This window comes from Neofelis nebulosa, chromosome 3 (assembly GCF_028018385.1).
Source record: "Neofelis nebulosa isolate mNeoNeb1 chromosome 3, mNeoNeb1.pri, whole genome shotgun sequence".
In the NCBI taxonomy this organism is placed as follows: domain Eukaryota; kingdom Metazoa; phylum Chordata; class Mammalia; order Carnivora; family Felidae; genus Neofelis; species Neofelis nebulosa.
In genome coordinates, this window is record NC_080784.1 from 78756565 (window position 1) to 78900743 (window position 144179).

Below are 144179 nucleotides of genomic sequence, written 5' to 3' on the forward strand. Positions count from 1 at the left end.
TCCCTTGACCTTGGTTCCCAGGAAGCTCGGAGCTGAATGTTTGCCTACTATTGTACATGCAGGTTAAAATGGTAACGATCCCAACTGTCCCATTTGGTTTCAGCAACAGTATGGCCCCTGGCTTGCGATGGTTCGATGTAACAATTTTTCAACTTCATAATGGTGCGATTGATATGAATTCAGTAGAAACTGTACTTCAAATTTTGACTTCTGAGTTCTGCTCTTTCCCCAGGCTAGCGATGTGTGGTGTGACACTCTCGTGTGATGCTGGGCAGCAGCCTCTGTGGCTCCCAGGATGCCATGTGGTCAGAAATGTACACACGTGATACTCTTATAACCATTCTGTACCCATACAACAATTCTGTTTTTCACTTTCAGTACAGTATTCAATAAATTACATGACATATTCAATACTTCATTATAAAGGAGGTTTTGTGTTAGATGACTTTGCCCAACTGTAGACTAATATAAGGGTTCTGAGCACCAGCTTCTCTGTCTCATCAAAACGGTGAGTCTTGAGACAGTGAAAGAAACGTGGGTTCTGGTCAGCCTCTGTGGGTTCTGGTTTGTTTCTGTTCTCCCTCACTTCCTATCCATCTTCTCTACCTCATTTCCTGCCCTGCTTACCTCAGGATCCAGCACCAGATGCAAAGCCAACAGCTTCACATAAACTGTTTAACCAGATCCCATAATTGTTTGTGGTCCAATCCCTATAATAAATCCCTTAATGCTTATTTAACTCCTAGTTGTTTGTTCCTCTGATCAAACCCTGATACACGAAACTTCTCTCCATACCCTATAACTGAGAAATGGCTAAACAGTTAAGAAAAATTTTGCCCCAATGCTGGGGAATAATAAAAGGAGACTAAAACTACAGCAATATGAATCTGATTAACTTGGGTAAACTATGATCCTTTATCTCTAGTTCTGATTTTCCCCGCACAACCTCCTTCCTAAATCGCATTTCAAAGACTCTATTCCCTTCTACTGGGAGGACTGTATTAGCTACATTTATTCATCAAAATATAGGACAAGAAAAGCAAGCTTGAATCCCCCTTCCAATCTGCTTACAGCCTGCTCCTCTGTCCCTAAGTCCTCCTGAGGATCTGCCTTCTTTCCTGCTTGACATCAGGAGTTCCAGTATCTTTCAAGAGGGAAATGGTCTACCACTCAGTTGTGACCTAGGTTTAGAGAATACAATAGGATAACTGAAGCCATGCAAACCTACCGCAGTCAAATAGCAAAACCTATACCTCCAGCAGCAAATTTTCTTTGCCACAAATATGCTATAAGAACGCAATCCATTATCAAGGTAAATTATATGAGTCAGCCCTTCTTCCTCAGGACAAATGATATCCTTACTCTTTTGTGATCTCTTTCTGCCCTTGATCGTTTTAACTTAGATTTACTGGTGTAAGATTATTGGGGGTTGGGAAGAACATGCTGTGATTTCTCAGGTTCTTTGTGCCCTCCATTGATGGATGCTTTGGTAGGGGAGATAATTTTGAGTCGAGACAGCTTATAGTTCTGCCATACACATGCTATGGAGAAAATGGCTTACTCCTCCCAAATCTTTGGGAGGCCCTCGGCTGCCATCAATGTTTTATCTTCCCTCTCTAGCTCAGTTTTATTTGGTGCTTGCACAAGGTAGAAACTTAACAAATAATACCCAGAATTCAGACAGATATAATCACAGAACTAGGTGAGATTATAGAGTACCTATAGACCAACACAGCCATTTTATAGATGAGAAAAATGACTCAAGGAAGTTAAGTCATGGCATGTAGCTATTTGTGGAATAGTAGCAGCGAACAGGGTTGACAGTGGGTATTGGCTAGCCAACCCCTAGTGTCCACCTCAAACACTGTGTTCACTTTTACACATCACTGATTAGCAATGACTAGCATAGTGCCTGGCACATTGTAGGTGCTCAAAAACATTTGCTGACTGTCTGAATGAGTAAACGAATATGTGAAATGTGCTGAGAGGTAACTTACCTAACGCCACAGGTCTAGTAGATTACAGAGCCAGGATACACATTAAGGCCTAATGTCTTAACCTCCATTCTTGGCAAAAAAAATGATTGGTTGGTTTGACTCTGCAGACCTTCTGGAGTTCCCTGTAGAGGAAGAATAGTATAGGATCTGCCAGTGGGAAGCCATGGCAGGAAATGTGAGGAGCTGACCTTTACTGTGGCAGTTCTATTTTTCCCTTGTGGTGACAAGGGTTCCAGGTGTTTGTGGCCATATAATAGCAGAATCTTGCCTCAAAATCTATAAGTCTGGATCTGTGGTTCTAAATGGTTTTGACAGAAGGACCCCACATCTTTAAAAAATATTTGGCCCCCTCACTCATTATAAATGGACAGCTGTATCATTAAAGAAAATATTTTCTCAGTGTCATAGATTTTGAATAAATATTGTTATGGATTCAAATTTATTTCACTTGAACTTGGAAACATCAGTTGTTGATTTTTGTTTACCATACACTTTACTTTTTTTTTTTTTTTAAGTAGGCTTCATGCCCAGCACAGAGCCCAACATGGGGTTGAACTCACGACCCTGAGATCAAGACCTGAGCTGAGATCAAGAGTCAGCCGTTTAACTGACTGAGTCACCCAGGTGCCCCAATTTGCCACATACTTTCAAAACAAACTTTAAAGTCCTGAATCACTTCCAAATAACAATTATAGTGTTTTCAGAATCACAGAGCAAAGGAAACCATTATCTTGGGAACTCTTCTAGTTTAAGGATTTTTTTCTCTCTATAGATGTTCTTAATCTAAGGCCAAGAATTTTTTTATTTCTTCTTTAACTGACTCTGATTCTCATGTTCTCTCTTACTCTCTCTCCCTCTTGGTCTTGCTCCTTCACTCTTTCTCTTTTCAGTATGCATTATTCTATTGCAATTTTAAAAATATACACAAAAAAAGGAAAAAGCAATTTCTGAAAAATTATTCTGTGACTTTGGATGAATTTAAATAAAAGAAAATTATTTCAAAATCTTTGTTAACATTTGTGCTAGCTTCTGTAATGGATAAAAAAGAAGACTTTGTCCTAGTCCTTTAAAAAATAATTTGAGTCAAGCTGTAGGCATACGCTTAGTGGACAGCTGCCTAGTCGGGTGATTTTGGAAACCCCAGAAGGGAAAATAAGAAGCCAGAATCTACTTAATGGTGTTTCAGAAAAAGCATAAATATCAGGACGGACCTTCTTAAAACTAATGATAATTAAAGTCATGATAGCTAATAATAATTATTACTAAGCTCTTTCTTACGTGTTGGCTCTGTGCTAATAAGATACTTTTAGTATGTCCACTTTATTTTATTTTATTTTTTTTTTAATTTTTTTTTCAACATTTTAAAATTTATTTTTGGGACAGAGACAGAGCATGAACGGGGGAGGGGCAGAGAGAGAGGGAGACACAGAATCGGAAACAGGCTCCAGGCTCCGAGCCATCAGCCCAGAGCCTGACGCGGGGCTCGAACTCACGGACCGCGAGATCGTGACCTGGCTGAAGTCGGACGCTTAACCGACTGCGCCACCCAGGCGCCCCTAGTATGTCCACTTTATAGGTGAAGAAACAGAGGTTTGCTACTGAGTAAAGGGCTACCTAACTGCTTTCTGTCCCAGAAAAGAATTCATCTTGGATGCAGATAGGGAGGCAGATTTTTTTTTTTTTAAGTAGGCTTCACTTCCAATGCGGAGTCCAATGTGGGACCTGAACTCATACCCTAAGATCAAGACCTGAGCTGACATCAAGAGTTGGATGCTTAACGAACTGAGCCACCCAGGTGCCCCCAGGCAGATGAATTTGTAAACCCAATCATAACAGATAATGGGTCCTGGAACTGAAGAAAGGGTGGGGGAAGGGACCAGGAGTGAAAAGAAACAAGAGTCTCAATACACCTGAGCCTTTGTAGTGTCAGCTAATATTAGGATATAATGATGCTGAAATTAATGCACTTAAAACTAACAGAGTAGCATCTGGCATAAGCCTTGACAGTACTTACTTGTGAATGTTATTTTTCACTTCAGAATCTCATTTGGATTTAAGTTTCTGCCTACAGAAAGGGCAGAACAAATCATTCTAATTGTGATGCAAATAAATGTTAAGTTCACTTGCTTCTAAAATTAGGTCATCCTGAACACTGGGTTTAAGCAAAAGAAATGGCAAAACCTACATTAAAAAATACTTTTAAAATGTAGGCGTTTTCTCCCTCCCCAACACTGTATATTTGGATATTTTAACAGTGTGGCATTACCCTAGGAAATTGGATAGTATTAACTGGTAAGAACTTTCAGGAAATGAATGACAACAACAACAACAACAACAACAACAACAACGACAACAATAATACGAGATACATATCATTAGCACTTAAAGTATGTTAAGCACTGTGCTAAAAGCTTTACATTGGTTAGCTCAGTAACTCAGACTTGGGCAGGATATAAATGGCTTTGAGGAAACAGTATTTTCCATCTTCAAGAAAATTTCAAATGCCACAATCTGACTTTTTAAAAATATTTTGTATTTTATTTTTATTTTATATATTTTCCCCAGCTCCCTGAAGCCAACATTAATTAGGTGAGAGAAAAACCTGCCTTCTTCCTGTGGGATTCTTCTGTGGAACTCTCAGTGTGACAGAATTTCTACCATGTGTGCGCAGTTTACCATCTCCTTCTCTGCCCTCCCAGTTACGGCAGAGCTTTCCAAACCAAAATTTCTCAAAATATGCTCATCTATTCTATTCTATTTCATTTTACATGATGCTGGTCAACATCTACTTGAGTGATTGACGAAACTGATTTTATGCCTCACCTATGGGTCAAGCCCATTTCGAAAACACTGGTTTAGAATCTAACACTTGATTAGAGAGGGTCAACTGGAGATGGATGTGGGGTCATTTGAAAATGTTGTCCTTATACTTTATTGTACACTGGGACTAGATCTTTTTCAATCCCATAATTGATTTTGCATGAAGATGTCTGATATGATTTTCCTATTGTCCTCAAATTGTGACTCAGATCAAAAGCTGAGGACAAAAGGTATCCAGTATCCCATATTCTATATTCAATAATTAGGAACAGCCTTTTCACCACAAGTTTTCCCAGCATGCTCCAGGACTGGGCCTTCTACCATTTGAGTTCCCACATTCTGAATCAATAGAAGAGAGGAAGTAATTTTTATGAGGGGGAGCACAATGTGCACTAAATGCCACTCCCATCCCCATGGAGGATAGGACAAGATGTTTCTTCCCCTTATCTGAGACAAAGGAAAAGTTCCAGAGAACCACTTATAAAGATTTAGGGTGTGTGCAAAAAAGGGGGGACTAGTATCCTCTTCCATTATTGATCGATTTCTTAGAAGCAGACTTGATGACCTGTTCCTGCGGTACTGGAACTGGGGAAAAGAGAAACTGGGAGGGAGGGCATTTAGGATGGCTCACCAGAGGATTGCCATCTGTCCTCCCGTCCCCAGTTCTTAGCTGCTGAGAGGTATGGAGGATGGAACCCATAGGTCTGAAATTGGCCATGGAGGTTAGATGAGATTGGGGCCTATGTTTAGGGATTGTGGCAACAGTAGCATGGGAAAAGAGGCATGATAATCAGAGGAATTTGCCTTGATGTTCCCAACTGGCAGGTGTCAGCTGGAAGATGTGGTCAATTTTGCAAGAGGTGATCAATGCTTAGGGGAGATGTGTGTTTCTCTGGATCTCAAGGACCCCTTTTTTTGGTCTTCTAGTCAGACACTTGGCTTCTCTTGGGGTTTTTGCCACCTGCACTCACTAAATAGTTCCCTGATTTAGCCTGTTCTCTGGTCAAAGTCAGGCGATAATAAGGGAAAATGAGAGGGGGGAAAATCATGAAATTCACTGCTATTCACTTTGTTTTTTAAGTTTTGACTTTCCTCCTGAATCTTCCTGCTATTGTTTACTTTTCAAGGTCTTTAGGCAGGGTTTTTGTTTTGTTTTGTTTTGTTTTTGTTTTTGTTTGTTTGCTTTTGTATCTTGTCCAGAGTTTTTTTTTTTATTTTATTTTTTTATTTTTTATTTTTTTATTTTTTTATTTATTTTTGGGACAGAGAGAGACAGAGCATGAACGGGGGAGGGGCAGAGAGAGAGGGAGACACAGAATCGGAAACAAGCTCCAGGCTCCGAGCCATCAGCCCAGAGCCTGACGCGGGGCTCGAACTCACGGACCGCGAGATCGTGACCTGGCTGAAGTCGGACGCTTAACCGACTGCGCCACCCAGGCGCCCCTCTTGTCCAGAGTTTTAAGTTTAGTTGTGGGAGACATAAGCTCTCTACAGAGACACACTGTATATTGGACAAAATGAGAAATCTTCATGCCTCCAAACCCTCCGTTTTAATACTGTTGTTCTCACTGAAGGATCCAAAAAATCATGGGACAGTTTCTCAGGGTCATTTGATTTAAAATCTGCATTGGAGAGGTCTGTCTCTTTTCTTTTTGGGTGCTGAGAGCTATCATCCTGGTGCAGGAAGAGTCCCACCCTAACATCCTGCTATTATGTTTGGGAACATCTGACAAACACCGGTGGCATAGGCGTTGATATTGTCACGAAAGGCTGGGCACTGCTGTGGGATCTCCACATGGCTTTGCACGTAGTAAACTTGGACAAATAGGTTGGGCATTGGAGTTGGGTGGAAGAATGGGGCTAAAGGAAGGGGTATGAGAAGGGATTTCATGTCGTGGAATCAAATGTTTAGGTTCACATATTCTCACATAATCTGTGATGTGTTTCTTCTTGAAGGATCCATTTCTCGGTCTCTAAAGTGAGAACAACTCATTTCATAGGTAATTGTTAAGATTAAATGCTTACATGTGAACTGGTTATCAAAATGATCAGCACAGAGTAAACACTCAACAGCATTTAATGAATGTTAGCTCTTTTTATTCTTGTTTTGCTAAGTGCTATTTGTAGCAGACAAATTGCTTTGTGGGTGTCTGTGAAGCACTCCCTTTGGATGTGTCCAGAATCATTGGGAAGAGGTGGGATTCTGACTTGTGGCTGAGCTCCTGCTTTTCTGTAGTTACAAAGCCAACAGGGAGTTGTTTTAACTTCAGACAAATGGTATAGACTTTGCCCTTGGAGAGTTTATAGTCTAATGTAGGAAACAGTCTAATATGATCATGAGGATCATAAAGTATCCTCATGATAGCTCAGGATCATGGTTACCTCTTGAGAAGTAATAAGGGGAGTGAAACTATAAGGAGGGCTTCACTATAAGGGTAAAAATAGAAAGAGCTCTGAAGCAAATGGAGCAAAATGTTAAGATTTGCAAAACCTAGGTACTGATGTAAGGTTGTTCTTTATATTATACTTTACATCTTTTTATGCTTGAAATAATTAATTAAACTTAAAAGTTCCTTTCGGGGCACCTGGTGGCTCAGTCAGTTGAGTGTCTGACTTTGGCTCGTGTCATGATCTCACAGTTTGTGAGTTCAAGCCCCGCACTGGGCTCTGTGCTAACAGCTCAGAGCCTGGAGCCTGCTTCAGATTCTGTGTCTCCCTCTCTCTCTGCCCTTCCCCTGCTCTCACTGTCTTTCTCTGTCTCTCAAAAAAAAAGAATAAATATTAAAAAAAAATTTTTTAATAAAAAAAGTAAAAGTTCCTTTCAAAATGCCCATACTTCCCAAAGCAATCTAGAGATTTAATGCAATTCCTACCAAAATACCAGCAGCATTGTTCACAGAACTAGAACAAATAATCCTAAGATTTGTATGGAGCTACAAAAGACCCTGAATAGCCAAAGCAAGTTGAAAGCATCACAATTCTGGGCTGCAAATTATATTACCAACCTGTAGTAATTAAAACAGTGTGGTACTTACACAAAAATAGGCACATAGATCAATAGAATAGAGAACCCAGAAATAAACCCACAATTATATGTGTATTAATCTTCAACAAAGGAGGCAAGAATATGCAATGGGAAAAAGTCTCTTCAACAAACAGTGTTGGGAAAACTAGACAGCTACATGCAAAAGAATGAAGCTTGACCATTTTTGTACACCATACAAAAATAAACTCAAAATGCATTAGGACCTAAATCTAAAACCTGAAACCATAAAAACCCTAGAAGAGAGCATAGGCAGTAATTTCTCCGATATTGACAGTAAAAACATCTTTCTAAATATGTCTCCTGAGGTAAGGGAAACAAAAACAAAAATAATACTGGGACTTTATTAAAATAAAATCTGCACAGCACAGGAAATAACAAAATTAAAAGACAAGCTACTGAATGGGAGAAGATATTTGCAAATGACATATCTGATAAAGGGTTAGTATCCATAACGTACAAAGAACATATACAACACCTTCAAAACAAATAATATAATTAAAAAATGAGCAGAAGACATGAACAGACATTTATCCAAAGAAGCATGCAGATGACCAACAGACACGTGAAATGATGCTCCACATCACTCGTCCCCCATGCAAATGAAAACCACAATTAGATATCACCTCACGCCTGTCAGAATGACTAAAATAAAAAACACAAGGAACAACAAGTGTTAGTGAGGATGTGGAGAAAAAGGAATCCTTATGCACTGTTGGTGGGAATGCAAACCAGTGTAGCCACTGTGGAAACAGTATGGAAGTTTCTCAAAAATTTGAAATAGAACTACCATATGATCTAGTAATTCCACTACTTGGGTATTTATTCAAAGAATACAAAAACGCTAATTTGAAAAGGTATGTGCACTCCCAGGTTTATAGCAACATTTTTTTGTAATAGCCAAATTATGTAAGAACCCAAGTGTCTATTAATAGATGAGTGGATAAAGAAGATGGGGTATATACATACAATGGAATATTACTCAGCCATAAAAAAGAAAGAAATCTTGCCATTTGTAGCAATATGGATGGATCTAGAGAGTATAATGCTAAAGAAATAAGTCAGTCAGAGAAAGACAAATACTATATAATTTCACTCATATGTGGGATTTAAGAAACAAAACAAATGAACAAAGAAAGAAAGAAAGAGCCAATAAAGAAACCAGACTGTTAACTAGAGAAAATAAACTGGCGGTTAGCAGAGGGGAGATTGGTGGGAGGACGGGTGAAATAAGTGAAGGGGATTAAGAGTACACTTATGATGAGCATTAATGTATAGAATTGTTGAGCCACTATATTGCACACCTGAAACTAATATAACACTGAATGTTAACTATACTGAAATTAAATTTTTTTTAAGTTTCTTTCTTCCATTTGCCTCCTGCCACCTTCCATGGACTCACAGAGCCAATGCTGTATTGGCAAATGAGTTCTGTACAAAATAATATATATGTTGGGGAGGTAGAAGATCTTCCAGTCTCTTTAGGAAATGGGGCTTGGCTGATTCATCAATAATAGCTCTAGAAGGACAGATAAGTAAGATTTGGAAAAAGATGATATCCTCTTTTTCCCCTCCCCAAGAAAAGATAAAGAATTATAAACACTTCTTTTCATTTTTAAGGACACTGAAAAGGCACATTTTCCTGTTCAGAAGGTGCATTTATTTTTTTAAAGCCAGAAAGGGTCAAGGCTGGCTTCCGGGGAATGCAAGGGGAGACAAGAGCTGGAAGGACCCTGGCTTTAAGGGCTGGAGATGGAGGTGACCTTTTACTGCCGAGCCTGCCTGGCTGCCTCACAAGCTGGCAGAGACCCAGGGCAGAAGCCCCTCACTCAGCAACAAGGTGGGAGATGCTCCTCAACCTATAGCGGCAGGAAAGAACCCCAACAACTTGTCTGTGATGGGGCCAAATTTTAGCTGTAGGTGAGTGTTCTTTTGTCCTCTACCTATATAGGTTCTTGTCTTTATTTGGAATCCAAAAACAATTCTAATTTTTCTTGGTTTGTTTTGTTTTCAATTGGGTCTGTAATGTTTTGTGATATAGAATCTGGATAAATGAGGGGCGCCTGGGTGGCGCAGTCGGTTAAGCGTCCGACTTCAGCCAGGTCACGATCTCGCGGTCCGTGAGTTCGAGCCCCGCGTCAGGCTCTGGGCTGATGGCTCGGAGCCTGGAGCCTGTTTCCGATTCTGTGTCTCCCTCTCTCTCTGCCCCTCCCCCGTTCATGCTCTGTCTCTCTCTGTCCCAAAAATAAAAATAAAAAACGTTGAAAAAAAAAATTAAAAAAAATAGAATCTGGATAAATGAGTTGGTGGGGGGAAACTTGCTGAGCTCAGAAGTTGATTCAACCAACATAATAAAGAGACTTACAATAGGTAACAGAAGAAAGAAAAGAAAAAGAAGGGAAACCTGAAATTTGGTAGTCTGGAAGAACTTCTTTGGAGAGCATTGTCGAACGAGAAGTTTAGGAACAACTGTCGCATGTGAGAAAATTGGGGAGAAGAGAGGATGTGGAAAATGTGGAAAATGAGTTTCAACCTCTCTAAATGTTCCTCAAGAGCACAAATGAAGAGTAGAATCTTTTTTTTTTTTAATGAGAGAAAGCGAGAGAGAGAGAGAGAGAGAGAGAGAGAAAGTGAGCACCAGGGAGGGGCAGAGAGAAAGGGATAGAATCCCAAGCAGACTCTGAGCTGTCAGTGCAGCGCCTGATGCAGGGCTCTATCCCACGAACTGTGAGATCATGACCTGAGCTGAAATCAAGAGTTCGATGCCTAACTGACTGAGTCACTCAGGTGCCCCTAATTCTCTTTCATTTTACTCTGCATTAGACTGTGTATCTTTATATATGCAACTTCCAGCAAGCTGAGTCACGTGGGGCTCCAGGAATTATTTGGGGTATAGCTGTGCGCTTACAGTGTACATCAACTCTAAATACCCTAATCTCTCATGTGAAAATGAGTCTACGGTGGACAAAATTACCCTTGTTGCAAATACTATGCTATCCATGTGGGAAAATGTAATTATAACTGTATTAGCTCCTATGAACTAAAAAGATAAGTCTAGCAAAAATGTTGAAACACTGGAGTTAGAAGACTGTAAAAAGTGCAGGAGTATAAGGACCATTTTGGAAAGGCCCTTGGAATAGAGTTGAAGGAACTATTGACATTACGAATTAGGAAGAACAGATGCCATGTGGTGAAGCAAGTTGGCAATGAAGTAAGTGCAAGTACCCTGGAGAGGTAAGCAGGGAGCATGTCCCTGAGAATTACGGAGGTTTATAGAATGCTCGGTCTGGCCTTCTGCCCCAACAACTGTTTGCCTTCACACCTGGGGGTGTGTAGTTCCTCCCGAGGCTTGGCATGGACCAGTAAATTGCCATCAGAAAACCGAAAGAATTCTGAACTGGTACTTCATCATTTATAATAATGATTATAACTAACACATATTGAGCAAATATATCTATACTGTATCTAGAAATGTAGGTACACTTATTTATTTATATATCACTGTGCTACACACTTTCGATACAACGTCTAGTTCCCATAATATATCACTTAGTCAGATATTACTGCCCTAATTTTATATGAGAAGAGGCTGAAGTTTGGGAAGTTAAGTAAGAAATCACATAAGCTGGTGTTCAGAATAGGAAATAGAAATGACTCGGATGGTTTCAAATGGAAAGGATCCAGTTTTCTATACTTTCATTATAAAGACTCCTTTTTTTCAGGTATTTATTCTGCTTCATGTTTTCTGAGGTTCCTAGACCTGTGGCTGGTATTAATTTTAGAAAATTTTCAGCCTTATAAAATGAAAAAATGAGAATCCTCAGCCATTATTTCGTCAAGTATTTCTTCCATTCACCTTTCTTTCTTTTCTTTCTGGTATTCCATTATGTATATCTTTTGTGATTGTCTCTCAGTTCCTGGATATTCTGTTTTATCTTTTTTATTGTTTTCTCTTTTTGGATTCAGTTTTAGAAGTTTCTACTGACATTTCTTAAAAGCTTACTGATTCTTTCCTCAGCTCATCAATTGTATTGATGAGCCCATTACGGTATTCTTTATTTCAGTTATGGTGGGATATTTATTTATTTATTTATTTTTAGAGAGAGAGAGAGAAGCAGAAAGAGAGGGAGAGAGAGAGAGAAAGAATCCCAAGCAGGCGCCTTGCTGTCATCATGAAGGATGACAAGGGGCTCCATTTCACGAACTGGGAGATCATGACCTGAGCCGAAATAAGTGTCAGACACTTAACTGCCTGAGCCACCCCAGGAACCCCCCCACCTGCCCCCTGCCCCAGTTTGGGGTTTTTGATTCCTAGCATTTCTTTTAGATTCTTAGAATTTCCACCTTTTTGCTTATATTACCCATCTGTTCTTGTATGTTGTTTACTTCTTCCATTAGAATCTTTAGGATATTAATCATAGTTATTTTAGTTTCCTGGTCTGATAATTCCAAAATCCCCACTATATTTGAGTCTGGTTCTAATGCATGTTTTGACTCCTTTGACTGTGTTTCTTTGCCTTTTAACATACGTTTTGAAAAAGTTTTTTGAAAGACAGACATGATGTATCAAGTCAAAAGAACTGAAGTAAACAGTTTTTTAAAAAATTCAGCTTTATTGAGGTATAATTGACAAATAAAGTTGCAGGATATTTAAAGTGTACATAGTGATGATTTGATATATGTATGCATAAATAGGCTTTGGGTGTGAGTTTTATGTTAATTTGGCTAGGAGTTAAATGAGATTTACCATTTGCTGTAGCTGTAGCATCAGAGGCTGAAATTTCCTCTAGTCTTTGTTTTTTGTCCTATTTGTCTTCGTGTTTTCCCAGAGACCTCTTAAATAGGGTCTGAGGCTTGCAATTGTGTCAGCTGTAATCCCGTTTTTATACAGAAGCTCTATTGATGTTGGTGACGTTTGGGGGGAAAGAATCATTCTATAGTCCTGTGATTAGGTTTGTCTTTTAATGAGCCTTTATCCCTGGGCTGTGACCTTCACACATGCTTCTCAGTTCCCCCTCCTCGGCCTTAAGTGAGACAACAAAGGGAAAGGGGCTGGAGATGGGTATTTGCCTTCCCTCAGATCAGTTTTGTTAGGTTTTGTGAAAGAGTTTCCTTTGAGGGCAAGCCTTATCAAGGGTAACAGAGGTCTCCATGCATATTTCAAAATGGTTACTTTTCTTTTCCTCCTGTGGGAAGCATGATAGGATTTTTCTCTAATCATCACAGTGAGAAACCTTGTAGAGCTCCTGGAGATAAAACTTGTGAATGTGTGGGAGCGCCCCCACAAGCCTGGGGCCCCTTAGAATTCTTAACTCTCAAGTTAGTCTACACTGAGCCTCCAGCAATTCCTCCATTACAGTTTGAAGTGTTCCTACCAATACTGGCTCCAGGGTGGGCTTCTGTTCCTACCTAGCAAACTGTGGCTTTCTGTATCCACCTGTTCTCCAGTTTTTGGATCTAAGAAGAGATGTTGATTTTCAGTTTGTTTAGCATTTCTCCTTTTGTGAAGACACGGTGACAACTTCCAAGTTCTTTCCATGCCTAGCTGGAAATCACAGGTCTCCTGTAAAAAGACTTAATACAAGCAATTAGATGTTTATGGAATCTAGGGAAGGATGAAAGAGTGTAAGTTGGGGGCTGGCATTGACCTTTTAGTTTCAAGTTCTCACCACCATAATTGAAGTCTAATGGTCAGGAAGATGCTGCTGACCCCACCATAACTCTGCCTCCAGCCAGCCCCAAGCTAAGCGACACTGCAGTGTGGGGTCTGTTTGTCAGTCTGACCTGCCTGACCAGTCTGACACCTCAGGACAATTTGTCACTAGTCTCAAGTCTAGTTACTGTACTCTTTTTCATTTATTGTGTTTGCTCTTTGTTCCAATTTACCAAGTCTCTACCTTGCTCCCATCTTGTTTCGTGATGTCTGATTCCCTCTCCGTCTTGCAATCCTGGCCCATATTTCTGCTCATCTTGCACAGAGTCCTGCCTTCCCCTGACCATTCCTCTCAGTCCTTTGAGAAGATCCCCCCAACCCATAGTCTGTTTTCCAGGATCTCCACCTATTTCTTCCTTGAAGATTTGTCTGTAGATTCATGATATCTTAAGTGAAAACAGTATATTATCAAATAGAATTTGATATGTGTACGCATATTTATTTGTATGTGTGTGTGTGTACATGGGGTGCATGAAGACTAGAATTATACGCATCAAAATATTAACAGTGAATATTTCCGTGTCGTTGCATTAATTTTATTTTATTTTTGATATGGAAAATATTTTTCTAAATATCCATACTGGATATGCATTACTTATGTGCAAAGGACTGTCTCTGAAGCATATTGAAGATTTTAATGTTGGGGAGCCTGGTGGCTCAGTTGGTTAAGCATCCGACTTTAGCTCATCTGACTTCAGCTCATGATCTTACGGTTCATGGTTTTAGGCCCCATATTAAGCTCTGTGCTGACAATTCAGAGCCTGGGGCCTGCTTGGGATTCTGTGTCTCTGTCTTTCTCTCTGCTCCTCCCCTGCTCGTGCTCTGTCTCTCTCTATCTCTCTCTCTCAAAACTAAATAAACATTGAACACAAAAGTTAAAAAAAAAAAGATTTTTATGTTGATCAGCTTATTTTCTGTGGCTGAAAGCCTTTCACTTTTTCTGTAAGTAAACCAACTAAAAGACTAAGGACAGAAATATGCTGTGCCCTTGGCAACCTCTGTGTGCAAATTTCAAAGCATAATAAGATCCATCTCTACTCCCACTTCACCTAAAATATGTAAAATAGAACTGTGGGAAAAGTCTTGCAAGATAATTGGAGGCGTAGCTCTTAGAGCACCACCAGTCATTCTTCAAAGATTTCAATTTCATAAATTAAATAACCAAACTGGTGAAGATATCTGTTTTACTTCATAAAACTGCATTATCTTGTGCATTCCAGTTTTGAGAAATTCTTTTTTTTAACTTTTTAATGTTTATTTTTGAGAGAGAGAGAGAGAGAGAGAGAGAATGAGAGGGGGAGGGGCAGAGACACACACACACACACACACACACACACACACACACACACACAGAATCGGAAGCAGTTTCCAGACTCCAAGCTGTCCACACAGAGCCCAATGCGGGGCTCAAACTCACAAACTCAGGAGATCATGACTTGTACTAAAGCGCGACGCTTAACCGACTGAGCCACCTAGGCGCCCCACAGTTTTGAGAGTTTCTTAAATGACATGAAGTTGTCAGCAGATTTCTCAAGAATGAGAAACTTAGAAACAGTTTCTCAGAAGAACTAGAGAGACCCAGGAAGATTGCTTTTCGTAAACTATTCCCTCACTTCACTTGAAAGTCAGAAAAAAATACAACAGTCACCATTTGCTGAGCATTTGCTGTGTACCAGGAACTGTTCTAAGCATTTTGCAGGGATGGTAGAGCTATTATTATTATCCCCAGTTTTATAGATGAAGAAACTGAAGTGTAGGAAAGTTCAGTATTGTATACAGTGTAAAATCCTCAACGTACAGGCCCGTGTTTCCCATACAGTTTCACAAGACCAGGGCCCTATAATCGGTTATGCTAGTACCAAAGTCACATAAGCAAAGACTGCGTTTGAATAAGCCCCTAAGTAGCACCCATACTTGCGGTTGCTCTCAATAGATTCTTTTCCTCCCTGAGGTGGAGGCCTTTGCAAAACGTAACCTTCATAGTTATCAACAGTGGCTCCTCAACAATGCCACCAAAGCTAACAAATTGTTCAACAAGGAGCCACTGGAGTCAGATACCAGAAACCTCTGTTGTATCTGGAATATTATATTGTTTTTTTTTTTTAAAAATCCGATTGTAGATTCTAGAATCCCAAGAATTATTTCTACTTTTGTCTGCAGTATCGAACATGGATAGGTATCAGCAGAAGATGAACTCTTGGGAAGTTTTAATTTCAATAAAGTGATGAAAGGAAATATGCTTCTTGGCGACTGTGGAAATGACTTCAGTGCCCTACTCAAGAAAAACCATGTAAAACCTAGCATGCTCTATCTCAAAAAAGGAAAGCTTCCAAATTTTTAGGAAAAATTGGTTTCTAACACTTTTTTTCTCTTCCCTTCTAAAAGGTGCTATCTTATCATACACTCTACAAAGCCTCTCTATGGTGTTGGACTTCCGTGAGAAGGACATCATCCATAATTTCAAGTTATTAGTGTGTGTGTTAAATTTTTTTAATGTTTATTTTATTTTTGAGAGAGACAGAGAGAAAGTGCGGGGAGGGGCAGAGAGAGAGGGAGACACAGGATCTGAAGCAGGCTCCAGGTTCTGAGCTGTCAGCACAGAGCCTGATGTGGGGCTAGAACTCAGGAACCACGAGATCATGACCTGAGCTGAAGTCAGACGCTTAACTGACTGAGCCACCCAGGCACCCCGTTATTAGTGGTTTTTGAATCAAAGATAGTACACTAGTATGTTATTTGATGAGCATAACCCTGTTTCGTATTACTGCTGCTCTCCCAACAGAGTTAGAACAGTGCTAAAGCGTGACATGTGCAAGGGCATTAAATTCTCAGTTGCTTACTAATCAAAACCTGTTTCATCCATAGAACATAAAGTCAACAAAGAAATTCTTGCTGTTATCAGCAGGGTCAAGAAGTTGTACAACCACAGCTATAGTCATGCCTTTTAGTTTGTATTGATCAAATGCCTCTATGGTGACCCTTCCATAGTCTTAATTAGGTCACCATGTAAGGAGCTCTGGAGTTTTTTGTTGAGTTCATACGTCCTTGGGTTTGTCTGTGGGCTGGGAAGATTTACTTCAAATATTAACTCCTTGGTCCTTTCACCATAGGGGAAGTTGCATTGGGCTTTTCTATCCTGGCTAGAATTTTGATGTTTTATAACTACTCTGACTCATCTTTTCTAGATGACTAGATAGATGATTGTGAGTTTTTCACACTATCTCTTGTCTTACATTGGGCATAAGTGGCATGCCAAAGGAGTTTAAGGAATTTAAACAACCATACGCAATGAGTTCTCTGTTCTTGGAACATGCCTTGTGTGGGAAAATTACATTGTTTTTCAGCATGTATGAAGATGCAATAATAGTTGACTAAATGGATTCTAGAAGGGGACCTTCATATTACTTTAGCCATATGATAAGATGCATGTCAAAGAAATTATTTCTATGAAAGCAGTGGTTCGAACCAATGTCTAGTAGCCTAGCATAGTATCAGACTGTGAAATGAATGGTAAGCTAATGCAATTCACTTATTCAATGTTTATCAAACTACCATTATGTGTCAGGCTGCTTGACATAGGTCATCAATGCCTTTCGTTTAGGCGGTAGAAGACCAGCCTTTTGATTACTGTAGGGGAAAGACTTTATTGGGCTTTGGTTATATCTGATAAAAAAGACATAAAGTACTGCTAGTTACACTTCAGATCTATCGAACAAAACCACGTCCCAAGCCACGTATGTCAGATACTTCTGTTTCTCATAATTCTGTATATTTTATCCTAGTTCAATCGTTTTCAAGCAAATAGTCCACAGATTCTTTATTTTCAAGTTTATTTATTTTGAAAGCGTGAAACAGAGCATACAAGTCGGGGAGGAGCATACGAGAGAGGGAAGGGGGACAGAATCCCAAGAGGCTCTGCACTGTCAGCACAGAGCCCAGTGTGGGGCTCGAATTCATGAACTGTGAGATCATGACCTGAACCAAAGTCAAGAGCCAGACACTTAACTGACTGAGCCACCCAGGCACCCCTTTTCCACAGATTCTTAAGGTTTGTTTGAATTAAACTCATTAGGTATTTTTTGTTCAGCATGCCCTCATGAGTTTTTTTCCACAGGATTCAGCAGAATTGTCTTGGATTTGAATTCTGGCTCTGTCACCTAATCTGGGCTGACCACTTAACCCCCCTGAGCCTCAGTTTCCTCATTCACAAAATGATTAAATTAATACTGCCACGGGTAATGCCCATAAGTCGGTAAGAATTAGTTAAATAAGAGGCAAAATTTAAACTGGGTTTTAAAGGAAGATTAGCCTCTCTAGACAAAGAAGAAAGAACACTGAAGTAGAGGAAATGTCATGTTGTTATGTACATAGACTGTGTAATATTTGTTACAATTATAAGGTGTTATCAGTTTATCTAATTTGGTGCACATCCAAGGGCTGTGTATACTGGCATTTAACCACTCTAGAGGAGGCTATGGCAAGAGCTTCAGCTAGTTTTATCTCTGATCACCACTAAAGGGGTTTAAATAATCATAATAAGTGTTAGCAATGTGACTTTCATTGGTGAAATTAGTGGCTGGTTTATTAGCATAAATGATATTAGAAATGGGCTTTTAGTTGTCAGATTAGTGGTATTCAAGATATGGGATGGGGCACCTGTGTGGCTCAATCAGTTGAACACCCGACTCTTGATTTCGGCTCAGGTCATGATCCCAGGGGCATGGCATTGAGCCTCGTGTCAGGCTCCATGCTGAGCATAGAGCCTGCTTAGGATTCTCTCTCTCTCTCTCTCTCTCTCTCTCTCTGTCTCTCTCCCCTCCCCGACCCCCGCCCTTCTCCCCCACTCTCTCTATCTCTCAAAAATAAAATTAAAAAAAAATTAAAAAAGAAAAAAAGAATTGTGGATTGGTGAAAATATTTGGGAGACATTCTCATCTTGCATGAATGGGGTATAGAAATTTAGCAAGGTCTCTTTTACTTTTAAGAATGGCACCCCCTCACCTGGCTGGCTCTGTTGATGGAGTATGCGACTTTTATCTGAGTGTGTAGTTAGCTGAATCCTGCGACGAGAATACTGCCTCATTTGCCTCAGGGGACTACTGAAGTGAGGCAATGCAGACAAATTGCTCAAACTTCACCGAAGTTTGAGTTAAATACGTTGTTTCACTGTTTTGTGCCAGTTTGCTAATAAATGTGAGAAAGAATTTGGTCTGAGAATTACTTTCATTATAACTAAGTAGGAAATGAGAGTGGCTGGCTCACTTCCTTCACATGTTGTCTGGGACTTTACATATCTACCAAAAAGCACCTGAGAGTTGAGCCTGACCAAACTGGCTTAGATCAGTTTGGACCTGATATAAGGGCATAGAGGCATTAGAGAAAGAAAGGAGTTTAGAAAGTACGTTTTGGGGCCACCTGGTGGAAGAGCCTTGTACGTCAGTCTTATCAGTGTGTTTGTAAAGGAGACATCAGAGATTTTTAAGAAGGCACGTTCCATACGTACAGACTTGTGTTTAGAGAGTCATCTCTGGCTGCCATGTAGAGAGAGAGACCATTTAGACTAGAGGTTCCAAACTATACCCATGGACCAAACTCTGCTGGCCACCTGTTTTGGCACAGCTGAGAGCTAAGAATGGCTTTTACATTTTTAATTGGGGGCGGGGGGGGGGAGTATTTCATGATATTATACGAAATTCAAATTCTAGTATCTATAAATAAAGTTTTGTTGGATCACAGTAATGTTCACTCATCTACATATCGTCCATTGCTGCTTTTGCACTATAACAGTGAAGTTGAACATTTCTCATAGGAACTATTATAGCTCATGAAGACTAAAGTATTTGCTCTCTGGCCCTTTACAGAAAATGTTTGCTGTTATATAATGATTGCCATAGTCCATGTGAGATATAATAGGTATGGTGGTGAAGGAGTAGGGAGAGGTGCTTTCTGCGATGAATTATAAGGACTTAGAGATTAAATTTTGGTGATGAGAAAAAGGTTTCCCTTCTCCCTCATCTTGTGGTGCTATTAAATGAGGAAGAGTATTCAGGCAAAGAAATAATGTGGTGAGACAGAAGAGTAGATAATAAGTTGGGTTAGGTTAATTGAGTCTGAGCTACCTGTGGAAAATCTAGGTAGAGGAATCTCATATGTATGTCCTGAGGGAAGTTGGAGCTAGGGATATAGATTTGGGATTTATAAACTTAAGACCCCGTTTGCAAAGGCAGAACTGAAGAGTGAGTTGGTGAAGACAGAAAGAATGTAAATAAGAAGAGATAAGGACTGTGGCAATTCCTCTGAAAATCTCGAACATTTTAAGGTTCTGACTGCTGCAGAGAGCTCAAGCTAGCTGAATACCGAAATGGGCTTATTACATTCAGCGGTTGGGTTATTATTGGCATTATTAAACAGTTTTACTAATGTTAAAGATTGCCTACTTAGTGTTTCCACTTGGAAGTCTTATGTGCACCTCAAAGTCAATGTGTTCTAATTGGAACTAATCATTTTCCTGATTCTGACATCCCACCACTGAATCAGTATTTCCTTTTTCAGTGATGACAACATCATCTATCCAGCTGTCTAGCCAAAAACCTGGGATCAGTCTGGACATGCCCTATTTCTCACCCCAGATAGCCAATTAATCACCAAGTCATGTTGATTCTATCTACTTAATATTTCCCCGGCATGTCCAGGATTCTTATTTCCTCTGTCATGACTATAATGCAGTGATAGAGTCTCTCCGCTAGACTCCTATAACAGCACTTTACTTGTTCTTTCCCATCTGTCCTTTCTTCTCCAATGTATTCTCCACCTACAGCCAAAGTGATCCTTTTAAAATCAAGTTTGATCAGGGGTGCCTGGGTTGCTCAGTCAGTTAAGCATCCAACTCTTGATTTTGGCTCAGATCATGATCTCACAGTATGGTTTGTGGGATTGAGCTAAGAGTCTGGCTCCATGCTGACGGCATGGAGCCTGATCAAGTCACATCCCTGTTTAAAGCTCTTTTCCCATTTCCCTTAAAGTCAAGTTCAAATCCTCAATATGTTCCATAAGACCCTCATGACTTGTCCATTGAGGGTCCCACAAACACCGAATTCTCTATTACAAATACCACATCAGTCCTCTTCCAGTTTCTTAAAAACACCACATTTCTTTCTACCCCAGGGTCTTCCCACCCATTAATCCCCTCACCTGGAATCCCACCCTGCCTTATGTAGCTAATTCCTCTGATTTCTTGCTTGATTAGGTTATGCTACTTCTTCAGGAAAACCCCCAATTCCACATTCTAGGCTGGTCTCTTTACCATGCACTCTCTGGTCTCCTTATCATGCAAGCTCTGGAGTTTCTCTATGGAGACATGTAGGTATTGTTTGGTGTTTGTTTTCTCTTCTTGAAATCAGGAGCAACATCTGTCTGGCTTTACTGCTGTGACTCCCATGCCAGGGACAGACAGTGCCTCTTCACTCAGTGATTCCTTGTAGAATGAACACATGTGGTAGGAATGCAGAGACGGTGGGTTCCATAAGTTTTGGGTTCATTAAGTTTTCCATAAACCTGGATCTCCAAGGGAAGGAGAATAACTTAGTAATGGCAAAAATAGGTTCAAAATAGAAAGAAAGGTTCAAAATAAAGTATTTTTTAAATAGATTGGGAAGGTTTGAACAGGCAGCTGATGTTCGAACAGCACAGGTTTGAACTGCATGGGTCCACTTATAAGTAGATTTTTTTAAAATTTTATAAATACAGTACATTACTGTAAATGTCTTTTATTTTCTGTATCATTTTCTGGATGACATTCTCTTTTCTCTAGCTTACTTTATTGTAGTAATACAGTATATAATACATAAACATGCAAAATACATGTTGACTGACTGTTAATATTATCAATAAGGTTTCCAGTCAACAGAGGCTATTAGGTTTTTGGGGAGTCAAAAGCAATATGGATTTTTAACTTGGAGGGGGTTGGTGCCCACGCCCTCTTCATTGTTTAAGGGTCAACTGTATTTGCGGAATACAGCAATGAAATTCAGTAGGAGAAGTGAAGTTCTGAGATGAATGCTGAGAGAGGGGCAATTGGTGAAGTGGGAAGGAGATGGAGCCTACAGCTGAGGTGGAAGGTCCAGCAACACAAAGGAGAGAACCGTCTTCTGGTACTGCAGGGAAGTCCTAAGTGTTGAAGTCACAATAGATAATTGTGGATATTTAATTTTTTTGAAGTTTATTTATTTGTATTGAAAGAGAGAGAGAGAGAGCAAGTTAGGGAGGGCAAGAGAGGGAGGGGAGAGAGAGAGAGAGAGAGAGAGAGAGAGAATCCCAAGCAGGCTCCACACTGCAGTCAGAGCCTTACATGGGGCTCAAACCCACGAACCATGAGATCATGACCTGAGCTGAAATCAAGAGTCTGAGGCTTAACCAGCTGAGCCACCCAGGCACCCCAATGACTGTAGATATTTTAGAAGAAAAATACCAGTTTTGTCTGAGAAATAGAAAGTTACTATGGTTTGAGATGTGTTTCCACCAAAAGGTTTATTGAAGTCTGAACTCTTGATACCTGTTAATGTGACCTAATTTGGAAATAGGATCTTTGTAGATGTAATCAGGTTAAGATGGGGTCATTGAGGTGGGTCCTAATCTAAAATGACTAGTGTCCTTACAAGAAGAGGAAAAATAGCATGTGACTACAGAGGCAGAGACTGGAGTAAGGCAGCCATAAGCCATGGGATGCCAAGAATTGGTGGCTACCACAAGGAGCTAGGAAAAAACAAGGAAAAATTCTATCCAGAGTCCCAGAGGAAGAAGGAGGGCCCTGTTGGCACCTTGGTCTTGGATGTTTGGCCTCCAGAACTGTGAGAAAATAAATTTCTGTCCTTTTAGGCCACCCAGTTTTTGGTACTTTGTTACAGCTCTAGGAATATGGTACAGATTTATGATCATTGTTTTTGAGTGGTGGAGGATAGTGTTGGCTTCAGGACAGAGATGAAGGTGTAGAAAAGTCACTGTGGGGAATGACAAAGGGAGCTGATTAAAATAAAGCAAAAAGCTAGCTGAATGTTTCCTGAACCCTCAAAGCCAAGATAGGGTGATTAAATAATAGAAAATAAAAAAGACCATGTGGAAAAATGAAAAATACTTAGGTATATAGAATGTTTTAAGCCTTAAATTTAGCTACACTTTTCTTATCAGCCAAGTCTAAAAAGGTACAAGTTGGATACATTTTTTTTATCTTTTATTTTTATTTATTTATTTATTTATTTATTTAGAGGAAAAGGGTGCAAGTGAGCAAGGGGCAGAGAGAGAAAGAGAGAGAGAGAGAGAGGAGAGAGAGAGAGAGAGAGAGAGAGAGAGAGAGAGAGAAGCAGGGCTCCCCCAAAGCGGGGCTCTTGTTCACCCGATGAGGGACTCAAACTCATGAACCATGAGATCATGACCTGAGCTGATGTCAGATGCTGAACTGGCTGAACCATCCAGGTGACCATCTTTTTTATCTTTTAAAAAGAAGTATAATGATTCTCAATAAGAATGATTACTTTCTTGGTCAGGGTTTCTTATTTGAGAGACTGTGAGCAACATAATAGCAACAAATTTCATACAAGATGTAGATTCAGTTCGTATTTAGCATCTGCTCTGTGTCAGATCTCTATGTTATCTCATTTACTTTAAGTATTACTAAATCTAGGTATTTTTTTCTCTTATTAATATGAGAAAATTGAACTTTAGTGATATGACCCAGTTGGTATGGGAGCACCATTGAGCATTAAATGAAGGTCCCTAAGCCCTAATTTCTAACACTTTTTAATTCTTCTTTCCACCATATCAGATTACTAGAAATGTTTTTAGGTAGGCACTCCTTAAACTGACCTTTAATAACTGCCAAGTGCATAACAAAATGTAAATTCAGTGGAGATAGTTTTTCAAAGGTCTAAATCTATGCAATCCAAGTAAATAGCTTTCTGGAGATCTATTTTGATACAGAAGACAGTTTAGAATACCTAAAGAGATGAATGTATAAACTGTCTTGCTCAAACATCACTTCTCTCTGCTGCCTTTTGACAGAAGCTGCGGAGCAGTCTGTTCAAGTTAAATTCTGGCAAAAATCCAAAGTAAAAATATCAGACATTATTACTTGAAAGAAGACACACATGATTTAGATATCAGAATGCACAAGGCAAGCTTAACATTCTACTGAAAGTTGAAAAGGCTGACTTGTGTTCTTGCCTGGATAGAGGGTCATCCCACCTCTATGTCCTAATTAAAAATTCATTGAGTGAATAAGTTAATTTAAAAATTCTATATTAGCAAAATTAGCTCAGAAATCATATAATGGATGCTCCATTGTGGCTATTTAGAGAAGCATAAACTTTCCTAGCCTTGCTGCTGTTGAACATTCTAATTTCATTGCCTGATCTGAAGGTCAAGGGCATGAACTTGATGAAGAAAACCCTCCTTTGGGGAATCATTAGAGGAAGTGTGCCCCAGTTCATCACCAGTGATCACAGAGGAGGGTGGTATAAATGGTGCACAAAGCATACTTGCCCTTCAGTGACCCTCAATGCACCCTGTGGCTCCATGTGTCTTTGACCAAGTTTACAGCCTTCCATTGCCCTTTGTGGTTATCGTGAAGCACCCAGGGGAGAAAGATGATCTCAGGTAGCCAGGACCCAAACTGTGCAAAATTCTTGAGATCACAATCACCAGTACTGATTATTTACATGCAGTACCAAGCGTGTGATCTTTATTGGTGGGATCAGGAACCACACTGACATAGATCATCTGGTGCTGCTTTGGTACTACATCTCCTGGGCATTAAGATGGGAAGTGATAGGACCTCCACAGAGGACATGGATTGTATAACCACGTATTTTCTTCCCCACATCTGAAAAGCAGTATAAGCTCAACATTTGATTAAATCAGAATATGTAATGAATTATTAAAATAAAAAAAACACCACATGCAGCTTTCTTGAAGGTTCTAAAATCTCAGCTGGAATATAAATATCTCCTCAGTACTCACAATGCTTTAACAGTCAGAATCATGCTATCAACTACTTGTTCACTGTAACTCTTTTCCAATAGCAGTAAGTTATACTTGAGATTTAAAAGAGAGAGCTTTGACATTTACTTTACAAGTTCATATAACTTGTTGTTGTTGTTGTTGTTGTTGTTGTTGTTGTTGTTCTAGATATTTTCTCTCTTTGTTGGTGCTAGGGATAGGGCAGAACATAAATTAATGGTGAAGAGAATAAAGAGTGTGGGATTTTTTGCTGGTATGTTATCCTAAAATGCCAAATATATGTATTTACTCTTGCATGAAATTCTTGAGATGGAATAAAGAGTAGGCATGTAACAAAAAAAAAGTGAGAGAGACAAATGAGCATGACAAGTTTCTATGTGAATCAAAGACAAGGATATATTCACTTGGGGATGGAAATTATACAAATGAAACAACAGAATGAGAATACCAACGCTGTTTACTTGATATAGATCACAGAAAATAACCATCAAGAGATGGAATTATTCAAGCAAGAGTTGTTATCGGAATTACTAGAAACTTTCATAAAGGAAATTGAATCACAATTTAGTGAAAACTAATTAGGTTTTCTGTTAACAATATGAAAAATCAGTGAAAGAGAAGCAGTTCCATGGCAATTTAAGGTAAATCTGTTACATTTTTCACGAGAAGTAGGGTAATCACTAAAGAAAAATATCAAAGGTAGATAGATTTTTCAGCATAATCCACTGTGAAAAAAATTTAATTCAGAGTACATAGCCTTTTGACCTCAATTCCCCTGACTGGGTTAAAAAAAACATAAGCAGGCTAGACTGTCCAGCTGATGACTTGGGGAAGGAATGCTGTTATTTTTAACTAGGCAAATACTTACAGAGTCATCTGTTTTGAACAAAGAAGACTGATAGTCCTGTTCTGCATTTTCCCTGTGTCTGGAGTCTGAACTTGGCTGACTCCAAATTAGGAAGAAACACCCTTGACTTCAACACAACTTTAGAATCAGTTAAGAGTCTCTATCAGCTATAACATTTAAGTGTTCACTTATAATATTAAGGCATTGACAAATTTTCTAAGAACAAATGAAGGAATAAGAACCCAAAGAGTTGTCTGATGAAAGGGGTTCATACACGGAGTAAGAATCTTCAGTAAATCATTAAGTGATGTCACAAATAACAGCCCCAGAAGCCTCAAATTGAGCAAACAACTAGTTCTGCAGAAAGAACCACCCTGCAGTAAGGGTTGACATTTAAAAGATGTTGACATTGTGGCTTATTTCTTATTGTTTATGTTTTACTGTCAGAGATCTACAGCTTGAGGTAGTGGGCTCAGACAGAGAAAAAAATATTCAACTAATTTTTTTTTGCAGGTAGTTCACACTTAAAGTCTAAATTCATTCAAAAACAGGCTATAACTCTCAGTTAACATTGTTAAGAAATACTTTTTATTTTACTTTACCACATTTCAGTATGTTGAGGCCAGGCTACATTTTGATAAGTGCTATAGACGGAATTGTGTCACCCAAAATTCATATGTTGAAGTCTTAACCCCCGATGTGACTATCTTTGGAAGATAGGGTCTTCAGGGTGTAATTATGGTTAAATAAGAGCCTAAAAGTAGGGCCCTAATTCTATAGGACTGTGACTTTATAAGAGGTTGTAGTGAGAAGGCTGCCATCTGTAGGCCAGGAAAGGAGCTCTCACCAGAAACCAATTCAGCCTGCAGCTTTGATCTTGGACCTCCCAGCATCTTGAACTTTGAGGATAAAGTAATATCTGTTACTTAGGCTGCCCAGTCTCTGGTATTTTGTTATGGTAGCCCAAGCTGATTAAGACAGTAAGGTTCAGTCTACTTCTGATTGTCCCTTTTTCTAGAGCATGGCCCTTCCAGGGCTTTAATTCAGAGCTTGCCAAGTTTTTGTTTCCTCAGCCCCAAGAGAGATCATGGAAAAGTCAGCTCTGCTTATCAGAGACTTTAGATTTAGATTTTTAAGTTCTTTCCTCATTTTGGAGGAAATTTTGGAATTAATGAAGTCTTAGATGGTAAACTGTGTGTTTGAGGCTCCTGAAGTCTCCAATTTTTGTCATTCAAACCCTGGAGCAACTGCCAATAGTTTGCTGTTTTCTCTGCCCACATATAGATTCTGCTGGGCCAAACCCCAAATGTCAGTGTCTAGCCCCATCCAGAATTGGGTAAATTCCTCCAAGAGAAAAAAAAAAAAGATGCTTGGATCCTCAGCTCACTTCTAAGAGGCTTTCCTCTCTCCAGAATTTCAGTCCTTGAATTCCTCTTACTTCTAAAGATCTTGGACACTTAAAAAAAAATAAATGAGTTTTGTATTTTATGTCAATTTTCTGGTTATTCTTGGTAGAAGCATTGGCCTAGCTCAAACTATTCATTCTATTCCATCCATGCAGTTCCTTTTCAATCTCATCTCATTAAGGGTTCAAAAAAATCGTGGAATACAGCTTCTCCATGGTCATCAGGCATACAGCAGAGATAGGGGAAGGAGAATCTGGTAGAAAAAGTAGGGAATCTCAAGTCAGACAAACTGAAGTCCTCATCTGGGTCTCCTACCCATCACTGGGACTACAGATAACTGTCAGTTAGTGGTCAGAGGTACCTGCTCAGGAAGCAGATGGCCTGGGCTGTATACTGGTTCCACAGCTAGCTATGTGAAAATTGCAACATTTATTTGAACTCTCTCACTCCCTGTTTCCACATAATAGAATAGGAACACTATAGTACATACCTACCATCTAGGATTTGTATGAAGATTAAATGAAATTTAATGTACAGTACTTGTATCAATAAAGACCAGCTCTGGTTATTATTATTAATTTGGAAATGTTACATATTCTCACTAAGTTGATTTCCTCATGACCAACACCAAAAATTAATATAATACCTGTCTCATAGGGTAGGTATAAGGATTAAATGAAAATGAACATTAGTGTATGTGACAATATAGTACTTTTTAGTACTCTGGTCATGGAGGCTACTCAATAGTTTATTTTCCATGTGACAAACTTTCTCTGAGACAAGATGAGATTGTTTGCCTCTCAGATTCAGTTGCTTTATTTTATATGGATTCAGATTTTTGAAGCACAGATCGTATCTTATTCGTCTTTGTATCCCTAGCACGAGGCCCAGAGCCTGTCATGCCAATGCATATTTGTTGAAAGAATAAATCGGTGAGTACTAACCTACAATTCACAGTTCATTATTCACTCTAGCTCCCAGCACTTCTCCTGGTTCAAAGTAAGAGCCAAATAAATGTTTGTTGAGTAAACAAATTATCCAGTCATAAAAAGCTTATTCAGGGATAATATCAATCTTTTTCTCAACCTCAATTTAAGAGACAATTTTCAACTGGACAATGATCTACTTGGTTCTGATAAAGGGGGCCTGAGGGTTATATAGGAAGTGGGGCCAAGAATATTTCCTCATCAAATACAAGATCTTGACTTCTATTTATAAGTTTTGGTCACCAAATACATTTTCATATTATCCCTGATTATAGGGTCATGCAGCAGGAATGTAAATTAAGATGATGGGGTCATGTATAGCTGGATTCAGAGTGAAAGCCAGATGGCTTTAATCCTAAAGGATTAAAACCTAAAACAATAATTAAAAACTTTCTTTTTAAAGTGTACATACTGCACATACTCTTAATCATAATATGAAAGTTTAATATTCAGAGGATAGATACAAGTATATTTTGCCTGACTAGGAAAATAATCTCTAAAGCATTATCAGTTGTCACTTTGTTAAAATAATAAAATACCATTTAGTGAATTTTTATAATGTGCTTGGTATTGCACTACAGGCTCTCTGAACATTATCTCAGTTAATCCTCAAAGAAGCAACAGTACTTTCATGAGATAGGTTTTTGGTGTCCCATTACATAGATTATGACACTGAAATAATAAGTGTTTTAAGAATTTGCACAAGGAGACACAGGCAATAAGTGACAGGCAGGTTTTTAACTCCGGTCTGGTCATCTCCTGGTTTCTTAACTATTACGCTCTGTTGCAGTGGCTCTCCTCACGAGAACCAATGTCTTCTTACCACCCTGGAATGAAATTCATAGATAATGTAATTTCCCTACACACATAATAAAAAGAAAATAAAGTTCTCTGGCTTTCACATACAGGGGAAATTCAAGGAAAGTAATTTTTAAATGAAATGACGTGTATTTTAATGTGCAAATAGTGTGACTTGACTATACTAGAGAAATTATGACATGGTCAGATGCTTACACCCATCTGTAGAATCGTTATGAATGTATCGCCTATAAAAAGCAGAGTGGTACTAGTGTGTCAAATAGGCAACTCAAATACCAGCTGTAGCACTGCCATTAGTGAAAGGTTTTTCCCAAAATGATTAAGAATTTTTGGTAAAGTTTCAAACTAAACATAGTACGGCCTTCCTTCTATTTACAGTCATGTTGCATTCCTGGAAAATTCGGTTTACATGAAAACCATGCAAAAGATTTTGTGTTTACATGTAAGTCATGAGATAATTATAAGCAGGCTGTTTATGTACATAAATGACCAGTGGGATGTTGGAAAGTAATGAGGGATAAAGAGTAAATTTTCCTTGTGCAGGATGGTTTTTACTCCTGGCAGGATGCCTACAATTCCTGGCCCTCATTCATTAATTCCAGAAGCACCCTCCAAATCATTGCGAAATCCACAAAAAAACCTCCACAAGTTTCTAAATGGCCCACTATGGTGGTCCTGGCCCAGGTAAAAACTACTGCTCTATTGAATGCTCAAAAAAACTAGCACTGCAAAACCAAGGGAAATTACATAATGCCAGACAAGCTAATGGAATATGGGACAGAACTTTAATCATGTAATTAATTATTAAGTGGTTTTTAAAAGTAGAAATAGAAACAGGGTCTAGAAAGAATTACATTTTAGGAATGAAGAATAAGCACTTTCGGGAAGGATTCAAGGAAGAGCTCTTGCCCTGCCCCCACAACTGGATCAGGCTCTTTTTTAATATCCTATCATAGCATCCTGTGCGTCAGCTTAATAATACAACAATTGTCATTAAGTATGTAGTTGCCTATGGCTTATTTAATATGCGTGTCTCCCATTAGAAGGTAAGTTTCAATATTTTTATTGTGTTTGGAGCATTACTAATATATATATTTTTATAAATAAATTTTATAAATTTTGTGTCACTAAATACTTGTAAAATGAATATTTTGTGATGCTTGTTTGAAGGTTTTGGAGGAGGATTCTGAGAAGTTAATGGCCTTAATGCTGGTAAATATATTTCAAGTGCACACACTGATTTGTATATATTATGATTCCCATTCTAGTGAGCTGTTCGAAGGCTGCTAATTAAATACTGTCAATATTTAGCAGTGGTTTTGCAAGCATAACTCTAGTGCCACCTTCTGCCAGGAGAGAAATACGCTGAGATCATTTGCATTCTGAGAATCTGGATTTGATGCTCAGCTCCTCATGCTGTAGAACTAGATTTTTTTAAATGTTAAAATAATGGAAGCCTATAAGCTTCCATTTAAAAATGCAAATTTTGGGCAATGTATAAATAGTGCTGACTGGAATGAACAAAACTCCTATTTCAGTGGTTGAGATAGAGAGTTTTCTTAGGGAAAAAGAGATTTATGACTTTGGTCTTACTGATTCAATGTCAGTGGCATAGGTTTAAAAATTATTACAAAATACCCCAATTACTATGAAAGCATATACATAGGCACTTGCTTCAGGAAAACAGCTTTATGAATAGAATTCTCACTGAAGTTCTCTAGATATTATGGAGAAAACAGTTTGAACACTAGTATCTCTGAAAATATTTGATCACAAGGGCTGCAAATTAATGAAGTCTTTTGTTTATCATAAAAATAAAATCCCTGGTTTTTTTATATTCATGGGTAACTAGGCAACTTGAAATGGCCGTTTTCTCTGGTAAGATAGTATTTTCTCTTTGTATGGCACTTTTTGTAATCGGTATGCTATTGCCCATTACATGAATAAACAATAATATCCCCAGACTCTGATGGTGTTAGGTAATAGATGTGACACTGTTATGGAGCAGGTGGCTTTGTGCTGCACAAATAGGAAAATTTTTTTCAATTTTCACTTCAAACCGTAAGGAAGAGCCTATTTCAATGGAAGGAGGATCAAAACCTTCTTAGGGCTCCCAGGTGGCTCAGTCGGTTGAGCTTCTGACTCTTGGTTTCAGCTTAGGTCATGATCTCGCAGTTCATGGGTTCAGGCCGTGTCAGGCTCTGTGCTGAGATAGCACAGAGTCTGACTGGAATTCTCTCTCTCTCCCCCTTTCTCTGTGTCCCTCCTCCGCTTGCACTCTGTTTCTCTCAAAATAAATAAATAAACTTAAAAAACAACAACAACAACAACCCTTCTTATATAGAAGCATAGAGCAAAGGTAAGCAATTTTTTCTTTAAAATATCAGTTGGGGGCCGGGGTGCCTGGGTGGCTCAGTCGGTTAGCATCCAACTTCGGCTCAGGTCACAATCTCCTGGTTTGTGGGTTCGAGCCCCACGTTGGGCTCTGTGCTGACAGCTCAGAGCTTGGAGACTGCTTTGGGTTCTGTGTCTCCCTCTTTCTCTGCCCCTCCCCTGCTCATGGTCTGTCTCTCTCTGTCTCTCAATAATAAATAAACGTTAAAAAAATTTTTTTTGTTTTAAATATCAGTTAGGGGGTGCCTGGATGGTTCAGTTGGCTTAGCGTCAGACTCTTGGTTTCAGCTCAGGTCATGATCTCACATTTTGTGAGTTCAAGCCCTGCATCAGGCTCTGCACTGACATCACAGAGCCTGCTTGGGATTTCTCTCTCCCTCTCTCTCTGCCCCTCCCTGGCTTGCTCTCTCTCTCTCAAAAAATAAATATATAAACATAATAAAAAGTTTTTAATAAAAAAATTAAAAAGTTATCAGTAAATATTTTATTAAAATATCTTTTTTTAAAAAATTCAGCTCTGAAGTTGTAACTTGAAAGCAGCCATAGACATTGTATAAACAAACAAACATGTCTGTGTTCCAATAAAACTTTATTTACAAAAAGAAACAGTGGGCTAGATTTGGCTTGCAGTTAGTAGTTGCCAACTTCTGGCACAGAGCTTTGATGATGCAGCTTCAGAATAGACAGCTCTGTTCTCCTAGGCATCTCCTGGGCAGAACTGTAGAGCTTGCTTAGGAAGAGATGCAGAACTGCAGATTCCGGCATGTCAGAGTGGAGGGAAGCAGGGTTTTTCTGAGTCAGCAGCTACAGATTGCACTGTGATGGAGTAGTTAAGCAAAGACTAAGATACCACTGGATTCAAAACTGCAAGAACACAGAAAAACAAATATGGAATCCAGTAGCCAAAGAGTCCGCAACAAAGTGCTGACAGGACTACTGTTAAACGAAGCCCACAAACCTCTGTAGCAGCAGGGACAAGGAGGCTTCCCTGTTCTTAGTCTCTAGGGTCAGTCTCATGTTCCTGGAGACACGCCACTATCAGGCCTCATTTAAGACTTTCCGCCGTAGGGGCGCCTGGGTGGCGCAGTCGGTTAAGCGGCCGACTTCAGCCAGGTCACGATCTCGCGGTCCGTGAGTTGGAGCCCCGCATCGGGCTCTGTGCTGACAGCTCGGAGCCTGGAGCCTGTTTCCGATTCTGTGTCTCCCTCTCTCTCTGCCCCTCCCCCGTTCATGCTCTGTCTCTCTCTGTCCCAAAAATAAATAAAAAACGTTGAAAAAAAAAAAAAAAAAGACTTTCCGCCGGAATCGGTGTTTGGTTCAGAAAATATGGTCATCACACATTCATTTAGCACATACCGTGGTCAACTACGTTGGCAGTGTCAGGCAGTTCTGGGCACTGATGACATGGCAGGAAGTAAACACTTGTCCTATCTGGAGTGCATGTGTAGGCAATAAGCAAATAAGCAAGCAAATATATAGTATAGCTATTCTAAACCTTTTTTTAACTGTTTTTTTAAAGTCTATTTATTTATTTTGAGAGACAGCATGAGCAGGAGAGGGACAGAGAGAGAGGGAGAGAGAGAATCCCAAGCAGACTCCTCACTGTCAGTGTAGAACCTGTCACTGGGCTCGAACTTACAAACCCGGATCATGACCTGAGCTGAAATCAAGAGTCAGAGGCTTCACCAACTGAGCCAGCCAGGCGCCCCACCATTCTCAATCTTTTTATCTGAATGAACCCTTGAAATAATTTTCAAGTCTCAGAGAACCTCTGCCTAAAAATGATTATATCTGCAGCTCATGGTATGTTAGCAGGTTCGGTAACTTGTAGATATGATAATCCAAGAAGCATTTTCTTTTATTTTTAATTTTTTTTTTATTTTGAGAAAGTTTATTGTTACATTTTTGCAATAACAGAATGAGGCACGACTATCTCCTGCTTCTCCAACAACTCAATAAAAAAGACAATAATCAAGGATAATAGTGTAATTAAAAAAATACAAAAGCCGAAGGTTTTGGAGACAAAAACGACTAGTCTATGTGTAGGAAAGCCGTGAATGGTTTTAATTGAGCCTTGCAAACAGTTTCTTCTCCGATCCCCCTCGAAGCCCTGAACTTGGAACCGGGGACTTTAGAGACCTCCCCACGTGCCCCGAGGTCAGCAAGAGCGGAAGCCCTGGCCCGGAAGACAGGGGAGGCTGGGGCCCTGCGGGTCAGGGACCCAGGCCTGGCGCCCTCCCTGACTTCCAGGCAGCTCTGCACAGCCCCACCCCTTGCGCTTGTGCGGAAGAAGCATTTTCAATGATCTTTTGATAGAGTATGTTGTTTTCCTATAGATCTATTTTGGCTAGTATACTATTATTTTTGTTTGGTTCCCCCTCCCCACCAAGCATATAAACCCCACAAAACAAATCAGTAGTTGTAGGAAGAGGAAACTCAGGTTTTTTTTCTGTTTAAAAAAATTACCTGTTCATTGTGTTATGTGTGTTTAAAACCTTATCCTGTTAGCCTATGTATTGGTTTCCTACTGCAGCTATATGTATAACAAATTACCACAAATTTAGTGGCTTGAAACAATACAAATTTATTAGCTTATTGTTCTGGAGATCAGAAGTCCACAATGGTTTCGTAGAGCTGTTTTCCTTCTGGAGGTTCTAGGAGTGAATCCATTTCCTTGCCTTTTTGAGCTTCTAGAGGCTGGCTGTGTTCCTTCACTGATGGCCCTTTTCTCCTTATTCAAAGCTAGCAGCTTAACATCTTCAACTCTTTCTCTCTCTCTGACTCTCATGCTTTCCTCTTATAAAAACCCTTTTCAATACACTGGGCCTACCTGGATAATCTAGTATAATTTCCCTATTTTAAGACCCTAAACTTAACCGATCTGTTAAATCTCTTTTGCCATGTAAGGTAACACATTAACAGATTTCAGAGGTTAGAATGTGGACATCTTTAGGGGCCAATATTCGGTTTACCACAGCCTAGAAGTGTTATTACAAATTTCTACGATATGAAATATAAATAGAGTATGTGAAAAAGTAGATTTTTCCTATTTAGAACAACAATAAAGAAGGCTTTTAAGCCAAATTTTCTTGAAAAATGTAGGCAGTTAAGCTTACTCTACTTAAAATTTATTTTCTTACCATTCATAAAATTTAAAAACTTATGTGACCAACATAATAAATTTGTTAAAATTTGTCTTAAGCTAAAATGGGATTAATTTCCTAAAGGCAGGCTTTATAGATTTAAATAGAAGTTGTAAATTGATTTTAATTAATGCTATTTTCAACATGAAAATTTATTTACAATGTTGGATGATAACACTACCAATACCATAACCCAAAGCAATATGAATAAAAATATAGACTAAGACACAGTTTTATTCAAGATTTAGAAGAAACAATTTATTTCTTGACAAATTCAGGCTTCAGTATAGTTATTAATTATTAGGCACATATACACTTATAAAATTACACTTGTTAGTTTCCCAGTTTCTTTTGTAGGCATGTACATGTACAAAACATTATTTTTGAAATCCAAAGTAAAGAATGTTATGTACCTTTTAATATTATATTTGTGCCCCCTCCCTTTTTTTTTTTTTTTTTTTCTGCATAAACAATCAGTTTTCGGTCAAGTGAGATAAGCTACAAATTTTATATTCAACTGAAATAAAACAATTTCCGTTTTTGCTTCTGATGCTTATATGTCTGTCTATCTGTGTTTCTTTCTTCCTCTCTCCCTCCTTTCTTCTCTCTCTAGCCCCATCTCTTTCTCTTATTCTATCACTTGTTGCAACAGGACAGTGAAATATCTCAAAAGATTATACTTCTTCATTACTAACCTTATGAAAATTGTTCCTAAGCCTGGGACAAGAATTCTCTTCTCCCATCTCTCATCCACTTTCAAATATCACTATGTTGGAGATCAGTCATTTTTTAAAGCAAATGATAATAAAATAGAAAACAAGAGATCACAACAAACAAACTAGAAAGGAACAAAGACTATGAAAACATCCAACACAATTCTTTTCTAATATGCACAATCTATGCAGTATCTACAACAACAGGAAATTGGCAGAGGAGAAGCTAAGTCATGGTGCATAAAAGTTTCTTCTTCAGAATAAAAATTTCCTTTAGATTTTCTGCTGTACTGGAAGAGTTTTTGTTTGTTTTTTGTTTTTCCATAGGTCAACGTGGTATGTGCAAGGAGTGTTTGGGGATGTAATTTGGAAGAGAAAGGTAGACATCATTAGTCTACTGTCCTCCATTCTGGGCAATTCTGTGCTCAACAATTATCAATAACCTTCTATATTTCATACCAAAAATTGACAAAGAACCTAATTGAATGAAATGGTCCTACTGCATTGTCATAAGGGGCAGAAAGACTTCTTTTTTTTTTTTTAATTTTAAATGTTTATTTATTTTTGAGAGAGAGAGAGCAAGCTGGGGAGGGCAGAGAGAGAGGGAGACACAGCATCTGAAGCAGCATCCAGGCTCTGAGCTGTCAGCACAGAACCTGATACAGGGCTTGAATACATAAGCCATGAGATCATGACCTGAGCTGAAGTTGGATGCTTAACCAACTGAGCCATCCAGGCACCCCATGGGCAGAAAGACTTCTAAAGAAATTATTTTCTTTTAAAGTTTATGTCTTTATTTTGAGAGAGAGAGAGAATGCATGAGCAGGGGAGGGGCAGAGAGAGAGGGAGAGAGAGAGAATCCCAAGCTAACAGCACAGAGCCAGATGAGGGTCTCAAACTCATGAACTGTGAGATCATGACCTGAGCCGAAATCAAGAGTTGGACACTTAATAGCTGAGCCACTCTGGTGCCACTAAAGAAATTTCTATCAGGGCTGCTTGGTCATTATCCATTACTATGAGTGCTAGAATTACATGGCATGCAAAATTCAAAAATTAATGTTTATATTTTTCATCACTTCTCCTATAGAATCCTTAATAACATATCACAGATATTCTAGGATTCTGTGGAACCTCAGTGAAGAATCCCTGATAAGTGCTGAAAAATATAGCAGGATAAAGGGGATAGAGAATGCTGGGGAATAGTGGAAGTTGTGATTGATATCTAGATCAAATATAGATCAGAGAAACAGTGACAAGCAAAGGAGAATGAGTACATCTTGTTTCTATAAAAATGGCCTTCGATTTGCAAGCAAAAGTAGACCTTGGTTTCACAGCTGAGGTTTGTACTGAACTCATAATAAGACATTCGAATATACATGCTTATCTTACCTCTTTCCTGAAACCCACTAAAATGGCAGTTAAGAAATAATAAGGCCAATAAGAATGGGAGAGAATATCATACCAAATGGGAACTGGCACTGAAAATATGAAAGATAGAGCTCTGTAGCTGACTTGGCAGAGCCTAGGAAGCTGAAATCTAATAGCATACAAAGGGAGCAATCAATAAGAATAAAATAACTAAAACCACAGATTCCCAGGAACTGTACACAAGAGATATCTCTGAAGAAGATGAGGGTGGAAATGAAAAAAAAAGGTTGGTTAAAAGTCTACATAAAGAACTGTGTATTATTTGGGTATTGCTGTATAACAAACCTCTAAAACATGGTGTTTTAAAATAACAAGCATTAAGCTCATAGGTATTCTGGTCACCAGGGGGCTGCACATAGGACAGTCTTGCTCATGTACCTGTAGTCATCTGACAGGTTGGGTAAGTAGTTTTGCTAATTGTGGCTGGGTTTTCTCACATCTCTGGGGCTTTGGCTGGTGTAGTTAGGCTGACTCAGCTGTCGTCTGTGGGGTCTCTCATCTTCCAACAGGCTTTTTCATTAGGCAGAGGCATGGCCTCAAGAAAATGAGTAGAAGCATGTGAAACTCCCTGATGCCTAGGCTCTACCTAGTACATCATCATTTCTTCCACATTCCAGTGGCCAAAGCAAGTCAAAAGACCAGCTCAGATTCAAGAGTGGGGTAAATAACTCTACATCTTCATGAAAGTGGTTGCAAAATCATATTTCAAAGGGTATGGATATAGAGAAGAGAGAAGTATTGTGGCTAGTTTTTGTTATCTATTATAAAGAAGTCCTCAGAATATTTCTCTTGCCTTCTATAATGAACTGGACACTACTGACATTTTTAAAGCATTGAAAGAAAAAAAAAGGAACTATTAGAAATGTGACAGAAATTTTAAACTTTTAATTAAAAAGTTGGAAAATAAAGTTGAGAAAATTATCCTAGTGTTATTTGTTTTCGATTGTTGTGTAACAAATTATCACAAATCTAGTGGCCTACACAATAAACACCTTCATATTATAGTTGTGTGTGTGTGTGTGTGTGTGTGTGTGTGTTAAAAGTTCATGCATGGGTTAGTAAGGTTCTCTCCTTTGGAGTCACCCAGGGCTACAATCCAGATTTCAAAGGGGCTGCGGTCTCATCAGAGGCCCACCTGGAGAAATTTCCAACTTGAAGCACAGTTAAGTTCTTGGCAGAGTTCATTTTCTTGCTGCTGTATGAGTCCAGGATTCACCATTTTTTCCTCTTTTCCTGGATATTGACTGCCTTCAAATCCTACAGGCCACCTGGAGATCACTTGCTGTTCCTTGTCACATGATGTTTTCAACATGCTTGCTCACTTCATCAAGCCAGCAAGGATAATCTCTCATTAGTTTGCTAAGACCGTCTTATATAACATAATGGGTCATGGGAGTGACATCCCATCAACTTTGCCAAGTAATGGGGCCTAATCAAAGGAGTAATATACCATCAAATTAGAACAAAAAATACTAGGATAAGAACATGAAAGGATCAAATCTGGTGATCTAATATCTGATTAATAGTCTCAAAAATAAGGAAGTGAAAAATATGAGATGAGGAAATTTTTTAAAAAAGCAAGAAATAAAGCTTCCCAGAATAGAGGGATGTAAAGTTCCAGGATGAAATTATATACTGAATACCCAACATATTATTGGGAAAGAAACTTAAAACAAAGCATATCTTTTTGAAACTGAGGGTAAATAGACAATCTTCAAAATGCCTAGAAAAAACCTTGAGTCATATATAAAGGATCAGTCTTCAAAATGATATTTAATTTCTGAACACTAATCCCTAAATCTAGGGAACAATGCAAAGTGGCTTCAACATTCTGAGTAAAAGTTATTTCCAATATTGAATTCAAGAGTCAGCTACTTATGTTTTTCCAATAAGGGTTATAATAAGGTCATTATTTTACATGGACATTTTAAGAAAATTAAATTCCAATGTGTCCTTCCCACCCCCCCCCCCCAGGAAGCTTCCAGAAATGTGTTTAGCCAAAAGAAAGAAGTAAATTAAGGGAAAAAAAAAATAAAAAAAAGATGTGAGATCTGAGAAAAAGCAACAAAAACATAGAATCCTGGAGATAAAAGTACATCCTAGGATGACAGTGAATAGATGTCCTAATATGACAGCTGTGCAGTAGACTGAGCCTAAAAGTCCAGATTGGAGTGGGAAGACAGTGGGTTCTAGGACAAATATCTCTAAGAAAAAAACCTCACGTATTGCTTAATATTTTTATTATATTGAAAAAAATTTAAAGTTCTTTTGGAGATTTTGAGAGAGGAATAAAAAGAATTACATAGATAAAAGAATTACATAGAAAAATAATCCACCCTTCCCAAACCCAAAACTGTGAAGTGATTATTAACTCTAGGAAATACAAAAGGTTGTACATAAATGGGAGTATAATCATTGTACACTAGAAGGCTTATGTCTGAACAACATTCAGATACTCATGATAAAATACTGATTTAGTAAAAATTTTGCCACCTGTCTGTGGAATGTGGTAGGGGATAAGTGGAGTGTATATACGTATGTGTATGTTTATGTGTGTGTATATGTGCACAGTTGTGTAAATATAACATAAAATCTAGTATTTTGACCATGTTTGAATGTACAATTCAGGGGCATTAAGTACATTCACATTGTGCAAGTATCACTACCATCCATTTCCAGAACTTTTTCATCTTCCTGAACTGAAATTCTGTATGTGTTAAACAATAATTCCCCATTCTTCCCTACCCTCTGCTCTGACAGCCATCATTCTATTACTCTAGATACCTCATATAAGTGGAATCATACTTATATTTGTCCTTTTGTGTCTGGCTTATACTTAGCATAATTTCTTCAAGGTTCATCCATGTTATAGCATGTGTCAGAATTTCCTTCCTTTTCTTTTTAAAGTTTTTATTTATCTTGAGAAAGACAGAGAGAGACAGAGAAAGAGAGAGCACAGGGGAGGAGCAGAGAGAGAATCCTAAGCAGGCTCCGCGCTGTCAGTGCAGAGGCTGATGTAGGTTTGATCTCACAAATGGAAGACCATGACCTTAGCCAAAAATCAAGAGTCAGATGCTTAACTGGCTCAGCCACCCAGGTGCCCCAAGAATTTCCTTCCTTTTTAAAGCAGAGTAATATTCAATACTACCACACTTTGTTTATCCATTTATTCATTGTTTGGCCATTTAAGACATTTGGGTTGATTTCACCTCCTGGTTATTGTGAATAATGCTGCTGTGAACGTAAATGTACAAATATCTCTTTGAGTCCTTGCTTACAGTTCTTTGGGTATATACCCAGAAGTGATATTTCTGGGTCATATGGTAATTCTATTTTTAATTTTTTGAGGAATTGCTATATTGTTTTCCACGGTGGCTACACCATTTTATATTCCCACCAATGGTGTACAAGAGTTTCAGTTGCTTTATATCCTTGCCAACATTTCTTATTTTGTTTATTTTTATTTTTGTTTTTAATTGTTTAGCCATCCTAAGGGATATGAGGTGGTACCTCATTGTGGTTTTGATCTGCATTTTCCTAATGAATAGTAATGTTTAATACTTTTTCATATGCTTGTTGGCAATTTGCATCTCTTCTTTGGAGAAATGTCCATTCAAGTTCTTTGCCCATGTTTAATTATTTTTGTTATTGTTGATATGTAGAAGTTCTTTATATATTCTGGATAGTAACACCTCTGAGCTATCACTGGTAAGTATTTTCTCCCATTCCCAAGGGTTGCCTTTTCGCTTTGATGTGTGCTTTGATGCACAGAAGCTTTTAATTTTGATGTAGTTCATTTTATCTATTTTTCCTTTTGTTGTCTATGCTTTTGGTGTCATATCAAAGAAATCATTGCCAAATCCAATGTCATGAAAATTTCCCCTTATGTTTTCTTCTAAGGGTTTAATAGTTTTAGGTTCTTACATTTATATCTTGGATACTTTTTTGAGTTAATTTTTGTATATGGTATAAGGTAAGGGCCCAACTTCATTATTTTGCATGTGTTATTTCACTTTTTAAAGCATGGATATATATTACTTTAATAGATACAAAAATCATAAATTATATAAAAAAGAGCAATGTCTTGTTTTTAATCAGCATATAGAAATATGTCATGATTTGAAACTCTGGGTTATTTGCAATTACTTTATCTTGTATAGTCCTTAGATTATTGTGGAACTGGTGGTAGTCAAGTTTTAAGCGAGGTATTTCATATTTGATGATTTTATCTTAAATATTTTGTCATTAAAAAAATTAACAATTCAAAACTTTTCTGTTTTAGAAATAAAGGCGCTTAAGAAAAACAAAAACTACACCAAAACTGTTCTCTATATCTCACTCTCAAAAAGTGTTTATAGATTTTCCTTAGGCCCTTGACATAATTTCATCACTGTGAAAATAAATGAATGAAAATGGATTATAAAACTTGTTACAGCAAAAAGAGATCAAATACTATTTTGCTAATGAAAAAAATTGAACAAGTTTTGTTTTGTTTTATAAGTTATTAATATTACTCCCCCCTGTATAATTATAATTCTCTAATAAGTCAGTGGAATGGGGAATTGAGAAAGAGGAGGAGGAAGAAAGTTGGAGGGAATTAAATGCTTTGGATATAGAAATCACTATTCCCTGTACTTCCAGGAAGGATGAAGTTCTTTTCCTTAAATGATTTTCCAGAAATGATATCCTAAATATTATTTAAAATTTGTTTGCAAAAGGAACTCTAGTTTTTCTGAATGTAACTGCCTATCAAAAAGCCAATGAAATGTCTATTTTAGGCCAGAAGAAAATTGGTATTATTTCTACTATGTTGGTGGCAGAACTCAGGAAATTTCAAATAAATCTTTTTTTTTAATGCAAAATTTTATTGCAAAGCTTTATGCTTCAAATCTAGACAATTATACTGCAGGATTCCAACTAATGAATACCACATGTTAGACTCAATAACTTCAGCTGCAGGGTGGAGAAGACTGTGTTAAAGCTGCTCAGATAATAAATAGCTATCTAGGCCCATTTCAGCTAGAGCAAGTCAACTGTATTGAATGTGAGTGAAACATTAATTCTTTATAAGAGCATACCCAATTGGCAGACACTTTGACATGTAATATACATGAGTTTGCCATTCAACCCCCACTGAATCATTTTATCCTTTGCTTGAGTCTGCACTTACATTCATACCTATCTCTGATCTCCTCAGTCCTTCTTAGGGGTATCGCTTGCATATACTTACAAAACATACATTTTTAAACAGACACATAAATGAGAAAGGTTCTAGTTTCTCAAAAGTGTTAGTTTGTCATTATTTCTGTTTGTTCTGCAAATATCACATGGCTCTCTTCCCTCTGGGACTATTTCTGCGTTCTCCCTCCCTGTCCTTGGGACTTTGACAACTTTCTACCCTTTCGTTTCTAAAGTCTTGTAAAAACAGAGGAAAGAGAATATTACATGTTAGTATTGGACACAAAGGGCACCTGGGGCTTGTTTTGGCTCCAGAATTAAAAAAAAAAATTAAGAAATGAAATGGGAGAGACAGATCTTTCTCAGAAAGGGCTGCCTCACTGTAGAGGTTATTCTCATGGGACAAAGTCTTGCTTTTGAAAGCCAGTCTTGGGAAGCAGCAACAGGAAATGCAGAAAGGAATAAATCTGTCAGACTCATTTTCCTTTCTATTTTACAGTGGAGTTGTTTTTGTTTTCTTCCCTCTCCTCTTGGATGGAAGCCAAATCTCCCTGTGGCTGGTATGAATTCCTTAAACAGAAACAGTGAGGGGTAGGTGGGGGCAGTGGTGGAGAATGTAACACTCTCCAAGTTCTGGCTGAGACACTTAATTTTCTCTAACCATAGTGATGAGGGAAACTGCAGACTTTTATAACATAGTTACTTCCTTCTACAGCATTCCTATCATACTTTTTATCATGTTACTATATGCTAACTTCATTTTGTTCAAATTTTGAAATATATATAGTATGTCAAGAATTGAATAAAATGAAATTATATATATATAATTGATATATATAATTGATATGTATATATATATACACACATATATATAATTGATATGTATATACAAATGAAGAACATTCTTTATGGCCATATATACATTACTTTATATGCATCAACACAGGTCTTAAACACAGTTCTAAAAGATAGGTAGACTGTCTTTTTTAAAGCTCAGGAAATTGTGGTTTAAAAAGGGAATGGGACTTACTTAAGCTCATAAAGGATTCTATGGACCCCCTCAAGATCCAAGTCCATTTCTTTTCTCTCCACCAGTGGGGTTTTTCCCCCCTTCTAAAAGATTTCATTTTTAAGTAATCTCTATACCCAACATGGAGATTGAATTTATAACCCTGAGATCAAGAGTCACACGCTCTACCAACTGAGCCAGCCAGGAGCCCCCTGTCCATCAGTGGTTTTTAAATGGTCCCCATGGACCTCTTGGGGCTGCTCTGCTTGGAGGAGGTCAAATAAGGGAGGGGTTTCAGCTCAACCCATCTTGCTCCTTCCCCTCCAGAACCACACTAGGATTTACTTGTTTTATTTGTTTATGATTCTGTATGACATTTGAGGGTCTTAGACTTCAAGTTCTCTTTCTTTCCCTGTTGCAAGACCTTTATGCTATACCATGCTTGGCAATAATTTAGTTGTTTCAATCCGGAATAGATCTTTGCCTTTCACAGAATGAGTCTTGGATGTCTGTCTCATTTGTGAGTGACCATTTGTGGTCATCTGAAGTTTTGCTGAAGCACAGATTTGAATGTTAAGTGCTGAGAAGCTGCTTGGGAGCAGTCAATTAGCTAGTGAGATAGCCTACTTTATTTTATTTTATTTTATTTTTTTAATGTTTATTTAATTTTGAATGAAAGAGAGAGAGAGAGAGAGCAAGTGGGGGAGGGGCAGAGAGAGAGGGAGACACAGAATTTGGAGTAGGCTTCGGGCTCTGAGCTGTCAGCCTAGAGCCCAATGCGGGGGTTGAACTCATGAACCATGAGATCATGACCTGAGCTGAGTCTGATGCTTAGCCGACTGAGCCACCTAGGTGCCCCTTTAGAGAGACTGCTTTAAAATACGGATTTTGGGGGCACCTGGGTAGCTGAGTCGGTTAAGCACCCAACTCTTTTTATTTGTTTGTTTGTTTGTTTGTTTGTTTTTAGTTTATTTATTTATTTAGAGAGAGACAGAGACAGCACGAGCAGGAGAGGGGCAGAGAGAGAGGGAGAGAGGGAGAACCCCAAGCAGGCTGTGCACTGCCAGCACACAGCTAGATATGGGGTCTGAACTCAGGAAACCGTGAGATCATGACCTGAGCTGATATCAAGAGGCAGATGCTTAACTGACTGAGCCACCCAGGCACCATAAGAGTCCAACTCTTGATTTCAGTTCGGGTCATGATCTCATGGTTTGGAAGATCGAGCCCCCCCATTGGGCTCTATGCTAACAGCATGGAGCCTGCTTAGGATTCCCTCTCGTCTCTCTCTCTCTCTCTGCCCCTCCTCCCACTTATGTACTTTTTCTTTCTCTCTAAAATAAATAAACATTAAAAAAAATATGGATTCTGCAGCTCATCTTGCCTTTGTTGTTTATGATAAGCTAGACAGATGGTATCATCTTGGTTTTAGGTCAGAGATTAGTAAATTTTTTCTGTGAAGGGCCAGATAGTAAATATTTCAGGTTTTGCAGCCTACATAGGATCGCTACTGAATTTTCTTCCTCTTCTCTCTTTCCAACCTCTAAAAAAATGTAAAAATTCTTATCTGGAAGGAAGACCTTAAAAACAGTCTAAGGGGCTGGATTTGGCCTGTGGTCATGGCTCATCCATCCCTATTTTAGGTAATCCTATCCTTACATTAAAGATTAGCACATATCTCAGAGACGGGAAGTGATTAATCTAGGTTATGCAGCTCACAATGAGGCAAAACTTGGCATGTTTGGCTCCTAGTGCATTTGTTTTTCACTATACCTTTTGTTATAGTCTATTTCCTAAAAGGTTTCTTTTCACATTCCTCAGAAAAGTAGAGACACCAGTTTGTTTTTTTTAATTCTCATTTTCCTGGAACTTCTGATGACAAGAAACACATCCAAGGGAATGGCCCCATTTCTCAGAATTGTGATGAAAAACTAATATGAAACAGACATAGAACCCAGGTTAGTTACCAGAATTCTGGTTTTGAGTTGTCAAGCAAAGAAGATGACTCTAATAAACATCTCATACCTGGGAATAAAGTAAGTTTCAAGTAAATCACATTCGATTAATGCATACTTTTATTCACTGATTTTTTTTAATGTTTATTTATTTATTTTGAGAGAGACAGAGACAGTGCAAGTTGGGGAGGGGCAGAGAGAGAGGGAGACAGAGAATCCCAAGCAGGCTCTGCACTGTCAGCCAGTGTGGAGCCTGATGTGGGGCTCCAACTCATGAACTGTGAGATCATGACCTGGGCTGAAACCAAGAGTCGGAGGCTTAACCGATTGAGTCACCCAGGCGCCCCATTATTCACTGATTTTTAAAAACAAATACAACAGTAAACCAAAATTCCGGACAAGCAGGCTCAGGAAGGAGCAGGAAAGGACACCTGTGGAGACTGGTCTAAGTCTAAGCTTTGAAGCTTTTGTAGGTCACTTGTTCCTTCCCCTGGAAGCACGGGATGAGATGATAAGGAACTGAAGCACCTTCCCAAAACTGCCTGCTTAGTCTGTTCTCTGAAAGTGGGAGACAGTATTGCTTGGTGGTTTGAAACCTGCCTGGTCTGGGCCTGCTTCCTGGCTCTATATCACTCCCCTGCAGTGTCTTTGGGCAAGTTACTTAACTAGGTCTTCTCCTATGTAAACGGAGACAACAGTAGTATATGCATCATATGCTATGTGGACTATATGAGGTAAAATACATAAAGCATTGAGCGGCAAGTATGAAAAATACCAGTTCTTTATTGTGCTATTGCCTTTTTCCTAACACATACACAAGTGCTGGCCTCATGAGCCGGCACAGTCTGGACAGGCTTTCCAGTTATGCCGTCTGCTTGACCTCCAGATATGGTTTCATCCCTTTATTATCATTGTTTTGTTATTATTTTTAGATTTTCATAACCTCCCCTCCATGTTCTGCTGTCTGAAGACCAGACTGACCCCCTCTGTGCCCAGTCCCAGAGGGGAGGAGAAGATAAACAAGAACACATCAATCAAACAACTTAATAACATGTTAGTCAGTCTATGGTAGGCAGCACAGAATGGTCTGATGGATATAGGAAGTGGGAAGATTGTTCTAGAAATAGTATTGTGATGGACTGGAACTGGGTGAAATTCTAAGACTGACAATGAGAGGCCATCTTAGATTCTAGAGCAGGGTGTCCCAACCTGCCAAATCATAAGAATCACCTGGGGTGCTTCTGAACGTACAGATTCGTAGGCTGCAGTACAGACCCACTGAATTGGAGCCTAGTGGGGGAGAGCTTGGAATTGCTAGTTTTAACAAGTCTGTCTGGTGATTCTTAAGATTGTATGTTTTGGAACTACTGTCCTAAAGTAAATGGTAATGTAATCAGACAGAGACGTGGGGATGAAAACTGTTCTCGTCAACTCTCAGGATTAACAGCTGCCACATCAGTAGTCTTCAAGTGAAGCGTGAGCCTCGGAGGCCTTGGAGTGTCTGGAAGCAACAAGACCTGAAGGGGTATCTTTGCTCTTCTGCTGTCTGGGTGGATATAATCTCTTTCTCTGCATATTAGTAATACTGTGGTTATCAACCCCCACTGCACATCAGAATCACCTGGGGAACTTAAAAAATAATAATTCCTGGATTCTATTCTAGACCAATTAAATCAGAACATATTTAGGTGGGTCCTCCCCTCCTTTTTTTTTTTTTTTTTAAAGTTCTCCAGTGATTCATATGTGTGACCGGGGTAAAGGGTTACTGCACCAAACACCTTGTATGTACCTCTTGTATTCTAGGTATAACTCTTGTTTTCAAAATAAACTTTACCAGGATATTTTACATACAATCTGTTCTAGTTGTTTTTATACCCCTGTTATCTTCTGGGGGTTCAAACAGATGATCCTAGTTCGCACTGGCTTGGGGAAGGAGTAGAACCATGAGAATAGGTGCTTGTGTTTTCTTCTCTGTATTGTGATCATACACTGAGGCTTTAAGGTAGTGGGTTTAGAACTGTTTTCTGTTTAAAATTTTTAAATGTTTATTTTATTTTTGAGACAGCACAAGCGGGGGAGGGGCAGAGAGAGAGGAAGACACAGGATCTGACACAGGCTCCAGGCTCTGAGCTGTCAGCACAGAGCCCTGGGTGGGGCTCCAACTCATGGACCGTGAGATCATGAACTGAGCCAAAGTTGGACACTAAACTGACTGAGCCACCCAAGCACCCCTAGATCTGTTTTTGGTGCTTATTTACTTTTAAGAGAGAGAGAGACAGAGTGCAAGTAGGGGAAGGGCAGAGAGGGAGACACAGAACCCAAAGCAGGCTCCAGGCTCCGAGCCATCAGCACAGAGCCCATCATAGGGCTCAAACTCAAGAAGCAAGAGAGCATGACCTTCGCTGAAGCCAGATGCTTAACTTGTTGAGTCACCCAGGAGCCCCTAGAACTGTTTCTGGAAACAGAAAAGCCCTTTCCTCAGAATAAATGGAAGCCCACTACATAAGCCTAGCTCTTCTGAATCCTCATCGCAGCTGCTGAGGCACTGGAGAACCTCTGGGCCTTGTGGAGCATGCCTTGGAAACCACCTTGAACAGTCAGAGACATAGACCCCACCAGAAATCTCGTTTTGTGAAGAGACGTGACTATGGGGAATAGCACCCCTTATATATTTCGCCTGATTCAAGGGGAGAGTCTCGCAGATGATGAATTACCACCCATTACCATTCTCCTGCATCCTGTTTTATACTTTGTGGCTGCCAGAAGCCTTGAGAGGAGTTTCAGGTGTGTTAAGTGATGACTAACGATGTCACAACAATTAAACCATGAGGGCTTTTATGAAATCCAAACCTTGAAAAAGCAGGCCCTAAAATGGTTATGTCATTTAAAAATGATAAAACCTTTGAAATATTTAAATGGCTGGATACTATGCTTTTTTCCTCCTAATATTAGTGATTTTGTTTTTTACTTCAATCTTATACATTTGGATGGTCTTATTGATTTTCTAGGATACTAGGTGCTTCCTTCCAAAGAATGTAATTATTCTCAAAGGTTAGGTGGCACCTATAAGCATGTCCCTTAGAAGGCTGGAAATATTAACACCAAATGCACATTAACTGAAAAAACAAGAGCCCCTGGGTGAGAAAACCAATGTCAAAGAGGTTAATATAGCTTCGCCCAGCAGATTCACACACAGGCCTGTCTGCTTAATGGACCAGGGCTCACAACTGTCACATTGAGAGAAAACAGAAACAACATGTACGTTTCAACTTGAAAGTTTTGACCATAAAACTTATAAGTGAAGCAACTTTATATTAATTGTCATTAACAGCGTCTGTCCCACCAGAATGGGCTACCTCTAGGAGTCAATTATTTCCTTTCAATAATTTTCTTTTACAACAATTGTAGTTGTAGTTACCTTCTTGTTGTTGTAGTTACTTTCACATCCTTTATATAACCAAATTGGCCCTCATTTTCTGAGGTGATGAGGCAACCGACTACTTTGTTTATTCTGATTTGGGAAAAGTTAGGACATACGTTGGTATGATTAAGTACAACATTCATTCACCATCTAATCAAAATCAAAATAGGAGGTTACTGTTTTCAGATGTTGAATCAGGCAATCAACTTTCTTCACAAACACAGTGCAAATTATATTCTGATTTAACGCTTAACATTTTCCTCACTTCCTCTATCTTTAACATTTTTGAAAAAATGATTACTTATTTATTTTGAGACAGAGACAGGCAGAGAGAAAGGGAGAGAGAGAGGATCCCAAGCAGGCTCCAAGCTGTCAGCACGGAGCCAGATGCGGGGCTGGAACACACAAACTGTGAGATCGTGACCTGAACTGAGATCAAGAGGTGGACACTTCACTGACTGAGCCACCCAGGCATCCCCTATCTTTTAACATTTTTAAAAATTGAAATTCAAAAGGTATTTTGTGTCACAGTTATTAGTTTTTATAATAGTCCCAACATGACAATTTGCTTTCTTATCTCTGGTATCAAGCCTGCTTTCACTTTCCATTCAGTAATAATATTGATAATGGTAATCACTCTGCCTCTGTGCCAAGTCTTACTTAAACACTTTACACATGGAGCTCCTATAATAGTGATAATATTTATAATATTTGAAAATGATTTATTTTCATTTGTTCCTTAAATCTTATTCCCTTTTAACTTCAACCCAAAGGGTGGGCTAAACTGTGAAGTTTCTTGCCCCAGGGAAGGAAAAGGTGATATCAGACAGAACAAAAAGGTAACAGTAAATTTCCTGACTTTTTTAGGTTGGGAGAAAGGGTCTTGAAAATAAGATTTTTGGACAGAGAGGGAGGGGCGCCTCTGGCTCAGCCGGTTAAGCGTCCCACTTTGGCTCAGGTCATGATCTCATGGTTTGTGAGTTTGAGCCCTGTGTTGGGCTCTATGCTGACTACTCAGAGCCTGGAGCCTGCTTCAGATTCTGTGTCTCCCTCTCTCTCTGTCCCTCCCCCCTGCTTGCACACACACTCTCTCTCTCTCTCTCTCAAAATTAACATTAAAAAAATTTTAAAGGTTTTTGGACAGAGATATGAGATTTCTAAATTCCAAGGACTTTTATATATCAAGATTCAAGTTTAGTAGTAGTTCCTAAAATCATAATTAATTTTTTTAATGTTTATTTACTTTTGAGAGAGAGAGAGAGAGAGAGAGAGAGCGAGCAGGAGTGGGGGAGGGGCAGAGAGAAGGAGACACAGAATCTGAAGCAGGCTCCAGGCTCTGAGCTGTCAGCACAGAGCCCTGCGTGGGGCTCGAACTCATGGACCGTGAGATCATGACCAGAGCCAAAGTCAAACGCTTAACTGAATGAGCCACCCAGGGGCCCCCCTAAAGTCATAATTAGACCTAATGACTGAGCATTGAGGCTTACTGGCCCCAGAATTGAATGACACTGGGAAGTCCAAGGTAGGGGAAAAGAGGAAGTGTGAGCCCATCCCTTTACATGTGGTGGCTGGACAATGAGGAGAGACCAGGAGGAAGGGAGGTGATCAGACATCCAGAACGTGTAATGGGCTTCTCTGCCTTGCGCTAAAATCCCAGAATGTGTGCGTGTGTGTGTGTGTGTGTGTGTGTGTGCGCAAATACTACAGAGGTTTAAGCCAAATACTGAGGGATTCTTCCCTTCTTTCCCATTTGGTACCCCAAGAGCAGCCATACCCTGGTAAACTTCAGAGTGTAACTGGGTTAGGCAGAGGAAGAGCCTGACTGGCTTGGGGGAGTCTCCCTTACCTCCAATGTGGGATGCAAGGCATCTAGAAGTTCTCGCTTGTCCTGGGGAGGTTAAGGAAGGCTGGTAATCTTATCAAGAATGTAGGTGCAATGGGGATGAAAGCAAAGGTGGCAGAGTGGATCGTGTGGCCTCAGAATCAAAGCCCCATCTCAGGAGGGATGTTCAGCTGAGAAAAGAGCTGAGGCTGGTATTACTACGTCAGCAGTGAGGGCTGCAAGGCCCAGAAAGAGAATAGGATGTCAGCTGTGAATATCAGGGTGTGGGACCATCTGGTGCATAAAATTCCCCTTACTGCCCAGGCTACTAAGGGCTTGGGGAATACCGCAACGTCTCCAGGAAGAATAAAGTTTTATTTACCCTACCATTAGATGCCAGCTTTGGAGAGGGGAAATGGTGATAGTGGGGGGTTTCTAAAAGCCTGAGCTTTTTACCTGAAAAAAAAAAAAAAAAACAACTATAACAAACTGAAAGCAGACTGCTTAACATGAAGTGACTGGGTATTCTCAGCAAGTTTAAATTTTTCTTTTACCCATAATGGGGGTGGGTGGGTGGGTGGGAGGTTGGTAAGCTAGATTAGCAAGACAATAGGAAAATAAAGAAGCTGTATTTGCTTTGCATATCTCGGTGTAGTGTGAATAAATTGTGTGCCACTCTAGCTCCATGCTATAACAAATGGAGAGAAGCAACCTTATGCATTTGTTCCAAGAACAGATAAAGATCAATATTACTCAAAGTTGATGACTTAGAGAGTCAAGAGAGATTGGAACTTCTTAAGATGCAGTATTTTTGTACCTTTCAATTTATGTATTCATTTTAGAGATTGTAACAGATGTTAAGACATGGAATGTATTATCCAGACCCTTCCTTTTGCTCCTTCTCATATCTCTCCAAGTGTTCTTCATCTTTGTCCTTTACCCAGAGAGTGGTATGTCATTAAGTATGGGAAACAGGCTTTCCACTGCAGTGACTGCATTGTGGGGCCTCAAAGGAAAAATTTCCTTTTGAACACACTTAATAAATGACTCTCTGAGGCAGGACATCAGGAAAGATCCCACATATGTAACAGCAGATGATAAATTCTGGTAATTTACATCCATAGGTCACTCTAAGGACATTTCTGATTTATGACTTTGAACTGAAAAAATCTAACTCAATTCAGAATCTTATGAAGGCAGAAAGATGAAGTTGAGCTCATGTCTGCCATCTGGTGTAAATAAAAGGTAAATACAGCCATACATTAGGGCTGAATGCAATTACTTTGTCACCTTGTCAATACTGTCTTTCTGATAACTTTTGTTAAAATTCTTAAATCCATGCAAAAACATTTCTTTGAATTATAAGTTTTATAATATAAGAATTTCCCTAATAGGGCTTTTCTTTGCAGTTGGGATTAAAAAAATCATATTTGCTACTTGAAAATAGGAGGGGCTGGAGTTTATAAAATGAGGGTGGGAATGATCCCTTATGCTGTTATTTTCTTCTTTATGATTAAATTCTCTTCTGATTGGAATACATATGTGTAAGGGAAGCAGAAAAATTGAAGAAACAGAAATTTCCTTGAAAGTTTATTTTATTTTGTTTTATTTTGAGAGAGAGCGCCAGTGTGAGTGCGAGAAGGGCAGAGAGAGAGGTAGAGAGAGAATCCCAAGCAGGCTTCACAAAGCAGGCTCCATGCTTTGGAATCAGGCATGGGACCTGACTTGGGGCTTGACTCCATGAACTTTGAGATCATGACCTGAGCCGAAATCAAGAGTTGGATGCTTAACTGACTGAGCCACCCAGGCACTCCTCCTAGAGAGTTTAGAATAAGGTTTTGGTTTAGAGGACAATGAAATTCAGGGTTAGACAGGGTGACCATCATTCTGGTTTTCCTGGGGTTTCAGTGCCACAATGGGGAAAGTCCTGGGTGAACTGGGATGGATGGCTGTTCACCCAAGGTCAGAATCTCAAATAAGGTACCGTTTACTAAAGCACACACCAAAGAAGCTGTATGGAAGTGTTGGTTTCAAACTGGATAAGTTAAAGTGGGCAGATGTTATTTGCAAATATTTTCTATTTTTTCTGTTCCCTTAATCTATGTTTACTTTCAGCAGATCTGTGCTTTTGTAAGAGTTTGAGAGAGCCACTTTCTGAAACATTGGGAAGCTGGAGGCAGACTCTGTTTAGGGACATCTGGTGCTGACTCTGCATTCCTCTATTTTCTGGAAGAGTTTACATAGGATTGATATGATTTCTTCCTTAACTGTTTGATAGACTTAATTGGTGAAGCAATCTGTGCTACTGAGCTTTGCTACATCAATGGACTTTGGTAGTTTGTATCTTTCAAGGGATTTGTCCTTCTCACCTAAGTTATTGAATTTATTGGTGTAAGATGTTACAAATATTCCCTTGTAAACAAATATTATTTGTTTAATGTCTGTAGAACATTTAATTTCTGATATTGGTAATTTGTGCTTTCTCTCTTTCTTTTTCTTGAACAATTTAAATAGAAGTTTATTAACTTTTATTGATTTTTTTTCCTGAAGAACTAAAATTTAGTTTTATTGACTTTTCCCCATTGTTTTTCTTTTTTCTAGATCTGATTTCTACTTTTATTTCCTTCCCTCTACCTAATTTGGAATTAATATGTTCTTCTTTTTCTAGTGTCCTCAGATGGACTCTTAATTAATTTTATGCTTTGCTACTTTTCTTCTGTTTCTAATATAAATATTTAAACCTATAACTTTTCCTTTAAGCAGTACTTTAGCTGCCTACCACAAATTTTGATATATTATGTTTTCATTTTTATTCAGTTAAAAATATTTTCTAATTCCCCTTGTGATTTCTTCTTTGTCTTTTTGGTGATTTACAAGTGTGTTGTTTAAGTCCCAAGTATTTGGGGATTGTTCTGATTTTGATTTTGAATTTAATACAGTTTTGTTCAGAGAATGTACTCTTTATGATTTCCATTGACATTAATTGAGGCTTGTTTTGTGGCCCATCTTTGGTGTATTTTGGTGAATGATACATGTGCACTTGAAAAGAGTGTCTATTATGTTGGTTTGGGGTTTATAAATATCAGTTAGGTCAAGTTGGTTCAGGTGTTCTATATCTTTGCTAATCTTTGTACTGTTCCAGCAATTACTGGGAAAGGCGTGTTTACATCCCTAATTATAAATTATGAATTTGTCAATTTTTCCTTTAATTTTTGAAATGTTTATTTATTTTTCCCTATGACCCAGCAATAGCACTGCTAGGAATTTACCCAAGGGATACAGGAGTGCTGATGCATAGGGGCACATGTACCCCAATGTTTACAGCAGCACTTTCAACAATAGCCAAATTATGGAAAAAGCAAAAATGTCCATCAACTGACGAATGGGTAAAGAAGATGTGGTTTATATACACAATGGAATACTACTTGGCAATGAGAAAGAATGAAATATGGCCTTTTGTAGCAACGTGGATGGAACTGGAAAGTGTTATGCTAAGTGAAATAAGTCATACAGAGAAAGACAGATACCTTATGTTTTCACTCTTATGTGGATCCTGAGAAACTTAACAGAAGACCATGGGGGAGGGGAAGGAAAAAAAAAGTTAGGTTGTTTGGTTGAGACTGTTCTTTTTTTCCCTTAATGTGGGCACTTATCACTACAAACTCCCTTTTTAGAACTGCTTTTGTATCCTATTGGTTTTATTTTGTTTTTGTCTTCAATTTTCATTTGTTTCAAGATATTTTTTGATTTCCCTTTTGATTTTTTTCTTTGAAATATTGATTGTTCAGGACTGTGTTAATTTCCAAATTATTTGTGAGTTTTCCAGTTACCTCTTATTGATTTCTAGTTTCATGCCATTGTGGTTGTAAAAGATAGTTAATATAGTTTCAGTCTTTTAAATTTGCTAATCCTTATTTTGAGACTTATCTATCATATGATCTATCCTGGAGAATGTTCTGTGTGTAATTAAGAGGAATGTGTATTCTGTTGCTCATGGATTGAACGTTCTGTATATGTTTGTTAGGTCCATTTGGTCTAAAGTATGATTTAAGTCCAATGTTTGCTTATTTATTTTCTGTCTAGATGGTCTATCCATATTTGAAAGTGGGGTATTCCAGTCCCCTAGTATGATTTTTTTGTCTTTTTTTTTCAGACCTGTTAGTATTTGCTTAATATATTTAAGTGTGTTGATGTTAGGTGCATATGTATTTGTGCATATCTATTAGGTGCATATCTATTTTGTCTGAGATTTTGTCAATATTTTATTTGCATATATTTGTCTTTTGGTTTTCACTTTTATGGAATATCTTTCTATCCCTTCACTTTGAGCCTATTTGTGTCCTTAAAGCCGAAATGAGTCTCTTGTAGGCAGCATAAAGGTTTTTTTGTTTTTTTTTTTTTTTTTTTTTTTTAAATTCATTCAGCCATTCTTATGTCTTTTGATTGGATAATTCAATCCTTTTACATTTAGAGAAATTATTGATAGGTAAGAGCTAACTAATGCCATTGTATTATTTTCTGGCTGTTTTATAGTTCCCTTGTTCCTTTCTTCCTTTCTTGCTGCCTTCCTTTGTGACTTGATAATTTTCCATAGTGGAATGTTTTGATTCCTTTAACTCCTTCCCTTTATATTTTATGAATCTGCCACAGATTTTGCTTTGTGATTACCATATAGATTATATACACATCTTATAGATATAAATGTCTATTTTATGTTGATAACAATTTAACTTAAATTGGTTACAAAACTACATTTTCACTCATCCCTTTCTGTTTATATCACAATTTACATATATTTTTATATTGTGTATGCATTAACAAATTACTATACTTATAGCTATTTTTAATATTTTGGTACTTTAACCTTTACACAAGAGTTAAGTAGTTACCACATCATAATGTTACAGTATTAAGAGTATTCTGAATCTGGCTATATACCTTTATCACTGTGTTACATATTTTCCTGTTTTTGTGTGTGTTACTAATTAATATCCTTTCATTTCGGCTTGAAGAACTCTTTTAAGCATTTAGTTCATTTACATTCAAGGTAATTATCAGTAGATATGTATTGATTGACATTTTGTTACTTGTTCTGTGGTTGTTTTGTAGTTTTTCTTGGATCCTTTCTTCTCTTTCTCTGTTTCATGGTTTGCTGGTTTTCTTTGGTAATATATTTGGATTCCTTACTCTTTAGTTTTTGCATAACTATTACTGTTTTTTTGATTTGTGATTACCATTCAGTTTATATATAACATCTTCTGTGTATAACAATCCTTGTTAAGCTGATGGTTGCTTAATTTTGAACTCATTCTTTACTCCACTTCCCTCCATGTTTCAGATATTTGGTATCCTATTTTATATCCTTTTATTTTGTGCTTCTCTTGACTGATTTTACAGAAATCTTAATTTTTTTTCTTTTATACTCCCTAGTTTTATTACTCTTACTTATGGTTTTTGTTTTCCACTCAGAGTCCCCCTTAACATTTCTTGTAGGGCTGATTTATTAATTAATTCTTTTAACTTTTGTTTGGGAAACTCTTTATCTCTCCTTCTATCTCAATGATAGTCTTGATGGACAGAGTATTCTTGGCTGCAGATTTTTCCCTTTTAGCACTTTGAATACATCATGTCACTCCCTTGTAGCCTGCAAAGTTTCTGCTGAAAAATCAGCTAATAGCCTTATGGGGTTTCCTTTGTATATAACTGTCTTCTCTTGCAACCTTTAAAATTCTTTTTTTAATCTTTTTTTTTTTTTTTTGCCATTTTAATTACCATGTGTCTTGGTGTGGCCCTCCTTGGGTTGAATTTTTGGGGCATCTCTGTGCCTCCTGAATCTGGATTTTTCTTTCCCTCCCCAGGTTGAGGAAATTTTCAGCTATTATTTTTTCAAATACATTTTCTGCTCCCCTTGTCTCTACCTTCTCCTTCTGTGATCCCTATAATGTGAATAGTACTACACTTGATGGAGTCACTGAGTTCTCTAAGTCTGTTCTCATTATTCAGTATTTGTCTCTCACATGTTCAGCTTGATTGTTTGCCATTACTCTATCCTCCAGGGTACTGATAACATTTCTTTGCTTCTTGTAGTATACTATTTTATTCCATCTAGTGTATTTTTTAATTTCATTTAATGAACTCTTCATTTCTGGTATGTTCTTTTTATCTCTTTGTCAAGGGTCTCACTGATGTCCTCCACCCTTTTCTAAAGTTCAGTGAGTATCTTTATGATTATTATTTTAAATTCTCTATCAGGTGGATTATTTGTTTTGCTTAGATCTCCTGCTGTAATTTTGTCCTGTTCTTTCATTCGAAACTTATTCCTCTTTCTTCGCATTTTGTCTAACTCTCTGTGTCTGTTTCTCTGTGTTAGGGAAGTCAGCTGTGTCTTCTGCTGTTGAGAGTCGTGGCTTTATGAAGAAGAGGTCCTGTAGGGCCCTGCAGTGTGGTGTCCCCTGTTCACCAGAACCTGGCACTTCAGGGAAGCCTCCTATGTGTGTTGCTTGTATCCTGATATTTTGTCTGAGAACCTTTTCCTTTCAGTCCAGACATCTGCCCTGACTCCTTGTTGTAATCTGTGCTTGCTGTTTGTGATGTTAGTAAGACCCAGACAGGCAGGTTGTGAGAGGGCATGACCCTGGGAGGGCTCAGGGGAGAGGTAGTGGTTTAAGCAAAATTTGCACTAAGCCACTAGTCCTAGCCTGGATCCCCCACAGTGTGGTAACTCCTGGGGGCATGGCATGCAGAGGCAGCAGCTGGATGGGGTGTTGACAAAATTAGGGCTGAGCCCAGGGCCAAGGCCAGTTAGTTTGCAGTTGCCTTGCGAGTCCTCAGGAGAACCTATGGGCAGGTTCTGCTAGTGGGTTAGACAGTGTCTGTGCAGCACCCCCTCCTGCAGGTGGCTCTGTGTTTATGCTGGGGTGGGAGATGGGGGTGGAAAATGGCACCTTCCAGCTCCTTTGTTCCTGAAGAAGTATCTCAACTTCTCTGTATCTCAACAGTCTCTGAAATCTGTATAAACAAATCTCTCCCCACTTTACCCCATGTATTGTGTACACTGTACTTTTTTTTTCTAATATGAAATTTATTGTCAAATTGGTTTCCATACAACACCCAGTGCTCATCCCAAAAGGTGCCCTCCTCAATACCCATCACCCACCCTCCCCTTTCTCCCACCACCCATCAGCCCTCAGTTTGTTCTCAGTTTCTAAGAGTCTCTTATGCTTTGGCTCTCTCCCTCTCTAACCTCTTTTTTTTTCTTCCCCTCCCCCATAGACTTCTGTTAAGTTTCTCAGGATCCACATAAGAGTGAAAACATATGGTATCTGTCTTTCTCTGTATGACTTATTTCACTTAGCGTTATGCTATAGTGAACTGGAGTTATACTTTCCAGTTCCATCCACGTTGCTACAAAAGGTCATAATTCATTCTTTCTCATTGCCATGTAGTGTTCCATTGTGTATATAAACCACAATTTCTTTATCCATTCATCAGTTGATGGACCTTTAGGCTCTTTCCATAATTAGGCTATTGTTGAGAGTGCTGCTATAAACATTGGGGTACAAGTGCCCCTATGCATCAGCACTCCTGTATCCCTTCTTCTATGTTGACTCTCTGTGGGCTGTTATCTCTTTAGGGGTAGAGGTCCAACTATCACATGTCCTTCCAGCTTGCCCAGTGCTGAGTCCATGAATATGTTTTTTTTAAAGTTTTTTATTTATTTTTAGAGGGGGGAGGGGCAGAGAGAGAGGGAGAGAGACAGAAATCCCAAGCAGGCTCCATGCTGTCAGTGCAAAGCCTAACGCAAGGCTCGATCTCACAAAACATGAGATCATGACCTGAGCAGAAATCAAGAGTCAGATGCTTAAGCCTGGTCACCTAGGTGCCCCTGAGTCACTGACTTTTAAAGCTCCAACTTCTAAGTTCCACTGGTTATACAAACTCATGGAATTTGGCCCCTCTGGTTTTTAAGGCCAGACATTATGGGGATTTGTTTTCTCCATGAGGGTTCCCTGGTGCTTTCCCCACTCTGCCTACAGCTCCCTTCCTCCTGTGGGCAGCTCCTTATCACTGTTTCTGCCCTTCCTAGCCTCTTCTATATGGCTTCTTTTCTACATTTAGTTGTGGAATTTGTTCTGCCAGTGTTTGGGTCATTTTATGGTTTATTTACTTGGATGTGAGTGATATACAGATGTAAATGTGGGTTGGGTGAGTCCAGTGTCCTCCTACTCAGCCATCTTTCTAAGCTCCTTTTTAAAAATATATACCAATTCTTTATTTTTAAAAATTGAAGTATAGTTAACATACAATGTCACATTAGTTTCAGGTGTACAACTTAGTGATTTGACAACTGTATACGTTATGCTGTGTTCACCATAAATGTAGCTGCCATCTGTCCCCATACAACACTATTACAATACCATTGACTATATTCACTGTGCTGTACATTTTATCCCTGTGAATTATTTATTACATGACTGTCTGTATCTGCCACTCCCTTAAACACATTTTGCCCATCCCCCTCAACCTTCTTCTCTGGCAACCAGCAATTTGTTCTTTGTATTTGTGGGTCTGTTTCTGCTTTTTGTTTATGTATTCGCCTGTTTTGTTTTGTTCCATATAAGTGAATCATAAGGTATTTGTCTTTTCTGTCTGACTTTTCCCACTTAGCATAATACCCTCTAGATTAATCCATGTTGTCACAAATAGCAAGATCTCATCCTTTTTTATGGCTAAGTAATACTCCATTGTGTGGATATATATCACATCTTCTTTATATATTCGTCTATTGATGGACACTTGGGTTGCTTCCATATCATGGTTACTATAAATAATGTCACAATGAACATAGGGATGCATATCTTTTTGAATCAGTGTTTTTGTTTTCTTTGGGTAAATACCCAGTAGCGAAATTACTGGATCATATGGTATTTCCATTTTTAATTTTTTGAGAAACCTCCATACGGTTTTCCACAGTATGTTCTAATTTACATTTCTACCAACACTGCATGAGGGTTCTTTATGTTTCCCTGATTCTTTATGACTCTTTATGATTGTATAGGTGACTGTCATTTGAAGAAGCCGTCACCTCTTTTTGACTTTATAGACTGACTTTGGTAATGGAAGAATTTCACCTGTAAGTGGGCACACACCAGAACGCTCTGTGACTAGCGGTGTTCTGAGTCTTGTGGTGTAGGATGCCAAGTGCAGGGTTGTGTGGTGGTACCATATCTGAGGAGGCATCATATTTCTTCACCTCAGGCTGCTGGGGTCCACAGCATCAACAACTGTGTGGTCCTTGGCCAGCACTGTGGAGACTGTGAAGTGGCTGCAAGTGCTATTGGGCTCCTTAGCACTTGGGGACCAGGCAGCAATGGTGGCTGGATCCACTGGTGTGCACACATTTAGTTGTGGAGGCCAGCTGTAGCTGCCTGTGTAGTGGCAGGAGCCGGTGGCAGACATATACATAGTGGTAGGGCCAGGGCAGGCAACAAGGGCTAGGGTCAACTGTGGGCACACTGACAGCTGTGGGGTCCCTGGTTGTTGGCAAGCACTGATGTGGCTGGTGGGTCTCACTGTGAACATGTGGCAGTGGAAGCTGGTGACAGGTTGGGCCAGGGCAAGTAGGTACGCAGGGGTAGGACTAGCTGCAGATGAGTGCAATGGTTCGGGCCAGTGACAGAAGATGGAGCCTGATCTAGGCCAACAAGCAGCTGCAAGGGTCCCGGATGTTGTGTTCTCCTACAGCTGCATAGTCTCCCCTAGGTATGTGCACAGCAGTGGAGGCTGGTGACAAGTATTAGGCTGGTAGCATATAAGTGCATAGCTTCAGTAGTGAAAGCTGCTGAATTTGTCTGCAGAGCACATCACCAGGAACCATAATTGCTTCAGCTGTGTTGCTGCTATTGGTATCCCCTGCTTTTTCTCCTTGTTCCTAAATGTCTCTGTATATCTCAGCTTTGCTGGTCTGAGTAGAATGAAACCAAAGTGGGATCTTTGTACAGTGTCCTGAAAGGCTGGGAAATCTGCTTACTCATCCTGCTCTTCATCTTAGTGATGAAAAGTCTTTCTAGCTAGGTTGCTCCTTCTTGGCGCTGAGCAATGCTGGCTTGGGTGATGGGGATGATACAGGCAAAATGAAGTTGTCTTTCTTCCTTTACGTGTAGCTTCTCTCAGGTTTTTTGTTCCACTGTGTTGCTGATGTTTCTTAAGTGGACTCCAGAGCTCCCCCGGAGCTGTTTTTATTCTGGACAGCTGTCTAACTGTTGATTCTCATTGGAGGGTGGAGGTTGGGGTCTTCTATACTGTCATTTTGGTGACATCCTGTACTGCTGGCCATTTCCCCCAGTTTTTTCAGTGCCATTTTTCCCTGCCAGTTTGAAATAATGCCTTTCTTATATAGCGGATTCTTACATGTGTTTAGACCTCTTTTTTGCTTTTCTTTTCTGTACAATTGCTATGTTTGGTTATTTGATATCTCACTTTTAATTATTATTACATTATTATATGGGTACATTTTACTATCTTTATGTCTAGCCTTCCCTTCTTCTTCTTCTTTTTCAGAATTATTATATTTTAATGTATAATTCCCATCTGAAATTTAGAATCATCTTATCTAGTTAAAATAAATCATTTTGATATTTTTAATGGGATTATGTTAAATTTATAGGCATATAATCTTCATGATATTGAATCCTGCTGTCAAAGAATATGCTATAATTTTCCAATTGATCAAGTTCTCTTTCAGGCCTTTATAGCTTTTGAAACCTTTAATCACATAGATCTTGCATGTTTAAAAAAGTGTATTTCTATTATAAAATAGCTGGACTTTCTGATTGGTTGTTGGTCTTATAAATAAGCTATTGAGATAGGAAGATGGCGGCATAGGAGGACGCTGGGCTCACCGCGCGTCCTGCTGATCACTTAGATTCCACCTACACCTGCCTAAAGAACCCAGAAAACCACCAGAAGACTAGCAGAACGGAGTCTCTGAAGCCAAGCGCAGACGAGAGGCCCACGGAAGAGGGTAGGAAGGGCTGCGAGGGGGTGCGTGCTCCACAGACTGGCGGGAGGGAGCCGGGGCGGAGGGGCAGCCTGCCGGCCAAGCAGAGCCCCCGAGTCTGGCCTGCAAACGCGGAGGGGCCGGAGGGAGTGTGTTCCGACAGCAAGCGCGACTTAGCGTCTGGGAGGTCATAAATTAACAGCTCTGCTCGGAAAGCGGGAAGGCTGGAGGACAAAGGGAGGGAGAGCTGCTGAGCCCCCGGACAACAGAGCTCAGTTTGGTGGGGAACAAAGGCGCTCGCCAGTGCCATCTCCCTCGCCCATCCCCCAGCCAAAATCCCAAAGGGAACCAGTTCCTGCCAGGGAACTTGCTCGCTCCGCGCAAACACCCAACTCTGTGCTCCTGCAGAGCCAAACCTCCAGCAGTGGATCTGACTCCCTCTCGCTGCCACAGGGCCCCTCCTGAAGTGGATCACCTAAGGAGAAGCGAGCTAAGCCTGCCCCTCCTGCCCCCGTGCACCTTGCCTACCCACCCCAGCTAATACGCCAGATCCCCAGCACCACAAGCCTGGCAGTGTGCAAGTAGCCCAGATGGGCCACGCCACCCCCCAGTGAATCCCGCCCCTAGGAGAGGGGAAGAGAAGGCACACACCAGTCTGACTGTGGCCCCAGCGGTGGGCTGGGGGCAGACATCAGGGCGGACTGCGGCCCCGCCCACCAACTCCAGTTATACACCACAGCACAGGGGAAGTGCCCTGCAGGTCCTCACCACTCCAGGGACTATCCAAAATGACCAAACAGAAGAGTTCCCCTCAGAAGAATCTCCAGGAAATAACAACAGCTAATGAACTGATCAAAAAGGATTTAAATAATATAACAGAAAGTGAATTTAGAATAATAGTCATAAAATTAATCGCTGGGCTTGAGAACAGTATAGAGGACAGCAGAGAATCTCTTGCTACAGAGATCAAGGGACTAAGGAACAGTCACGAGGAGCTGAAAAACGCTTTAAATGAAATGCAAAACAAAATGGAAACGACAATGGCTCGGATTGAAGAGGCAGAGGAGAGAATAGGTGAACTAGAAGATAAAGTTATGGAAAAAGAGGAAGCTGAGAAAAAAAGAGATAAAAAAATCCAGGAGTATGAGGGGAAAATTAGAGAACTAAGTGATACACTAAAAAGAAATAATATACACATAATTGGTATCCCAGAGGAGGAAGAGAGAGGGAAAGGTGCTGAAGGGGTACTTGAAGAAATAATAGCTGAGAACTTCCCTGAACTGGGGAAGGAAAAAGGCATTGAAATCCAAGAGGCACAGAGAACTCCCTTCAGACGTAACTTGAATCGATCTTCTGCACGACATATCATAGTGAAACTGGCAAAATACAAGGATAAAGAGAAAATTCTGAAAGCAGCAAGAGATAAACGTGCCCTCACATATAAAGGGAGACCTATAAGACTCGTGACTGATCTCTCTTTTGAAACTTGGCAGGCCAGAAAGGATTGGCACGGTATCTTCAGTGTGCTAAACAGAAAAAATATGCAGCCGAGAATCCTTTATCCAGCAAGTCTGTCATTTAGAATAGAAGGAGAGATGAAGGTCTTCCCAAACAAACAAAAACTGAAGGAATTTGTCACCACGAAACCAGCCCTACAAGAGATCCTAAGGGGGATCCTGTGAGACAAAGTACCAGAGACATCACTACAAGCATAAAACATACAGACATCACAATGACTCTAAACCCGTATCTTTCTATAATAACACTGAATGTAAATGGATTAAATGCGCCAACCAAAAGACATAGGGTATCAGAATGGATAAAAAACCAAGACCCATCTATTTGCTGTCTACAAGAGACTCATTTTAGACCTGAGGACACCTTTAGATTGAGAGTGAGGGGATGGAGAACTATTTATCATGCTACTGGAAGCCAAAAGAAAGCTGGAGTAGCCATACTTATATCAGACAAACTAGACGTTAAATTAAAGGCTGTAACAAGAGATGAAGAAGGGAATTTTATAATAATTACAGGGACTATCCATCAGAAGAGCTAACAATTATAAATGTCTATGCGCCGAATACCGGAGCCCCCAGATATATAAAACAATTACTCATAAACATAAGCAACCTTATTGATAAGAATGTGGTAATTGCAGGGGACTTTAACACTCCACTTACAGAAATGGATAGATCATCTAGACACATGGTCAATAAAGAAACAAGGGCCCTGAATGATACATTGGATCAGATGGACTTGACAGATATATTTAGAACTCTGCATCCCAAAGCAACAGAATATACTTTCTTCTCGAGTGCACATGGAACATTCTCCAAGATAGATCATATACTGGGTCGCAAAACAGCCCTTCATAAGTATACAAGAATTAAAATCATACCATGCATACTTTCAGACCACAATGCTATGAAGCTTGAAATCAACCACAGAAAAAAGTCTGGAAAACCTCCAAAAGCATGGAGGTTAAAGAAAACCCTACTAAAGAATGAATGGGTCAACCAGGCAATTAGAGAAGAAATTAAAAAATATATGGAAACAAACGAAAATGAAAATACAACAATCCAAACGCTTTGGGATGCAGCGAAGGCAGTCCTGAGAGGAAAATACATTGCAATCCAGGCCTATCTCAAGAAACAAGAAAAATCCCCAATACAAAATCTAACAGCACACCTAAAGGAAATAGAAACAGAACAGCAAAGACACCCCAAACCCAGCAGAAGAAGAGAAATCATAAAGATCAGAGCAGAAATAAATAATATAGAATCTAAAAAAACTGTAGAGCAGATCAACGAAACGAAGAGTTGGTTTTTTGAAAAAATAAAAAAATTGACAAACCTCTAGCCAGGCTTCTCAAAAAGAAAAGGGAGATGACCCAAATAGATAAAATCATGAATGAAAATGGAATTATTATAACCAATCCCTCAGAGATACAAACAATTATCAGGGAATACTATGAAAAATTATATGCCAACAAATTGGGCAACCTGGGAGAAATGGACAAATTCCTAAACACCCACACGCTTCCAAAACTCAATCAGGAGGAAATAGAAAGCTTGAACAGACCCATAACCAGCGAAGAAATTGAATCGGTTATCAAAAATCTCCCAACAAATAAGAGTCCAGGACCAGATGGCTTCCCAGGGGAGTTCTACCAGACGTTTAAAGCAGAGATAATACCTATCCTTCTCAAGCTATTCCAAGAAATAGAAAGGGAAGGAAAACTTCAAGACTCATTCTATGAAGCCAGTATTGTTTTGATTCCTAAACAAGATAGAGACCGACCCAGTAAAAAAAGAGAACTACAGGCCAATATCCCTGATGAATATGGATGCAAATATTCTCAATAAGATACTAGCAAATCGAATTCAACAGCATATAAAAAGAATTATTCACCATGATCAAGTGGGATTCATTCCTGGGATGCAGGGCTGGTTCAACATTCGCAAATCAATCAACGTGATACACCACATTAATAAAAGAAAAGATAAGAACCATATGATCCTGTCAATCGATGCAGAAAAGGCCTTTGACAAAATCCAGCACCCTTTCTTAATAAAAACGCTTGAGAAAGTCGGGATAGAAGGAACATACTTAAACATCATAAAAGCCATTTATGAAAAGCCCACAGCTAACATCATCCTCAATGGGGAAAAACTGAGAGCTTTTTCCCTGAGATCAGGAACACGACAGGGATGCCCACTCTCACCGCTGTTGTTTAACGTAGTGTTGGAAGTTCTAGCATCAGCAATCAGACAACAAAAGGAAATCAAAGGCATCAAAATTGGCAAAGATGAAGTCAAGCTTTTGCGTTTTGCAGATGACATGATATTATACATGGAAAATCCGATAGACTCCACCAAAAGTCTGCTAGAACTGATACATGAATTCAGCAAAGTTGCCGGATACAAAATCAATGTACAGAAATCAGTTGCATTCTTATACACTAACAATGAAGCAACAGAAAGACAAATAAAGAAACTGATCCCATTCACAATTGCACCAAGAAGCATAAAACACTTAGGGATAAATCTAACCAAAGATGTAAAAGATCTGTATGCTGAAAACTATAGAAAGCTTATGAAGGAAATTGAAGAAGATATAAAGAAATGGAAAGACATTCCATGCTCATGGATTGGAAGAATAAATATTGTCAAAATGTCAATACTACCCAAAGCTATCTACACATTCAATGCAATCCCAACCAAAATTGCAACAACGTTCTTGTCGAAAGTAGAACAAGCAATTCTAAAATTCATATGGAACCACAAAAGGTCCCGAATAGCCAAAGTAATTTTGAAGAAGACCAAAGCAGGAGGCATCACAATCCCAGACATTAGCCTCTACTACAAAGCTGTAATCATCAAGACAGCATGGTATTGGCACAAAAACAGACACATAGACCAATGGAATAGAATAGAAACTCCAGAACTAGACCCACAAATGTAATCTTTACAAAGCAATCTTTGACAAAGCAGGAAAGAACATCCAATGGAAAAAAGACAGTCTCTTTAACAAATGGTGCTGGGAGAACTGGACAGCAACATGCAGAAGGTTGAAACTAGACCACTTTCTCACACCATTCACAAAAATAAACTCAAAATGGATAAAGGACCTGAATGTGAGACAGGAAACCATCAAAACCCTAGAGGAGAAAGCAGGAAAAACCCATTCTGACCTCAGCCGTAGCAATCTCTTACTCGACACATCCCCAAAGGCTAGGGAATTAAAAGCAAAAATGAATTACTGGGACCTTATGAAGATAAAAAGCTTCTGCACAGCAAAGGAAACAACCAACAAAACTAAAAGGCAACCAATGGAATAGGAAAAGATATTTGCAAATGACATATCGGACAAAGGGCTAGTATCCAAAATCTATAAAGAGCTCACCAAACTCCACACCCGAAAAACAAATAACCCAGTGAAGAAATGGGCAGAAAACATGAATAGACACTTCTCTAAAGAAGACATCCGGATGGCCAACAGGCACATGAAAAGATGCTCAACGTCGTTCCTCATCAGGGAAATACAAATCAAAACCACACTCAGATATCACCTCACGCCAGTCAGAGTGGCCAAAATGAACAAATCAGGAGACTATAGATGCTGGAGAGGATGTGGAGAAACGGGAACCCTCTTGCACTGTTGGTGGGAATGCAAATTGGTGCAGCCACTCTGGAAAACAGTGTGGAGGTTCCTCAGAAAATTAAAAATAGACCTACCCTATGACCCAGCAATAGCACTGCTAGGAATTGACCCAAGGGATACAGGAGTACTGATGCATAGGGGCACTTGTACCCCAATGTTTATAGCAGCACTCTCAACAATAGCCAAATTATGGAAAGAGCCTAAATGTCCATCAACTGATGAATGGATAAAGAAATTGTGGTTTATATACACAATGGAGTACTACATGGCAATGAGAAAGAACGAAATATGGCCCTTTGTAGCAACGTGGATGGAACTGGAGAGTGTGATCCTAAGTGAAATAAGCCATACAGAGAAAGACAGATACCATATGTTTTTACTCTTATGTGGATCCTGAGAAACTTAACAGAAACCCATGGGGGACGGGAAGGAAAAAAAAAAAAAGAGGTTAGAGTGGGAGAGAGCCAAAGCATAAGAGACTCTTAAAAACTGAGAACAAACTGAGGGTTGATGGGGGGTGGGAGGGAGGGGGGGGTGGGTGATGAGTATTGAGGAGAGCACCTTTTGGGATGAGCACTGGGTGTTGTATGGAAACCAATTTGACAATAAATTTCATATATTGAAAAAAAATAAAAAAAATAAAAAAAAAACAGCTATTGATGGGGTGCCTAGGTGGCTCAGTCGGTAGAATATGTGACTCTTCATCTCAGTGTTGTGAGTTTGAACCCCACGTTGGGCATAGACATTACTTAAAACAGAAAAAAAATAAATGAGCTATTGATTTCTTTATATTAACATTGCATTTAGTCATTTTACTAAATTTTCTTGTTGTTTATAATAGCTTTTTAGTAATTCTCCTAGGTTCTCTAGGTATATGTTCAAACCATATACAAATAATTTCACCTCTTCCTTTACAATTTATATACTTTATATATCTCTCTCTTCTCAAATTGTTTTGGCTAATAAGCACAAAAATGTTGAATAGTGGTAGTGATGATGGACATTCCTGTCTTGTTTTTGCCTTTAATGAAGTACTTCTTGTGTTTCCTCATTAGGTGTGATGCTAGCTTTGGAACTAGGTGCATATATTTTATTACGTCAAGGAAGTATCTATACATTCCTATTTTATTAAAAGCTTAATTTTATTAAGAGCAGATGTTGAAGGATAAAAACTTTTTCATAATCTTTAGAGAATGATATTTAGAATAAATAATAAGAAAATGGAAAATATCAATATATTTAATTAAGGTAAATTAAAAAAACTCTATTCTTCTAAAGAAATCATAAGAAGAATGAGAAGAAAAACCACAAACTGAAAGAAAACTTTTGCAGTAGAAGAACTGCCTGTAGAATATATAGAGCACTCCTCCAGATTAATATTTTCCCCATATGAACTCCACAAATCAATAAAAAAGACTTATAACCTAATAGAAAAATAGGCAAAAGACATAAACAGATGGATCTTGAATTTTAGCAGTGCGTTTGCAGCATATTTAGAGACGATCCTTGACAATTTCCTAACACTAAGTATATATAAACTAAATATATAAAATTAATTATATTTACTTTATTTCCAGAATAAATCACACTGATTAATTTATTCTCTTTGCTGATATTTTAGTTATGCAATTTGCATTGGGCATTCTTGAAATGTTCATCTGTAGTTTTATATTTCTTGTGTGTGCTATCTCTGTCAGATTTAGGAATTATTGCAATGTTGTATGCATATATGCCTTCTGTCTATTTCCTAGACTAGTGTAAGTAGCACTGGAATTATTTCTCTTTAAAAACTTGGTGGACTTTCCTCTATAAAACAATCTAGGTAAGGTACTTTTTTTTTTTTTTTAATTTTTTTTTTCAACGTTTATTTATTTATTTTTGGGACAGAGAGAGACAGAGCATGAACGGGGGAGGGACAGAGAGAGAGGGAGACACAGAATCGGAAACAGGCTCCAGGCTCCGAGCCATCAGCCCAGAGCCTGACGCGGGGCTCGAACTCACGGACCGCGAGATCGTGACCTGGCTGAAGTCGGACGCTTAACCGACTGCGCCACCCAGGCGCCCCGGTAAGGTACTTTTATAGGTGGTGTGTGTGTGGGGGGGTGGGAGGGTGATGTGGAGGTGGTAGTGAGTGAATGTTTTCTATTTCTTCTATCTTATTTCCTATGAAAATAGCTTCCCAACTTCTCCCTCTGACTTCTATTTACCTCTCTACCCCAATCCTATTCCCACACTGCTGTGTCTTTAAAACACGGATTGGGTTCTCTCATTTCTCTGCCTAAACAAAACCCATAAAAATCTTTCAGTGGCTCCTAACTGTTCATAATAATTAAATTCAGACCAACCTGACTACTCTGTGCTTTACTCTTCTCATCTGCCACTCTTTCTTCCATAACTCATGTCGTGTGTTCCACCTGAAGAGTCCTCCTCATTTCTTCCCCTATTCCTTAGCTGGTGAAATATATTAAGGCCTAGATTCACTGTGAATTCCTGAAGTTATAGCTTGTGTTCTATTGAACTTCACATCTTCAGTGCTGATGTTTAGGACATGCAGGCTCATAGCATATAAGTGATCAATACATATCTCTGAATCACACTGGCTTCATGTATTTGTTTTCATGGTAACCGAATATGTGTGTGGTTATCAAAGTGATTCTTATAAGATAAATAGAGCTGAGAGGTGTTGGTGAGGGGAGGTGGATACAGACATCATCTATAGATATTAGGATTTGACTTTGAGCATATATGCTCTTTTTAATAAAGTTTTTAGCTTTATTTTATTCTGAGACAGAAAGAGTGCTAGCAGGGAAGGGGAAGAGAGAGAGGGAGAGAGGGAATCCCAAACAGGCTCCACTCTCAGTGTGGAGCCTGAATTGGGGCTCTATTTCATGAGCCCTGAGATCATGACCCAAGCCGAAATCAAGAGTCATATGCTTAATAGACTGAGCCACCCAGGTGCCTTGGAGCCCGTCTGCTCTTTGATGAAGGGTGACAAGATTCCTCCCCTACTTAAGAATCAATACAGACAGGATGCAAATATATGTTCTAAGTATAAGATAGAGATTCAAAACTAAATGCCACATAGGAAACCAAACACTTCACTCTATTTCTCAACAATATCAGGCTATGCCAGTATTGCCAGGTAGCTACTGGGGTTAAGTGGGGCTGGCTCTCTATTGCTTTCAGTCAGACTCTCTGTGTGCCTGGGCCAACCAACTTAGTGCTGTTTACATAATATTTGTTCATCTGAAGAATAAAAAAAAAGAAACCTTGTTCAAAACAACATTCAAAATCAGGTCACTTTACACTTAATGCTTAATGTTCTAGAGGTGAAGGACAAAATCTATGGGCTTCATAGATTTTCAGTTTTTATTTCCATCAAACTTAACCACTCATCTTTTTAAAAAATTTTTTTTAATGTTTTTATTTATTTTTGAGACAGAGAGAGACAGAGCATGAGCAGGGGAGGGGCAGAGAGAGGAGACACAGAATCTGAAGCAGGCTTCAGGCTCTGAGCTGTCAGCACAGAGCCTGACGCGGGGCTCAAACTCACGGAATGTGAGATCATGACCTGAGCTGAAGTCAGACACTTAACTGACTGAGCCACCCAGGTGCCCCTAAACCAGTCATCTTTAAAACAGTATTCATATGTGTTTACACTCACTCTACTTGATAGTTCTACGACAACCTAGATAAATTATGGTGTTGTTTTTTTTTAACAATTGATTAGAATTTAAAGTTTTCTGGAGCATACATACATATATATTTTTTATTTGCCTAAAATAGAAAAAAACCCACTACCCACAATTTTATTCCCAACTGAAATTATATTTTCACTTTTCAGTTTTTATCTGTATACTTTCGGAAATCGTTCCTGTATGAGTTTCATACCAGATAGCAGAAATAGAAAATCCACAGTAATTCTCAGCTCCTTTTTGGTGTTTTGTTCTCTTTTTGTTCCCTTCACAGCCATCTCAATTCTTTTATTGCAGCTGCATAAATATATTTTACAGATCTCACTTTCCCCCAAAGTCATATTAGAATCCAAATAAAATCCTACCAATACAATAGCAATAACATTTTGAAACAGAGTAATATATCAGTGGAAGAGCTAAAAATGTTTCTTTTAGACCTAAGTTTCTATCTACATCATTGTTGATAAAAGAAAGAGGGTAAAGTAATAGATCTGGACTTACAGTGATGTGGCTGGCATTGTGAATTTTAAAATGACACTTATAATGCAGACTTTCAGACAGTGAAAGAAAAAGTCTAGCTTTGGTTATTGACTGTTCCAGAAAAAGTTTTGGTGGCTGTAAGAGGGAGAGCTAGAGAGAGGCCAGTACCAGCGGAGGGTTGGAGTTAAGCCAGGGACTGAAGAAAAAGAAAAACAATGAGAGGGGACAGAAAAAAGTGAACAAGTGTCCCTGGGCTGGAACTCAGTTCCCAAGGAAGCAGCCCCAACTATAAATTGGCCCCGCTTGTTTTCACACAAGACTCTGGATTCAGCTTTTGCCTTGGCTATTTATGAGCTTTCACCATGAGAAAGTTACTTCAATTTTCCAAGTTTTGCTTTCCATGTTTCTTTTTTTTAGTTTATTTATTTTGAGAGAAAGCATGCATGCGTGTGAGTGGGGGAGGGGCGGGGGGGGGGAGAGAGAATCCCAAGCAGGCTACTTAGCACAGAGACAGATGTGGGGTTCAATCCCATGAACTGTGAGATCGTGACCTAAGCTGAAACCAAGAATTGGCTTAACCAGCTGAGCCATCCAGGCTCCCCTTTGCTTTCCATGTCTTAAAATTGGACAAAATAAGGCCCATTTTCCTAGGGTTATTGTGAAGATTAGAAGAGATAAACACAGAAAACTCATGTAAAACTCTCAGTCTAGTACCTGGCACACAGTAAGCCCTTGACAAATGTTAATTTTTTTCCTACCTCTGGCTTACTTTCTTATCCTCCCCAATGCCCAAGGGTTAATGGAGGAAGGTGTCCAAATGCAGAATTTATTGGTTTTCCTATTCAGTTTTAAAATAGGGCCCCTCCAAACCCTTCATTCTAGTAGACCCCAAAATGTGTTGATGCAGACCCAAGAAATCACAGGAGTGAATGTTCAGAAGCTTTCTGCTACTGTTCCCATAATATAGTAGGGTTTGGCACATGGAACCACTGTGATTTCACAGGTTCTCAGTCTCACTTGGTGAGATGTGCACCTCACTTGGTGAGATGGCTGGAAGCTGTGATCTCCATATAGACCACTTCAAGTAGATGGGCACTTGTTCTAGTCTGCATTACCACTCTTGATTTTCTTGCTAGTACATCTTTACTTCCATTCCCAGTATAAGGCCAAGATATTTCTTTTAGCTCTTGATAATGGAGTTTCCTTGATTTTTAACCTCATTTCCTTCTTCTTCATTAGGCCAAGTCTAACTCATCCTTTAAATCTCATATTTCCTGTCAAGTAATCAGGAAAACTTCCCTGCTCTCTTTGAACCAGCTTAGGCCTGCTTTATATACCTTCTTAGTACTCTGCCCTTCTTTTTAATCCAAAGCTTTCTGTGTACTCTTCCATGTGCAGTGCTGTTTGTGGTAAACCTGTCCCCATGGGGGTAGTTGTGCAACTGATTGCCTATTTTATTTATTTGTTTGTTTGTTTATTTATTTATTTATTTATTTATTTTTAATGTTTATTTCTAAGGTAGAGAGAATGTGTGTAGGTGGGGGAAGGGCAGAGAGAGAGGGAGACAGAAGATCCCAAGCAGGCTCTGAACTGTCAGTGCAAAACCTGATGCAGGGCTCAAATCCACGAACTGTGAGATCATGACCTGAGCCAAAGTTGGATGCTTACCCAAGTAAGCCCCTCAGGAGCCCCTGATTATCTATTTTAATCATATATAAGAAAACAACTAAGGTGAGGGCTTCCATTATATTACCACCTTCCTAACTAATTTTTTGTGCTTATTGAAAACAGTAAATACAATACTCACTTAGTATTGTTATTAGTTATTACTTACTTAGTGTTAGTTCTAAGTTATTAGAACTTAGTAATTTAAGTTCATACAAAAAATTCTAATTTACAGTGTATAAAATAATGACTTTTATTCAACAAATTTTATTGAGTTACTCTGCTATGGGCCAGTGTTTTCCAAATTTTAGTGTATATCAGAATCACCTGGAGGGCTTGTAAAACCCAGATTGCTTACAACATCACAAGACAACATCACACTCTTAACGACTGACAAAACTCCTAGACAGGACATTATCAAGAGTACAGAACTGAAAACACCATTGCATAATAGGTTATAATTGGCATTTATAGAACACTCCATCCAACAAAAACAGAATACACATTCATTTCAAGCACTATGGAACATTCACCAAGCTAGACCATACCCTGGGATATAAAACAAACATTAAGCAATTTAAAGAACTGAAATCACACAGAGTATGCTCCCTGACCATAATAGAATGTAGCCAGAAATCACTAATAGAAAGACAACAGGAAAATCTCCAAATACTCAAAAATGAAACAACACAGTTCTAAATAATCCATGTGTCAAAGAGCAAATCTCAAAGGAATTTTAAAAATACATAAAACTGAATGAAAGTGAAAGCACAGTATATCAGAATTTTGGGATGCAACTAAAGCAGTATTGAGAGAACTCAATACTTACATTAGAGAAGAAGAAATATTTCAGATCAATAATCTAAGTTCCTACTTCAAGGAATTAGAAAGATGAGATAAAAATAAACCCAGAGCAGAGGGATGGATAGCAGATATCAAGGTAATAGAAGTCAGTGGATTCAATATCAGAGAAAATTAATGAAGCAAAGAGCTGGTTCTTTGGAAAAAAGTCATTAAAATTGATAAACCTCTAGTAAGACTGACAAAGATAAAAATAGAGAAGAAACAAATCCCCAATATCTTTAATGACAAGGAATGTAATTATGGATGCTGCAGCCATTCAAAGGATAATAAGGAAGAACTATGAATAAGGTTACACTCAAATTCAATAACTTTGAAGAAATAAGCCAATTCATCAAAACCCACTATCTACCAAGATGAAAAAGATAACTTGAATATATCCATAATAATTAAAAAAATTGAACTTATTATTTAAAAACTATAAGAAATATAAACATCCAGGTCAAGGTGGCTTTATTGGATAATTTTATCAAATATTCAAAGAAGTAACACAAATTTTACACAATATTTCCTAGAAAATAGAAGGTGAGGGAACGTGTCCCAAATCACAAATTTTATGGGGTCATTATTACCTTGACATAATAAACTGGACAAATGCCTCCAAAAGAAAACTACAAACCATTAACTCCCATAAACTTAGGTGTAAAAATCCTCAACAAAATTTTAGCAAATCAAATATAACAATGAATAAAAGGAATTATAATCCATGTGGGATTTATTCCACATATATGAAGTTGGTTCAACATTGGAAAAGCAGTATCAGTGTAATGCACCATATCAACAGGCTAAAAAAGAAAAATTCACATGACCATACCAATGTAAAGAAAAAGCATTCGGTAAAATTTAACATTCATTCATGATAAAACTCTCAGTGCAGCGCCTGGTGGCTCAGTTGGTTGGGCGTCCTACTTCAGCTCAGGTCACAATCTCATGGTTTGTGAGTTTGAGCCCCGCGTTGGGCTCTGTGCTGATGGCTTGGAGCCTGGAGCCTGCTTCGGATTCTGTGTCTCCCTCTGTCACTCTGTTCCTCCCCTGCTCACTCTCTGTCTCTCTCTCTCTCTCAAAAAAGAGATAAACATTAACATAAAAACCTCTCAGTACACCTAGGAAATAGAACTTCCTCAAACTCAGAGCATCAGCTAAAACCCTATGCTAACATTGTACTTAATGGTGAAAGACTAAATGTTTTCCCTCTAAGATTAGGAACAAGTTAAGGATGTCTGCTCTCACTTTTCTTATTAATACAGTGACTAAAGTCCTAGTTGGTGAAATAAGGCAAGAAAAAGAAATAAAATGCATTCATATTGGAAAAGAAGAAAAAACTTTTTATTTGCATGTGAGATAATTGTCTATGTAGAAATCCCAGGGAATTTTAAACACACATACTTACATACACATGTGCACTAAAAACTGCTAGGACTAATAGCAAATTCAGCAAGGTCACAGAATATTAGATCAGCACACAAAAAAATCAATTGCTTTTCTATATACTAACACCAAACAGAAACTAAAGTTAAAAAACACAATACCAGTTACAGTTGTTTTGAAGAAATTGAAATACTTAGATATATATCTAACAACCTGTACAGGATCGGTATGATAAGCATGATAAAATTCTGATGAAATAAATCAAAAAAGACCTAAATACTTGGATAGACACACTGTGTTCATGGATTAGGAAAGTCAACATAGTAAAAAATGGCAATTCTCCCCAAATTGATTGTTAGAATTTAACAATTAATTCTTATCAAAACCCAGGCAAGTTTTTTTTTTGTAGATACAAACAAGCGTATTCTAAATATATGTGAAAGGGGGACAGCCAAAACAATTTTGTGAAAGAAGAATTGAGTGGGGGGCAATCCTCTTCTAGATGTTAAATCTTGCAATATAGCTATAGTAATCAAGACAGCGTGGTACTAGCAGAGGGATAGATGCATAGAAGCCAATGAAACAGAAGAGAGAATCCAGAAACAGATGCACACAAATATGACCAATTACTTTTTGACAAAGGAGTCAAAGCAATCTAAAGGAAGAGTAATAATCTTTTCAAAAATAGTGCTGGAGCAAGTGGACATCCATAGGCAAAAACAACACAAACAACAGTAACAACACAAACCCCCTAAAAATCCATCTAAATCTCACACTTTATACAAAAATTAACTCAAAATAAATCATGGACTTTAATGTAAAACATAAAACTATAAAACTTCTACAAACAAAAAACAAAAAACAAAAAACAGGAGAAAATCTTTGGACCCTAGGACTAGCCAAAGAATTGGCAACAAAATAGTGACCCATGAAAGAACAATTGGTAAGTTGGACCTCTGCAAAATTAAAACTTTTGCTCTATTTTAATAGAGCAAGTATCTGTTAAATGTATAGACATTCCACTAAAGAAGATATAAAGATGGCCAATATACACATGAAAAGATTCTCAACATCATTAGCCATTAGAGCAATCCAAATGAAAGCCATGATGACATATTACTACATCCCTGTCAGAGTGACTAAAAGTTAAAAGAAAAGCATAACATTAACACCAAATCCTGGTGATAACATGGAGAAAGTAGACCATTCAGATATTGCTGGTGGGAATATAGAATGGTACAGCCATTCTGGAAAACAGTTGGCAATTTTGTTTAAAACTAAAAATGGACATATTTGATCCAGCAATTGTACTCTTAGGCACATACTTAGAGAACTGAAAACTTATTTGCCTGCAGGAATGTGCATGAGCCTCAAATTAGAAAATACCTAAATTATCCTTCAATAGATGAATTGTTAAACAACCTGCAGTACATCCACGCCATGAAGTGTCACTGAGCAATAGAAAAGAATGGACTATTGATACACATAAGAACTTGGATGAACTGCAAGGAAATTATGCTGAGTAAAAAAATTCCCAAAAGGATCCATACTGCATGATTCCATTTGAATAATATTCGTGAGATAATAATTACAGAAATGGAGAACAGATTTAGTGGTTGCCAGGAGTCAGGATGTGGGGGGTGGGTATGGGCTATAAAGGGGTAGTACAAAGGGGTCTTGTGCTGATGGTACAGTTACATATTATGAATATGGTGGTGGTTACATGAAACTAAACATGTGATAAAACTGCATAGAGCTAAAATACACACACATACACATTCACATATGGGTACATGTATAACTAGTGGAATCTGCATAATCTCTATGGATTATACCAATGTCAGTTTCCTGGTTTTGAACTTGTTCTAGTTATATAAGATGTTAACATGGGGGTAGTCTGGATAAAGGGTGCATGGGACCTCCTTGTACATTTCTTTGTACCTCCTGTGAATCTGTAATTATTTCAAAGTAAAAAGTTAAAAAAACACCCTGATTCTGAGCTCTGTTCCCAAAGTTTTTGATTCAGTAGGTATGGGATAAGACCTGAACACTTGCATTAAAAAAAAAAAAATGTTTATTCATTTTTGAGAGAGAGAGCAGGGGAGGGGCAGAGAGAGAAGGAGACACAGAAACCGAAGCAGGCTCCAGGCTCTGAGCTGTCAGCACAGAGCCTGACTCAGGGCTTGAACTCACAAACCATGAGATCATGACCTGAGCCGAAGTCAGACTCTTAACCAACTGAACCTCCCAAGTGCCCCTGAATTTCTAGTATGTTCTAAGGTGATGCTGCTGCTGCTGCTGCTGGTCTAGAGACCATGTGCTGAGAACCACTCGGGAAATATGGGAAATATGAAGACAAAAAGTAAGAGCTTCCATGATCAATATGTTCATAATTTAGTGAGAATAAGACAGATAACAAATATGACAAACAGATATGATATGGATGCTGAAAAAGAGGTAGTTCCAGGATGTTTCTAAGGAGTAAAAGGTTAAAAATAAGGGATCAAGTGAGACCTCATGGAAGGTGTGGCATATGAGATGTGTATATGTAGGGATGTGGAAAATTATAAATTGCACAACGCGGGGAGGGCATTTTAAGCAAAACAACTGCATGAGCAAAGGCAATGGGGAGAGAAAAATATCACTGGAGTATTCAGGGAATAAAGTTGGATAGAACTTGAATACAGCACAGGAAAATTGTATGGGGGTAATGAGCAAGCATATGAAAAGTTAGATTCTAGTCCATGTTATAGAGGACCTTGCATACCAGGCAAAGAATTTTGTACCTGACGTTAAGAGCAATGGAGACCAGCTGAAGCTTTCTTAAAATGTCATTGGAACTACACTTTAAGGTTTGAGGTAGTTTTATTATATAATTCTAAAAATAAAAAGCTTTGAATCCATCTTATTGTGTCAGAATTAAACATACTGTGGTGATCAATAACTTCACATTTTAGAGTCCCATCAACGTGCGTTCAAATTCAACACCTATAAGCTGTAGAACCTTGAATATATCACTTCACATCTCTGATCTCCTTAGCCTCATCATATTTACCCCCTTATAATATGAGGGTAATAATCCCGATATCTGGTGTTGTTGTTAAGCTTACATCAGATGATGGTCATAAAGTACTTATTAGCATGCCTCCATAAATGATATCTATTATTATTATTATTATTATTATTGTTAGGGGCCTAGCACAATTGTTCAGGTTGAAGCATAATATATAGATATTTTTCCCTAATTGATATGATAATATTACATATTTCTTGAAATAGTTGAGATAGAGTTCATGCTTTAAAGTTTCCATATATACTTGATAACTGGCCTAGCTGATAACACAACATACTATATATTCAAATATTTTTTCTTATAATAATAGATATATTTCATTTAATCCAAAAGTTAAAAATTGGTTGTCTTTAATAGCAGGTAATAATGACCTAAAAACACATCATATTTTTTTCCTATTTTTCCAAAGACATCTCTATTGATACGGTTGCTTAATAAGTGTTGTCAGTTTAATACAAATGACAACATTATGATAAATGATGTAGGTAAGGCACCTTTCCAGACTCGCTTTTCCCGATTAGCCTTCCTGTTCTTCATTGTCCTTTATTTCCTTCTAAAGCAGTAGTATTCAACCTCAGATACACATTGAATTACTGTGGGAGCTTTCAGAAATCCTAATGCCCAGGTCATGCCCTAATTGATTATCAGAATCTCTCATGGTAAGAATCAGGCTCCAGGATCTTAGGTGATTCCAATACAATCAAGTCTGTGAACCAATGATTTAAAGTTTGGTACTATGCTTTCAGATCAACAGTCAGGTGGGAATGTAGAACAAATGGGGTGAAGCTAACAAAGGCATGAGGGTAAGCACTTGATGATCCATCTCCCAATGATTGGGCATCAATCAACCGTCAATCTATTTACTTAGTGCCTATTATCGAGAAGCCACTATACTGGGAGAAGTATACACAAACCCTTACACACCATTAAATTAATATAGGCTAGACTCTACCAATATAAAAAAGAATAAGACTAGCATTAAGTGGCAGTAACATATCATACTATAGACCAAAATGTCAAGATTTTGAAGCGGACTTGAGTGAATTCATGTCTAGGCACTTTTTCTCGGACCTGTGTCTCCAAAAGCGTATGCTCATTTCCACTTATTGGTGTTTATTTATGCTGCTCCCCATGTCTTGAATGCCATTCCTCTTCTGCTCTGTGACTAAGACCCTCATGGTCAATAAGACCTTAGCTTTCCATCTGCATGTGTCAATCACACAGGTCACCGGTAATGTGTTCTTGAAGTCCTTATGCAGTTCACGCCTGTCTTTAGTTCTCCATGCATTTACAGCTTTCGTATCTTCCACAGCCCTCAATCTGCTGGGCTAAGGTTCTCACAGTGTTGATTTTTATTACAATGAGCATTATAGGCTTTAGAGCATCATGACCTCATCAGCCATCTTCTGTTAAAGTTATCAGTTACCTGGAGAATGCTCTTGGCCTTGGACAGTGTAAGAGAATAAAGAATATGCAAAACAACAACAACAAAAAAACCAAACAAAATAAAACAAAACCCTCACTGTGTTAATCGTTAGAGCTTATTTTCCCTTTCATCAGTATGACAGCCTGAAGCCAACTGTAAGTGGAACAGAAACAATGAATTCTGTGTAAATATCCTTATTATAGCACATTACTCCTGAAACTTGTTTGGTCTTTTTGAGTGGGCCTTTCAGAGTTGACTTTTAGTAGACAAAAGATTGATTCCCTGTCACTGCAAGGGCTTGTAGAGTGAGGGCACTTAATAGGGGCATGATAGATACTAGTTGAATTGAATTGAATTCTCTAGTCTTAGAGAAATCCTGTCAATGAAAGCGAATATAGTTAATTCTCGTAAGACAAGAAGCATTGCTTTTAAGTACTTATTGACATATTTGAGCAGAGTGGATTAAAATACCTCCTTGCCTACAGAATTAATAATCTGTGTTATTTTATTAAGTTTTCCCATGCTGGTTACCTGGGCTGATTTTAGGCAGAATTCTGAATTCAGAAAACCACGCTTTCATTTTCTCTCCCTTGTGATCTGATACTTTTCCCATGGGTAGAGGCCACTGAATTTTCCCCCTTCCCTCACTTCCCTCTACAGATACCAATGTTTTAGTTTGAAGCCCCATTCTTCCTAGGCAATTCTTGCTACCTCCTCAGAACTGACTAATAAAACTAATAGTAGACAAATACTCTGTTTAATAAAACCCAATCCAGGCTAATGTGTTCTTGGGAAAAGGGTAAAACCCCAACCCTTTTTCCTTCCTTAGTAACTCAATTATATTTAATTGTTGTTTTCTCCAGATCACATTTTGCCTGAACTCAGAGGAGTGGTTTTTCTAATGACCCTTTCAAGTCAGAAAGAAAGGTGAGGGTCTCTATAGAAAAGGAAAAGTGAAGGGAGGAAACTAGTATTTGTTGAATGATTACTCTGTGCTAGGCACTTTGCTGCAAGCTATATACACATGATTTCATTAAATCTGCACACCATATCTGTGAGACATATCTCACATATAGTCACATCCTATAGGCTCCATTTAGAACAAAAGACCTGTCCCTCCTTCCCAACTAATGCACAGGCTCTCGGAGAACAAGACTACCACCCCTTCACCACCACCCCTCGTATCTTATATGAGTAGTCAGTATCAGTAATAAAGGTACCTGGGGCAGGGGGCAGGGGAGATATGAGAAGGGAGAGACAACAGGTGACCCCCTTCCTTCAACCCCTTCTCTAGCTGCATGGAATACTGCCATCCTCAGAGAAGTACTCAGAACAATGGTCCCAAAGTTACTGAAAACTATGAAAAAGCCCAGTGATCCTGTTTCTTCATAACTGTATTTTTATTTTTTTTCTCTCTGTTCTCTCTTCCCCATCTTCCAAAATATGGGGGAGGTGTGGGCCTAGAAAGCAACATTGATATATAGCACTACTAGGAAAAATGCTAGAGATAATCATATGGAAAAATTAGAGACTGTTTCTGGATTTGAATGCCAAAAAAAGACAACGTAATACTAGAGCTAAAGTGTCAAGGTTCTGGGGTGGATTGAAATAGTTTCTAGGCATTATTTTGGATGTCTACTCCTTCCTCCCTCAGTGCTATAAGGCTCATTCTGCTCCCCACCTGGAGTGGCCTCCCTCCTGGAGTGGCCTCCCTCCTGGATCTTCTCCCCAAATGCTTTATGGATGACTGGCCTCTCTGAGTCCCTGCCGGATCTCCAGTACTTTCTTCTCCTGTCCCCTAGCCAATCCCCAACCTCAGCTCATTGTCATCACAGCTCTTCTGAATCTACCAGACCTACTACTCCTGCCCCTCCCAATTTGCACATCTCATTATTATCTATACCACAGTTGTTTGGGGATTTATTTGGAAAGTAGGTGAGTCTTCAAACTCTGATGGCACCCAAATTCAAGTGAAGGTTACAAACCACACTGCCCAGTCATGTGTGGCTTCCTAAGCTCCTGTACTGACTACCCTTTCTTCACAGTCTACCACCAGGACCTATTCTCCTGACCTCCACCAAGTGAGAATCAGCCCTGACCAATTAGCTATTACTGTGAACAGATATGTTTTAACTTGTGAAACTGCTGTCAGCTGCACAGTATTTGCAATCTTTTGGGGTGTATGTCATCTAAGCAAGCATGACAGAATCAGTGTGGTGGGAAAATAAAGATTTGTATTTATTCTCTCTGTATTATCCCATTTCCCTCCTGACCCCTCTGCAAGCTGGTAGCCAGCCTTTTTCCAGGCAGCAAAAATTGCTTGAAGTTTCTGACAGTTTTGTTGTTGTTGTTGGGACTAAACCCATTGAAGACATTGAGTGTTCTGAGAGACAGAGGAGAGGCTTTTGAGGGCCCTACGAGGGAAGATGGGGAGATAGTAGCAGAGAGGTTCCTGGGGCATAGTTAGAATTGTTGGTGGAGGCTTGTGGCTCATTCCAGGGTATTATCCTGGGGAGGAGACAACATTTTGAGGCTTAGGTGCTTCCAGTTAGAAGCAGTGGGGTCTCAGGATATGAGGAAATCCTTTGGGTTGGGAAACTGGGCATCTCTGATAACTGGAGTAGCCAGTTACTGGAGGAGACTCAGATACTTTTGCATCATGTGAAAATAGTGATGATGACGATAAATATTTACTGCACACTTAAGTGCAAGACATTATCCTAAGAACCCTGGATGCATTAACCTAACTGTTCAATAACCCTATGAGGTAGTTACTGCTATTAATTACTCTCCATTAATCATCAAGAGGTTACGTAAGTTACCAAATGTTACACACTAGTAAGTGACAGAACCGATACAAATCTAGGTAGTATGGTTTCAGAGCTTTCAAAGAATGTCAATATCTGACTTCTCTGAATGACCTTTGCATGACCTTGAGTTGGAGGTAGCAGTGAGTAGGAGAAAAAGAAACCCTATAATGACTAAAATTAAATTTTCCACCACCTGGTGGGGCAGAGATTGAGTTTTATTTAGGCTCATTGGAAGGAAATAAAGAAATGTGCCATTTCTTGTATTCCTGGTTTGTAGACCAAGATTCAAGCATTTTTCATATCTAAAATAACTTATTTCCTAAGAATTCGCATTACTGCCACCCAATACAAGGGAGGAGTAAACCCGAGACCACATGAGTAATTTAACCTTGCATATTGTATTCTCTCATCAGGTCTAGAGTGCCTGCTGATTCCCCTAGCTCTGTGGCTCTCTGAAGAGACTGTTCCCCACTGACACCTACAGGGGAAACACAGCTAAATGGTAAGTGAGCTGTGTATTCTATGAAGATGGATGTCATGGTAACCTCCTGAAGGAAGGCCAGTGATTCTGAGTTAGGTGGGTGGGCCTTTGTAGGGACACATACAAATGCTTGTACATTGATTAGAAAACTTCCTGGTGTTTCTCAGTATTTGAGGTATGTCATTATACTAAAACAAAAAGAAAAAACAACTTTTGAAGAAAATTTCCTTCCTAATTATCAGCAGCTTGAGGTCACGATTTAGACAGGCTTTCTGGAGGAGAAATGAGAGAGGAGGAGTAACGTAGATACTCCAGGCAATGATTTCAAGATGGCCATGAGCTGTGGAATAAACCGTGACGCAGAGGTAGTAGCTACAGGAGGAGCGTCAGTTTGTAGCCACATGGATTTGCTTGCAGCTCTTTGAATAGGCTGAGCTTTTCTTAGCTCTGGATCTTTGTACTCACTGGGCCTTTTGTCTAGAAATCTCTTCTTTCATTTTCCTCCTATCTGGCTCCTTCTCATCCTTCATGCCTCAGTTCAGGGTCACTATAGGCAGCCTTTCCTGGCTACTTGTTCTAAAACAGGTCTCCTCCCTCCCTGTGCTACCTCTCAGCATCCTGCTTGATTCCTCCATTGTAATATTACAATCGTCAATATTTTATTTGCTTACTTTTTCATCAGGTTACTTATTTATTTGATTTTCTCTCCTCCTGCCTCCCTGACATAATGTAAACTCCATGAGGTTAGAAACCATGTTTGTTTTTTTCATTCCAGCACTCAGCATAGTGTTTTTAATTTATTTTTCACTTTGTTTTTAAATTAAGTAATCTCTATACCTAACACGGGATTTGAACTCACGACCCCAAGATCAAGAGTCACATGCTCCACCAATTCAGCCAGCCAGGCGCCCCACTCAGCATAGTGTTTTGCACAGAGAATGCCATTAATTAATATCTGTTGGGTAATGTATGAATGAAACTTCCAGGAGCCAGATGTGGATAATTGCATTACCTTTTTCCTCCACGTGGTTATACGGCACTTGAAAAAGCCACCTCTGTGCTTATATGCACTGTGCTTTAATAGGATTCTTTTCATATTATTATCTTTATTTGATTGGGCCCTAGGCTTCAGTTCCATAGAAGATTATTATTTTATTGGCTCTGTGTCAACCTGATTCTCCACCGCAAATTTTGCCTCTGGTTTTAGCTGCTTAACTTGGTTTTTCCCAAATTTTGCTTCTTTAATTCTTAGCAATGACTCCTGTCATTGTCAGGGACTTGACTGGGTCTTCCTTCTTATCTTCTGCTTTAAATTCTCATAGCAGATGAGTTCCAATTAAGATAAAAATAATTCAATTGAACAAAAATAATCTATACTCCTACAAAAGAAAATAAGAAGATCTTCGCATAATTTTATATCAGTAACTTAACCTTAAATTAAACACAATTTTAAAATACACAAATTACTTTTTCAGTCCCATACTCCATTTTGAAGCTTGACAAGTCTCCTTTGTCATTTACTGTTGGCAACTTTTGAAAGTTTCTCTAGAAAAAATATCTACATTTACATCATGTTCTCTAAGGACCTCAGAGTGCCCAGTCAATTTACGTGACAAGACATTACCTCAAATGTTCTTGTTAAACCTCCTCACTGGTTGGAAACACTGAAATTAAGGGAGGAATTCTTATTAGGAATCCTATGGCTTTCTCAGAAAAGACTAAAGTCTTCATCATTAAATGCCTTCATTCTAAGGAAGGGTTTTGGGATTTCGAACTTTAGCCAAAAAGGAAAAATCCTCCCCAAAGATTTTTGCTTCCTCTACTTTCTGATTGATGCCAGATCATTTCTATTTTTGTGTCTGAACCAAAATCATATTATCTGCCTGCTACCTAACTTCTGAGGTCTTTCAACACCCTCTGCCTCAATCGAGAATAGAACCATATTCAGAAATTTACTCTTATCTTAGTTGATGTCCCTTCTGTGCATCAGATGGAGGCTTTACATTATGTTTTGGGGGAGCAGGTGGGAGGAGCAGCTGGTATGAGAAGTGAGCAGCCTGACAACAGTAAAATTGAGAAGTGTATGTGTGTGTGTGTGTGTGTGTGTGTGTGAAAAGAGAGCAAGTGCCACAACATGAAAATTTGCCCAAGAAATTGTAAACCTTGCAGTCTGTTCTCCATAGACGGTATAGTCAAAGTGCCAGGTAAAAAGTCAATGACATCCTAGACATCACGAATATCAGAACAGCAGAAACTTGGATTAATACTAAGGCCTAAAGTGATTTACAATGAATTTCAATGATAAATTATAATATTACATTTTTGTATTTGTTTTTTTTTTGTTATAATTCCACTTAAATCTTTAACTTATTCTGTGAATATTTGTTGTGTCCCTATGCTGTGTCAGATCCTGTCACAAGCTCTGGGGGATGGCCAGAAACAAGACATAGAACACGCTTTAATGGAATTTACTGATTTTCTTTATTTTTTAAAATTTATTTTTTTAAAGTTTATTTATTTATTTTGAGAGAGAGAGAGAGATGGAGGGAGGGGCAGAGAGAATCCCAAGCAGGCTCTGCACTGTCAGTGTGGAGCCCAATGCAGGGCTTGAATTCACAAACCGTGAGAGTACAACCTGAGGCAAAATCAAGTCAGACACTTAACCAACCAAGCCACCCAGGCACCCCTGATTTTCTTTAAATGAAAGAACATTGAGACTATTTTGGAACTGTTGTAACTATTGCTTTTATGTAATGAAATGAACATCATTCCTTTATTTTTTCAATTATTAATAAATTATTTTAACATTTGGTCTGTTACAACAATGCATTTTATAGAGGTATTTAATTTAAATCTTTCAGCTCTTTATTTGGGATGTTGCCCAAGACTGAAAGTCTAAATATCCTTTCAAACATTTATTTTAGTCCAGGATGATACTTGTAAATAGAGATTATAAACTATATTTTTTAATCTTTTTCATTGTGTGAGAATTTTCTTTTTCTTCTATTTCATTCAAATCTAATTAAAAATTAATTTGACTAGGTAATATATGAACAGTTGAAATATTAAAAACATGCACAGAGGTGTGAATTATAAGAGTAATTCTCCCCTACTTCTCTTCTAGCCAGATTCTTCTCCCTGGAAGCAAACTATGTTGAGTTTTTTGTGTATACTTCAAAAAATATTCATTACACAAATATGTACATTTACATATACATATATAGTCTTTGCTTTTAAACACAAAAAGAATTATAATATGCATATTTTTCTGCTCTCTTTCACCCAACAATGTATCTCTTTTCATTCCCTATCAGTATATAGAGAGCTCTATTTAATAGCTGTATATGGTTCCAGTGTATAAATATACTGTATCTATTTAACCAGTTCTAAGTGATGAACATTTAGGTCCTTTCCAATCTCTCCAAATAATGCATCAATGAATATCCTGGTGCGTGCATCACTTGGCAAATGTTCACACATACAAAAAATTTCTGGAAGGGGAATTTCTGGTCAAAGGTGTGTACATTTATACATTTGATATATATTGTCAAACTGCCCTCAGTATAAGTTGTATTAATTTATACTTAGCAATATGTAACTACCTGTTCCTCAAAATCTTGCACAAAGAATGTATTATCAAAGTTTTTGTTGTTTGTTAATCTAATAGGTGGAAAATGACACCTCTTAGCAGCTTTCATTTATATTTCCCTTATTATAAGACTGAATAGCTATTTGTATGTTTAAATTATCAACAATTTCCTTTTGTATAAAGTGTCTATTCATAATCAGAAAGAAGAATGGATATGGGGGATAACTGGTAGTCTATGCTAAAGGCTCCTATTTTATTTATTTTCTAGCTGGCTACCCATTTGTTCCAACATTATTTACCAAGTAATTCATTTTCACCCTTTTCTGTCCTTCTCTTCATATACCAGGGCTACACTGCTGTGTTCTCATTTCTAGTTTTATAGCATATGATCAGAGAATACTATTTTCTCCTTTTGGAATTTATTCACTTTTATTTTATGGAGTATTATAGGAACTTTGTGTTTTATTTTGTTTTTAATGTGATTGTTCCAAAGATACTTGACAAATGAGTTTATTACCTCTTTTCAGGGCATAGAAGGTTTCTTTTTTTAATAATGTAACAAGTACACCTATCTTATCAAGTATGCTTTGTTTTTCTAAATTCTCTTTCTGTTCACCTGAGCTTTCATAATTTGGGAGAGATGAATTATTTTATTTTATTTTTTTTATTTTAGAGAGGTGGGGGGGGGGAGGACAAAGGGAGAGGAAGAGAGAGAATCTCAAGTAGGCTCCAGGCTTAGTGTGGAGCCTGACATGGGGCTTGGTTCCATGACCCTGGGATCATGACCTGTGCTGAAATTAAGAATCAGATGCTCAACTGACTAAGCCATCCAGGTGCCCTGGGGGAGATGAATTAAAGGTACTACTGTTAACATGTTTCTTCTTGTAGCGCCTTGCACTTTTGCTTAATACAAGTTGATGATTGGTCACGAGGTGCATAGGTAATCATTACTTGAGGATATTCATTGTGATTGCATCCTTTATTATGATGAAATGGCTTCCTTGTATTGGTTAAATATTTTTGACCTTGAATCCAACTGGGCCTGACTATTAAGAACACTTTTTTATGTTTATATTGCCTGGAATATTTCTGTCCATTATTTCACTCCCAACTTTTCTGAATCACTTTTAATTGTTTCCCTTATCTCTCACCATATTGTTGATTCCAATCAACTTTTTCTTCCCTGTTTTTTTTTAATACATGAGTTTCCTTATCTGATGTATTTGTTAGTTTGTTCTTTACGCTTCACTATCTGTTGCTTTAGCTTAAAATTCTCAGAAATGGTCTGCCTTTGATTTCTAAGTGTTTGTTTTCATAATTTGAAAGGTTTGCATTTTGTTCAGCTGGTTACTTTTTTAATTAAAACTTTATTAAATACTCTGAATAATCTGTTTCTTTAGGAAATATCTCTTGACTCTGTACTATAAGCAATGAAAAAAATGAATATATTTCCACTTCCTCTGACTACTTTTATCCAACCATTTAGTTTTAATTTTTTTTTTTTTTAATGTTTTTTATTTATTTTTGGGACAGACAGAGACAGAGCATGAACGGGGGAGGGGCAGAGAGAGAGGGAGACACAGAATTGGAAACAGGCTCCAGGCTCCGAGCCATCAGCCCAGAGCCTGACGCGGGGCTCGAACTCACAGACCGCGAGATCGTGACCTGGCTGAAGTCGGACGCTTAACCGACTGCGCCACCCAGGCGCCCCCAACCATTTAGTTTTAGTTGTTTACATTCTTTTTGTGCTTACCTTTAAGTGTACTATATATTACTTGACTAATTCACTGGAAATAACCTCTTTTGGCTTTTGGCTGTCAGCATCATAATATCAAGACTTACTTTAGTCTTAGTCCTATGGCTACAGTCAATGCTCAACTGTTAGTTCTTTTTTTTTTTTTTAACTGTTTTTTTTTTATTGTAAGTTCTTCATTTCTCATTTGGTTTCAGTTTGTTGTCTAATAGCATCTTTCAGAAGGGCTCAGGGAGAAATGTATTCTTTGAGTTTTCTGTTATCTTTCTATTTGTGGCTCTTTTTGGCTGGGATTAAATCCTTGGGTTACATTTTCTTTCTTGAGGATTTTGCAGGTATTTCTGAATCAAGTATTTGTGTTGGATGTGTTGAATGTTGAAAGCCTTATAGATGGTGTTTTCTTTCCTGTCTCGATGCCTAAAGCATTCTTTATTTGAAGTCCTTTCATTTTACTTGGATATTTTGAGTGTTAAGATTTGTATGTTAATTTTTCCTAGACAGAGTGTATCTTGCTTTCAGTTTTTAGATTTAAATCTTCTTGGATTAATTCTTTGCTTTTTGACTTATAACTTATAAACTTTCTTATATTTATTTTTGAGAGACAGAGCACGAATGGGGGAGGGGCAGAGAGAGAGTGAGACACAGAATCTGAAGCAGGCTACAGGCTCTGAGCTGTCAGCACAGAGCCCAGTGTGGGGCTTGAACCCACGGACCTCGAGATCATGACCTGAGCTGAAGTTGGACGCTTAACTGACTGAGTCACCCAGGTACCCTTTGACTTATAACTTTTTTTTTAATATGAAATTTATTGTCAAATTGGTTTCCATACAACACCCAGTGCTCATCCCAATAGGTGCCCTGCTCAATACCCGTCACCCACCCTCCCCTCCCTCCCACCCCCCATCAACCCTCAGTTTGTTCTCAGTTTTTAAGAGTCTCTTATGCTTTGGCTCTCTCCCACTCTAACCTCTTTTTTTTTTTTTTCCTTCCCGTCCCCCATGGGTTTCTGTTAAGTTTCTCAGGATCCACATAAGAGTAAAAACATATGGTATCTGTCTTTCTCTGTATGGCTTATTTCACTTAGCATCACACTCTCCAGTTCCATCCACGTTGCTACAAAGGGCCATATTTCGTTCTTTCTCATTGCCATGTAGTACTCCATTGTGTATATAAACCACAATTTCTTTATCCACTCATCAATTGATGGACATTTAGGCTCTTTCCATAATTTGGCTATTGTTGAGAGAGAATGCAACTGATTTCTGTACATTGATTTTGTATCCTGTGACTTTGCTGAATTCATGTATCAGTTCTAGCAGACTTTTGGTGGAGGCTATCGGGCCTTCCATGTATAATATCATGTCATCTGCAAAACGCGAAAGCTTGACTTCATCTTTGCCAATTTTGATGCCTTTGATTTCCTTTTGTTGTCTGAGTGCTGATGCTAGAAATTCCAATATTATGCGAAACAACAGCAGTGAGAGTGGACATCCCTGTCGTGTTCCTGATCTCAGGGGGAAAGCTCTCAGTTTTTCCCCATTGAGGATGATACAAGCTGTGGGCTTTTCATAAATGGCTTTTATGATCTTTAAGTATGTTCCTTCTCTCCTGACTTTCTCAAGGGTTTTTATTAAGAAAGGATGCTGAATTTTGTCAAATGCTTTTTCTGCATCGATTGACAGGATCATATGATTCTTATATTTTCTTTTATTAATGTGATGTATCACATTGATTGATTTGTGAATGTTGAACCAGCCCTGCATCCCAGGAATGAATCCCACTTGATCATGGTGAATAATTCTTTTTATATACTGTTGAATTCGATTTGCTAGTATCTTGTTGAGAATTTTTGCATCCATATTCATCAGGGATATTGGCCTGTAGTTCTCTTTTTTTGCTGGGTCTCTGTCTGGTTTAGGAATCAAAGTAATGCTGGCTTCACAGAATGAGTCTGGAAGTTTTCCTTCCCTTTGGAAGGCTTTTGGAACAGCTTGAGAAGGATAGGTATTATTTCTGCTTTAAATGTCTGGTAGAATTCCCCAGGGAAGCCATCTGTTCCTGGACTCTTATTTGTTGGGAGATTTTTGATAACTGATTCGATTTCTTCACTGGTTATGGGTCTGTTCAAGTTTTCTATTTCTTCCTGTTTGAGTTTTGGAAGTGTGTGGGTGCTTAGTAATTTGTCCATTTCTTCCAGGTTGTCCAGTTTGTTGGGATGTAATTTTTCATAGTATTCCCTGATAATTGCTTGTATTTCTGAGGGATCGGTTGTAATAATTCCATTTTCATTCATGATTGTATCTATTTGGGTCATCTCCCTTTTCTTTTTGAGAAGCCTGGCTAGAGGTTTATCAGTTTTGTTTATTTTTTTCAAAAAGCCAATTCTCGGTTTCATTGATCTGTTCTATGTTTTTTTTAGATTCTATGTTTATTTCTGCTCTGATCTTTATGATTTCTCTTCTTCTGCTGGGTTTGGGGTGCCTTTGCTGTTCTGCTTCTATTTCCTTTAGGTGTGCTGTTAGATTTTGTATTTGGGATTTTTCTTGTTTCTTGAGATAGGCCTGGATTGCAATCTATTTTCCTCTCAGGACTGCCTTCGCTGCATCCCAAAGCGTTTGGATTGTTGTATTTTCATTTTCATTTGTTTCCATACATTTTTAAATTTCTTCTCTAATTGCCTCGTTGACCCATTCATTCTTTAGTAGGGTGTTCTTTAACCTCCATGCTTTTGGAGGTTTTCCAGACTTTTTCCTGTGGTTGATTTCAAGTTTCATAGCATTGTGGTCTGAAAGTGTGCATGGTATGATCTCAAATATTTTATAATTATGAAGGGCTGTTTTGTGACCCAGTATGTGATCTACCTTGGAGAAGATTCCATGTGCACTCGAGAAGAAAGTATTCTGATGCTTTGGGATGAAGAGTTCTAAATATATCTGTCAAGTCCATCTGATCCAATGTATCATTCAGGGCCCTTGATTCTTTATTGACCTTGTGTCTAGATGATCTATCCATTGTTGTAAGTGGAGTATTAAAGTCCCCTGCAATTACCACATTCTTATCAATAAGGTTGCTTATGTTTGGGATTAATTGTTTTATGTATTTGAGGGCTCCTATATTCGGCGCACAGACGTTTATAATTGTTAGTTCTTCCTGATGGATAGACCCTGTAATTATTATATAATGCCGGTCTTCATCTCTTGTTACAGCCTTTAGTTTAAAGTCTAGTTTGTCTGATATAAGTATGGCTACTCCAGCTTTCTTTGACTTCCAGTAGCATGATAGATAGTTTTCCATCCCCTCACTTTCAATCTGAAGGTGTCCTCAGGTCTAAAATGAGTCTCTTGTAGACAGCAGATAGATGGGTCTTGTTTTTTTTTTTTTTTTATCCATTCTGATACCCTATGTCTTTTGATTGGAGCATTTAGTCCATTTACATTCAGTGTTATTATAGAAAGATATGGGTTTATAGTCATTGTGATGTCTGTAGGTTTCATGCTTGTAGTGATGTCTCTAGTACTTTGTGGTCCTTGCAACATTTCACTCACAGCATCCCCCTTAGGATCTCCTGTAGGGCTGGTTTAGTGGTGATGAATTCCTTCAGTTTTTGTTTGTTTGGGAAGACCTTTATCTCTCCTTATATTCTGAATGACAGACTTGCTGGATAAACGGTTCTTGGCTGCATATTTTTTCCTTTCATCACATTGAAGATTTCTTGCCATTCCTTACTGGCCTGCCAAGTTTCAGTAGATAGGTCTGCCACTAGTCTTATGGGTCTCCCTTTATATGTTAGAGCATGTTTACCCCTAGCTGCTTTCAGAATTTTCTCTTTCTCCTTGTATTTTGCCAGTTTCACTATGATATGTCCTGCAGAAGATCAATGCAAGTTATGTCTGAAGGGAGTTCTCTGTGCCTCTTGTATTTCAATGCCTTTTCCTTCCCCAGGTCAGGGAAGTTCTCAGCTATGATTTGTTGAAGTACACCTTCAGCCCCTTTCTCTCTCTCTTCCTCTTCTGGAATTCCTATGATAGGGATATTGTTCCATTTGATTGCATCACTTAGTTCTCTAATTCTCCCCTCATACTCCTGGATTTTTTTATCTCTCTTTTTCTCAGCTTCCTAGTTTTCCGTAATTTCATCTTCTAATTCACCTATTCTCTCCTCTGTCTCTTCAATCCGAGCTGTGAAGCTGTCGCTTCAATCCGGATGGTGGATCTCCTTTGTCTTTAATATCAGTCATATTCTCTCTAATCTTATTTTTTTTCCTTTGGCAGTTTTGTTTGTTTGTTTTCATTCCTGTCTTCTGTGTCCCTTACTGTGTTTCCAGTAGTGTCTTGTGTCAAAACAAGTCTTCATTCTGTGGTGGTTTATTTTCTTCTTTTATTTCTTTCTTAAGATTTACTAGGTCATTTCCATTTTTTTTTCTGGTACCTTAACAACTTTATAAACCCTTGTATCTTTGCTTTGGATTCGTATTTTATGAAAGTCTTTATTACTTATTTAAGCCTTTTTTTTTTTTTTTTGATGGCATAGAAAGTTTGGTTATGATTTTCATTGGCTCCATGGCCACATTTACCTGGTGGTTGAGGTTTGTGTGTGGTTTGTTTTCCCTGTTTTAAAAAAATTCAGGGGCGCCTGGGTGGCTCAGTCGGTTGAGCGTCCGACTTCGGCTCAGGTCATGATCTCGCAGTCCGTGAGTTCGAGCCCCGCGTCAGGCTCTGTGCTGACCGCTCAGAGCCTGGAGCCTGTTTCAGATTCTGTGTCTCCCTCTCTCTCTGACCCTCCCCCGTTCATGCTCTGTCTCTCTCTGTCTCAAAAATAAATAAATGTTAAAAAAATTTTTTAAAAAAATTCAGTTCCTAAGTATAGATCCATTGGTGACACATTTTAATTACTGAAAATGTTTGAATGAGGAAGGTTCTTCTTGGACAAGCTATTTGTGGGAAATTTGTACTATGGAGGGGTCTGGTCTATGTTCTGGAGTTGCAGTCTTGCAAAGATGATGTATCTGTGAGATTTTTTACTCAAAACCACCTCTTCTGTTTGTTCTCTGTCAGGGAAGTTCTCTAACAAATTATTGTAGGCTTTGCTTTTCAAAGTTTCCCACTTGGTTTGGAGAACTGTGTCCCTTACCTTGGTCTGAGATATTTTCCTACAGGCATTTTCTTTTTAGTATTCCTCTGTTTGACCTTCAGATGATCAGATAGTTAAAAGAAGTAAAATAGAGTAGTTGTTACAGATTAGGCTCTAGAGCCAGACTGCCAGAACTTGATTCCTGACTCCTTTATTAGTCAGTACTGTGACCTTGAGCAAGTCACTTAGCTTTACCATGTCTCATTTTTCTTATTGTGAAAGAAAGCATAATAGTATTGATCTCATAGGGTTTATGTACATTAATACATGTAAAGTGCTTAGAAGACTAGGCATAAAGGAAGGGGCCAACTTTATTGCCATTTAAAAACTATAGAATCAATAGTTTCCTTTTCTAGTTTAGACTTCTCAAGGCTTTTCATGTTCTGCAGTGTTTGGAAAACACTCCCATTTTGGTTGAGAAGCAATGTGGACATTCTTCTCTAACCTGTCTAGACTGGCAACCTCTAGCTGTGTTGCTAAGCAGAATCTGTGGATGGTCATGAAGTTATCTATAAAAGAGAGCAATTCACTCTCAAATGATTATTTCTTTCTTTCTTTCTTTCTTTCTCTCTTTCTTCTTTCTTTCTTTTTTGATTTTATATATCTTTAGAAGTTCAAGTCTCTTTCTCTTATGCTCATCAGCTCTTTCTCTGACATTCTCTTTACTAGAGTTTACTTCCTCATTAACACAGACAAAATATGGTTAATAGATTTCACAATTTTTAGAAGCACAATTTTTAAAATCTGAGTATTTAAAACGTATATTTTGAGACACATATTCTCACACAAAACATGAATATGCATGAAAGGTTAAGAGTAGTAGTCTCTTGGTTGTAGGAACATGGTATTTTAATTTTAATTTTGCTTGTCTGTATTTTCTAATGTCCTACTGTACACATGTGGCTTTTGTAAATTTTTTTCATAACAAAAAGAACACTGTGGATTAAGTCAAAATTATGGTAGTTGTAACATTATTGTTCTGGTCAAATAAAAAAATATATTTATTTTGGACTTAATCCTAAGAGAGAAAAATCTAAAAATTCTTTAGTCTGGAGGCAGAATATAACAAAATTGAATTTTTAATAGTCTAATTTTTTCTATTAAATTAGTTAAATATAGACGACCAAAATGAAAATGGTAAGTATTTTTGTCATTTTGTAACATTATCAAATAAAATTATTTTCTTATATTGACATCAGTGATTCAAACATTTGCATATTGGAACTTTGTCTTTATTGGGCAGTGAGAAGTTCCTGATAAATAATTTTACCTAAGGAGGAAGAGGGCTCAAAATGGACTTTGTAAAGACAAACTCCACAGTAGAGGTATGAGAGATTATGACACAGTTTTGAATGCTAGGGTTTGTTTAAGATGGAATTTTTTTAAGAGAGATAACAGAGAGACAGAGAGGATGTGAGCAGGGGAGAGGGGCAGAGAGAGAATCTTAAGCAGGTTCCATGCTCAGCCAGGAGCCTGACGTGAGGCTCAGTCCTACAACCCTGGGATCATGACCTGAGCCAAAATCAAGAGGTGGACACTCAACCAACTGAGCCACCAGGCACCACTATATGGAAATCTTTCTTAAAGGCAATAATGAATCACTGGAAATTCTTAATTAAAAGAGCTTACACAATCAAAGCACACTAAGCATACTTTTCATCTGTAATTATTTGATTTTGATACCCCGAAAGTGAACTACCTTTGTAACATGGTTATACATTAAGAAACAGAATGCATGAGGGGCGCCTGGGTGGCGCAGTCGGTTAAGCGGCCGACTTCAGCCAGGTCACGATCTCGCAGTCCGTGAGTTCGAGCCCCGCGTCGGGCTCTGTGCTGACAGCTCGGAGCCTGTAGCCTGTTTCCGATTCTGTGTCTCCCTCTCTCTCTGCCCCTCCCCCGTTCATGCTCTGTCTCTCTCTGTCCCAAAAATAAATAAAAAACGTTGAAAAAAAAATTAAAAAAAAAAAGAAACAGAATGCATGAGACTGAGTTCATATAGAACACTTCAGTAGGCTCAGATAAACATAATCCTGAAAAAAAAAAAAAACAAGATTGAGGATTATGATACTGCATCTGGATTCAAATTTACAACTTTTTCAAACAGAAGTGATTGCCATTCTAATCAGGATCGACTACATTTATATGAGAGCATCATATTTCCAGGGAAAGAAAATTACTACTATTTAAATAGTATTGGAGGCAGACTACTATTTAAATATTAACTTTGTCATTTAACTAATTCTATGCTTTGGGACAAAGCATAATCTCTGAGTTTCTGTTTCTTCATCTTTAAAATGTGGAAGTAATATTTATCACACAAGGTTGTTAAGAATTGAGGGAATGTTGGGGCGCCTGGGTGGCTCAGTCGGTTGGGCGTCCGACTTCGGCTCAGGTCATGATCTCACGGTCTGTGAGTTCGAGCCCCGCGTCGGGCTCTGTGCTGACAGCTCAGAGCCTGGAGCCTGTTTCGGATTCTGTGTCTCCCTCTCTCTCTGCCCCTCCCCTGTTCACGCTCTGTCTCTCTCTGTCTCAAAAATAAATAAACGTTAAAAAAATTAAAAAAAAAAAAAAAAGAATTGAGGGAATGTTGATAAAACACTTAATATAATGCCTGCCATATATAATAATCACTTAATGAATTAAAAATAATACTAAGCTCAAAAGTCCAAAACCAAAGAAACTGAGAAATAAGTTTTATAAAAGAAGGGAAGGTAGCTGAAAGAAATTAATACAATGCCCTTATTCTCTCCTTCATGTACCAGAGACACTGGTACTTAATACACAATTATACAAAAATAATTTATGTGCCTCTCTCCCATTTTCAGACTCAGATTTTCAAGGGCAGGAAGAATGTATTTATTTTTATTTTTTCCTACTTGGACAGTTGCTGGCATATAATACGTGATCAATATTTGTTGCACTGAACTGAATTCAACCACCATTATCTATTTCTCTCCGTTTTCTACGACCATTATCTATTTCTCTCTGTTTTCTACGATATTGTGAGAAAATGGCTAAACAAATATCTACCAAGTTTGGAATATGTTTGTAATTTTCTGACTTCAAGTAAGGAGTATGTGATGTACATAATATTCAACTGTAGGGAGGGCTCTGGGAATACCTTAAAGAGAGAGATGTGACCTGAAAACGAAGGGAGGACAGAAGTGAGACTGCTGTCAGGACAGACATGCTGTGCATTAAGATGCTCTGGACTGAGAAAGCAAAAATGGTATACAATATAAATTTTAACTGGAAAAATTCCAAAGACAAGAATTCTGTTTCAGGCAAGTCCTCCAGGTGAGGAACGGCAAGGATTTCCTCTCTTTTTTATTTTCAGGTGTGCTAGGTGTTAAGGATACAAAGGTGAACATCTTAGGGGCTCCTGGGTGGTTCATTCAGTTGACCATCTGACTCAGGTAATGATTCCAGTGTCCTGGGATTGAGCCCAGCATCAGATCTGTGCTGAACATGGATCCTGCTTGTGATTCTCTTTCTTCCTCCACCCCTCTCCCCTGCTCACACACACACACACACACACACACTCTCTCTCTCTCTCTCTCTCTCCCTAAAACAAACAAACAAACAACAAACAAAAAACGACCCCCAAACCATCTCAGTCTCTACTTCATAGTTGAGTGTGACAGGGTGTGAAAATTTCTTACAGTGTTCTGGCTAATTTTTGTCAAAATAACCTTTAAGTTTTGCTTTCTTCAAAAAAGATTTTTTGAACCCCTTTTTTTTCTTGCCCTGAGCATCATTGTACACCTACCTCAGCTGAAGTTACCTCTTTCTCATCATAGTCCTGGTTTAATACCCACATTGCAAAATTCATAATTGTTACAGTGGTCATTTCAGGATGGAGGGGATTATTGGTGGATTTAATTTCTTTTCTTTGTGCCTTCCTATCATGTAGTTATATGCAATAAATGATCTTTACTTTTACAATTAAAGAAGTTATTTATTTGTTTGTTTTGAGAGAGAGAGAGAAGAGAGAGAGTGTGTGTGCCAGTGGGGGAGGGGCAGAAAGAGAGGGAGAGGGAGAATCCCATGCAAGCTGTGTGCTCTCATTGCGAAGCCAAATGCAGGGCTTGATCCCACAAACAGATCATGACCTGAGCCAAAATCAAGAGTGAAACCCTTAACCGACTGAGCCACCTAGGTGCTCATAAAGAAGTTATTTAAAAAATGTCTTTTCTAACTTGCTCTGAAAAGTCTTGATTATGTTTCTTTTAAGATTTAAACTCATATATGTTAACATCTTAACACAGAAAACCTAAGTCTGCCCCACCCCTACCTCCTGAGGCATTAATGTATTATATACCTTGCAGTTTTTTGGAGGCAGTATCTTTCCAGGGAGTATGAGATGGGGAGTTACCCAAGGCCTGGCAGGATTTATGCGCAGTGAGATCACTGCTCCATCTGAGGGATCTTCACAGTCCAGAATGTTGAGAGCTGCAGGACTTACTCCAAATGCCACATGAATCTGTGGACTGTAACCCAGTAAATCACATTTTCTGAGAGGGGCTGCTAGATATTTGTTGAGAAGCCAGTTGGTATTAATTAATATTACTATTTTCTTGTCAGTTGCTTTTGACACTTTATAAAATTATTCATTAGCTAACTAGCTCTTTCTCCAATTCTTTTTACTGTGTTTGCATTAATTTAATTTGGAATTGTTACAACCGTTGCCACATTTTTCAGAGTGGCTAAATCTTAATCAGTAAATCCAGGGACCTATAAAGTTCAATACAGCAGAATGTTAGAAGTGTGTTAAACTATGCTTAATATACCTTCTGTGTGAAGCTGACACTAACTGGTTACTTCCAAATCCAGCTTTCTCTTGTCACCCAACTCTTCTTAAACCTGTAAGCACCCACCTACATTAAGATGGAATACTAGAGGTTTAAAATGAGTGGTGATAGGGTGAGATTTATTTGGAGTCCAGGCAGGTTGAGATTAAAGTTACTTTCCTTAGCAATGACTGTTTTTCCCCTTCTCATGGCTACTCAGATACTTATAGTGAAGAATTTTCAGACTTCAGTCTGTATTACGTAGAGAAGTTATAGACTTGCCTTCTCATATGCATGGTCCTAGGATAGACTTGAACAATCTGCAGTAATTGAGGCTCCCTAATAGAGCCTAAAATAATTGAGTATACCCTGGCAAATATTTAGATAGTGAACAGATGAGATATGTTAATGAATGTTTTGACTTATTCTTCTCTCTTACTTGGAAATCATAAGCAACAAAAGCAGTGTTGCAATGGGTCATTATTCCAAAATTTTTCCAGACTGATAGAGTAGGCCTGTATTCTTTTAGGTAAATGAATGATGGATTAGAGGGTAGTAAGTAATGAGAAGACCATGGGAAATTGCAGAATAGTCTCTGCATGTGAGGATTGAGAGACGCGGTGGACTTTTAGAACGCTCTTTGCAGTGTTGAATCAACACTTTCTTAATGTCCATTTCAATCCTGTGGTTCCATTAAGGCTACAGTAAGAAATTTAAGTACTTACATATACGGCATCCAAAACATTAAAATTAAATTAAAATTGTGGGGTTAAAATGTACGGCACTGTGACTTAAGTTAACAATATTGTATTAGAGAGTTGCTAAGAGAGATCTTAAAAATTATCATTATAAGAAAAAAATCATAACTGTGTGAAGTGATGGATGTTAACTAAATTTATTGTGGTGATCATTTTGCAATATATGCATTGGTCAAGTCATGTTGTATACCTACACAATGGTATATATCAATTATATCTTAATAAAGATGAAAAAAACCCAAGGAAGATATCCAAAATTGTATCATTAAAATCTCACAAAACCCTAAAAGGTAGGTATATTAAGCCTGTTCTAGTGAGCAGGAAATGGAGGCACAGAGGGGTTAACAAATGCCCAAGGGGAGCAGAACTGAGGCTTGAGTCCCTGGTGTCTTGACTCCAAAGTGTTCTTTCCACTGCTCTGTCAAGAGCTTGGAGCAGGGGGATGGGAGAAAAGTGTGAAGGGAATCAGAAGGTACAAAGTTCCAATGATAAAGTAAGTCCTGGGGATGTCATATACAGCATGGTGAACAGTTAATACTGGATTGTATATCTGGAGGCTGCTAAGAGAGTAAATCTTAAAAGTTCTTATCATAAAAAAAATTTAAGTGTGTGAGGTGATGAATGCTAATTAAACTTATTGTGGTAATCATTTCACAATATATCAAATACTGAATCATTACATTATATACCTGAAATTAATGTGTCGATTATACCTCAATAAAAAGACTTTAGGGTACTGCGTGAGGGGAGACAGGGCGATGGGGTCAGTGAAAAGAGGCCTTTGAGAGCAGCCAGCCTTGCCTTACTTGGAAATGTTCTCTTTCTTAGTAGGTGGGTCTATTCTTCCAAGCCACGTGGTAGCTGGGAGGCTGCTCTTTGGATTGGGATAAGGGAAGGCACTTATCCCAAGAGGATCCCTGAATTGGGGTGATGTGCTGACAAGGGCACCGGTGGGAGTTGGCTGCACTACAGTTCTCTTCCCTGCTCACCAACATCAGTTTGTGGGGCCTCTAGCAGGCCTCTCACTTTCTGGGCCTCAGTTTCCTCATCTGTCAAAGGAAGGCAGTGGACTAAACAATCTTTAAAGACCTCTGCTGTAAACATTCTCTGGTGCTGATGTATCCTCATTCTGAAGAGCAAGAGAATCATCAATCCATTATAAATTGAATTGGTTGTTAAAAGCTCTTCAATCTTATTTTGGTTTCAGAATATGTAACACTGTATTGTTTTGGTAATATTTTCTTCCTCTCAGGGCAGATATAGTATACGAGGAAAATGAAAAGAAGCCTGTGAATAGAAGTGAGAAGAGTTGGGACAGTGAATCAGGTGGCAGAATATCTGGAAGCTTCTTGTAGACACAGATGGTTGATGTAAACTGTTCTGGCAGGGAATCTCTGCCAGACATCCCATGGAGTTTATTACTAAATGTGGGATCAGTAAACTTTTAAAAACATACTGTGCATGTAAAATCATTTAAAATAACTGCAAGTGAAAAATCCTTTTGTTTCAGCAGTATCTAATCCTTTGTTTCTGCTTTATAAATAATTTAGGTTAAAATCCCAGCTTTGGTGTTGAGAAATTTTATTATCTTTTATAAAGTTCTATCCTTTGTAAAATTGTTGAGTGACTCAATAGGAAAAGTTGAAATTCTTACTGTGTGGTCCCAGGATATGTTTCGTTTGACTCAGTAATTTTTTAAGACAAAAATACTGTAAAGGACAATTAAAAAGTGTAAAATTCATGCGAGACAATAGAATAAAATGAAGGATATTATACCACAGTGTGTGGTCAGAGTAAAATGCATTAAAGTTGAACCAGCTGCTAAACTCAGTGCTCAAGTGTAACAACAGTTAATCTTATGATATAGGAAACAACTGTAATTAGGAAATGGTTAGATCTTTAAAATGTAACTCAGTGTAGTAAAACCAGGCAACCTTGTGAGTAGAAGCAGGGATTTTATGGAACATTGAAAATGTTTCAGTGCAAGAAATCCTAGCTGCAGAAAATTTTAATTGAATATATGCTGTTTTTCCTCTCTATATAATGGCTAATATTTACAATTTATAAAAGTATTCACATACATTGTCTAGTTTGATTTGCATGCAGTCTCCAAACAGTATGTGGGAGGTATTACTGCATTAATAGCTTTACTTTAGACATGAAAAGTTGGGCTTTAGATAGGCCAATGACTTGTCCAGCTTAATACAACCAGTAAGCAGCATAGCTGGTACTCAAATCTGGTTTCCTGGAAGAGTCTCTCGCCAGCTGCATATGGAAGCTTCATAGAAGTGCACGTACAGTGCTTTGTTCTGAAATGAGTTGGAGACACTGGTATTTTTTTAATCTCTATTTTTGAGAGAGAGAGAGAGTCAGAGCACGAGTAGGGGAGGGGCAGAGAGAGGGGGAGACACAGAATCTGAAGTAGGCTCCAGGTTCCGAGCTGTCGGCACAGAGTCTGACACGGGGCTCAAACCTCACAAACTGTGAGATCATGACCTGAGTCAAAGTTGGACACTTAACCCACTGAGCCACCCAGATGCCCCCGACACTGGTATAATTTTGACTTTCAGGCAGAAAATGTTACATTTGACTCCTTAAGTTCACTCCTCCACAAGTAGTCCATGAATTGATATTACATTTATTACATCTATTTACCAGATAAGTTTACTTTGAGGTTTTCTGAATGAAATAAATTTACCAAACATCTTGTCCAAGCTGATGTTAGTTTTTAAATTCTAAATGTGTTGAAGGTGAAGGATACAGGCTGGTTCCTTTATTCAGCATGGGCAAAGATGCTCCCCCCCCCCCCCCCACCAACTTTATACATAAATATGTAAAGAAAAATAAACTAATGGAATATAGAATGTTAGAAGAGATTGTTAGGTCATTGAGCCCAAACTCTTCCCCTCTACAGGAATATGGTCCACAAGGCTTGGCAAATATTTGTCCAGTTCACTATTTTAAAAAACAACCCATCTTATGTGAGAAAGCAGTAATTGTTATTTTCTTTCTCAAAGTGAATCCAGCATTGCCTCTTGATAACTTCTTTTCACTGGTACTAATTCCATCTGCTAGAGACCCTCAGAATTAGTCTAAATTCCTATTCTCATGAAACTATTTTCTGGTTTGTTCCCCACCCCCTCGACCTCTTTTTTTTTAAATTTAAACTGTTTTTATTTATATTTGAGAGACAGAGAGACAGAATATGAGCAGGGGTGGTGCAGAGAGAGAGAGAGACACAGAATCTGAAGCACGCTCCAGGCTCTGAGCTGTCAGCACAGAACCTGACATGGGGCTCGAAATCACAAACTGCGAGATCATGACCTGGGCCGAAGTTCTTTGTTCAGCCAACTGAGCCGTCCAGGACCCCCTGTTTATTCCTTATGATATGGTTTCTAGACCATTCCACTTCCTGGTCCCCTTCCTTAGAAGTGGTTGTCAATGTGTCCCTTAAATGCAGGATCCAGAGTTGAACAGAATGATCTAGATGTAATTAGATCCAGTAGCCGCGTTACTGACTCTTGTTCTAGGCACAATAATTCTATTAATTCTGCTAAAGCTTGAATATGATATGTTAGTGTCTTGTCAGAAGGTTGGTTTACAGCAATGTTGCAAATAAAAGATCATACTTTTTTTTGCCCTATACAATTGCTATTTTGCCAGGTCTGCCGCATTCTGAGCCTCAAACAAGTTTTCATTTTGATCCTTGGTGCAGTATTTCATATCGATTCCTATTAAATTTTACACTCATGTGATCTATTATTTTAATGTTTTGAAGTATTCTTGATTTATTAGATTTTCTCAAATTTATATTCTTGGCAGATTTTGTAAGCATCTTAAAATGCCTTCATTCAAGTTGGTAAAGTGTTTAGGAGTCAGAGTTGAGTGTAATATTCTATAAAATGCAATATTTCCCTCAATATTGACAAAAATCTATTAATATTCTCTAAGCATGTTGTTCAACCAAGTACAATGCAGTCAGAATGATCACACTATTCCCTAACCCTTCATCATCATCATTGGTCCTTGGTTCTTTGTATAATCCCTTATAGAGCACAGGTCCCTGACAAAGTTCAGTTGAACTGATTTGAATGTATGTATCTCTTTGTGACTGCTCTTTGCAAACAAAATCTTGTGTACACTTCAGAGGACAGCTCATATCACTCCTCCTTCAGAAAGTTTTCCTCTACTGACTCCAAGCTACATTAAATCTTTTTTAAGTCCTACATAGCTAAGCTGCTTGTATCACACATCTGATCATTTAATTATGGGCTCCTGTGCACAGTTATCTAAAGGTTTATGAGTGTAGGAGTGTGTTTGCAATGTATGTTTGCATAGTGACAGCTATTTTCTTTTTTTCTATGCAATATTTTCTACCGTACCGTTTCTGCCTCTTCTTGTTACATATCATTTATAATCAGACCCACTTTGGTCATATTTTATTGGTCCAACGTTGCTCACCTGACTGAAGCTGGACCAGAGTCCTTATCTGGAAATTTTGGAAATTGAAACAGAGGTGGTTAACTCTCTTCAGGGGAGTTAAAATGAAAGCTGGGGAGTTCTCCATGGCTGTGGTCATGTAGGCAGAAGATATGAATAAAATCAAAGATTGGGAGAGAGACAGAGAGAAGCAGAGACAGAGAGAAGGGCAGGGAGACAGAGATGGAACATCTCTACAGAGAAAAGTGGTCACTACAATCAGAAGTTCTTTTTAAATTTTTTTATGTTTATTTATTTTTGAGAGAGAGAGAGAGAGAGAGGGTGAGAACAGGGGAGGAGCAGAGAGAGAGGGGGACATAGAATCCGAAGCAGGCCTCAGGCTCAGAGCTGTCAGCACCGAGCCTAATGTGGTGCTTGAACTCACGAACTGTGAGATCATAACCTGAGTTAAAGTCGGACACTTAACCAACTGAGCCACCCAGGTGCTTCTACAACCAGAAGTTCTGAGAGAATTTGAGTCCCTGGACCTAATGTTCCCAAGACCTAGCCGCATTCCTCAGCTAGGGATCCAAAAGATATATTCATTAAATTCTCCTTTTTTTATCTAGTTCAGACTGTATTACTTCAACATTTAAAATAGTAATTTTAGAGTTGTCCATTGGCAACTCAAATGGTAGAGAGAAACCCTAGAATGTGAGATGAATGGCAGGATCTTCCTGCGGCTGAATTTGGCACTGCATATAAATTTTGTTTAGCTCACATAGTATTTACAAAAATATTAAAGTAGTAATTTTAAAAATTAGGAAAATTTTCACAGACTGGATTTCTGGTTTCTATGGGAGGTACTCCCTAGTTTGTTCTTGCACTCATCATCCTGTACTTACTGGGAGATGAGGCCAACATCAGTTGCCATTTCATAATACCAACACACACACATACACACACACACACACACACACACACGTTTTCTTAACTGTAGCTTTAAGTATGAGAAAAAAATTTGGGAAATGAAAGATTGACAAAGCCCTATGTTAATTTTTTTTCTTTGTGAAAATAAAAGCTATTCCTGTATTTGCTTTCCTTTTGTCACTCACTTTATCTGCCATATAAAGCAGGGTATAACCAACTGTACATGAGCCTAGAGAGAATGTTTCCTTAGTAGGTTAGAAAAAAGACAGGACTTACCTAGGGAAATGGCCAATGAAATTATATGTGGTAAGGAATGTCCAATGAATTGCTAGAGAAATTGGTAATTAACATACAGTCTAAACTTGTTTATACCTTTACCTCCATTATCCTCGGCCTTTAGTAAATATATGTTGTACATAATGACCTTAGATTAAGGGTGTTTGGCAAAATAAACGTGAAGAGAGTTTGAATCTGGGATGGTAGCGTGTAAGTAGAAATCTCCAGTGAGTAGAGGGCAATTGTTAGAAGCCAGGTGGCAGTGAGGAGGACTGAATCCAGACATAGGCATGAAAAAAGCTCAGTTTCCCAAATATACTAGAAAATACTGATAAGATTATATATTGTGTGGGCTGGGTGATGTAACTAAGCAGAGTCATTTTATGTGACCTTAAATGAAATCACTTGAATTGCTAGTGTGTTACTTTTTACTGACCTCTAGTTTTGGTTTAAGTTGTCTCTTGGGTTTTGCCCTCACTGACAGTTATCAACGCTTTATATACATCCTTTACTCAGATTTCCGCAAGAGGTCTGGTTAGGTGGGTCAGTCTCTATCTAGGACAAAACATTTCTAGTGACCAGAGGTCTTCTGCCTGATCCTCATATAAATTGCCGACCAGCGTGCAGATGGCAGTTACTGGGTTAGATATGACCCAGGATGTGGGTTCTCACCCACAAATTTCCCGACTATAGTAAACTTAACTCTAAATATGCCACAGCAGTATACTTCCTATCATTTTACTTGATTTTGTGTAATTTTTTATGTAGGCCATTTCCTACATAAATTATTTTCCTGGAAGTAAATAGAAGAGTACAATTAATACAATTTTAACTTTTAAGATAAATATTTCAATGTCTTTTGGCATTCATAAACTCAAGCATGACAGTCATAATTCCAAGATTGTTACTTCACTTCATTCAACATTTCTTCAGTTGGAGAAATCTTCACAATATACTTCATTTAAAAACTGAAAAACTGGGGCACCCTGGGAGGCTCAGTCGGTTAGGCGTCTGACCTCAGCTCAGGTCGTATCTCGCGGTTCACGGGTTCAAGCCCCACGGTGGGCTCTGCGCTGACATCTTGGAACCTGGAGCCTGCTTTGGATTCTGTGTCTCCCTCTCTCTGCCCCTCCCCCACGTGTGTGTGTGTGTGTGCGCGCGCACGCACACCTGAGCTCTCTCTCTCTCTCAAAAATAAACATTAAATAAATTTATTTATTTATTTATTTATTTATTTTAAAAAAAAATTTTTTTTTAACATTTATTTATTTTTGAGACAGAGAGAGACAGAGCATGAACGAGGGAGGGGCAGAGAGAGAGGGAGACACAGAATCTGAAACAGGCTCCAGGCTCTGAGCGGTCAGCACAGAGCCCGACGCGGGGCTCGAACTCGCATACCGCGAGATCGTGACCTGAGCCGAAGTCGGACGCTCAACCGACTGAGCCACCCAGGCGCCCCAACATTAAATAAATTTAAATAAAAAATTAAAAAAATGAAAAACTAAGATCTCATGTGCAAGCATTTTCATGTTTTATTTGATACACTTAACCTTCATTTTATTTTAGCATGCAACAATGTTATCAGAAAAAGCCATTTAAGTACTCCAATATTTAATTTCCATAGTATCTGGAAAGAAACTTTCAGGAACATTTTATTTGAATAAGAATTAATCAGTATGTCAGCCATGGCACAAAAACTTACTTTTACTTTAGTTTTATATGATGCTTTTAGTCCACTTAAAGTATGCTTGAACTGACTTCTGAACTTCTGTTTATTAGAGTACAGTTTAGAGAATGTTGACTGTGAGGAAACAATCACTGAGCCACCTTTTAAATTTTGGCTTTAAATGAGTAATGAAATGTGAAGCAATTTTGCATTAACAACTCAGGCACTTCTTTGTTTTGAAGCGCTAATCTGTGTGTAGCTATAGTACATTTAGTTCCACCTCATCACTTGCCTAGCGTATATCAATAATATTGATTAGAAATGCCTGCCCACCAAGTGCAAAATCAAACACTGGAAAGTCAAGTTGATGGTAAACCATATTTCCGAGCTTAAAGTGACAGTTTGAAAGCTACTATATGATATTCTCTGCCTGTTCCCTGAAATGCCAAGTTAGCAACCAATGTTCCTGCTGCGTAGCATCTGCATTGTGTGGTCATCTTTCTAGTAAGAATGTGGAAACTGGCCATATATAGGCTTTTGTAATTTTAGATTTGCACTTGAGGAAGAATAGGTAAAATTACTATCAAGGAAACTACTAGATTGGAGCCAGGGAAGCATCTAGGAAAAATGTGCTGCATAGAATTGTAAAACAAAGTGTCCAAAGACATGATAACTGCTTTGTATTCATTAACTAAAGTCTAGATAGAAATGTAGACTTTCTGGGAATTTTGAAAATGTAATGCAACCATAGATTGGGAAGAGAAAGCCTTGGCAATGTTTGGTGGGAATGGGTGCGGGTGATTGGGGGTGGGGTGGTGGATTTCAATGTAGGCATCACTTGTTGGTTTAGATTTCTCCACATAGCTTGTCACTGTATTAGTTTACTAATATATCACTTGAGATAGCTTCAACAATTATCATTATATTAAATCTAGAAGAATAATTTGAGTAATAATATAAAAAGTGTTGTTTACTTTTAAATGTTTTAGAGATTTAAAGAAATGGGTTAGACACTTCTGATGAATGGGGTGCCTGGGTGCCTGGGATGGTGATTGTGATAGATGGGGTGCCTGGGTGACTCAGTTGAGCATAGGACTTTGGTTCAGGTCATGATCTCACAGTTCATGAGTTCGAGCCATACATCGATTCTCTGATTTCAGTCCAGAACCTGCTTTGGATCCTCTGTTCCCTTCTCTCTGTGTTCCTCCCCCACTCATGTTCTCCCTTTCAAAAATGAATAAACATTTCTTTTAAAAAGCTTCTGGTCAAAAAAAAGTAGAATCTTTAGGTATTTGATAGCTTTCAGAAAATAGGCAACCATTTGAATGCAGAAAAAAATCACCAATATTATAGGACAAAAGAAAGGTCAATTAAATTCTTGGATTTAGAGTATTCATTTTGCAGAAAAGAGCTTCAGAAAGATAAGAACCATGTCGACTCCCCATCCCCTAATCCATAAATTGCTTTTGATGTGTTTTTTGCTATCAAAATTGGGATTGGGTCTACTCAGTTTCTCCCTCCCCACGCTCCCCAAATTGTTTATTGTACTGAAATGTAGTGATATACATTTTCTAGCTAATGTTCAGTGTTTGCTTTTTATTTGACATTGGTATATGTAAACATATTTTATATATCACATTAGAAAGTAATAAGAAACTGGTTAGAAGGGAAAGAAGTCTGAAGCTGTGACCCTCTGTGGCACAAGGGATATTCTTGTTAGAAAATACATCTGCATTCCTAGGTCAAATCTTGAAGATAATCAGATTATTAAAATATTTGAAAAAGTTTCCTAACCTCAAATTTTGTAACCCACTTGAATACTGGCTCTTTTTAAAAGAAATTTATTATAGCAAACATCCCTACTGCCTATTTTGCTTAATCTCCCCGTTCGTGTTTGCCCATTTACTTTTTTCTGTGGCCTCTTTCCTTTTAGTTATTGAATGATCATTTGAAATTTTACCTCCTACACCAAGACTTCAAGTTTTCAGTACAGTATTCCAGACACAAAAATCATCCCTGGGTAAATATTTGGAGTCATTAATGATGGCGATTGCACAATAAGCTCTCAGAAAGACACTGAATAGTTTCATGTCTCAATGATTTCTGATTGTTTTTCATGTTCTGCTACAAATGTCAAAAACACAGAGTAGAGATTAAGCTCTGTCAGTTGTGTAGTTAGGTGAGTAGAGCTGGGTTCTACTATTTGCTATGGCTCTAGTCTAACTCAGTGCACAAGCTATTCCTTGTTGCTTTATTAGTAAAATAAAAGGAATTCATTTGGTGGATCTCTGTGATCTTATTCTAAAACTGTATGTTTCTATCTAAAACGAATTTGTCTCTCAAGAATCTTTGGTCTTTTTCGATACCAAACTTCCTTTGCCTTTAGGATAGATTCTTTTTGTTTTGGGGCTACACAAAAGCTACAAGAGGTGCAGTGTTGGCCTATTTTGTGGGACAGTAGGTGTAGCTAAGTTGCCCACGTGGGAGGCCCTCAGAAGTCAGGGGACAGCACGATATTGCGGAGAATCTGTGGGTGGGTGTGGAGGAAAAAGAAGGAGATGGAAGCCATTGAGGACAAATTTTACCTGGTTCACAGTTTTGCCCTGTGTGAGCTCTGTGTGAATGATTTCTACGTGAGAGAAATACAAGGAAGTAGAATAATGCAATCATAGGAGTAATATAGTGATTCTGCTTTCTTTTATCGTAATCATAGTAAAACTCTTTTTAACCACCAGTGTTGTGCCGAGCCACATGGAGCTAGAGGCGAAAGGAAATACCAGTAACACTAATCCTATCTTTATTTAAAATTTTAATATATTGTTCATCATGGATATTCTTGCACTAAATTTTATTTTTTGAAAATATTGTATTAAAATATTATTTATCTTGATTACTGTGATTTTTGGCACCCATTAAGTTTTGCACCCAAGGAGAGTACCTCACTGCTAGCCACTCAATAACACTTTGTGATTCCTATCTGCTGCCTAACTAGTAATATGAGAAGGTCTGTTTTTGGTTGTACATTGAGAATGCACCGTCTGGTGGGGTTCTTGCTCTATGAGAACTTAATACATCAATCAGTTGAAACCCCTCTGCTTGGGGTACATAATGGGCCAAAAAGATGTATAGAGTGCAGTTTTCAAAAATGCCATCTTGTGGCTCTTTTGGCTGCAATCATGTGCAATTCACATTCCTAGTAACCACTAAATTGTATATTTAGTGGAGTTTTTCCTGAAATTTTAAGACAAAAGATTAATGCAGAAGAAATTTTTTCTGTTTGCAAAGCAAAACCACACCACTAAATGAGACAATCAATCTATCAGAAGCAGGAAGAGCAGCCTGCAATTGCTGTGGGAATTAACATAGGGAAACTTGTTAAGGGAGGAAAAAGACTGGAAAGTGTAACTGCAGTCTGGTGAGGTGGAAGGATCTGGGTATTTAGGAGACCAGAGAACAACTCCCAGCATATGTGTCTGTGTATATATATATATATGCCTAATAACAAGCCCTGGACATGCTTCCTTCCATTCAACCAAAATGGTGCTTTCCTATAGCCTTAGCATGGAAGATGCAGATAATATGGGCCAGTGAGCCAAAGAGAGAAATATGTACTTAATTACACATTACTGTATAATAGAAAAAAACAAATATGAAACCAAGTATTAAAATGAGGGCTATTTTACAGTCCATTTATAAAAGTCTGCAGGATGGCATGGCAAGATGAAAGGTTATGCAGGCTGGCTCCTTGAAATATAGGCTAGTGCTTTATTTCTTCCTTTTCTTTTTCTCCATTCTGAGGCTTAAGAAAAAGTTGCATAAAAAAAGGAAAAAAATTGCTTGTGGGAATGTAAAATGGTACAGCCTCTGTGGAAAAGAGTTTGGTGGTTCCTCTGAAAGTTAAACAGAATTAACATATGACCCAGCAATTCTCCTTCTAGGTATAAACCCAAAGGAATTGAAAACAGGTACTCAAACAGAATTATTTGGTTGTAGTTAAGGGCCACTGTTTACTGTAGCATTCTTTGCAATAGCCAAAAGTCGAAACAACTCAAATATTCATCAACAGATGAAAGGATAAACAAGATGTGGTATATTCATACAATGAAATATTATACAACTGTAAAAAGTTATGAAATTCAAATACATGATACAACAAGGATGAGCTTTAAAACCATGATACTAAATGAAATAAGCCAGACACAAAAGGACAAATATTGTATGATTCCACTTACGTAAAATATCTAGAGTAGGCAAATTCATAGACAGAAAGTAGATCAGAGGTTACCACGGGCTGCAGTAAAGGGGAAATGGGAGATTTATTGCTTAATGGGTATCGATTTTGTTTGGGGTGATGAAAAAGTTTTGGAAATAGATATGGTGATGACTGTAAAACATTATGTATTAGAATTAATGACACTGAATTATATACACTTAAAATGATTAAAATGACAAATTTTATGTTATATAACAGAAAAAAACCCAAAAAGGTAAAACAGGAAATGGTGGATTTGCATGAAAAATAAATATAATATTTCTGCATTAGTCAATTAAAGCCAATTCCTGCATTTGGAAGCCATTCTTAATTGGATTTAACCAACTCAACCTAGAAAGCAGAAGACCAACTTTCCCCAGAAAACATTTTCAGGAGTAAAAGAGGTTGTACAGAAATAAAAGGTTATTCGAACCATTAAACAGGTACTTAATATGAATTAAAGCACACACGTTGCCCATTTTGGTTTCACAGAGCTCTCTCCTCAATTAGGGCTAAATTATACCGACTGTAGCAACCACTCCGCCTCCTGTTCTTCGTGTAGCTAATTAATAGCAGCATCTTGACGAAGCCCTGACATCTCTCCCACAACTGCCCTAATGTTTTGGGGAAATTTTTATTCATGGTGGTAGTGGACAGGGGCTGGGAGTAGAGAAATATGGTGCTTCATAGCTCTTGCAAATTAAAAATAGCTGGTATCTTTTTGGCACAATTTTGCAACATTTGTGAGTCTGAATGTCTGAATACATTAGAATGTGGATTTAAAGCATTTATGCTATAGATTTCCTATGATTAAGCTAAAAAAACAGTGTGGCAGGTTATACTTAAAAAAATCTAATTTGAATTTGCTATGCATTTCTATGCAATAAGAATATTTGAGGGCTAGATAAGAAATTCTGCTTATCTTTTCATTAAATCCAGGTTCTCCATATTAGCCATTTGTTGGTTTTCTCAGATTATTATAGATATTTAAAAGTACTAAAGTTTCATTAAAAATATCTATTTCTATATTCCAGAGTAGACTTTCTGGCTGGCAGTCTGTAAAGGTATCACTCCATTCTTAGCTGCTATAAGCTGAGGCACAGTTCTTCATGCTTGTCTGCCTATTTAATTCACATTTGGAAACCAAAGGAAGAAATGTGTGCTTCCTCTGCTGTTGGGAAAATGTTATTCCCCTTCAACCATACTTTTATAATTTTCTCTTCAAAAATTTCCTTGTTATTTTTAGCCCTTGTTATTTTTAGCTTTTTGCCAACTCCCCATGTGTTTTTCTTTTTTTTTTTTTTCTTCTTTGCTTAATGCTCTTTAAGCTCAGAAAGGGTAAAGGGGACTTTATTACTTAGTGAATCATTTATAAATATGCCACATCTATAGAATCTCCACCTCAAGTGTAAAAACATGCAGGGTGTTATGTAGGTGACTGCGTAAGTACCTGTATATGTGTGTATAGACATGCATCTCTTCACTTTCTATGTAGAAACAGGAACCAGAAAAAATAGAACCGGGGTGTTCTGTTGGTGGTAGGTGCCACTTATAACCGAATGACTATATGTACAGTGCTGACATCCATACTTACATATAAACAATGACTCAATAATGCACCTTTTATAAGTGCATTTATTTAGGGTATGTTCGAAAATGTCATAAACACATGTATTAATCTCTAGAGTTGTCATTTTAAAAAATTTAGAGTGTTTTCTTGTTTTGAATGCCTCAGAACTCTTGTTTTTTGATTGGGTCTGGAATTGATGAAATGCCTCCAGATCTAACACATTCTTCGTGACCATGTTTAATTTTGAGGAGTCATTAGAACCAGCTCTGTGTGCACATTTGTATCAATAGCTTATTCAGCTACTAGAGTTACGTCTCAAAGACATGGTTGCTGATGCTGAAGTCCCCTACTGCAATCTAAGTGGCGCATCCCGGCTACAGACAGCTGTTGTTGAATGAATGAATGGGTGAATTAATGAGAAGATAATATTTAAAATGGTCTGTATGTTTTCACTGGAATGGGAGTGTGAGATGAAGTCCCCATTAATCCATCACTGAAATGAGGTTTTGGCATGAGGATGAGATAGAGCTGAAATATAATTAGGTGAAAGCAGAATGATAGACAAGCAAAATTCTTGCATGCTAAATAATGTTCTAGATTGCTATGAGTCCAGAGAGGGGCAGTCCAGTAAACCTGTTGTTCCTGGAGCCTGTGGCCTTTTTCGTGTTGTCCGCTACTCTCTAGAGTGGGTCTATACACATGCCCTTAGCCCTCCTTGTCTTGTTAGCCACCCACCTGCTCTGGTTGGTTTGTGCCTATACTTCCGTCGATTTTGTCTGCCTATCATCTGTTCTTACTTCTTCTAATAGCAACTTAGTTTTTCTTATGGGGGAATGGCTCCTCCCCTGCTGAACGCAGTTTCAGTGAGACTGTCAGGCAAGGTACCCATTTAAACTCCTGACTGGGGTGAGCACAAACTCAAGATCAGGCCCTTTCTCTTTAATTTGAATTTTGTTCTGAGTGATACAAGGATGGGACTAGAACTCATTCCTCATCATAGTGGTATGGATGGGGTGGTTGAGAAGGAATTGTCTGTTTATTCCTAAATTCCTAGAGCTGCTGGGATTCTGGCTTTTTCTAAAAAAAATCTTTCTTGCCTCCCGCTTTTTCTTCAAATCTAAGAGCAATCTCATATTATGGTAAAACATTCTTTCCCCTTAAGCTAGCTAGAATCAGTTTCTATTATTTGCAACTGACAAAATCTAAGTGATACGGGCTCTTTTTCCTGAATCCTACAGCCACCATGGGTAATTCTTCCTCTGCCCAGGATCAGCCTTGGGCAAGGCAGAAAGAGGAAGGAGGCTGTCAGGCCTTCCTTGGTGTTGTCATTATTTCCTGTTTGGTTTAAAGATAAATTTAGTTTTCTTGTTTTCTTGACTCCTCAGGTTACAGAAGATAGATGAAATCTATACTCAGAGCATTTTCCTGTTCTCATGTATTTTTTTTTAAGTTTATTTACTTATTTTGAGAAAGAGAGAGAATGTGAGCTGGGAAGGGTCAGAGAGAAAGGGAGAGACAGAGAATCCCAAGCAGCCTACACTGTCAGGACAGAGCGTGTGAGATCACGACCTGAGTTGAAATCAGTCTGATGCTTAACCGACTGAGCCACCCAAGCACTCCCGCTCTCGTGTCTTCTTAATCTATGGTATCAGGATGCTCTTCGCTCACCCTAATCTCAGTCTCTCCATAGCAATTTGAGTGTATATGTGCAACAGTGACCTGCCTTGGTTCCTTTAAGAGAGGAAGGGTAGGATTACACACAAGGAGGCCCCATCACAACCGGTGCACACACATATCCCTCTTCCATTTTCTCCTCTTTGCCACCCCACCCTAGGAGGGGAAGAGATAAAAGACAGACACTAGAGAATAGAGAAGCACCAGCAATTTCAGCATTGAGTACACACATATTACTTATTCTGAGAATTCTCACACTTCCAGCATGTGAACTCCTCAGAACTACATATGTGTTTTTGTTCAGTGTAATTTCAACAGCTGTGTAATATTATAAACATCAACTGAATATCTGTGCCATCATGAAAGAAAGGTCCTGCTTTTATGCAAATATTAACAAAGTAGTTAAGAAAACACAAGGAAGTAACAAAGAAAATATGACTTGTGGGCAGATGGTTTCTGAAATTATATATTTTTCCTGTAAAGCATTAGTTGTTTTAAAAGCATTAATGTTGATCTTCCTTTTGAATGTAGGTGTATAATTTAAGGTAAAACACCTTCATTACACAATACACAGCTTACTTTCCCAGGTACTTGTTTTATAATAACTTTTTTCTCTTGAAATATTTCCTTAAGTAATTTTTCACGGGGTGGGGGACACTATTTCTAGGAAGATTCTTATTTGAGGACTGAGAGAAATTTTGAGAGTATTTTCCAAGGCAGGCTAGAATACACATTATTGAAGAATGCCCTAAAAGGAAATTCTATGGTTTCTCATACAGACCCTTTCTAAAGTTTATCAGCTGCTCTCTGCCAGAGAATTGTTTTTAATCTTGACCTAAATATCTCATGTTGTACATCTAAACCTGTATTTTATTTTTCCTAAGTTGAAGAACAGCCGGGAACAACATTCTGAGTAAGGATGAAAGCATAAATGTGAAAGGACAGCTAAAATTCCCTGATAATATGAATTTTAAAATAATTTTTCTCATTGGCATACTTGCTGATTTTGAAGAGTCTCCTAGCCCATTTTATACCTTTACATTTCCTTTGAGTAGAGAAGACAGAAATGGACACACAACAGAGCAAAAGTGGAGAATAACTGGCCTCACCCTCAGGGCAGGGCTCCTATTTCTGTATCCCATTATGACTGATTTTTAGATCTCAGTGACATGTTGATGTTTGTAAGTCAATCTGATGTCCAAGCTGACCCCTAAATTGATTTCTACTCTCGACTGATTAGTCTCAGCATGTGAGACCATCTGCTTGGTCACCCACACCATTGGTCACTAGCACGGATTTGCCTTGTCAGACAGCATGGAGGCGCAGCTGTGGAGAAGCTGGTCCCTCCCTTGCTATCCTGTGTCTCTCATCAAATTAATTGCTTGATGGAAAATCACCACTTTCCTTGCCAAAGTTCTTTTTCATGTGAAGGACTATGAATTGTGCTTCCTAGTTAGAGCTTCAGTTATTTTTCATATTTTATATATAGAATATTAATTTCTCTTCCTGAGATGTACTTTTTTGGCAATCTCTCTTAAAATATTAGATTCATCTTGACCACTTTCTTGATTTAATAAATACATCTCCATATGAAAGAACACTTCTCACTCCCTCTTAGATAGATGTTAACTGCATCCTTAAGGCCTCCATTGTCTTTATTCCACTGAAGCCAAGAGACATGTGAACTTAGGATTGCCTCTAGTTTTGCTCCCAAAGGTTGCTAATGGTCTTTAAGGAAGAAAAATTATCCATCTTCTTGTGTGCTGTGTAATTTTATTCTATTGACTGGAGTCTAGCTCTAGACTATGCTATCCCCACTTTCTATATAAATTTTCTTTCCCCTTCCCCTTTTTTGATGAGAATTCCATATGGCACAAGATAAGAATTCTCACTAAAGTTGGGACATTGCATTTATCGCTTCCTCTCTACCTGCCAGATCTATTATTCTGCCATGTTACAAAATTAGGTGAGCCTGATGAGACCTGTTCCTTACAGATCATACATTCTGATGCCTTCAAGGTGTCTGTGAATTTATTGTGTAATGATTTCTTCTAGCAATTTTCTAGCATGGTTCATAAATTTGAAAAATCAGAGGTATTTCCTTTTTCTAATATAACTACTCTATTTACCCTCTTTCTGCTTGTTTTAAAAAGAGAAATAATGCAAATATACAGAAAAAACAGACTAATATGACAAAAATATTATTCTAGTTAACCATATAACACTTTTAAAAGTCCATTCTTCTACTGGGAGGCATATGAGTTATTTTCACTATTTTGCTCTCGTATGTAGCAGTACAAAGAATATTGCATGCAAGTATCTTTGGTTACCTTGGAAGAGTTTCTTTAGGATATAAACCTAGGAGTGGAAATGCAGAGATACAAACATATATGTATCTTCAATCCGTTTAGATATGGCCAAATTTTTCTCAAAAGGTATACCTATTTATAACTATCTCCATCAGCAGTTTATGAGAGTTCATTGCTCCTTATTCTTGCCAACACCTGGTACTTTAGATTTATTGCTAACCTGATAAATATGAAATAGTCTCACATTGTGGTTTTAATTTGCATTTTCCATATTACTGGTTAGAATGCACATCTTTTCATCTCTTCATTAATTGTTCGTGTTTCTTCCTCTTTGACTTGTCTTTTTATGTCCTTTGGCTATTTTTCTATTGAGCTCTTCTTATTTTTCAGAGTACTGGGTAAATTCTGGATACCATCTATTGATAGTTATTTTTGTTGTAAGTAGCTTCTCCTTGTCTGTACCTTGTCTTTTCTTGTTGTCTTTTGCTGTGTGCAAATTTTATTTTTAAAATGTAGTTGGTAGTGTATTTTCTTTGTACTTCGGCATCTTGTTTCAGAAATCATTTTCTACCCTGCAGACATAAAGATTGTTGCCCCTCCTTATAGATGTTTTACATTTTTGTTTTCCACTTGTTTTGATCTTTGAAACTACAAACAATCTTTGTATACGGTAGCTCAATTTATTTATTTTCTATTTGGCTAATTTGCCAAGAATCCATTGTCTTAACTTTTAGAGTTTTATAGTAAGTGTTGATCACCTATGGCTCTGTCAAGTTACCCCAGCTTGTTCTTTGTTTCCAAAATTGCCTCAGCTTTTATTTTTCAGTTTTTCAAGTTCAGCAGAAATCTCTGTTGGTATTTCTATTGGAATTACATTAACTTATGTATGAGGTGAAGCAAAATGAAATCTTTATAGTTTGATTCTTTCTATCTGTGAACATCATATATTTCTTCTTTTTTGCTGTCCTTTTCTACCTTTCGATAATGTTTTGGAAATTTTCTCCATATAAATGCTACTCATTAAAAAAATTCTATGTATTTTGCAGTTTTTTTGTAATTGGGGTCTTTTAAAAGTTACATTTTCTAATTGTTTCTAGAATGTGGGGATGCTATAGATTTCATATATGATTCTTTATTTCACTTCACATCTGTTGAATGCTTTTCTCATAATTTGTCTATAGATTCTTTTAGAGTTTTTTAGGCTAAAAGTCCTACAATCTGTAAAGTAATGACACCTATGCTTACTCCTTTCCAAATCCATAAATCTTTGTTTTATTTTCTTTTACTAACTGGTTTGGACTTCCAGGACATGGCTAGTAGAACCAGTGATAGAAATACCACTGTCCCATGTTTGACTTTAAAGGGAGTGCTTCAGCTTCCCATTAGTGTAATGGTCATTCCAAGTTTTTAGTATGTATCCTTTTTCGGTTTAGTGAAGTTCTTTTTGTTTTTGTTTTGTTGTTGTTGTTGTTGTTGTTGTTGTTGTTGTTGTTGTTGTTTTTCTAGCACTGTGCTGAGGTTGGTTTTGAAATATTTTTTATTTATTAATTATCATGGGTAGGATCAATGTTATCTAATGCTTTTTCCCCCTCTACCTGTTGAGATAATCATGTAACTTCTCTCTCTCTCTCTCTCTTTTTTTTATTCTTTTTAAGCAGGCTCCACACCAAGGTGGGGTTAGAACTCACAGTCCTGAGATCAAGGGTCGCATGCTCTATTCCACTGAGCCAGCCAGGTGCTCATATAACTTCTCATATAATCTAGTAAAGTGGTCAATTATGTAAGTACATTTTTATCACAGTTAATCATCCTTGCATGGCTATTATAAATAAAATCAGTTACGGTCTTTTAAAAATATACTGCTAGATTTGGATCAATATTTTGTTTAGGATTTTGTATGCTTATAAATGAAATTAGTCTGTAATTTTAGTTTTTAAAAGTATCTTGGTTTTTGTATCAAAGTTACTGTTGGCTTCGTTAAATGAGTTAAGTACCACCACAAGTCCCCTTTTTAATTAGTGAAATAATCTGTGTAAAATTAGAATATCTGTTCTGTGAATGTTTTATGGAACTTACCTCTCCCTTGTAAAGGCATCTGAGTCCAGGGTTGTATTTTTTTGTGACTGAACATAATCTTTTAATAACTGTTGTTATATTTACTAATGCCTTTTCACTAAAATTTATATGTGTTTATATGTATTAGAGAATTATTTGTGTGAGTATGAAAATATACCAATCTCCCTATGACACAACTCTAACTTATATAAAAAATATAATGCCATACATATTATTTATGATAATATCTAACCAGGGACATAATTTTAAATTCTTTGCCCCTTTGTAAATCCTGAACTCCTTAACTTTTGGAATATTTTATTATCCAGACATATCAGATTTAGTATATTGGGGGCATAACAACAGCTAATATTTATTGGTACCTATTCTGTGTCAGGAAGTTATGTTTTTACATTTAATGCCTATAATAATCCTGTGAGAGTTGGCTAAGCCCATTACATTTGAGTAAAGCCTAGGGGCTAGATAAATTGCACAAAATCTCATGAGTAGTGAGTGGCAGATTTGAGATTTAAACTATATGTGTCTGAAGGAAAGCTGGTGTTCTTTTTCCAACATCTTACTGGGAAGTGGATAACAAGGACTGAGAATCAGTTTTGATAATAAGTAAATTTTATTGGTGTTACTGTTTGAAATTCATGATACGTGCTTCTAGGAAATCATAGTCAAGGCTTCTAGGAAAGTTGACTATGGTAAATATAAATACTGCTAGAGCTTTCATGTACTGTCTGATAGCCTATACACTGCACAACTCCAGGGGCCACTATTTACATGGGCTCCAAAGTGGATGGTGCTTCTCTGGATTTATGCAGTATTATGGTGTTTAATGCTGCAAACAGGTATCTACATTGCAAGGTTCTGAGGAAAGAAAGAAATCATTCCAATGAAGATATTCTTTCTTTAAGTAGAAGATGAACTGCATTATTGGGCTGAGTTTGGGGGTTCCTGTTAGTACATGTAATGAGACTTGTTAGGATTGTATTTTACAAAATATGTACTTGGTATTTGCTGTTCTGTTTGCTTCATAAAAAAAGGAGAAATATATTTTGGTTGAGGGCTGCTAATTACCTTCCAAATTTTTCTGTGGGCATCAGCTGTAATATTAAAGAAGTTTAAAAAGGAAATTCACAAGGTTTGATGATTTGCTCTTGCAGTGCAATGGAAAAAGGAAGCAAATGTGTTTTCTTAAAGAAGTCCAGACTTTCCCATTTAATTACTTTCCCTTAATGAAATGCAACATGGAGTTTTTAGTAACTAAGGATAAGTGACAAATACAGAAAATGTGACAATTTATTTAGTCATCATTCTAGATTTGGAAGTAATTGGTATACTAATAAAACAGAATTTCATAACATGCACATATTTTATAGGCACTAGAAGTTTTGGGGGTTTTTTGAGACTTTATTTCTGGCCAATATTGTGCCCATTATATTTTATGCTTTCAATGCAAAAATTTTGCAGTATTTCTGATTTCCCCTGACCCATCCATTCTTTTGTGCTCGTTTCTCCATTTTCCACTAGACTTTGACTACCTTACTCAAGATATATTTTTCTTCCAAGTCCTTTTTTCACAGCAGTATCCATTCTCCCTGCTGGCTGTCAGTCCTTTTTCTCCTCTCAAAGTCATTTCAGTCATTGTTCTTTATGCTTCTCAGAGGAATAAAAAAGGGCTGGTCTCTGAATTATTATTTCTCTTTGAAGCAAGGAGAATGCAGAGTGTGCTAAAATCACTTTAATTTAATAGGCTCCCAAAAAATGAATTCAGTTTTTTCTCTGCTGCCATTAAAAAAATTTATTTATCCTGTCATTTAAACTTTATAATAGATTACAAAAACTTTTAACGTTTAAAATGACACGAACATTTGGGACTTTTCATTTTGGACTCACCTTAAGGCAATGTATAAAGACAGCGTTTCTCTGTGGCAAAATCTTTGACTTCTCAAAACAAATGTGTTAATGCAATGTTTCTGAGTGAAGTAAAGCTAAACAAGTTAACGTTTTTCCCCTTCAAGCAAAAATTCTGCACTTATTCCCTAGGAAAATCTTGAAGTCTTTCTTACGTATTACATACATATGCACTTATGCATGCAGTCCCCAACCTGCACCCTCCAGAAGTTAAAATGTTGGCTCATTGACTAGGATGTAGTATGCATTTCCTCACAAGAACAATAAAGTCACTGGTTAAGGCCTATTCAGTCCTAGTGTCAGTGTTATATCACTGTGTCTAACAGCATTGACAATGTTGCTTACATGAGCACTACATTTTGAGATCTGGTACCAATGACGGTTATGAGGTAGGGTGGGCAAGGCCTATCAGTGACATCTCCCTAGTGAATGACCTTGGACTCCAATGTTCAGGGAGAGTGATGAAGATCACCTATAGTCAGAATCTGAGTTACAACTAGCTACATATGATCTCGAGGTTATTTTTACTTGTTATTTATATGGAGTAAAAAAACTCACAGATCTTGAGGAAATAAGATAATCTTCAGAAAAAAAAAAAAAAAACAACGAAGCCACATGGGAACCTCCAGTTGTGAAAATTAGAAGAGAGTGTGGTATAGGTCAAGGATTCTTAGATATACCATAAGCAAATATATAGGTGCCTTAACATAGTTTAGTGAAAATGTAGTTAGGGTTCCCTGAGTGGCACATTTCTATTTTCAGCATTGACCATAAAAGCCCCTTCAATTTCTCTTTATAGCCAAATCTATTATAACATTGGGCTAAAGAACACAAACTTTTACTGTCTTATTCACAAAGAAGTCTCAGGCTAAAAGGTGAAGTATTAGTCTTCTTTCTTCAAATTGTCTTTTCTCTAGGTCTAACTACTCTAACTACCCAGTTTTCCTTGTGGAGTCTAAAGTGTATTTGTATACAGATTTCAGACCATAATTTTAACCTTTAGAATATCCTCTCTCTGTTGCTCTTTCTCTCCCTTCTGTCTCTTCTCTTGACATTTGTGTTACATTTATCTTATTTCTCAAATTTGGTAATTCAAATATTGTGCCTGTATCTAATTTCATTAGATTTCTCCATTTTCATTTTTTCTATTGGAATTAGGGATTTATAAGCTTAACGTACAACTATGTGTGCAAACTCTATGCAAGTTTTATTTTATTTTTTTTCTGGGAATTTAAGACCAATGGTACCTGAATTTTTCAAAATAGTTTTAACAATAGAACCTGGAATGCCTCCCTTTGTGGAGCTGGTTTTTGTCTAAATGGAGGTTTAAATTTGATTCTTAGTCTAAATTCTGTATTTCTGGGTTCAATCTGTCTTTCACCTGAGAGTTACATAACAGAGTCTGCATGCTAGTTAAAATAAAATCCCCAAAACAGTAATAAAAACAAATGTTATTGATATTACTGTACTAAATGTCTCTGATGGACAGTTTATTATTTTTGCATACTGATTGGATTGAAAAGATTTGAAAATCAATTTATATCAGGTATTTTGGGATGAGGTTAAGACACAAGCAAGATATAAGAATCAAAAGAAAACCAGAACTAGATGTCAGCTCAGAATCCCAGGCAGTTCCAAGGATTGGGACAATAGGACTCTATGGATTTTGAGTTAAGGACTCTACTGTCAATGAGATTGAGTTATTTTTCATATGTCTGCTCAATTCTGCTCTCTCTCTTGACTACATTCTTCACCCTCCATTCTATGTATATCTTTGTCTACCTTCTGCTTTCTGCTTACACATGATTTTGGTTTACTCATAAATTGGGCTGTCAGTTTCCTACACCCTATATTTTTCCATGAGTCTTCACTGGCCTTCTCTGACAGCTATAATTTTTTTTTTTTTACAAGTTTAAATTCCCTAAGATAGAGGTTGATTTTTTTCATGTCAAAACATATTATAGATTGCTAGCTAGACTGTGGATTGGCTTCTTATGGATTAAATGATCACTTTGGTCCAACCAGCAGGTGCTGTCCTAACTTTGAAAGAGCTGCCTTAGGCTGCCACTGTGCAGAGGCTGTGGGGATAGGCAGTTCCTATATGAAGAGGCCACTAGCATGGCAGGTACCATGATTAACAAATTGAGTTACTGTGGAGTATCTAATCCCTTTTTCGTGTATAATCTAATGATCATTTCTTTTGGAACAATGACCTAGAAGCACAAGATCTGAAGCTTCTCAACATCCAAAAAACAATTATATTATGTTCAGTAGAATTTGGGTAGTAAGTATATTTTGCTGTATTCTAATAGTTTAAAAGTTGCTAATTTCTCTATATCATTATGTGTTAAGTATTAATTAATCCAAACTATTTCTTAGGACACACCAATTCCCAACAAGTGATTATTGATGTGCTGAGAAATCTTAGAGTCTTGGAGACAAATCCTCCCACCCCTGCCCCTTCAGCTGTGGAGTAATGGATGGCAAAGTCTGCTGCATATTGTCTTATGGATCCTTACCCTGAACGTGTTGTGTTTTTTTTTTTTTTTCCTTTGAATTGCTGGTAAAAGCCAGTAACAATTTCTGTTGATCTGCAATCAATTGTTAAGATGTGCTCATCATTATATAATAGGAGGTAACAGCTTCTCATTAAAATATTTGATCTATTAAGCAATGAGGTGCTTTCCTTTAGAAATAAAATCATACAAGTAGGGTTGCTTTCATAGGAAGAATATCTTGAATATTCTTACACCCAGATTCAGTAATGATTCATCAGTGTGCAAATAATTTGTATAATGCAATTAAAGTCTAGAAGTAAATACTTTCCAATTCTTACTACTGTAAAACACACTTACCTTTTTTTTTTACCTTAACTAATATTTACTAACTACTGTCATCTGTAATATCACCATAAGTCTAAATTGCAGTGACTGGTTGCTGAAAAAGCAATGGAAACTATAGGGCTTAGGAGTGTGTATTGTAGAATTCAGGTAATAATACAAAACCAATTTTTTTGAGGGCTTTGGGTATTATAAGATGGTCAAAATGAATTGCTTAAGTCTGTTTGGAAAATATAGCTACTATTTCTAATATTTATTTCCATAATTTGGAAGATAAACTATAAGAGATGTCCTTAAACACCAACAAATTATATCCAGTTGGAGGACTGGACTGGTGGGCTGTAGGATGGTTAGAAGGGAATCACTATTAATCACCTACTGTATACCATGTAGTGTGCTATATGTATGAAACATTTATTATTATGCTCATTTTCAATAAGGAAGTTGGCTTAAATAATGCCTAATGTCACACAATCCTTTGATTCATGTCCAAAGTTCATAATCTTTTGATGACATGATGCTGCTTCACTTTTTTTTTTTTTTTTTTTTTTAAATTTTTTTTTTCAACATTTTTTATTTATTTTTGGGACAGAGAGAGACAGAGCATGAACGGGGGAGGGGCAGAGAGAGAGGGAGACACAGAATCAGAAACAGGCTCCAGGCTCCGAGCCATCAGCCCAGAGCCTGACGCGGGGCTCGAACTCACGGACCGCGAGATCGTGACCTGGCTGAAGTCGGACGCCTAACCGACTGCGCCACCCAGGCGCCCCTGATGCTGCTTCACTTTGACTCCTTTCTGGTATTCTTCCCTTTCTCAGTATTTCTCAATTAATGATGATTTCTTTAGCTACTTAATGATAGTTTCAGTATTCCAGCAGGTGCATTGTAGGCTGGTGAGGAAGGATGAGATGGAAAAGTAACTTAGCTATAAACTTTTGGACTGTTAAAGGACTCTCAAAGGTCTTACCTTTGAATACAAGAAAAGGAGGATAAGTACTTGCTATTTTTAGGCCTTCCTGCCATGATTGGTGATTGTAGAATAGGGAGTAAATTAGTAGAATGGTTGAGTAAAGCTGTGACAGTGAATGAAGGTATTTTTCCTGTGGGATACCCAGATCAGTTTCTATATTATCTCCAAAAAGCCCACTAACTTTGCATTCTTTTTTATAGTCTAAATTTATGGCATACACTGTGCAAGAAACTCTAGCATAAATAAAGAAGTTAAAGATCAGTAGGCCTTAGGGAAATGAAGCAAATCAACATAATAATCCATTGGTTTGGGGGCAAAGGCTCTTTAATTTTTTTTCATGTAACTTAGGTTAATTAGAATTAAGCCCGTAAGGCTAAATGCATTGGCCACTGTACAAATTTAATTTAATTCTACTTTAATTATAATTACAATTATAAATACTTACAAAATCATAAATAATTTTAAAGCTTCTTTTTGTTTTGTTTTGTTTGAGAGAGAGAGAGGAAGAGAGAGAGAGAGAGAGGAGTGAGAGCAGGGGAGAGGGGCAGAGGGAGAGAAATAGAATCCCAAGCAGGCTCCACACTCAGCACAGAGCCTGATGTGGGGCTTGATCCCACGACCCTGGGATCATGACCTGAGCCAAAATCAAGAGTTGGATAATCAACCTACTGAGCCACCCAGGCACCCCTAAATAATTTTAAAATTATAAATAAAATTATAAATAATAAAATTATAAAATTATAAATAAATCTTCATTTTACCTTTTAGTTTTATTAATCTTATATATTGAACATATTTCCAGTGTTCAAATGAAGATTTATAATCTAAATTTTCTATTATTAAACTTAATCATAAAATTTCAGAATAAGGGACATTAGGAAATCATGTGGTCTCTAGCTTTCAAACTGATTTATTGCCTTAAAAAGATATTCAGCTCTGATATGGTATGAGTCTAGGGATCTAAAATTATGAAAACAAACAAAATTTAATGAAATTTAATTTTGAAAATTATGAAAAAACCCAAAATTTAAAAAGTAAATGTATCTTTGAGTATTGGGTTGGTTGATATAAAAACTAAGTAAACGAACTTGATCTAAATATTATTAACAGAATACTTTAAACAATGGCAGAGCAGATCATATGCTGAACTATAAGACACTTCTCAACTGCTTTTAAAGGATTAAAATTATGCAATTTGTTCTATGATGACAATTGAATTAAGTATTAATAACAAAAAACTCTTAAGGATCCTAAAATATTTGGAAATTAAATCACATACTCTAAAAATCACATGGGTCCAAGAAGAAAAAGCAAGGGGAACTAGAAAATAGAACTGAAATGTTAATGAAAATATAATATATCAAAATTTGTGAAATGCAGCTAAAGCAGGGATTAGAGATACATTTATATCTTTAAATGCGTATATTTAAGGAGGTTTAAATTCAGTGATCTCTCTTTCCACTATTAGAAGCAGAAAAAGAACAACCAAAAGTTAGTTGAAGGAAGAAAATAACAAAGAGAAGAAATTAATAAAATAAAAATCAAACAAACATTAGATAAAATCAATAAAACCAAAGTCTCATTTTTTGAAAAGACCAATACAATCGATAAACCTCTGACCAGACTAATCATAAAAAAGTGAGATACACAGTTTGTGTGTTTGAACCCCATGTTGGGTTCTGTGCTGACGGCTCAGAGCCTGGAACTTTGGATTCTGTGTCTCCCTCTCTCTGCCCCTCCCCTGCTCACACTGTCTCTGTGTCAAAAATAAATAAACATTAAAAAGATGTTCAAAAATAAATGAATAAGTGAGATAAATCACCAATATCAAGACTGAAAGGGGGGATATTACTACAGATCCTATAGACTTTCAAAATATAATAGAGGATGTTTATGAGCAATTTTATGCCAATAGATGTGACAACTTAGATTAAATGGACGAATCGTTGAAAGACACCAATTACTAAAATGAACTAAAAAAGAAATAGAAAATCAGGATAGATCTATATCTAAATCTATCAAAGAACTTGAATTCATAAACAGAAACCTTGCTTCAAAAAACCCCCCAAAAACTCTGGACCCAGGTAAAATATATGAAGGAAAATTTCCAAATCTTACAGAAACTCTTTCAGAAAACAGAAGAGGAGGCTAAACTCCTTTTATGAGGCCAACATTACTCTGATATCAAAACCAGGCAACATTACAAGAAAAGCAAACCACTAATCAATATCCTTTCATGAGCACAGATGCAAAAATCCTTTACAAAATACTAATAAATATGTAATATGCTAGAATCACTCAGGGGGATTTATAACTGGAAATGCTAATCCAATTTACACCCAACCTGGCTAAATGAGACATTTAAGTTTGTACAAAACTGAAAATAAAAAAATCAACTTTGCTAGGGGCGCCTGGGTGGCTCAGTTAAGTGTCCAACTCTTGATTTCAGCTCAGTCGTGATCTTACCTTTTGGGAGTCTGAGCCCCATGTTGGGCTGTGTGCTGACAGTGTGGAGCCTGCATGGGATTATCTCTCTCCCTCTCTCTATCCCTGCCCCTCCTCACTTGCTTGTGCTCTCCCTTTCCAAATAAACATTACATAAAATTTAAAAACCCTGCTAAATGAGAGTTTGTTAAATGTAAATATATCTATAGGTGTACCATACTTATAAAATATTGTAACATAATTCTTGTTTAGTTACTCCTAAATATTTACAATATATTTCTTGTCCCTTGTTTTCCTGGAACCTTTCCATTAGCATTGGTGTTGTGCCAACTGAGGAGAAGTGAAGGAAAGAAAAAGAGTAAAAGAAAAATTTTTAGTTGTCACCTCTTTCATGGTCTAAAATAATTCTTCTATTTAAGGCCAGACACTGAAAAAACACAAATCTTTTAAAATTGAAAGTATAATGTTTGGTCATGGGAAAAAATTTATGTAATATAAATAAGCAAATCCCGTGCTTGGAGAAAAGTGTTATTAAGGTCTTGATAAAACATCCCCACTCTAATTTAATTGTAGATATGTCCACATGAAAAGAACCAGAGAAAATCAATAATTTATGAGTTCTAATTTGGGCAAAATGGCTATAAGACTTGCTACTTTTGGGTCTCGGTTTCCTCATGTATAGAATGTGAGAGCTCAATTAGATTATTTTTTTATGGTGTCTTTATGGTTAAGTATATACAAATCCAAAGTTAATTTCATGACTCTAAGGCATAGAAATAAAAATAAAGTCCACACAAAACAGAAGGTGGCAGTGTTGTTGAAGAAAAGGGTTAGATTTTAATCCTAGTAAATGCAGGTGGATTGCTATAAAGGTGTTTGTACTTTGATAAAATTAGTGCTGTAGCAAATTAGTGACAAACCACTAATTTAGCAGGATTAAGATATCCTGTTACAATAGTTATGTTTTTCTGAGGTTGATAACATCATTATACATGACATTGCTTTACTGTGAAATGCGACAGAATCAAATGTGATCACCTAACGCTGACACAAATATAGAAGTCATGCTAAGCACAGAGCTTTCAAGCACAGAGCACAGAGCTTTCAAGTGAATAATAATTATTGTTATATTGGTTTCTGGTATTTTGAAAGCGTTTGTCTGGCTATTATTAAGTGATGACTTTCCCGTATATATTTGCAATTTGGCATGGATATTTTTAGTGAAGCGAAGAGTTTCATTATTTTTTTTTGTTTTGTTTTCCAACTTTTTGAAATGAAGGAGCATTCAAGCATATATATTTTAATGGACTTTAGACAGCTTATCTTTAACACTTGGTAATGGAATTTAATAATTCGGTCTTTGTTCTATCTGAAACTATTTAATAAGAGTTAAATGTTGATACTGGGCTTAATATATGAAGTTAAATGTGATCTTTTGTTTATTTATCAGAACATACTAGAAGAATATTGTTCAAGAAAGCAACAGATTGTTTTTTTATTTAAAAAAATTATTTTAATGTTTATTTTTGAGAGACAGAGCATGAGTGGGGGAGGACCAGAGAGAGAAAGGAACACAAAATCCAAAGCAGGCTCCAGGCTCTGAGCTGTCAGCACAGAGCCTGATGAGGGGCTCAAACTCATACACCATGAGATCATGGCCTGAGCCAAAGTCAGAAACTTAACTGATTAAGCCACCCAGGTGATCAAGAAGGCAACAGATTGTCAGGGCATTTGTTGGAAGTCAAGATTTTGTTTACAATGTTTTAATATATTTTACTTGGGTCAGGTATAGTTTTCCCCCAGGGTCCTTCAGATTCCTACATTAAGTATACTGCTTTTTATTAGGATACCCTCTCCTCTCAGCATTTCTTGGAATATAATCTATATAGAACAATCTTCCAACCTAAATTGTCTTTCTGTCCCCCTGCAAAGTTTTTGAGAAAGGTTAAACTATCAGAGAAAACAGAATCAGCCATGTCAAAGATGAAGCATGAAAGACTAAATGTTAATGCTAACACTCCTATAAAACCCCTTTCTCAGCGTGTGTGTGTGTGTGTGTGTGTGTGTGTGTGTGTGGTTTCCACGAAACTCACAGGTAGTAGGGAGAAGCCAGTATGGGAGAGCGGGGCCTCTCCAGTGGCAGAAGTCAAAGCCTCCAGCCCTTGTACTGCTGGGTTGCCACCTTTTATGCTTGTCAACCTGCTCCCCGATTACTGTGGGCTCTTGTAGCAGGAGGACTATAATTTCATTTTAGGTAACATTCTCTTCCTCCATGAGGCCAACTCCTCTCTCTGGTTATTATTTTATAGGAAGAGTCACTCCATATCATATATCACCTTGGTTTCTCCACTCCCCAATACCATCAGTCTAAACTACACATTCCTATATCTGTGGTAACTTCCTATTTTGTACCAGGAGCCTCTATTACTGCCTCAAATCCCCAGTGGCAGCAATAGTTATGGTGACCTCCTTGTCTTTCCTCCATTATATGCTCCCATCTCAAGAATTTTTTTTTATATTGGGGTATGGTTGAGATAACATTATATTAGTTTCATATGTACAATGTAGTGATGTGGTATTTGTATATATTGCAAATGATCACCATAATAATTCCAGTAACATCCATCCCTATACATAGTTATAATTTTTTTCGTGTGATGAGAAAGATCACAAGATCCACTCTCTTAGCTACTTTCAAAACTACAATAAATATGGTATTACTAACCAGAGTTACCATGCTGCATACTACATCCTTATGATCTATTCATTTCATAACTGGACACCTCAAGATTTCTGTAATTGTTGCTCTCTCTGTCTGGAATGTTTGCCCTCTGATAATCACATGCCTAATTTGCTTGGCCCTCTCAAATCTTTTTTGTTCTAATGTCATTTTCTCTGTGACGACTTCCCTAATTACCTGGAAATGCTATTCCCTCCCCCTTTCCCATTTGATTCTTCTCCATAGCACTAACCACCTTCTAATAACTACGTAACTTATTTACTGATTTTGGTTACTGTTAGTCTTTCTACACTAGAATGTAAACTCTATCAGGGCAGGAATTTTGGTCTGTTATATTAATTGCTGCATTTTCAGTGCCTAGAAAAAAAAGTGCTTGACACAAAGAAAGTATGTAAAAAATCTTTGTTGAATGAAGGTATGATTCAGTTTCCTCAATGGATATTTAAAAACATTTTTTTAAGGCTTATTTATTTTTGAAAGAGTCAGAGCACGAGTGGGGGAGGAGGAGAGAGAGAGAGGGAGACACAGAATCTGAAGCAGGCTCCAGGACCTGGACTGTCAGCACAGAGCACAACGTGGGGCTCGAACTCACAGACTGGGAGATCATGACCTAAGCTGAAGTCAGCTGCTTAACCAAATGAGCCACCCAGGTGCCCCAAAATGTTTATTTATTTATTTTATTAAAATTTTTAAAAAAATGTTTATTTATTTTTGAGACAGAGAGAGACAGAGCATGACTGGGGGAGGGTCAGAGAGAGGGAGACACAGAATCAGAAGCAGGCGGGACCGTGAGATCTCATGGACCATGAGATCATGACCTGGGCTGAAGTCAGATGCTTAACCAACTGAGCCACCCAGGCGCCCCTGCTTATTTATTTTTGAGAGAGAGATAGAGACAGAGTGTGAGCAGGGGAGGAGCAGAGAGAGAGGGAGACACAGAATCTGAAGCAGGCTCCAGGCTCTGAGCTGTCAGCATACAGCCCGGGGCGAGGCTCAATTCATACACTGTAAGATCATGACCTGAGCCAAAGTTGGATGCTCAACCGACTGAGTCACCCAAGTGCCCCTCCGCAATGGATGTTTTAAAAATATTTCATGAAGATTCTTTGTTTTATAATTCAACCAAAGACAATTTACAGAAAAATACGTGGCAACATAAGACATGAATTAATATCCTGCTGTACAGGCTTAATAATCGAATCATTTTCAGATATAGATTAAGGCCAGCTGAGATCTTTTTGCATCTTCACATTGATGAGCTTATTATTCTTTGCTCACTGTTTCTTCTAGTAGCCTTCAATGATTGTTTGGCTGGCAAGTCACTAGACAATGTTGCCAGAAGGTGCTGGCTATTCCCCCTCCCTTCCTTTCTTTTTCTAGGCCAATACTGAAAAATGCAAGAGGCAAAACATATTCTACAGATCACTAGTCACACTGCTTCCTCTAAGGTATTTGTCTAGGTTATGCATTTAAACTAGCAATGCAGGTTAAAATTTTATACTTAAAGAAAAGTATTTTGATAGCACTGTATCTGGTGAATAAGACATACTCTGAACTTTACCCAGACTGGAAAAACTTCTTTTCTTTATAAAGTTAGCCTTATTTCAAAATTCCTCCCCACCCCACTGTCCCTTCTCATGAAAAGACCTTTTCAGTCTTCATATATTCAAGTTTTCCTCATTCTTTAAGGCTCAATTCAAAGGCTTCTTTATTTTTGTCCCTGACTTCTCTAGATGGACATAGTATCTACCTTCTCTCCACCACCAAAGCATTTTGATTCTATCTGCATTAAATGTTAGTCTTGCATTTCAAGGAGTTTACAGGTCACCAAAAAGATGAGATGTATATGTTAATAACTGTGACACAAAGTAGTGGTTATTTGGTATCCTTTCAGATAATCAGATAAAATGCTGTGAGCATTTAGAGGACAGTGCAGTGGCTTCTGACTGTTTCTCAGTGGAAATGGCAGTGGGCCCTTGAGGAAAGGATACAATTTAGGGGGCAGAGAGAAAGAGGAAAGAAGGGCTTGCTAGGGTAAGGTATAAACTGAGGAATGTGAGCAGGAATTCTTATGAAAAACAGAAATTGGCTCAATGAATAGAGCATAACAAAGTTTATCAAAGGAAAGTGAAAATGGGTGCTAGGACTGGAAAGATAGCTTGGGCCAAATCATGAAAGGCTCTGAGTGCCAGGCCATGGAATATAGTCTGCTATTATAGACAGAGAACCACTGATATTTCATCAGAGGAATGATGTGGACAGAGATGTACTTAAGGAAGATTAAACTAAACCAACGTATACATATAGTGGTTAAGAGGAGAAGAGACTGTAAACAAGGAGATCAGTGCAACAGTTCAGTGAAGAGATGATCATAATAGTAGCAGGTGAGAAAAGAAAGAGTGGGATGGTTAATTGACATGGCCAAGCTATAAGTGACAGGACCAGACAACTGACTGGTTGAGAAAAGGTGTTGTGTCTAGGTTATTGGGAAGATGGTTTCATGGGCCAAATTACACATGCAGGCTTTCATTTATGCAGAAAGAGGAGTTTTTACTGGGGAAGGGAGGAAATGTTGAGTCTGAGGTGGCTTCAGGAGTTCATTGAAGAGTTGATATCTAGTAGGTTATTGGACGCCAGTTTATTTAATTCACAAATATTATTATGTGAGCAACTTAAAGTGAGGAATGGTGTCTGAAATCTTTCATTTTCACCTTTCATCTCTCCAGAGTACTAGCATAGTGCTAAGCACACTGTAGGTACTCAAGAAATGCATATTGATTGACCCATGCATTTTACTTTAGAAACCAGGTTGGGGAAAGAAGGTACTAACCTAACTCCAAAATTTCTGATTAATGTTTGTATTTCGGCTGTGTTGGTTGTGAGTCTCCTCTTTCATTCTTGATTTTATTTATTTGGGCCCTTTCCTTTTTCTTTTTGATCAAACTGGCTAGGGGTTTATCAATTTTGTTAATTCTTTCAAAGAACCAGCTTCTGGTTTCATTGATCTGTTTTTTGTCATTTTTTTTTGTTTGTTTCAATAACATTGATTTCTGCTCTAATCTTTATTATTTTCTATCTTCTGCTAGTTTGGGGTTTTATTTGCTGTTATTTTCCAGCTCTTTAAGGTGTAAGGTGAGGTTGTGTATCTGAGACCTTTCTTCCTTCTTTAGGAAGGCCTGGATTGCTATATACTTCCCTCTTATGACCACCTTTGCTGAGTCCCAGAGGTTTTGGGCTGTGGTGTTATCATTTTCATTGGCTTCCATGTACTTTTTAATTTCGTCTTTAACTTCTTGGTTAGCCCATTCATTCTTTAGTAGGATGTTCTTTAGTCTCCAAGTATTTGTTATCTTTCCAAATTTTTTCCTGTGGTTGATTTCGAGTTTCACAGCATTGTGGTCTGAAAATATGCATGGTATGATCTTGATCTTTTTGTACTTGTTGAGGGCTGATTTGTGTCCCTGTATGTGATCTATTCTGGAGAATATCCCATGTGCATTGGAGAAGATGTGTATTCCGCTGCTTTAGGATTAAATGTTCTGAATACATCTGTTAAGTTCATCTGGTTCAGTGTGTCACTCAAAGCCATTGTTTCCTTGTTGATTTTCTGTTTAGATAATCTGCCCCTTGTTGTAAGTGGGGTATTCAAGTCCCCTAATATTATGGTATTATTATCAATGAGTTTCTTTATGTTTGTGATTAATTGATTTATATATTTGGGTGTTTCCCATTTGGAGCATAAATGTTTACAATTGTTAGATCTTCTTGGTGGACAGACCCCTTAATTATGATAGAATGCCCATCTTTATTTCTTGTTACAGTCTTTATTTTAAAGTCTAGATTGTCTGATATAAGTATGGCTACTCTGGCTTTCTTTTGGCGACCTTCAGCATGATAGTTGGTTCTCCATCCCCTTCCTTTCAATCTGAAGGTGTCATTAGGTCTAAAATGGGTCTCTCGTAAACAGCATAAAGATGGATCTTGTTTTCTTATCCATTCTATTACCCTATGTCTTTTGACTGGAGAGTTTAGTCCATTGACATTTAGAGTGAGTACTAAAAGATATGAAGTTATTACCATTATGTTGCCTGTAGAGTTGGAGTTTCTGGTTGTGTTTTCTGGTCCTTTCTAATCTTTGTTGCTTTTTTTCCCCCATCTTTTCTCCCCTCAGAGAGTCCCCCTTAAAATTTCTTGCTGGGCTGGATTAGTGGTCACAAACTCCTTAAATTTTTATTTGTCTAGGAAACTTTTGTTTCTTCTTCTTCTTCTTCTTCTTCTTCTTCTTCTTCTTTTCTTTTTGTACATTGAATATATCCTGCCACTCCTTTCTGGCCTGCTAAGTTTCTGTGGATAGGTCTGTTGCAAACCTGTTCTGTCTTCCCTGTAGGTTAAGGACTCTTTTTCCCTTGCTGCTTTCATGATTCTTTCCTTGCCTAAGTATTTTGTGAATTTGACTATGATATGCCTTGTTGATGGTCAGTTTTTGTTGAATCTAATGGGAGTCCTCTGTGCTTCCTGGATTTTTATGTCTGTGTCTTTCCCCAGGTTAGGAAAATTTTCTGCTATGATTTGCTCACATAAACCTTCTACCCCTTTTTCTCTCTTTTCATCTTCTGGGACCCATTCTGATAGTATTCTTTTTTATTGAGTTAACTGAGTTCTCTCATTCTTAAATCGTGCTCTTTTGCCTTAGTTTCCCTCTTTTTCTCTGCTTCATTGTCCTCTGTAAGTTTGTCCTCTATATCACTGATTTGCTGCTCTGCTTCATCCATCCTTGCCGCTCTGGCATTCATTTGAGATTGCAGCTCAGTTATAGCATTTTTAATTTTGTCCTGACTAGATTTTACTTCTTTTATCTCCTCAGAAAGGGATCCTAATATATTTTCAACCCCAGCGAGTATTCTTATTATCGTGATTCTAAATTCTGGTTCAGACATCTTTCTTGTATCGGTGTTGATTAAGTCCCTGGCTGTCATTTCTTCCTGTTCTTTCTTTTGGCAAGGGAAACAAAAGCAAAAATGAACTTTTGGGACCTCATCAAAATAAAAAACTTCTGCACAGTGAAGGAAACAAACAGCAAAACTAAAAGGCAACCGACAGAAATGAAGAAGATACTTGCAAAAGACATATCAGATAAAGGGTTGGTATCCAAAATCTATAAAGAACTTATCAAACTCAACACCCAAAAAGCAAATAATCCAGTGATGAAATGGGCAAAAGACATAAATAGAGACTTTTCCAAAGAAGACATCCAAATGGCCAACAGACAGATGAAAAAATTCTCAATGTCACTCATTATCAGGGAAATACAAATCAAAACCACAATAAGATACCACCTCATACCTATCAGAATGGCTAACATTAACAACTCAGGCAACAACAGATGTTGGAGAGGATGTGGAGAAAGAGGATTTCTTTTGCACTGTTGGTGGGAATACAAACTGGGGCAGCCACTCCGGAAAACAGTATGGAGGTTCCTCAAAAAATTAAAACTAGAACTACCCTACGACCCAGCAAATGCACACTACTAGGTATTTATCCAAGGGTACAGGTGCTGTTTAGATGGGGTAAATGCACCCCAATGTTTATAGCAGTACTATTGGCAATAGCCAAAGTATGGAAAGGGTCCAAATGTCCATTGACAGATGACTGGATAAAGAAGGTGTGATATATATATATATATATATATATATATATATATATATATATGATACTTGGCAATCAAAAAGAATGAAATCTTGCTATTTACAACTACATGGATGGAACTAGAGGGTATTGTGCTAAGTGAAATTAGTCAGAGAAAGACACATATCATATGACTTCATTCACATGAGGAATTTAAGGTAAAAAACAGATGAACATAAGGGGAAGGGAAGAAAAAAAATAATATAAAAACAGGGAGGGAGGCAAAACATAAGAGACTCCTAAATATAAAGAACAAACAGAGGGTTGCTGGAGGGGTTGTGGGTGGGGGGATGGTCTAAATGGGTAAGGGATATTAAGGAATCTACTCCTGAAACCATTGTTGCACTATATGCTAACTAACTTGGATGTAAATTTAATTAATTAATTAATTAATTAATTAATTTCTGATTACAAAGCTTCAAGCCTCTAAAGTGCCCTTCATTGACTTGTAATTCCCTACACTTGAATCTCTTGAGCATTACAATGTAGCTGAATATTAACATGTAAATGGTGTCTGGGTGGTTATAATACATTAAATCATTAAGCCTTATTAGTTAACATATTCCTTAAATGAATGTTTCATTTCTTTAGAACACCTGGTCCTCAGGGAATAAGAGAAAGGACAGATACTTTGAGAGGGGAGGAAATGAGAAGGGAAAGTAAGGGTCAGTGAGCAGTCCAGTACAAGGGTGAATTTGGGGCAGGCTTGCAGCAGAGGCAGGAGGAAAAGAAAGGCAGGCAACCTGCCTGCTAGACAGGCAAAACCCAACAGAATGCTAAATGAATGGGATCATTTAATTCAGTCATTTGCCCTCACTTAAAAAACCCTGTAAATTGCAGTGTTACAGTGACTATGAGGTGGGGTCAGGAGACCTGCTCTCCCTTAACTGGTTGCATTGCTGAGACAATCTTTTAACCTTCCAGTACCTCTTTGTGGAAAGAGATTTTGGATCTAGAAATAGAAAACTCTGAAATCTCGGCTCTTTCATTTACTAGCTTTGTGCCCATAGAAAATGTACTTAACCTTGTTGATTCTTAGTTTCCATCTTTATAAACTGGAGATGTCATTGCTTCACACTTTTTAAAGAAGAGGAATGAAATGACAAATATATAAAATAATTGGCTAACTCTAGGATTCCAGTAAATGTTATCCTCTTTCCCCTTTCCTTTTCTTCATTGTCTGAACCTATGAAATGATAGAACTGGACTATATGCACACTGTAGGTACAAATTTCCCTGTTTCTTCTTTTTTGTTTTTTTAAATGATTCTATGAATTCTTGAAATCTTTCCTTCCACTTTTCTGCCAAAAGTTTCCAAGAATCATAAATTAATGCTGCCAGAAAAATGAGTCAAATAAATGACTTCCTTCTTCTCTCTCTCTCTCTCCCCCTCCCCCTCTGTTACCCTTCCTTTCCATTTCCTCTCTATCCAGAAGGCTGTGTCTTAGCCTGCTAGAGGAAGACTGCAACTGGGCCTTTCAAAATGGTACTGATGAGGTTTTGGGGTGATGGTGGGGTTCATGGGGCTTGGAGCTGATGGCCAAGAAAGAATTCTTGAAGACATCTTTGGTGCAAAGAGGTGATTTTGTTAAAGCAGGGGAAAAGGACCTGTGGGCAGGAAGAGCTACACTGAGATTGCGTAGAATGACTAGTTATATACTATGGACTTGGGAGAAGTAAAGATAGGAGGGAAGTTTCCAAAGAGACTTTCATATGCTAAACACTCACAGATTACTGGAGGCCTACCTATTGTCAAGCTAAGGTTGTTTTTCTCTCTAGCAAAGCATTAACATTAAGACAGTAGGGAGTTCCTGGAGAAATGTTATACTCTACTCTGTATTTGCCTCAAATATTTGTCAGTGGGCTGAAGGTTATGAGGAAATTCAATTTTACCTGCCATTTCCTTCTTGCCTTTGTTCCCCACATCATTATGGAGGGGAGGTTGATGTTGGGGCTGTAGGAAACTGAGTCTATAGGTTTCTGGAGATTAGGCTATTGATAAGATTGCCTTTTTCTTGTAAACTGGTGGAGACTCTTATCAGTTTAACCAATTGTTTTTTGTCCTTTCTGTTTTTTGGGTAGCCAGGAGTGTCCAAGGAATATCATACATTATCCCACCTGGTGTGTGTGTGTGTGTGTGTGTGTGTGTGTGTGTGGTAGCTTGTACTTTGCCTTCAGCCTGCCGTATACTCCCTCATCAGTACTAAGTGATCATATGTGAAAGCAAGGCTACTTTTTTTTTTAACTGGCCAAAATGCTAGTGCAGATATTGGCAGGAGGAAACAAAACTAAGATTCCTTAGTTTTGGGGATAGTGATTCAGGATTCATGTACTATTTGCTGGGAAAAAAAATACCCTTGACATCACCTGAGGAGGAAAGGAAATGGATCCTTTTGGTAATCCACACAAATACAGATGGCCAGGAACTGCTAAGACCACTTGTAGGAACACTGATCAAGCAGAGGTGTTCACTGATTACCTGGTACAGTGAATATGAGACAAGCTTTTCACACAGATTCCAAGGCCATTCTTGATTCTTCTAGGCCATCTATCTGAAACAGGGATGGGGTCTTCCCATTGCCTGATCCTGACTCTTGAATCCTAGCTATTGAAATTTGGACTGAAGTGCCCCAGCTGCCCCCTGACATTTTTTTTTTCTATTACTTACAAGAGGTTTGCTTCTGTTTTTCCCCTGGAGTGTTCGGTGTTGGGTCCCTGTTCTCTTTATTATTCCTTGTGTTTGCTCCTTAGCTTTTTCTGTTCTTACTTGACCAGAATCACAAATATACTAACAATTTTTGATTTTTGTTCACCTCAAGTAAGCCTGCAACCTGAACCCCATTTCTGAATAGAAAGAGTTCTTTTCTGTGTTTTTCTCTAAGATTTGTCCATTGACAATATTCAGGATCCCCACCTGGAGCCCAGGTTTGCCTACTGTGTGCTGAGTGAAATTGGTAATGGATCTTTTTTTAAAAACTATTTTAATGTTTATTTATTTTGAAGAAGAGAGAGAGATTGAGCATGGGAGGGGCAGAGAGAGAGGGAGACACAGAATCTGAAGCAGGCTCCAGGCTCTGAGCTGTCAGCACAGAGCCCGACGTGGGGCTCGAGCTCATGAATGGTGAGATCATGATCTGAGCTGAAGTTGGAAGCTTAACCGACTGAGCCACACAGGCATCCCGGTAATGGACCAACAAGATACCACTCCACATAAAAGAAAGGGAGCCAGTCCTCTTTCTCTGTAAGTTAATTTGCTATTCAAAGAATAATGTTTTTCATGTTCAGAACCAAAAGAGGAATGTACCTTTCTGCTATTATTTAATTACTCTCAGTTTCAATTAATTAATTAGTCAAAACTCATCTGAAAAGGTTGGGAAATAGGATTTGATCTAACGAGATTTGCATGTAGGCTGGCTGGAAAGAGATCCACAGGATGAAGCTCCAGCTCACCAAAACTCCTGATTCTGGGCTCAAACTCTTCATTGACTAAGACAAAGTTTTTCCTGGCCACAGAAATCCTCTGTGCTTTTTTCCCACCAAAAAGCTCTAACTGTGGCAGCATCAGAGAATATTCTGAGAATCATGCATTTCATCAATTTCTCATGGAGTAGAATAATACCTACTGCTATTATAAGCTATTTCCATAAAATTTAATGGACTTATTTCTGAGAACAGAACTGATAAAGGTGATTACCTCTAAGGCATAGGAACGAAGGATTCATATATTGTATTTGGATTGATCCAAAGTTGGGTTTTATACAATAAATAAAAAGACCAGGAGAGCAAGACAGATGAGGAAATATTGAGGACCTAACTAAAGGCATCTAGGAATGAGCCTTTAGCTCAAAAGGCAGCTAAAAATTGAAAATAAATGGGGAAAGGGTGTTATTGAGAGACTGGAGCTTTCAGTGATGTAAAGAATTAGATACACTGTGCTAAGAAGGTAGTGAATAAGTTGGAGAGTTAGGAAGTATTGGTCATTCAGTTAGGAAATGTTATTTAAGATTTCAGAGGGAATAAATGTTAAGGCCTACATAGTACATGTAGACACTTTGTGAGAGGAGCTGCATCAGTTAAGACTGGAGTAGTAGGCTGGGGCCATAGTGAAGGTCTTGTATGCCTCTTTAAGGAGCATGAACCATCTGAAGGCAGCTGAGGTGTAGCAGTGGGATCTTTATACTGAGGAGTGATAGTATGAGCAGTTGCTTTTAGGATCAGGTATGTGAATGTGTGCAGAATGGGGTGACATTGCAGGCAGGAGACCAGTTAAGAGGTTATTTCATCAATCCATTTGACAGACAAGGAGTGGTTGGTCTAAGGCAGAGGCAAGTGTTACAGGAGAGATTTGATTTGTGAAGCTTTTCTGTGATAGAACTAATGAATTCTGGTGATGCATTGGGGTATCAGGGGTGAGAGAAAGGAAGCACAAAATATTCCCAGGATTTTACATTTGGAGTATCACCATTAATTGAGATAAGAAAAATAGAATAGGTTTTGAAGAGAGGTGGGGTAGGATAAAACCAAAATAAGTTTCAGTCACAGTATGTGAACAGAGCCTTTGAAACATAAAGATGGACCTGTGTGTCTGGATCTTGAGAGAGACTGGGGCTGGAGATGAAGATTTGAAACTCATGTCCTGTATAGATGGTGGCTGAGATCATAAAGGGACAGGAGGTGGTGTGAATGGAGGAGAGTACTCACTATGTAAACATGAGAACTGCTGGGAGTAGAGGTAGAAGTCAGTAGTGAAAACGATCAGAGTGGGAGGAGGAGAAGCATATGCTCTTAGGGCTCTGGAGAGCAATGGAAGAGACCATCAACGTGGGTAAATGCTACAGAAGACCAGGAAAGACAAAGACAGAAATAGAGCTGGATTTACCAACTGGAAGGTGATTGGGTATTTTAATGAAAGCAGTTTCTGGGGGTGTGGAGGCAATGAATTGAGGAACATACTTGTACTGAGAAAAAACAGACAGTGAGGCTAGAACTTGCCTCTGAGAACTCTGGTGATAAAATATACAGCAGGGGTATCTGGGTGGCTCAGTCAATTAAGTGTCCAACTTTGGCTCAGGTCATGATCTCACAGTTTGTGAGTGCAAGCCCTACGTGGGGATCTCTCCTGTCAGCACAGAGCCTGCTTCAGATCCTCTGTCCCCCTTTCTCTCTGCCCCACCTCCCCCTCTCAAAAATAAACATTTAAAAAATGTTTAAAAAATATAGGTGTACAGGAGTAGACAAGAAGGGTCTCTGGTGAAAGTAGTTTGGTGGACTCAAGTACTAAAGCCTTAATCTTGCAAAGGCTACAAGAGAGTTTGGAAGATGTGGTCATAGTGAAAACACTCCTAATAGCTGTGCTTTCCTGGGCTTGAACTAATGTAATGGTTATGACTTGGGGGATATGAATTTGATCTTCAGTATGTCTAGATCTATTTGCTAGCAAGCTGTATTATAAGCAACTCTGTTGGATATTATTTTAAATATCCTTCCCACCCCCCACCCCCCCTTATCCAACTGCAAACATTTCTTTTTTTAATTTTTTTAATGTTTATTTATTTTTGAGACAGAGAGAGACACAGCATGAACAGGGGAGGGTCAGAGAGAGGGAGACACAGAATCTGAAACAGGCTCCAGGCTCTGAGCTGTCAGCACAGAGCCCGACGCGGGGCTCGAACTCACAGACCGTGAGATCATGACCTGAGCCGAAGTCGGACGCTTAACCGACTGAGCCACCCAGGCGCCCCTAAACATTTCTTTTTTTTAAGTGCAGAGCTTGTCTGTGGAGATGGTTCATGGCTGGTGGCAGGTGCAGGCTTTGAGACTTTCTCTTCCATGGACTGTTTTTCAGTCTTCCCTAGTTCTCTGAGATCCTCTGAGAGTGAGGTTCTCTGTGCATGAAGAGTCAGATATCTTTAGTTCCTTTGGTTGTTATTTCCTTGATAGCATTGATACAGATTGACCCACAACCTTCTGTGGAATTCCTGCCCCAATCTCTTCAATGAATGACATGTTAGCTATGAAGACTATTTCCAAGTTATTGTTTTAATAGACCTTTGCCATAAGGATCAAATAAACCATGACTACTTCACAGTGGTTAGAAGACAAATTTAGATTTAATGGGAGAGCGCTACTAAATCACAGTATAATACATGGAAAATTTACCTCCTTTTAATGTCATATTTCTTTCTAAATGGCTCTGATGAGTGGTTTTTTAGAAGGCTCATGAAAGTAGCAGAGTATTCAAAAAAGTTAAGACTTTATGACAGGTTTCAAAAATATCTGAAAATCAGTATATATGTTCAAGTTTAATAGTTCCATATCATAATACCCATAATAGATTTTAAAAACCTTTCTTGGCAATTAAAAAATTAACTAATGCTAAAGAGATATAAAAAAACTCCTAAAACCAAATGAAATGTGTCAAGATTATTAGGTAGAAGCTGAAAATGAGTATGTGGGTTGGAGGATAAGGGTAGACTTTTATTTAAAGCTATCTAGAATTTAGACAATGTGAAATTACTGATCAGTGTAATTCTCTCCTTCAGCAACCAGGGGAAAGAATTCTCCCAGTGGTTAGGAATCTGAGTCTTTGTGTTTATGACAATGTGACCTCTAAAACCATGGTAGACAGGGGTAACACTAAATACAATTTTGGGCCAGGTAAAATTTATTTTCAGTACTTTGGGCCTTCTTTTCTGTTCTCTCCCTCAGGGCTCTCAGATTCTTCCTGGCCCCTTGCTCTGCCCAAACCTTCTCTCAGAGAAGGGTTAGCAAAGGAAATGTTCAGCTTAAGTTGAAAATTGCCCATGTTTTACCTTTTCTAAAGGAATTTATATTATAAGCTCTTTCTGTATGAAAGGAAGGCTTGGCCTCTATCAGATTTTCAGGCATTAGTTAGTGGATGGAAAGGTCTTTACGGGGCAAACAGGGTTTCTTGGCATGTTTAATATCATACTACATTTATAGAAGCTTACCATAAACATCTACTCAAGACCAGCATGGTTTCAACAAGTGGGCTGAAAGTGTGACTATGTATTTGCCATGTTGCATAAGATAAGCTGCATGTGTTCATCTAGAAAGAGTTGGGTCTGCCTACTCTCATTTGCTCACATCTTACTTAATCCTCAGCCCACAAAACCCAGCTTCTCTCCCTCCCCACTCCTCTTAAAGTCACTAACGGCTCCTTAGTTATTCAATCCAGTAGACTTTTTTTTTCCTGCGCATTTTCATGTCCTAGCAGCAACATTTGGTACCAACAACCATTCATTCCCCCTCTCTGTGGTCTCTTTGGCTTCCAGCTTCTCCTTAGGAATTCTGCTGACTTTGCTCACCTCTCATATGACAGACTTCTTGGTCCTTTCTCTTTCATCTACCCTCTAGCTAGGTGAACTCATTCATGTGCATTGATTGAACTGCACCTTTTGTCTTCTTCATATCCAAATCTCTATCTTTAGCCCAAATCTCTCTCCTGACTTCCAGATCCAACATCTGCACCCGCAAATTACACAGACACCTCATACATCCTAAACTGAAGTCACAAACCTCTTTCTGCCCTGATCTTTCATCAGTTTTAATCAAGATAGAAACTTTGGCGTTATTCTTGTTTCTTGACTCTTTCTCATGTTTTACCAAATTCTGTTAAGTTTGTGCTCCTAAATATGTATTTGAGCATACCTGCATTTCTGTGTATTGTGACTACTGCTTTATTTTCGGCACCCACCACTTCTAGTCTGGGGTTCTTACTCTGCTTTTCCTCTGATCCACGCTTTGTTTTGGGGCTAGAGCTTTCCAAACTTGAAATTAGTTCGTTCCTTTGTCATAGTTCTTTTTGTATCACCTGTAGAGTAAAGCCTGAATTCTGTAGCCGGGCATGACTGATCTGTTTCCTATCAACTGCTCCAGTTTTCTCTCCTAGCTCTGACTCTCCACCTAATATTTCACCCTTTGGCATTATAAATCTCTTTGAAGCATGTCAAGCAGGCACTTACATGCCTCCAGATTTGGGCAGATGGCATTCCTTTTGCCTGGAATGCCCTCTTATCCTTCCCAGGCTGAGAAAAATCTCTTTTCTATTTATCTTTTTTCCTTTATGAATTTTTGCCTGACACCTCCAGAAAGACATTGGTCCTTTTTATGTTCCCATTGTATCTTTTACATATTTCTAATACTTCTGTTGTCATACTGTATTGTAATCATTGGTTTAGGAGAGTGTCCTTCTACTAAACTATAAACTCCTTAAGGAAAGGGATTTACATAGGTATCTGTGGTTTCTAAAAGAGTGCATAGCATTTTCAATATTTTTTTTTAATGAATGAATGTGTGGATTAATTTCAAATGTATAAAAATGTTTCTCTCTATTTTTTTTCCCTAAAAGTGTTGGGGCCCTTAAAAGAGGCTCAGCTGCTAGGTTCTTTGCCCTAATTCCTTTATAGACATTCTTATTTCTTTAGTAATCATTTATAGGATGTTCCTGATTTATACTTTTTTGAATCACTCTCGTAGTTCCAGTTATGGAAACTCAGAAAAGAGACAGAAACCACAAAAGGGTAGAGTGATAAGGAAGAAAAGTAAACCCCAAATATGGCTCTACTTTTTTTCCTAATGGAAATAGCATTTGAGTTTTTTTAAGAGTATAATTGTGATCAGAAGGTACTGATTTCAAATACCTTATAAATATTCTAATTTGTTTTTTCCAATATGTTGGCACTAAATATTTAGAAAATGATATTTCATTAGAATTATTTCCTTTTAGACCTAATATTTAATTCTTATGTAAAGCCAACACAGTACATTGGCACACTTTTCATGCAATCACAGGTCTGGCAGCTGGGTGCTGTTTTAAAGCATTCTCTTGATCATTAGAGAGAGCATTTATTGAGCAATTACTACCAGACAGGTACTGTTTTAGTTGCTTTCATGTATTAATTCATTCCATGAGGTAAGCATCGTTAATTATCCCTCATTTTACAGATGAGGAAACTGAGGCATAGAGAAGTTAAGTAATTTGTTTAAAAGTATAGAAATTAAGAAGTAGCACCAGGATTTGAACTTATCTATCTAGTTCAGTCTGTTATGATATATGAGAAAACAAATATCCATCAAGGGTCTTAATTACCAGGGACCCAGTTCTATATTTTTGGTTTCAGGTAGTCCATCAGCACTTTTTGATTTATTCAGGGTATGTGCTTCAAATGGGTAGACCATTGGAAATAGCCCTTTTCCATAGCCAGTATTAGTCTTATTTAGTGGCTGTGCATAGCAGGAAAAATTTTCTTTTGAAAATTTTCTTTAATTCAGAATCAGAAAAAAAAAATAAAACACACATATCCCCACACAATCATATACGTCTGTGCAATGAACATTCTCAATCTAAGTGAGTCTCTTTGATTTTTGTGGGGATATAGAACAGATCAGAACATTTTGACTGCATCCATATAAACAGTATAACAAGATGCAGGGATATACATGATGATTACTTGAAATTTGCTTTTAGAATTTCTAAAATTTAACTTTGATACAAAACTATTTCATGTCCAGTTTTTCTCTAGTTCTGATGTAAGAGTTTGAATTCCCGAGTTCTTGGCCTCATTTTGGGAAGCAGTGGACCCATATGGGACTGCACATGTTAAGTTGCTATGGTTGTGATTTGCTCATGAAGAAAGCTATTTCACTGTTTTCTGTGGGATTACAAATATAATTGTCACACTGGTTTTTGTATCTTTACATTAGGAGTTCTTCGTGGTGGTGGGCAATTCTTTTAGCAGCATGTTTCTGGTTATTGAAAAGCTTTGCTGAACACAATATACCCACTTTGCTATGTAAATAAAGACATTCTTGTTGGAATAATGCAGTTCATGGGATGCCTCTTTGGGTAGGCCTATCTGTCAATCTGTGTTTAGTTGACTTTCTCAGCCCACCCATTCTAATTACTGCTTTTCAGACTCCTAGAATGGGTATCTAGGAAGGGGATTTGTTAAACTTGGGTTATTTAAATGGAATTTTCCAAATATATGATATCTCCTCCTCAGATCACAAATTCACTCCCCCACTCCTTCCTACTTGCTTTAGAAGCTCTTGGCAGGCTATTATTGAGAACTGAAGGGCAGGTTTCAAGCACCCTCTATTTATGATACAGTGAGGGCCAGTCAGTAAACTGCATGTGTTTGGGATTATTACCTTTTATTCTAATTTCATGCTGACTGCTGCTGAGTGTAAGAGTGTGAATTCTCTTATGGAGATAACTTCATGAATGCTCAATGGCAGATATGCTGTCAGTCATCTGGCCATTTTGGTGATTAAAGTTTGGATGACTTTTGACTTAATATAGGTCATATTCTAAACATTTTGTATCATCCAGTAACTTCTTCATGGAATCTATTTTTTGAAAAACATGTTAAAATGTTAAACTGAAATCATGAAGGAAAATACTACTTGAAAGGTAGCAGACCTGTGACATTATTTGTGTTGTTTAGAAGGCAATAGCTATCTTTGCCATATCTCTGCCCTTGCCCTCTTAGCCAGTGACTCAGAGATAGATTTTTAAAAGCTAAGAATATGGTCTATGTCACATCAGTGCAAATTTTCTATATATCTTCTTCGATATGAAAGCCTGCTGTCTCTTATTGTGACTTATTTATAAAGGAAACACTGGAAGCAAAATTTCTTGCTTTGCAAAACGAAT

At 38.0% G+C, this 144179-nt stretch overlaps 1 protein-coding gene across 1 annotated transcript; it reads right to left on the reverse strand.

Annotated features, from left to right (window-relative positions):
* Positions 1-124095: 124095 nt before the first annotated feature.
* Positions 124096-125119, reverse strand: LOC131508002 (KANTR integral membrane protein-like). The gene is made up of 3 exons (XM_058723313.1): positions 125098-125119; positions 124430-124491; positions 124096-124269 (listed from the first exon to the last, which is right to left on the reverse strand). Exons 1-3 carry the CDS (start codon positions 125117-125119, stop codon positions 124096-124098), a joined length of 258 nt encoding a protein of 85 aa, XP_058579296.1.
* Between the last annotated feature and the right edge of the window lie 19060 nt (positions 125120-144179).

What these genes read in the sequence shown, in the direction of transcription:
- LOC131508002 (XM_058723313.1), bottom strand. Translation starts at nt 125,119, where the DNA reads ATGGGGCTCAGACTCCCAAAAG. An exon ending in GGGGCTCAGACTCCCAAAAG is followed by an intron (nt 124,492 to 125,097) that starts GTAAGATCACGA and finishes GAAAGTCTATAG; the next exon opens with GATCTGTAGTAATATCCCCC. An exon ending in TTTATCTCACTTATTCATTT is followed by an intron (nt 124,270 to 124,429) that starts ATTTTTGAACAT and finishes TGTGTATCTCAC; the next exon opens with TTTTTTATGATTAGTCTGGT.